General features: G+C 44.7%; 2 protein-coding genes across 4 annotated transcripts; both read right to left on the bottom strand.

The window, feature by feature from the left end:
* Positions 1-9,755: 9,755 nt before the first annotated feature.
* On the bottom strand, positions 9,756-21,220 carry otpa (orthopedia homeobox a). Of its 3 annotated transcripts, XM_072516011.1 has the most exons (4): positions 21,172-21,220; positions 19,817-20,170; positions 17,487-17,881; positions 9,756-12,192 (listed from the first exon to the last, which is right to left on the bottom strand). In XM_072516011.1, the coding sequence occupies exons 2-4, from the start codon at positions 19,821-19,823 to the stop codon at positions 11,689-11,691; spliced, it is 906 nt and encodes a 301-aa protein (XP_072372112.1). In that variant the 5' UTR covers positions 19,824-20,170; positions 21,172-21,220; the 3' UTR covers positions 9,756-11,688. The 3 variants fall into 3 exon arrangements, with proteins under 3 accessions (XP_072372112.1, XP_072372113.1, XP_072372111.1); XM_072516012.1 differs by lacking the exon at positions 21,172-21,220 and having other exon boundaries at positions 19,817-20,233; XM_072516010.1 differs by lacking the exons at positions 19,817-20,170; positions 21,172-21,220 and adding an exon at positions 18,249-18,412.
* Positions 21,221-29,763: 8,543 nt separating this feature from the next.
* LOC140429248 (tubulin-specific chaperone A-like) lies at positions 29,764-140,251 on the bottom strand. The gene is made up of 4 exons (XM_072516009.1): positions 140,076-140,251; positions 88,732-88,837; positions 38,800-38,886; positions 29,764-30,099 (listed from the first exon to the last, which is right to left on the bottom strand). The coding sequence occupies exons 1-4, from the start codon at positions 140,126-140,128 to the stop codon at positions 30,019-30,021; spliced, it is 327 nt and encodes a 108-aa protein (XP_072372110.1). The 5' UTR covers positions 140,129-140,251; the 3' UTR covers positions 29,764-30,018.
* Positions 140,252-144,179: the final 3,928 nt, after the last annotated feature.

Here is a 144,179-nt window from a genome sequence, read left to right as displayed (position 1 = left end):
AACAATGGATTGACTTTGTATGGTACCTGTTAATTGTAGTGAAATACCTCATGGCCCTGAAAATATGAGCAAAAGGAAACTGATGCACAGTCAGGAAGAGGGAGATCAGAAGGAATTTCTGAAAACTTGGTTGAATATATAAGGTTTGAAAAAGAGATTGGGAAGTGGAAAGAATTTAAGGAGAGATCCAGAAATTAGGATAACATGGCTGAAGGCTCTTGTGAGGAATAACAGTGAAGCGGCTGAACTGAAGTCCAATCTTGGATGAACATCAAATTCAAGGAAGCTGAAGAAAGAAAATGGTGCATTTTGATGGTTCCTTTCATGTCTTCAGGATATTCTGAATAGCTTCATTGTCAATGAGCTACTCTGAAATCATATAGAAATTCCAACATGAGAACAGATCTAGCCAATTCCTGTGAATTCAGTGCTCCATATATGCAGTAGTTCTAGTCCCATGCGGAGAGTCCCTATTTATTTCCACCTTTCTTTCAGCCTCCTACCTTACCTATTCTTATATGTTTTTTTTTTTTTTTTATAAATGTTTTATTGAAAATTTTTTCCCAAACAACAATTTTTCCCCTCTTACAAAGCAAACGCAACAATAACAATACAGAAATTTTAAACAATACACAAGTAACAAAACCCCTTTATCTTTGACCTAAACTTAAACTAAACCCCCCCTCCCCCCCCCCCCCCCTCCCCCTGGGTTGCTGCTGCTGGTCATCTGTCTTCCCTCTAACGTTCCCCTAGGTAGTCGAGAAATGGCTGCCACTGCCTGGTGAACCCTTGAGCCGATCCTCTCAGGGCAAACTTTATCTGCTCCAGTTTAATGAACCCCGCCATATCATTTACCCAGGCCTCCAGTCCGGGGGGTTTCGCCTCCTTCCACATGAGTAGGATCCTGCGCCGGGCTACTAGGGACGCAAAGGCCACAACGTCGGCCTCTTTCGCCTCCTGCACTCCCGGCTCTTCCGCAACTCCAAATAGAGCTAACCCCCAGCCTGGTTTGACCCGGGCCTTCACCACCCGCGAAATCACTCCCGTCACTCCCTTCCAATACCCTTCCAGTGCCGGGCATGCCCAAAACATATGTGCGTGGTTTGCCGGGCTCCCGCCACACCTCCCACATTTGTCCTCCACTCCAAAGAACCTGCTCAATCTTGCTCCCGTTATGTGTGCTCTATGTAGCACCTTAAATTGAATCAGGCTAAGCCTGGCGCATGAGGAAGAGGAATTTACCCTGCTTAGGGCATCAGCCCACATACCCTCCTCTATCTCCTCCCCTAGTTCTTCTTCCCACTTTCCTTTTAGTTCGCCCACCGACTCCTCCCCCTCTTCCCTCATCTCTCGGTAAATCTCTGACACCTTGCCCTCTCCGACCCACACCCCTGAAAGCACCCTGTCCTGTATCCCCTGTGTCGGGAGCAATGGAAATTCCCTCACCTGTTGTCTAGTAAATGCCCTCACCTGCATATATCTCAAGAAATTTCCCCACCTATTCTTATATGTTGACATGACCTCTGCGTCGGTCAATCTGGCAATGTACTGCAGACCCTCCTCAAATGGGAGTTCTCCTTTGGCCCTACAACCTTCAATTATGGAATCTTGAGCATTGCTAATATTGATCACTCCACCATTGCCAGTTGTACCTGAACTCTAATCTTTGAAATTCACTCCCTAAACCTCTCCACCTCTCACATTGATGACCAAACCGTTGGTCATTTTCAATAGTATCTCCCTTTTGGCTCTGTGTCAGAGGTTGTTTGATAATACATCTGGGAAGTGCCTGAGGGCATTTTACTATGTTACAGGTGTGTAGGAATGCATAGGCTATATGGTAGAGAAACACAACATTTGGCCCAACAGATCCATGCAAGTGTTTATGCTTCAATCAAGTCTCCTCCTAGCTTTTCTCATCTAAATCTACCATTGCTGCTACCTTGTGCTAAGTCTCTTATATTTAGTTTAATGGCTGTGGTTCCTTATTCTACACTCCTCGACCACTGGATGCAGTCTGAAGGGAATATTTAAATTCATTGGGAGGATGGAGGGTTAAGATGGGTGACATAGAATCAGCTGCCGATTATACAGGACAAAGAGGCAGGAATGTCTTCTTCGGTAATCACGCGCTAACAAGTATGATTGCTCACTTAAGAAATACTGTGTGTGGTTTCCTCTAGGTAGACGCCTGTTGCGGGATATCATTTCTCGTGGGTATATCATTGCACAGCAACAGACATACAATCCTTGACAGAGGGTAGGTCCAGTTCCAGTTGCAAGGGAACCTCGACAATTAGGGATCTCCCTACTGCTGCACCTTCATCCATGATCTCTGCCGTTGATACCATACGAGTATCATCTGCCGTTGCGCCATTGAGGACTTGTTTTAATTGCACTTTGTTTGGTTCCTCCCCTCCGACCTTACCATCATGGGTGATCCTGCCAGGAACTTCAGACTCCCGATGGTATTGGTCTTAGGATCAACAGAATGTTCAAGTCTCTCCACCACCAATCCAAGGTGGCAATCCAAGGAAAGGGGCAGGAATATAATAAGCAGCCAGTCCAACATCTGTTTTATAATCCACTGAAATTGAAAGTTCTGGGTGTGTTTCTACTTTGTCCCTTTTTTTAACATTTTAAATAACTTCTAATCTACTCTATTCCAACAGTAGCCACTTCATTTTTAAAGTCATTCTTCATTTTTGTATTCACTCATCCTAGTGATTTGTTCTTTATCAGCAAACACATTTTTAAAATCTTTATTAGTGTCACAAGTAGGCTGACATTAACACTGCAATGGAGTTACTGTGAAAATCCCCTAGTCACCACACTACAGCGCCTGTTTGGGTACATTGAGGGAGAATTCAAAATGTCCAATTCACCTAACAGCATGCCTTTCGGGACTTGTGGGAGGAAACCAGAGCTCCCGGAGGAAATGCATACAGACATGTGGAGAACGTTATCACTTAGTGTTATCACTAAGGGGGTAGTGATGGGCACGCTAATGGGGCTAAAGGTAGACAAGTCTCCTGGCCCTGATGGAATGCATCCCAGAGTGCTAAAAGCGATGGCGAGGGAAATTGCAAATGCACTAGTGATAATTTACCACAATTCACTAGACTCTGGGTTGGTCCCGGTGGATTGGAAATTAGCAAACGTGACACCACTATTTAAAAAAAGAGGTAGGCAGAAAGCGGGTAATTATAGGCCAGTGAACTTAACTTCGGTAGTAGGGAAGATGCCGGAATCTATCATCAAGGAAGAAATAGCGAGGCATCTGGATGGAAATTGTCCCTTGGGCAGACGCAGCATGGGTTCATAAAGGGCAGGTCGTGCCTAACTAATTTAGTGGAATTTTTTGAGGACATTACCAGTGTGGTAGATAATGGGGAGCCAATGGATGTGGTATATCTGGCTTTCCAGAAAGCCTTTGACAAGATGCCACACAAAAGGTTGCTGCATAAGATCAAGATGCATGGCATTAAGGAGAAAGTAGTAGCATGGATAGAGGATTGGTTAATTAATAAAAGCAAAGAGTGGGGATAAATGGGTGTTTCTCTTGTTGGCAATCAGTAGCTAGTGGTATCCCTCAGGGATCAGTGTTGGGCCCACAATTGTTCACAATTTACGTAGATGATTTGGAGTTGGGGACCAAGGGCAATGTGTCCAAGTTTGCAGATGACACTAAGATGAGTTGTAAAGCAAAAAGTGCAGAGGATACCGGAAGTCTGCAGAGGGATTTGGATAGGTTAATTGAATGGGCTAGGGTCTGGAAGATGGAATACAATGTTGACAAATGTGAGGTTATCCATTTTGGTAGGAATAACAGCAAAAGGGATTATTATTTAAATGATAAAATATTAAAACATGCTGCTGTGCAGAGAGACTGGGTATGCTAGTACATGAGTCGCAAAATGTTGGTTTACAGATGCAGCAGGTGATTAAGAAGGCAAATGGGATTTTGTCCTTCATTGCTAGAGGGATGGAGTTTAAGACTAGGGAGGTTATGCAGCAATTGTATAAGGTGTTAGTGAGGCCATACCTGGAGTATTGTGTTCAGTTTTGGTCTCCTTACGTGAGAAAGGATGTACTGGCACTGGAGGGTGTGCAGAAGAGATTCACTAGGTTAATCCCAGAGCTGAAGGGGTTGGATTACGAGGAGAGGTTGAGTAGACTGGGACTGTACTTGTTGGAATTTAGAAGGATGAGGGGGGATCTTATAGAAACATATAAAATTATGAAGGGAATAGATAGGATAGATGCGGGCAAGTTGTTTCCACTGGTGGGTGAAAGCAGAACTAGGGGGCATAGCCTCAAAATAAGGGGAAGTAGATTTAGGACTAAGTTTAGGAGGAACTTCTTCACCCAAAGGGTTGTGAATCTATGGAATTCCTTGCCCAGTGAAGCAGTAGAGGCTCCTTCATTAAATGTTTTTAGATAAAGATAGATAGTTTTTTGAAGAATAAAGGGATTAAGGGTTATGGTGTACGGGCCGGAGAGTGGAGCTCAGTACACAAAAGATCAACCATGATCTCATTGAATGGCGGAGCAAGCTCAAGGGGCCAGATGGCCTACTCCTGCTCTTAGCTCTTAGTTCTTATGTTCTTATAACGTGCAGACTCCACACAGACAGTGACCCAAGCAGGTATCGAACCTGTGTCCCTAGCGCTGTGAAGCGACAGTGCTAAGCACTGTGCTACCATGCCGCCCCGATTTATCAGCAAACATAATTTGTCTACTTGAGGTTCCACAAATAGCAATGAGGTAAAGCACAATTAGATTGTGATGCCGTGCTTTGAGGTTTGTGTGGCACTACACTGCGTTCATCATGCTACATATTCAGTCACATTGCGTTTATTTTTCTTAAAAAATAAGACATTCTACAAGAGGTGATTTGAGAAGTGGACTGGTTTCAATGCATATGTGACAAAGTAAACTTTAATCACCCTGGTACAAAATATACAAATACTTAGAATGTGCAATAAATCAAAGTCATTGGTTTCTGCACATGCACAGACCAGTGCGCATGTGCAGACAGGTACCAGTAGCCATCTTGCATGGCCATGTTGCATTGGCAGGAGACTCAGTGTGAGGTAAATGACAAGTTAAACTATTTTAGTAGCGCTAATTGGGGGATAAATGTTGAGCAGGACATTAGGAAAACTTTCCTACTAATTTCCTAATTAAAATAGTGCCATAAGAAGCTTTACAGCCACTCAAACAGACACGCAAAGCCTTGATTTAGCACTTCATTGGAAAGATGAAACCTCCAATAAGGCAGCACTCCCTCAATGCTGCACCAAAGTTTTGTCTTGATTATTTGCTCAAATCTCTCAAATGAGGTTAGAACCAACAGCAATCTAGCGTCGAGGCCAGAGGGCGACCACTCAAGCAAAACTACTAAATAGAGCTCTAGTCTGCAGAGGTGGAGGAGAAATGTCCGTGGTTGTGAAGGAGGAGGATGTTTTTCACATACCTTATTCTTCGGTCTCCTATCTTATCCATGTTCTGCTTCCTCTTTCTCATTCTTTATTTCTGTTTCTTCACTTTGTAACTTATGTCCAACATTATGATCACCTTTATATTCTTTAAAGTCAGGTCATTTTGTAATCTTGTCATTCTATGGCTGCCATTAGCACTTTCTGTTATTATAACTCATAATATTTTATCAGTTAGACCCATGATTGAGCTGTTACTTCTTAAATTGTCTTTCAATGCAACCAATGTCAATAGACATTTTTATATGTTTATCAAGAGTTTGCCGACTTATATAAGGACTTGGCACTACACAGGGTGATACCCTCTCCTGTCTGCATCATGTGCCCTATTAAATGTGATCCTGACATTGGTTTATGACCATCAATAGTTCATTACTGAAAGTCATTCAGCCTCGCACATCAGTGGCAGATAACAAGTTGGGATCCGCCTAGGCAGAACGTGTTAATAGTTGATCCTTTATGTCTAGCAAATGAATGACATTTTTTGTGGTTTCATCTGCCCTATTTGATCAATTTTACTGACTGAGTTTAGCTCAGTCTGCTGAGCAACACTGTAGAAGTGCCTGTGATACCAAAACTCTGACTGGTTGCCTTCGAAGACAAGAATGCACCAGGGAAATGTGATTCTCCAGGCTGCTTCAACATTCTCCTGATTAAGCATTGAAGCAAGCCACAGATGACAACAAGCTTCACCTAAAATTGCAGACTGTCTAAGTATTGGATCTCCCTGTTAATTAATAATGCATATGTGCATATTCTATATTCTGGAACTGGGTATAATGTATCGGTGGGGGGGAAGAGGTAGGGAAATGAATTCAGAGTGGTCACTTTTAATGTAGCTTCCTTCTGTGCAGCATTTGTCCCCATTTTTATTCCCAGAATAGCCAGCGATCTCTGAAGGAAAATATCACAACAGTGTGGTCAGCACAGCTTTTATTTTCTCTATGACAAAGGACTTGACACTCATTCTATCCACAGCAAATAGAGCAGGTCACTAGAATTCCAACATTAGGTCAAACTGCTAACACTGATACCCACTGAAACTCAGCTAATGTAATAAGCCAAACAATAACAGGCCATCTTCAATTCATACTATAGTACTCATGTACTTATGCAACAAGTCTGGATTTGAGAGAAAAAATCACTGTCCACTTCTTAGTTTGAGCAGCAGATCCTTTTCTGTTGCACTGCTGGTCACTGGTGAGGAGGATTAACAAACCAGAGTCAGTAGAAACCACAGTAGCATTAGAGGCGACACACTCTGGCCAGACATACCAAACTTGTATCAAGATAAAGTTTGAAAAATATTAGGAACATTGACTCTGAAATATATCTTTATTAATCAGACTTGAAGAAAAACAATGGATTAATCATTGAAATAGTGAATCATATGGAATTTTCAATGGGATCAAATCTTGCAATTTATTTTAAAATGTTGGCTATTGGTGTGTCCATTAAAATAAAGTGCTGGATGTTTCTAATGAATTATGAGAAATGTACAATTGTGCAATATAGTTTATTCTTGGAATTAATGTGTTTCCTATTGTTGTTATCCTCAAGTGTTACTATACTGTGTAGTTCAAGTCATCACAAACTATATATTAACATTTTGTAATTAAATATAAGAAATACTATTCCCTGGCTTGGTAAATATTCCTATCTATATTTTAAATGTTGTTTAAAGTTGATCCCATTGCATCAGGGTTAAATGTCCCATTACACAGTACTCATCTAATGAGTAATCTTTAGTTCCAGTCCCCTCCTGTCATTCGTGGTTTCTTGAATATACAACTGCCAAAACCACTGTACCTGCCATTCTAAGAGATTCCAGAAGGTATTCCAAAAAGCAAAACATTGTATTATAACTACTTAACAGGGGACAAGTGTATTTCTCTACCTCCGACAATTGGTCAGCAGCTTCACATGCACTGTCCCACTGGTCATTCACTCTGCTACCTGGGCCTACTCTCCAGGAGACATCCATCGTGGGTGATAAAGAGGCCCATAGACCCAGAGAGCGGGCCCACGCGGTTCGAGCACTGACTCCACGGTGCAAGGAGGCAGGAAGGCTGCAAACTATCTGCATGTAATTCCCAGCTCCAGCCTCGTCTCTCTAGGCCCGAAATAAACAGTAACTGACCATGGCACGTGACACTTTTACCGTCCATAATTGTCATTAGGATTCTGATGTCCCTTGCCGTGCTCGTGTTTGGCAAATGGTTGTCCTTTTTTAAAATCATTGTCCCCAGATGTAGTTTTCTGGGTGGGAGGGGGGGAGACCCCTCGGACTCACTGCTCATAGGCTGCGTGGAATCAACTTTTCGGTGCGGACCGCACACATATTGATATTAAACTGAATTTCAGCAAGATCTTCTGGTGCTAATTTGCAGTTTCCTCTATAGACTCGATCCAATTATCCCCCCCCCTGTATTTTGCATTCCAAAAACCTGCATTTAATCCCTTGATTTAATTTGCCCTGATTTAATGGTCTGCTATTAAATTCCAATTCATTCTAAAATAAAATAACCTTTGGCTGCGAGTCACAGGGCGTGGAAGATTCTTTGGCAAATAGGTGAGCCGAAAGGTGATGTCTGCACTCGTTACATAACATCTGGTTCACTTTGAATGGAGGGCGCACTAACACAAAACGTCACGTTGCTGTGTGCGTTTTGATTTTAAATGCTTTGTTCGACCCCGTCTTATCACGTGACGTTTTGAAGGCAGCCCAAGTTTAAATTTCGCAAAGTTTACTTCAGAAATCTGTGTATTTTCATTTGTACGTTGTCGCCCCATCAGCAGCATGGTCCACTATTGTAGGTTATTCATGAACCCGCCTTCTGAACTCTGCCTCTCGCCTGAGGTGTGGTGACTGACCCTCAGGTTAAATCACCACCAGTCACCACCTCTCTCCCCCTCAAAGGGGAAAGCAGCCTGTGGCCATCTGAGACTATGGACGTTACTTACTTTACACTGTGATAAAACTGCTGAAAGCATGTCTGATGTTTCAATTCCCTGATTATTGGATAACAATTATAAGTTTGTTCTGCTGAAGTGTCCAACCAGTTTCCTGCGCTGTTCATTCATAGTGACCTCTCACTGATGCAGAGTGCCGGGTGGAAATAGAACAGGGCTGACCAGATATGGGGGGGGGGGAGTTTCCCACTGTGGGGCGGGCAGTTACCTTGAACGCCTGTGAACATTTAAGTACTGTAAAACTGTTCAAATCTAGCACTCTCCGGTTCTGATGGAAGGACGCCTTCGGCCTGATACTTTTATTTCTGATTCCTAGGATCCGCGGCATTTTGCTTTTGTTTCCCTGTGTGATGCTGAGATTTTTTTTCCTACTACTGATGCGTCAATTCTTATTTTGACTCTATCAATAAGCAAAAAATTACACCGAGAAAAATAACCCGTAGATGCTCTTCAATTTGATGGTGCCGCGTGCACTGGGGCAGGGCTGTGCAACGTTGGGCGCACATCATCTACGGATTTTAAACCCATTTAGCCATCGATCAAAACATCCACCTGTGCTGCACGTTAAAATGTCCCTCGGTGTTGGCGTGTAGGTAACGAGAGAAATCAAATGAGGGGTACTGCAACGGCCATTTTTATTAATGGGCACATAAAATTGGACACCAGCTTTCAGAATTTATTTGGTGAAGACAATCCGTGCAAAATCTTCAGAAGGCTGCAGATAGACAAGATTGGGACGGAAAGTAAAGGTGTAAAGAAAGTGATCGTTGAGGCCAAAACGTTGTGTGCTTTCAAGCAGGAATTAGATATTGCTCTTGGGGCTAAAGGGATCAAGGGATATGGGGGAAAGGTGGGATCATGGTATTGAACTTGATGATCAGCCATGATAATAATGAATGGCGGAGCAGGCTCGAAAGGCCGAATGGCCTCCTTCTGCTTCTATTTTCTATGTTTCTATCTAATGTTCGATGCGTTTGAAAGCAGCCAATGAAAAAACACTCCCAGTTCCTAAATACCACTCTACCCTCACTCACTAGTGATTTTATGTTAATGGAGTATGTTGGCTATTTATTCTTTGGAGAAACTAATTTCACACGCTTTCCATCATTTGAACCATGACCGAATTTCCCCCGTTATAGAAGACTCAGGAACAAGAATTTATCTCCTTCCATGATGTGGCGAGGTTTAAAAAAAACGTCTCCTTCTCTGATTTGCTCTCTCACTTATTGGCGAGTCAAACGTGAAACGTTTTTTTGTGTGCAAAAACTGTAAAGGCGAAACTTTGGGGTTTTTTCCTGCAATGCATTGCATTTGTTTTTATTCAATTCATTTATTGAATTTCCACAGATCGAGTTGCACTTTTTCTTAACGCGTCTGACATCTCTAAATACAAATAACTGTACATGAAATTATAGAGCTTTTCTTATAAATTTCGTTACAGGTTTAATACACATTGTGTATTAAAAACATCTGAAAATAATAACCATCACTTAGTTGCTAAATTAGGCAGTGATGAACAGAAAAATAAAATACATTCCTACACCTCTGTGCTGTTTTAACTGGATTATTCTCCATTGGACACTGAGTGCGTTGCAAGCCTAGACCACGAATAACCAGCACGTTGACTTTTTTTTTTAACAGTTATGATTTGCCATGTATCAATTTGTTGTGGTTTGATAATAAACATAACTCTGCGATAGCTTTGCTAGTTCTAACACGTTAAACATTTCCAGTGCCTGTTCAGACTGCAGGTGACTGCTAAGAAGGCACAGAGCATACCGGCGTGCTCTCCGAAAGGGAATGTTAAGCCAAGATCACACACTCCGAAAATGTGAAGAGGATATCGTATATTACATATTCAAAAGGCGGGTTTTTTTTAATAATGAATTTTTTTTTTACCCAGCGCGAAATAAAAATCGATAACAGATCAAACATTTATTAGGAAATCTATGTTCAATAATTAAGCACAGACAGTAAGTTAAAACATATCACAAATTGACCAATGTATAACCGGTATGGTTATTCTACACAAAAAACATCCTATATCACAGCTTTGATCATTTTGTTCACATGAAACTTCCGCCCAATAGTTAATTCTGACCAGTTCATGCAGATGAAGGTTGTGGATTTTGGAGTTTGTGTTTCCAGGGTTCGAAATACTCACGTTCACATCGCATGCTGGTGACTTTTCCCCCTCTGCATGCTGTGCAAGTGGCATTTTTGACTGAAGAATTTTTTTATACAGCGTTTTTTTAAAAAGAAAATCACCCAAATCATGAGCTACGACCAAGGAGAAAGAAGCCTTCCAAAGGCTTGAACATAGTGCATTGAGAAAATATTAGGAGTCAACAGGCGTTCTTGCATTCCCCACTCCATGTTGCCGGGGTCACTGAGGTGCAAGATGAGAGGAGGTTTCAGTCTCTACGTTGCAAACCATTTTGTCCAGCCAATTGTTAACGGTACAGTGGAAACATCGTAAGGGCCGATATCCCAGTTCTTTTCGACATTGACTGCCCAGCCTCCTTAGAGATGCAACCGAGGGCCTTGAGCCTAAGTCAATTAAAATGGTCAGAAAATAAGATGGGTTTTATTGTGTCGAGTGAGGGTGTTCAGGGATATGGAGCAAAAGCGGGCGAATGAAGTTGAGACACCAACCAGCCAGGATCGAATTGAGTGGCGGAACAGGCTAGAGGGGCTGAACGGTCCACTCCTGTTCCCTATGGCTTTAGGTAACCGCGAGGGAAATGGTTAAAAGCGGGTTATCGGCACCGGCAAACTGCACGGAAATGTAAGAGGGTGGGTTTGGGAAGTCTATCTATCCGGGTCATTACATAAGAATTATGTATATTAAGGATACAAATGTGCAGAAATCCAAAGCAAATCAAAAGAAAAAGTTGGTCAGAGCTCTTTCTTTGTGTGATTTCACGTGTTATTGCAACAGGTCAAGTCCAGTGATTGGACATGTGATTGAGAGAGGAGCAGCTCAGAGTTCCACACCACAGCCACTGATAGGAGTTCCTGGAGTTGAGTCCATGTTGGTGTTCGCTTTGTCCCTGGTGTCTCTAGTGTGTTCTTTACATATTAATGTTTTAAAGAGTTTGACCAACCGCCCTCCCTCTCTCTCCCACCTCCTACTTGCGTGTGGATACTGAAGGATGCATTTCAAACCCTGAGTCGGCTCCTTGGCTGCTGGAGAGAAGGGGGGAGGGGTGCATTAAGTGAAGCTCATAGAGACTGTGTGCTCGAGTGCTTTGCGGCGCAATGAGGCGATGCTGGTCCCCCGCCACACGTCGCTGTCCGGGGAGCTACAGAGCTGCGGGGAGCCGCCGGTCACGTTGCCAGGGCCGGCCAGAGAGGCGGGCACCATGCCAGGGAAAGTGGGCTGGTAGAGGTGGGACTGCAGGCCCCCGCCGTTGGCGCCGGTGAGGCTGTTGGGGAGTCCCATGGAGTTGGGCGGCCCCCCGAGGCTGCACTGGGACAGGGACTGGGCCATGGCCTGTTGCCTGCCCAGGACCGGGGGCAGCTGCAGCTGCGAGACCCCCACGCCCGCCGTGGCCCAGCGGGTGTCGTTGGCGTGGAAAGAGCACAGGCCGTCGCCCATGCCAGCGCCTGGGAACTGGGGCAGACCGGGAGTGGGCAACAGGGTACCGGGAGCACGGAACACATTGGTGGTCTTCTTCCGCTTCTTCCACTTGGCGCGTCTGTTCTGAAACCAGACCTGAAAAGGAAAGAGGAGGGGGGATTGCGATCAGACAGAATCGAAACAGAGACACACAACGTGCGTGAGAGACATTCCCGCCCTGAAGACAATACCTACAGAGGGAGTGCCCGAGGGAAACCAAACTGGAATGGATCCACTTTACAGATTAGGGAATATTCACATAATCCAGCCAGGAACTGTGAGCTTCCAGAAAGTCCTCATGAGGGAGGTAGAATTGTCCATTCAGCACAATCCAGGCTGGGGTTTGTTGGAATGGGGAGGGAATAACGGGGCTGAGTGACCCCAACCCTTCACTTTCCTCTACGCACAGGGGCACCGATGAAGCCAAATTATCAAATGACATAAGAGCTGTCTCCAGCGGAAAAGTGAAGCTTCAAATCTTATTAACTGGGCACGGGGTGGGCGGGGGGGAGGTTACCTGCCGCCAAAACAATTCAGCTGGTCTGGTGAGAAAGAGGTTATCGGAAGCACTGGATCTAGTACGGCTGGGGTAATAAGAATTGTGCTTAAAATAAATGTTTTAAAGACACAATTAGGTAGTCAGACACATGGAGTAGGGCAAATTAATTCCATCTCGTTTAAAAAAGCGTTTTTCTGGAGCCGGGGAAGTAAATCACATCCGCTTATCTTGGAAGGGTTGAGGAGTTTATTGAAGAACAAGAGTCCTTCATTATCTATTATGAGCACTTTTAGAACTTTCGCCAAGTTGCCTTGTAATTAATTGATATTCCGTTAGTGAATATAGTGCTCCACTTCAGCACAAGTAGATATACAATTAACACAGCATGAAATAAATGAATATTTTTTAAAAAAACATTTCGCAATGGAACGCTGAAATTATGTCTTGCGATTCCTATCGGAAAAGAGACACGAGACAGGAGAGTTTAACCGCTGCAATGATTCGACTGTGTGGGAAGGGTCTGGAGTATAAAATGTCTTTAAGAAAGGCTCAAGTTAACTTTCCAACATGAAGGGCGATATTCAACTCCGAGAAATGCACTCAACATTGAAAATTATTGCAACGAATGTAAGAAATTGAAGTGGAGCAAACGGCGTGGAGCAAACAACAGATTTTTTTTGAAAGAGAAAAGGGGTATCTTAAATCATCGCGTTTATACCGTTAGAAAATCCTGCGCATTCAATGAGGCGAGACACAGCTTCAGCGATTGAAATACGATCGAGCTATATCTTGATTTAGAAAAGAGGAATTATTTCATTTAATAAGGAATGCAAGATGGGCAAGAAAATGAACCGTACAAATGATGCAAGATTAATTCATGCTAATTTTGCAGTAGCTACGAAATAATTTAGCACCAAGAATCCAATCGACAGTGCGGTTATTTATCACAAAACGCAAATAGTATCGAGAGAAGGGTCGACATGGTTTAGTCAATGCCAAGTCTTACAGAGGGCGAAAATAACAGTGGAATCGTGGATAAATCAAATCATATTAAAGTCTGAGAAATAGATAGGTATTTATACCATAATAAAATCGTTATCGGTAAGAAGGATAGTTTGTGCAAAGAATTGATCGACACCGACCACAATACAGACATTCTAGCCGCCAATACTACAATCTGTCTAGTCTTTCATTTTTTTAAAGTAAAAGTTCCACATCTTTTCTTGTATTTTAACCCACAAGTGTAAAAGCCAATAAATGACACACTGTTTTAACAGATGTGGAGCGGCTTTCTTTCTTTTTTTAAAATACTGTGTCTCGAATGTTAAATTTTCCAGGAAACTGTTGGGTTTATGAAGATTTCATTGTAATATTTGCGATGATTAATGCGGAGGTTTTGTGTGAAATCTAAAGCTCTCATCTGCTCAGAGCACAGATTCATTCTGGCCAGCCAGCCGTGAAATCCCAGCGAAATTCATTACACTTTAATAGTGTTAGAGAAAATGCAATTTCTCATTCCATTAGAAAACTAGAAAATACTTTCAACTTGTCGCCTATTAAGACGTGGCAGGTGACGGGGCATTGCATTTCTACAATACCGAAAGGCAGGTTATAGTGAGAACAAAAACACATAATTAGGGCGAAAAGATGGGATATCAAGGATCACTGTGCAGCGGTTATTTCACTGATATGGGTTTTATGTAAATAAAGTATTGGAAGCTAATTAATACATGCTGGAGACTAATGATTATGCTGATTATATTGCATAATTTGCATTATTTTCGCATTGCCATTTCAGACGACAGATGATTCAGAAAGGGGCTGCCAATAGTTGTTCCTGTGAAATATTTTAAATAAATAAATGTTGGTGTTCGTGAGGCAGGAGTGTAACCTTATGGATAAACAGCCTTTTCCTTTCTCGTGATTTAGAAACAGTGCCTTTCTCGTGATTTAGAAACAAGCACAATGTACGTGTGTGTGTGTGTGGGGGGGGGGGGGGGGGTTGGCATCGCGCTATTGTTCAGCGATTAATGTGTTGTCTGTGGAAATTGAATAAACTTTAGATAATGTCTCCTTGTGGGAAATGACAGGAACGCACTTCATGACAAACGTTAAGGAAAAAAACAACACGTTAAACTAAACCAAGGGAGGTGACAGTTTAAAGACGGGTTTAGCTGGCTCACCGTATGCAGGACCGCCGCTTAATATTCACACCCACCCACACAAATACAGAACTGTCTCGCGTTAGGGAAAATTGGACCTGGCGCTAAGTTACAATGGAAATATGTTTACATAGTTTTCAACATAAATTTAACATTGACGACGTGTCCAGGCTTTCTGTAAAAAAAATCGGTCTAAATATGAAAGCGCGTGTTTTCGTCTACAAATGAATGCACATGATCACAATCGATGCAAAAGCCTGCCTAAACTCGGGAATTATGTGATAATCTCGCTGTACATAGTTGTCTAAACATATTGTGATCATTCACTGGTGTCCGTCCACTTGCTGTTTAAACTTCAGTCTGAGTCCACGGCTAATATTCTAATTTGACATCCCATGCACAAGCTATTGGGAATGAATTTCAAGCTGAATATTGAAGGGTAACATGAGCAACTCTTCGTCATCCTGACTTTATTTGCGACGTGTGGGGGGTTGACCAAATTGTACTCTATTTATTATGTCCAGGGCCCCCATAATTTGTTACTGGGAACTTTTCGCTTTGGAGGGTTGAGCCGCTTTATTAGAAAGCTTGTATTAGAAAGGCTGCAATTTTTTTTTACACCGATTTAGACGTACATTCTAAGCACCAAATATTGAAGACCCAATGCCGAAAATGGCCCATGGAATGCACAGAGCCAGTACATTCGCACAGTTTATATTTAAGTTAAATTTATATCAAATTTGCATATTCATGTTTAATTTTATTTTATTATATTTAACTTTATTAAAATCCTACATTTTGGAATTGGGTTGAAACAAGATCCTGAGATGATCCATCTAAATGCGGACCAAAGTGTTTGCACTTGAATTCGTTCCCTTTCTTTTATTCGAAATATTGATCATTTTTAACGATTTCTGACTGTTGTTTAGATTGTGGTCCTTCACTCCGGGCTTGTAAAGATTGGGGATTAAAAGGTGGGGATTCTGCTAGGATTTTGCAAGCAGTCTTCTCGTTGAAAGGGAGGCTCCATAACTTTCAAGACACATTTATTTCCCAGTGTATTTATGGTGCACCCGTGCTTTTTTTAAGCAGCCTTCTCGGGGCAAGCACGCAAAATGTAACTCTTTACGCTTTCCATTATCTGCTTTATCATCAGGTTATAATTACTATCGTATTGAATCATTGACCAGCAGTTGTGATGGCCAATGTCAGCAGTAATTACACATAGTCGCTCCGGGTGATTTACTGACCAAACCTTTCAGCAAAACCCGGACATCTCAGACCGGTTTTAAAACCACACAGGTTGCTCCTGCAATCACCGTTCACAGGGGTCGGTACGGGAGATTAGCCTCATTGGTTTCCGTTAGCTAAGAAAGCGCAGGATACCTGTGGACATTGGTAATTCTTAACAACACACCCATAGGTCGGAATGCATGTTGAGGAGCTCCTTTAACTTATGAAAATGCTGAATTCTGATCTGGAACCTCGTGCTTTATGTAGTGAAGCTACCTGCCTACGGTTTAATCAGAAATTTCTATTAGCTACATAATTAGCGTTCATCCTCATTCTAAAATGTCTCTTCACAAGTGTTACGTTTTGTGACCTCGGATTTCAACTTTGTGCGATGTGTCACTTTGGTTTCAATTAGATTTCCACATTGACATCAATCTTTACCTCCCAACTTTTAACATTTCGTGTCATTTGCGATTGGTCATCGAAGACTGAATATTTAAATTCCTCCCCTGACAATGCTTCTGCAAAGGAAATGTATCATGACCGCTACAAAAAGGCGAGAAACTGCAGGATGAAGTTTAGAAAAGTGCGTTCCAATTGTTAATCCATTCATTCAAGGTTTATCATGGTCGAAAAAGAGTTTTCTCTTTTTTTAATGTATATTTTTGTTGTAGTAACAATCACATACTGATTTGACACCACAACATGTACATATACACTGGAGTATATTAAACCAATTCTTTCTATTTCAGGTTTAAAAGGACATCGTCTCCAGTTAGAATATGTGGAAACTGACTAAAACATTGGCTCAGATCTGTTGCTGTGTTTGTTTGTTCAGCAACTGGGTACCTTCCAACTTCTATTTATTTTCTGGAGCCAATCTTCATACTGCCTTGATGACGGGTTGTTAATTAGCCGAAACCTTGTCAAATTCTGCTGTCATTTCTTCTGTCCTATGTTCTCGAAATTGCACGAAAACTTGTCATTTCACCCGTGTTATCGAAACGCTTTACATTTCAGCAGTCGCTGCCTTTATGTCTCTTCACCTTTTCGACTTTTAATCTCTAACAGAAAGTCTGCAAGATCCTGGCCCCGAAGCAAAATTAAGGAAAATGTGACAAACGAGGAGATTAATTTGTTCGCGCGCGCGATGGCAATCACGGAATAAAAGTTACAAACGGTACATTTACGCAAGAGAAAATAAAACCCGAATGAGGTTAAACAGTGGAGTTTAAAAGATTCCTTTATTCCCCGACTGCTTACAGGATGTGTTGCCCTCAAACGCACAGGGTCAATAGTTTCCAAGTGGGTGAAGATTGCCTCCACCTATTCAACCTCGTTAAAGAAAACCTGGAGGGTTTGCAAACTTCCTACATAATTTTCGTTCACCTTTTGGAAATGGGGTTGTACCCCCACCCCTCCCACACCCCTGTGCCTGCCCCCCGCCTCCACCCCACCAGGATTGCTGGAGGGAGACGTGGTTGGCATTTCCATACCTGTACTCTGGACTCGGTGAGGCCGATGCGAAGAGCCAGTTCCTCTCTCATGAAGATGTCTGGATAGTGGGTCTTGGCGAAGCTCCTTTCCAGTTCGTTGAGCTGAGCCGGGGTAAATCGGGTCCGGTGCCTCTTCTGTTTTTGCTGCTGCTGCTGCTGTTGCTGTTGCTGCTTGTCCGAGTCTTTTCCGCTGCCCGAGCCTCCTCCTCCTCCTCCTCCTCCCGGGTTCGATCCGGCCGAGGTGATGCTGTCCCCCGGAAGGAGGGTCGCACCTTCCACCGTGTCTGAGCCCGGAGGGCAATCGCCTGGGTGACCCGAATCGGAGCCCCCGGGCCCCATCCGGCACTTCACCGCCTCCCGGTGCCCCAGCAATTCAGCCGCCGCATCTTTCATTCCTGGGTAAAAGAGAGAGAAAAAAACCACAAAATAAATACAAACAAGTTCCTAATGCCCCAGAAGAAGAAAAAAACGAGGGAGAAAGAAACAGGAAAAAAACTTTCCACCAGTTGTTAATATCAGTGATAGATTTTCCTAACTCAAATAACAAGCACAATTCCATTAGATTGATTCTAAATCAAATTATTGCAGTAATTTGAAACTAAAATAATTACTTTTAGATAGAATTAACTAATTTTGCTGCATTATAGCTGAGCGACGAGCAGCCTGGAAAGTGGGACTGCCATCCAGCAGCCCCCGGTGATTCGTTCCCAGGCACAGGGATATATTTGGGGGTTTGGAGCGGTGTTTTGCGCAAACACTCACCCAGGCGAGCGTCCAGGAGGTCGGCGTGAGAGAGCATGGCGCAGCGCTCCAGGGTGAAATCGCCCCGAAAAACCGGAGAGGTTTTTTAAAAAATACAAAAAAAAAACTACAAATGTCTGTTTGTTGTAAAAGGGAGTCTCTTGCATTATAATCTCCTTTAGAGGGACGGGGTGGTGCTTAACACTTGAATGAGCCCATGAGCAACTCCAAATCAGGGCCAATCAAAACTCGCCGCTGTAAATGTCAACGCAAAGTGAGACTCCATTACGCATGCCTCAAGGCAGCTCTCCCCAACCACTCACAAGCCACTCAGAACATTTACAATTCTATTTCTGCTTTCCAAATCTGATTTATTAGCTTTCAACGTCAAATATTATGCCTTTAAATGACCTGTTCTAATTTGGATAATAGATACAAACCAAACATAATAAAGCCAATATTACAGGAATTATATTTATCTGACTATACCTTATCTGCTCACTTCCCTTTCCAATGCCTTAATGTGATCTATTATGATTCTGAGTTTAAATATTGATGTTACCGCAATTTTCTAACAGATCAGACCTCTACACTTATTGAATGGCTGGAATACTCTCTCCCACCCCACCAATCCACCCCCTCGCCCCACTGTTGAAACTTATAAAATTTTTAATCACAAAACTCCGGGTGGAGGAATTCAACTCTTTCTCAAAGTCGATTCGCAACCAAAAATAAGGTTTTTTTGTTTTAATTGTTTCCGTTTTGTAGCATGTTATCCTCTTTCTGGGCGCACTAACGCAATTATTTCCCACCGTGGAAAGGTTTGGGGTCGTCGCAGTCATGTTTGCAATCCAACACTACTTCACCAATGTTGCACCCGAGGAATATCTCTGAAAAGTTATGCACGGGGAACAGAATCGAGCCCCCGTGTGTTTGGGGAGGGGGCGGTGGGCAGGGGAATTATCAATGATATGGATTTTAACAACTTTGTCACTGCTTGAACAGTTTCCAGAACTGTAAAAACACGTGAAGCCATCCGTCTCTAATCTTGTGATTTCCAAAATCAATCAACAACAAAGTTTCTGTTAGTAATATATTTCAAACCAGACTAATTTTCAAGATCATTAGGCATTTATCTAATTAGTGCCAAATCTATAAGCTTTTATTACGATTATTAAAATAAAATCAGTATAAATGTGTACTAATTTGCCACTGGTTTAGACTTGGCTGTCAATTGAAAGACTGTTGTTGTGAATGATATCAGTGGAAATCGAGAGCAGATTACAATGCGGATGTAATGGGTGTAGGAACCAGTCCATTCAAATAACGTTTGTACTGGAGAGCTTGTATCTCCTAAAACATTTAGCTTAACACAAGAAAACAATGCTTAAGAAGGGTAATAAGGTAGAATTGAGACTGATGTACTTCATTGATACAATTCATCTCGATTGTGATTGATTTTTTAAAACAAAATTGATGCAATTAAGAGAATTTATTAAGTGGTAATAAAAGTACAAAACTGGTGTTATATAAAGTCTGTTAAAATCAGGTACAATAGGCTAATTGTGCAGCAATTTAATGGCTCTCACCAAACATTAGGACAGCCTAAAAGCAGATGCAAGAGTGAGCTTTTAAAACGCTCTGTATAGTGAGGAGCAGACAAAGGAGGCGGCGAGGCGGCGATTGTGCATTTTTGTTCTTTTCTTCTGGAACTTGGCTAGATTTATTCAATTCTGCTTTTAGACACGTCAGCCCTCAGAATGAATGTGAGTGTCGATCGCATCCACTGCGGAGCGTTTGCATCCTGATCTCGGCCAGGCATCCCCCAGGCTCCAGCCTCCAGCTTGCTACCTGCTCCTTTCAGCCCATTTGGGGTGGACTCTGAACTCTTCGTGTGCATGTATGTACGTCAATAACATTAGAAAACCAAGGTGAACTGGGACCTGGGAAAAGAAGAGCAATCTACTGTTAGAGAGACACAGAGAGAGAGAGAGAAATAACAGCAGCTTCACCAGAAGCCCCAAATACAAAAAAGAAAGCATGGAGTCAGTTCTGCAAACGGCTGCTGTATCCTCATTGAAGAGAAGGACTCGGGTGTTGAGCAGATCCTGGTTAAAAGTATTCTTATCGTTGCATTGTTTAAAAAAACGTTCATGATGGGCTAGAATGTTAGAAATGTGGGTTTTGCTTTAATTCTGTAATAGCGTCTTGACGATTACCTGTGTATTTACTTTCCTATCCGCCTTTCTGTTCAAATTGAGATGGTACATGGTTATTAAAATGTATCGACTTTGCGCTACAGTTAAGTATATTTTGTATTATAGAGAGATCATTGGTTTTATTATTCGCTGTTTACTGCCGACTGGTAATGGCAGCCGAGTGATTGATAGGTAAGCTGCTGCAGTTATGACTTCTTACAGTGCTGTGCTCTCTCATGTCGGCACACACAGAGGGATACTTGTGCAGGTTTGTACACTTCCGACCTGGTCCAAGGAGAAAGGGTTTGGGAAGCCGAGAGGGAGGGGGAAATGGAGGGAGGGGGGGGGGGGAGAACAACTGTTGGGAAACTTTGATCACGATGTGACGAATGGGGAGAGCATAGTGTAGGGATAAGAAAATAGCATAATTAACATTTGCTGGGAGATTAAGTTTAAATGAAGACAAACTATCCTTATTTTAAAATGCCTCCGGGTATAGAGGATGGATAAAAAGTCCCGACTAAAGAAATAATGGGGTTCTCTCTCACTCTCATTCCACTTTCTGCTGGATTTCTGTCTCAATCTGAGCCCACGGCAAAGTGAGCAGAAATCCATTTGCAAACTGTCACACCCACAGCCGCAGTCAAAATAAGCACAGGGGCTGCGGTTGTCTGCGAAAAATACACTCCAAAAGCAAATCATTTTGGGGCAGGTGTTGAGGCGGGGAGAAAGACAACCGAACTTACCGAGTGGGTGCACTGTAGCGGAGACCCGTCCACTGTAGAATTGACAACGTTCTGGGGGCCTGGAAGCTTTTCTGAAGCTACATTTTTACCCAGGCGCCGGAGCAAATTCAAAGTGTGTTTTTTTTTGTCTCGGAATCGAGTCCAGAAAAGAGCCGGATAAAACAGAGGGTTATTTATGGAAGCGATGGGTACCATTTTAAATAGCTTTCAGATTGTTGCTCACCCGAAGACAGCGGCGAAAGAGCTGCCTGGAAACATATTGGTTGCTCGTAATATGATTTATTTATTGAGTTTGTTTCTTGTGGAACGCAAAGATTCAATTGTATACAAACACAACACGGTTAGGAAGCAAACTGGAGATAGGAGGGTAGCGCAGAACACTATCTCTCGTAGCTGTTTTTAACGTTAAGGTGTAGAAATTGGGCGTTTGGGATTTTTATTTTTCTTATTTCTGTAATATCTCCATTTACTGGCGCCGCTATCGGATGAAGAGAAACTGGGTTTGTTTATTTTTATTTAAAAGAACAAATGCCGCTGCAACTGTTTTTTTTTAGCAACCACTCCTGAAATCTAAAAGTCTGAAAATTCCAATCAACTCAATTTGGAAAAGCGTAAAGTCTGCAGAGCGATACAATTAATTGTAAATATTATACCCTTCAGTAAAACATAAAGTAGGCAGCAAAACCCTCCAAATACTGGCCATGCACACTTTGGAATCAATTGATTTATATTAAATGTCATTGGCCAAATGAAATTGGAAGAAAAATAAAGTCTTGGGAATGAAAGGACTTGAGTCCAAATATGTTGACCATGGTGAAACCGTGTGGTGTGTATAATTCCTGAGTGAATGAACGTATTAGCTGTGTCTTCCTGATAAATGGTCCCGCAAATAATTCACACTAATAAACGGATTATAAACTGTTGTAAGAGTTCCAGAATTCGCCCATGCATTCAGTCAGATATTCAGCTATTTCTTCATCTGCTTTGCTATTCGCCTGGTTTGATCCCGTGTTTGTTGTTTTTTTAAAACAATGCTTATCCCGACCCCTGGCGTTTGTAATGAAGAGTCCACTACAATAATTAACGATCGCACATTTTCTTATTTTCTTGCCTGATGAGAAGAATCAATTTTAATTCGTCGGCAAATTAGAGCAATGCTTTTCTGTGTCATTCAGTTACATAAAACAAGCCAGTGATTGGGGGCTTTTATTTATTTTATGCAAAAAAAAACATGAGAGTGAACACCCACCCAGAAATCCATTAGGATTTTAAAAAAATCCTTTTTCAAATAATATATATATATATTTTTTAAACTTTAATTAGGCAAAACCTCAAGGAAGCGCCGACAGCGCCCTTTCTCCCTCCATTTGGGTTTTAACAAGATACCGATAATAAGAACACATCAATCTTTTCCCCCAAATAAATAAAAATAGACAAACAAACAAATTCGCCTCGAACAAGTTAATGCGGTGTATCTGAGTGGAAAGTAGATATTTTCACGCACTCTGGAGATGAGGAGAGACTTTTAATAAATATCACAAGAAAACAAATGTAATTCCAGCAATTCTCAGCTCGGTTAGTTAGTATTCTAACACCGTGCCCAGCACTGCTTTTTAAAACCCAGTTAGTTCCAGAATATGACTGTCATTCAATCAGGGACCTTTCGATCCGCGTTCGTTTATTATTTGGCTATTCCAGAGGTAATATGGCTTATTTTACAAGGATGATTTTTGTTGACTTTTTTTCCAACCGAGCTAATTCGGGCGTCTATATTCACTCAATTAGAGAATTCTGAAGAGAAAATCGATCTTCCATCTACAGAAATGCCAGGTTAACAAATTAGATTCTTGTTTCGTGCAGGTGATTTTGTGAGAGCGCAGACAGTTCATGAATTAGAAGTAATAAGTTGTTTGTGTGGATGTTTCTCTCTCTCTCTCTCTCTCTGTGTCAAGGCCAGGAGAATGGGGCTGGAAGGCAGGTTGCTTTGCTAGATCAGACACTCGCAAACCTCCGCCTCGCCCCGCATGCAGCCATCGCTAAGTCTTCGCAGCAGCCTTCAATTAAGGGGCGCTCTGCCCCTGAACGTGTGCTCTATTAAATCGTGATTCAGCCAAAAGAAATATAATTATGGCTCCAAATAAAATAATCAGCATTGAAGAGCGATTTCGTTAATGAGATGGAGCGGCTGCATGTCACGGAGTACGGGGGTCTCATTAAACGCTGGTAATGAGGCTGGGTCTGTGAATGAGGCAGAACAGGGGGAGGATGGGCGGGGGGGGGGGGGGTCTGTTTTGTTTTGTAAAAAGAAAATCCAACGTTTTAGTGAGGGAGTCGGGCAAAGAAGAAACAAAATTCAGAAACGTTGGCACTCGATGTGATGTGACAGGCTTTATACTGAAGGAGTTTCAAGCTCAAATTTCTCAAGCCCGGAAATTCAACATCTGGAGCCTCTGGCTTGAACTTGGTTTCAGTGCCAGGCTGTGTGCATACGGGGTCTTGGGTGAAACTCTTGCTACATCCAACCTGTACAATCTCTGGCACTCCTTAAATTTAATCTTGCTGCTCTGAACATTTTGCCTTTAGGGTTTGCTCCGGTATTGATTTGCAGGAGCGGAGTTAATTTGCTTGCTTTTGTCCAAACCGACCCTACCGTCTCCTGGCTCTGGCCCAAGAATTTGGTTTGGTTCTATGTGTGTCCGCGTTTTGGCCGCATGTTGATTTTGCAGGGCATTTGTACAATGTCTCATTGGTCAGAATTCTCAGGTCACCCAAGGCAGGTGCCAAAGTCTGTTTCCAAGCCTCCAATAGCTGTGCACGCCATTGAGAAACACCAAGTACTGCCTACCTCAACAACTTGCACCGATACAGCAGATTTAACACAGGAAAATACCCCAAGGTCCTTCGCCGGTGCATTATCAAACTCAACCGGACACATAGATTAGGACAAGGGGGATTAGGACAGATCAAAAAGCTAGCTCAAAGAGTAGATTTTAAGAGCAAGTGGACAGATTTAAAGGAGAGAGAGAAATGGAGGGGATTAAAAATAGATAGAGGGGTGGAGGTATTGAATGGACAGATAGAGACGTGGAGAAGGTTAAAGGACAAATAGAGGTGGAGGGGTAGAACGGATAGAGAAGTGGAGTAGTTTATAGGATAGATAGAGGTGAAGAGATTTAAAGGATAGAGAGGTGGAGAGGTTTAAAGGGATAGAGAGAAATGGAGGGGTTGTATGGACAGATAAAGGTGGCGTGGTTTAAAGGATTGTGAGAGAGGTGGAGGGGTTTAATAGATAGAGATGTGGAAATATTAAAAGGGCAGATAGAGAAGTGGAGTCATTTAAAGGACATATAGAGAGACGAAGAGTGTTAAAGGGTATGTAGGCAGGTGAAGAATTTTGAAGGATCGGGCAGTGGAGAGGTTTAATTGATAGAGGGATGAAGAAGTTTGAAGGATGGAGAGGTGGAGAGGTTTAAAGGACAGATAGAGAGGTGGAGTGGATTAAAGGATAGATGAGGAGTTTGAAGGATCAATATAGAGATGGAAAGATTAAAGGATAGAAAGCGAGGTGAAGAGGTTTAAAAGATAGAGTGGTGGAGAGGTTTACAGGATAGAGAGGTTCAAAGAATAGATAGAGAGGTGGAGAGGTTTGAAGGATAGCGAAGAGGAGAAATTTAAATGATAGATGGAGGTGGAAGGGGTTTAAAGGATAGAAAGTGAGGTGAGGAGGTATAAAGGGTGGAGAGATTTAAATAATATAAAAAGTAATGAGGTTGAAATAATAGATAGAGAGGTGGAAGGTTTAAAGGATAGACAAATAAGTGAAGAGGTTTAAAGGATAGATAGAGAGGTGGAGAGATTTAGATAATAGAAAAAGTAGAGGTTGAAAGAATAAATAGAGAGGTGGAAGATTTAAAGGATAGATTGAGAGGCGGAGAGTTTTAAAGGGTAGACAGCGAGACGGAGAGATTTAAAGGATAGATTGAGAGGCGGAGAGTTTTAAAGGGTAGACAGCGAGACGGAGAGATTTAAAGGGTAGATAGAGATGCAGAGAGATTTAAAGGGTAGATCGAGAGGCAGAGAGATTTAAAGGGTAGATAGAGAGGCAGAGAGATTTAAAGGGTAGATCGAGAGGCAGAGAGATTTAAAGGGTAGATAGAGAGGCAGAGAGATTTAAAGGGTAGAGAGGCAGAGAGATTTAAAGGGTAGATAGAGAGGCAGAGAGATTTAAAGGGTAGAGAGGCAGAGAGATTTAAAGGGTAGATAGAGAGGCGGAGAGATTTAAAGGGTAGAGAGGCGAAGAGGTTTACAGGGTAGATAGAGGCGGAGAGATTTAAAGGGTAGATAGCGAGGCGGAGAGGTTTAAAGGGTAGATAGAGAGTTGAAGAGGTTCAAAGGGTATATAAAGAGCTGAAAGGTTCAAATGGTAGAAAAAGTGAAGAGATTTAAAGGATAGAGGTAGAAGCAGTATAAAGGATGGATAAGAGAGTTGAAGAGGTTTAAAGGATAAATAGAGATTGAAGAGGTTTAAAGGATAGACAGTTGAAGAGGTTTTTAAAAAATAATAATAATCTTTAGTGTCACAAGTAGGCTTACACTGCAATGAAGTAAATGTGAAAAGCCCCTAGTAGCCACATTCTGGCGCCTGTTCGCGTACACAGAGGAAGAATTCAGAATGTCCAAATTACCCAACAAGCACGTCTTTCAGGACTTGTGGGAGGAAATCGGAGCACCCGGAGGAAACCCACACAGACACGGGAAAACGTGCAGACTCCGCACAGACAGTGACCCAAGCCGGGAATCGAACCTGGGACTCTGGTGCTGTGAAGCCATAGTGCCCACACGGTAGCAGAGTGGCATAAAGGATCTAGAGAGGTGGAAGGGGTATAAAGGATAGTTGAAGAGGTTTAAAGGATAGAGAGAGAGTTGAAGAGGTTTAAAGGATAGAGACGGAGAGGTTTAAAGGATAGAGGGATGGAGAGGTTTAGGGAACCCAGCAATGACAGGGTGATAAGGCTATATGAGGAGATTTGAGTAGAAGTAAGGAAACTTTAAAATCCAGGGTTTTGCAGGACTCGAAGCCAATATAGCTAAGGAATGACACCAGACTGCTAACTGTTGGGTCATTGTTTCCATCGGTTACTTAACTTGTTTTACTAGAATTGTTCCTTGAATGTATTTTGAGTCATTTTCATCAACGTCACCGTGAATTACACAGTCACCGTGTATTACAGTAGCTCAAACAGTTTGCCCTTGCAAAATATACCTGCCTTGAAATGTTTCAAACCAAGTATTGCAAATAGCCGTCCAATCTCACAGCACCTTGCATTGTGATTAAGAAGAATGTGGAAATAAGGATAAACTACGTCTTAATAGGCCAGGTTTGGTTAATGATTTTAAATAGATTATTTCACATGCTAGTATGAAGAAAGAACAGCGTATTTTATTAAAGGAAAGCTCGAACGTGTGGACAGTTTTATACCTATCCCTGCAAAGATTGCCACACATACACAACTCTCTTGTGAAAAACATCAGGTTCAGCGGTCCGTATCATTATTAGTTTGAAAAAAAGTTTTTAAATTTCAATGACATGAGGATGTTAGTCGATACAATCTAAAAATAAGGGCAGACATGAACAAGGTCAAATATGGCACTAAGGAAGGAGTTATACTGCATTGTATGGAACTGTGCCAGAGTTATCATACCTGCCTGTTTCCGTGTCAACCAGCCAGGAAACATACCTGGCTGGAATTTTATCCCATTTCTGTCCAAATACATCTATTCCCTTCCAGCAATTATAAGCATATATTTGCAAATGTTTGATGCATTTAAACATTTAAAGTCAGACTGAGCGCTTTGCCAACCAGAGATCACACTGCATTCGGTGCTTTAGGGTCAGTATGAAGCTGAAATCACTCCGTGCAGCCATAGGACTTGCGGTGTAAATCCAGCATCTTGCTGCCATTCCTGGGGTGTTTTTAATATCATTATTAATATTCCACATGCTATTCACGTGAAAGTAACTCTTGGATATAACAAACCGTCAGGGAAATAAATACAGGTGCAGAAAAACACAACTTTCAAGAGGAATTAAAGTAAATTGGTAACTTATGTAATTGCTAAAGATTTTTAATGATCAGAGCTCTATAACTTTGTAATTATTTGGAGTTTTAACACTTGAAACATCGCTTCCCTTCACTGTTCCGATCGTTGTCACTACCCCATCACGATTTTGAACAAAGTGAGGACGTTCACTTGCACCAGTTAAAAAAAAGTTACGAAGAAACTTCGGAGTGCAATGAAGGATAACCTTTCCAACACTGCTAACAAAAACAGGCTTTATTAAAAACACCGTGTTACAGGAGATATCGATGACTTGCTTCAGAATATAATGACCATCTTTCAATTCTCAATGTTAAATTAGCAGGGTCCCAATACTTTCAGTGAGTCAAGAAACTCGCACAAGATTGTCAAATGAGCAATGGTCTTGCTGTTTTAACTGTCAATCAGGCACAAACTCCTTTGAAAATAACTTGAACACAACATTTTCGCAGCCAGAAGACGAAGAAACAGAAACTAGCTGATCTTTCCATCATGCAGATAAATTTCATGTCACATGGAGTGTTATAGGCCTGTTAAATATAGAACGGTTATTGTGTAATTTCTAGAGGATCTGCTATGCTGTGAAATAGGATTATTTCCGAGTGAGTGGTGTTGATGCTATTTGAACATATGGAGGTTTGTTTAAATTGTCCCCGAATTCTACCTACAACACTTGCTTAGTATAAATTAAAATATATATTTTTAAACATGACAGGAACTCTAATGCTTCAATAGGTTGTGTGGCCTACCTCCTTCCTAATGTGGCCATTCAGTATTTAGAAAATTCATTTGAGATAATTATAATCATGACGAACATAACCTTGAATATCGCATGTGTACCTGTGAATCATACAGTCTGGAGTCTTCCAAAATAATTGTAGATCAAAAAAAGCTCAAAATTTTGTTAACACAATTCAGACTGTATTGCTACAGGGGATGGTCGCTATATTACAAAAATAATGTATACTACAGCAGAAACCCAACAGACCTAAAGTACAGTACCAGTGGCCCTTGCAACAGGTTACAGTCTCAGTGAAAAGGGGACAGTGCATTGCCTGCTTGGCTAAATGTGCAATACAATTAAAAGGCTATTTAAAATTTAAAAAAATTAAGAGTACCCAATTCTTTTTTCCCCAATTAAGGGGCAATTTAGTGTGGCCAATTCACCTACCCTGCACATCTTTTTGGGTTGTGGGGGTGAGACCCACACAGACACGAGAAGAATGTGTGAACTCCATGCAGACAGTAACTCGGGGCCGGACAAAGACTATTTTTAATCTTGCGAGAAGGCAGAGAACAGGTCACTGGAACTCTGGGTGTTTTGAGAATGGGGGCTTTGTGTCAGCCTAGGGTAATGCTACAACTGGTAGTACACAGCTCAAGGTGGCTACTTAACACACCTTGGCTGCAGTCAGACTGTGGCCGGACTTTAATTTGGAGTATTGCAAGCAGTTTTGGGTCCCGTATCTAAGGAAGGATGTGCTGGCCTTGTAAAGGGTCCGGAGCAGGTTCACAAGAATGATCCCTGCAATGAAGAGCTTGTCGTATGAGAAACGGTTGAGGACTCTGGGTCTGTACTCAATGGCGTTTAGAAGGATGAGGGGAGGATCTTATTGAAACTTGCAGGATACTGTGAGGCAAGGGCAGCACGGTGGCGGTGGTAGCATTGCAGTCTCACAGCACCGAGGTCCCAGGTTCGATCCCGCCTCTGGGTCACTGTCCGTGTGGAGTTTGCACGTTCTCCCAGTGTTTGTATGGGTTTCACCCCCACAACCCAAAGATTTGCAAGGTAGGTGGATTGGCCACGCTAAATTGCCCCTTAATTGGAAAAAATTAATTGGGTACTCTAAATTTAAAAGGAAAAAAAAGGATACTGTGAGGCCTGGATAGAGTGGACGTGGAGAGGATGCTTCCACTTGTAAGAAAAACTAGAACCAGAGGACACAATCTCAGACTAAAGGGATGATCCTTTAAAACAGAGACGAGGAGAAATTTCTTCAGCCTGAGGTTGGTGAATTTATGGAACTCTTTGCTGCAGAAAGCTGTGGAGGCCAAATCACTGAGTGTCTTTTAGACAGAGATAGATAGGCTCTTGATTAATAAGGGAATCAGGGGTTATGGGGAGAAGGCAGGAGAATGGGGATGAGAAAAATATCAGCCAGGATTGAATGGCGGAGCAGACTCGATGGGCAGAGTGGTCTAATTCTGTTCCTGTGTCTTATGGTCTTAATGTTGAATAAGTGGTTACAGTAGTACGAATCAAATTGCCTGGAAGCTGACAACAAAGCAGTTGCGGGCTGCCTCAGTCCATGGATAAGTTGTTTTCTCAAGAAATATTGCCAGCATACTTGGCCAATGGTGCAGCAGCTGCTGAAATACAATTATCAGTTGCTAGACCACAAAATACACACTCACTTTATCCATGAAGTTCAAATGGAACAGATCTCTTAGCAATAGACATTTTCAGACGGACAGCCAAAATAAGACAATTCGTTGTCAGCAGGTACATTTATTAAATGTTTCATTATTTCACCATGATGTGGCACAAAGTTAATTTGGGTACAGAGTCTGTTGTGCAACTCAGATTACACAGGGTTCATACATAGATCCCGAGAATAATAATAGCAGGGTCATAATACCCAAAACTGAAATGGGGGGCGGGGGGGGGGGGGGGGGGGCGGGGGGGAAGGAATGGAATGGATACAGTGCAAATATTTATAACAAAACATCATAATTAAGAAATAGGTTCTAAGCTTCTAGTTTGATTGATCCTATTGTGGCCTGGGCTTCCTTGTATTCCTCAGTGTCTTCCAATTCTTTCTCACTTTCCTAGAGCAGGAAGAATACAAAATATTGTTTTCATTTTTGCATATATATTAGCTTTATTTGCTAATCCTTAACTAAGTACTCCAGCTACTGAGATTAATGTAAATACTATAAAACATTTACACTTACAATATATTATACAATCATGTGAAATACCAACTCCTTTAGCAACTCATGCTTAAATCCAACTTGGTACTTGGAGCTGGAGGGGTTTGGGGTTCCACATTATTTAAAAAAACGATTAATTTAGTAACCTTTGATGAGCAATCAGTACTTGAATGAAGTTGAAAGATAGACTATAGCTAAAGTGGCTTTCACCAAGTATAAAAATGGTCGATATTTATTTGATGTAATTAGAATAATAATTAGAGCAGAGAAGTTTGCAATGTTGATCATCATACAGGTTCTGCAAGAGTTTTGAATGATTGATGTCTATTTGGATGGAAGCCACTGCGACTGTGGCCACTGACAAGATTTACTTGTGATGCCTGAAATTTCAACAAAAATTGAAATGGACATCACATCGTGTTCATCACCTTCATCTGGCTGCAACACAGACATGTGGAACTACCATTCCGCCATCTCTACATGTCAAGCTTTAGGGTCCATGTCCTGAAATGTACCTGGTGACCTTGTAGGCTGAGAAAATCAGCAGAGTAAAATATTTATACAGTGAGAAAAAAATAAAAGACTTAGAAATGAAGTAAAAATGGTTTTAATAAAGATAGCCGAACAAGTCGACCTAGCCTGCAACTGGTCCAATTAAGGCCACAAAACCATGGACTGTTCTCAAGGCTGTGATGAGCTAGCTAATTTCAGTGAAGATTGCATCAACTGGCCATGGCCCACCAATTAACCAAGGCTCTATTATGGATTGTTATCTAACAACAACTATAAACAAGGCTGAAACATGAAGAATTGTTTTTTCAGAAGAGCAGACGATAAGCTGGTAAGGACAAAAAGGTAGGGAAAGGGGGAGACAATCTTGGCAAAATTTAAAATATTCTATTTATATATCTCTGTTCTTAAGCAGCACTGGATTATTAATGATATAAAGCTTTCCTGCCAACAAGAATTTCTTTCAGCACCATACATTAGTCAAAGATTCACTACAAAATCTGACTAGGGGCTATGTTTTTAAATTCAACTTTATGATGAGAAAAGCAGAAAAGAAAAAAGTAAAAATATCAATTAAATATAGATACAACTTAATAGGCCAAAGTTTTTCTATCAAAATATTTGCATGGCTAATCATTATTTGTGCATAATCATCATTTGTGCGTAATGGCAAAGCAACTTTAGGCAAAGGCCAGATGCACGGTTATATGCCAATAGCCAAAGGTTGCTGTCCCGTCCAGCGACTAGTTTTTTTAAATAATTGCATTTACCGTCTGCCTCAATGGATTGAATGTCGGAAAGCTGCTGTACTTGCATAATGAAAACAAACTAAATCTACCTCATAGCACCAGGGTCCCAGGTTCAATTCCTGCTTTGCACGTTCTCCCTGTATCTGCATGGGTTTCCTCCAGGTGCTCCAGTTTCCTCCAAAGGTGTGCAGGTTAGGTGGGGTTACAGGGATAGGTAGGGTGCTCTTTCAGAGGGTTGGTGCAGACCCGATGGACCAAAATTCTGCACTGTTGGGATCCTATAGATTCTATGGAAATATTTTAATCTAGCAATTACAAGTCTAACTACCCTTTGTCAATAGGATAAGCGTTAATCACTTCCAACCATTAATTAAGGAAATACACTCTTGTTTGCCCTGTTCACTTGGGTCTTAGATGCCCTGTTTCCCTCACTACAGCATTATCAGCTTGCACTGTCAGCAGCTTGAGTTTGAGTATACAAAGGCAAGTCTAATTAATGGCAGACACTGTTACCATACCTCGCTATGGCAAAATCTGGCCCTATTTATTTCAAAAGCTGACTTTCACCAAGAAAACTAATATCTATTTCCAGCACTCACAGTCCACAAATCTTTCAAAAAAATTTGAATTACGTCTGGATAATTCAACAAAACCTCCTACATTTACATAGACTACAGTTTTGTTGAATAGGAATGGGGTAAAAAAAAGTCATATTGGTTCTGAACAGAATTTTTGCATTAATATTGGGAGGCTGTTGAAAGTGACTTTTAGTTAGCTACCCTCTTCAATGAAAACATATTCTGCAACTATACTGTCTGCTAACAGCACTAATTAAACAAAGATAGCAGACTTAAATATTGAAAATATAAATGACTCACATAATAATCTTTATTATTGTCACAAGTTGGCTTACATTAACACTGCAATGAAGTTACGGTGAAAATCCCCTAGTCACCACACTCCGGCGCCTGTTCGGGTACACAGAGGGAGAATTCAGAATGTCCAAATCATCAAACCAGCACGTCTTTCGGGATTTGTGGGAGGAAACCGGCACACCCGGAGGAAACCCACACAAGACACTGGAGAATGTGCAGACTCCGCACAGACAGTGACCCAAGCGGGAATTAAACCTGGGGCCCTGGCGCTGTGAAGCAACAGTGCTAACCATTGTGCTACCGTGCCTCATCAGGGGTATTTAAGATTTGGTTGGCTTCCGGTGACAGGGATGTGCTGAGAAGTCGCACATCAGGTGGCTCTCCTCTCACGAACCTGAAAACTAGGCTCTTTTTGCCCGATAAATACCCGCTAACACCACAAAACATCCCCACACCACTACCAAAACACAGAAGGAGGAAAAGATGCCAAACAGCAGCCAATTCTAAGGACGAGTGGAGACCAGGAGTGGAAAAAGCCTGAACAAGCAGCAAACGACTGAAGCAGCACGATGCGGCAGAATTCGGTCTTCGCCAGAGCAGAGGGACTGGCCCGCTGTACGGGAAGTCCCCCTGCACCAGGGGATGGGTGAAGGATGTTTCTCTCAAGAGAATTGAGAGCGCATCGAGAGGTAATGAAATCGGACATCCAGGCTGTGATGAAGGGTGCGATTGCCGAAGCTATGGCGACCATGCAGGTGGCCCTGGACAAGGCGGAAAGGCGACTGGAAGCCCAGGAAGAAACAATCAAGGAGCTGGAAAGGGCTGCAAACCGGATCATTGCCCTGGAAAAGGAGGTGGTAAGGCTGGTCGCGACCCAAGGGAACCTGAAAGGGAAACGGCGAGGACCAGGAGAACCGGTCGAGGCGGCACAACTTACGAATCGTGGGCTTACTGGAGAGGATTGAAGGTAGGAACCCCACAGACTATGTGGCCCAAATGCTGGGTAACCTGGTGGGAAGTGACAGCTTACCCAGCCCACCAGAAATCGACAAGAGCGCACAGGTCACTTTGACTAAAGCCCAAAACCGGGGAACAGCAGAGGACGATAATTGCTAAGATGCACCGATATCAGGACCGGAAAAGAATCCTGCGCTGGGCCAGGCAATCCAAAAACTGTAACTGGGAAGGCCCTTGGATACGGATTTATCAGGACATTGGGGGTGACCTGGCCAAGCGCCGGGCCGAATTTAACAAGACAAAGGCTGCGTTGTACAGAAACGGCATACGGTTTGGAATGCTGTACCTAACTAAGTTCTGGGTCAGGTACCGAGGCAGGGTGCACCTTTTCATGGTCCTTGCGGGCACAGACAAGTTTGTCGCGGACAACGGACTGGAAAAGCGCAGCAGGGGCTGCAGTGAAGAGCCCACAGAAAGAGGCTCTTAATGTTTAGTGTTTTCTTTTCACATTCTGGACAGCCAACTGTAAACCACCACCACAGTGACCACTTTAAGCGGGAGATTACTGCCTCGTTCTGGGGACAGGAGTGGTAAGAGAGGGAGGTATGAACGAGCACAGCAAGCGCAGGAGAAGGTGAGGGGAATGGCAGACAGGGAGCCCAGAGATCAGGCGACGGGAGGATGTAAACTAGCTCCGGGAGGGTGGCCACCACACTACCGTGGTAGCTAGCACAGGGAATCATGCAGGAGAGAGGCGCCACGGCGCGTCCCCCGTAAGGGGGAAAAGTGCCTGGCCCCGGGGGGGGGGGAGGAGACAGACATCAGGTACAGGAGGACAACTAGGGGAAGAAAAAGGGGGAGGGGAGTAGCTACAGGGTAGTGGGAGAAAGAAGACGGGGGCTGGGGGGGAGAAACCACAAGGGAGAGATAGGTAAAGAAAGATGGAGGGCATTAGGCTGGCTACAACAGGCCACATGTGGCACCTTGGACCTATCGGAATTTCTCCAAATAGAGAAAATTAAATTCGCCACCCGAGGGTCGGAAGAAGACTTCTACAAAAATGGGAGCCATTCACTCAGTTCTGTTTGTAGCCAACAACTAAGAAGCCAAAGAACAGGAGGGAGTAGCCATGACACAACAAGGAAGGGGGCTGGGGACGGAGGCAGGGAAACATGGAACCCAACCATGCCCAACAAAAGAAGCATGAGAAATAATGGGGAATCAAAAGAGAAAACTGGTGGGGAACGAAACACAGGAAACCACAACCACCACTGTAACTAATGTAAGGGGTAAAAACTACGGTGTTTGAATGTAAATAGTTTAAACCGACCGATGTGTAAATAATTTTAGTTTTACTTTTTATTTTCTCTTTTTGTCTCCTACCGAATATTGTCCATATTTATAAATGTTTTGTATACCAAAAACGCAATAAAAACATATATTTTTAAAATTGAGATTTTGTTACAATTATCAACTCGAATGTTAAGCATAGTTCGGAACCTCAAGCTTAAAATTTACGCTTTGCACCAATCCCAATCGTACTGTAATTGGTGAAAAGCTGAAGCTGTACAAGCTTTCACATCCTAGATAACAAAATCCAAATGACTTCAGTGTAATCATGATGTTCACCTTGCATCAGTACCATATCAAAATTGCTTCACACCAATGTAACATGGTGACATAGCTGCCCTATATAGTCTTGACCATTGCCAAGGTAGCCAGTGTCAACTAGAGTGGCAGTAAACTATTATAGTTAGTCTCAATATCTTTAGTGAGGCAGAGCAAAGTCATTTAGGTTTTCATTAAACACATGAATATTAAATGAGGATGTCGTTTGTACTTCTTGTAGACAATCTGCTAATATAAAGACAAATAAAAATGCCAATTTCGATTTTTAGCAAAAGAGATTGAAGTCATAATATGTCATTAATTTGATTTGCCCATTTTCAGGATTTGATTTATCAAATTTATATTATTATGTCTGAACTGGAGGTGTTAACATGGCCTTTCCTTCCTTATCACCCAAAAGTGTATTGTGAACATTTACAGATCAATAATTAACATCTAATTTCAAAAATGTTAATTTTATTATGCACAAGATACTTTCAAGACTTGTCAATAGGGTTAAAAGATACACTGCAACTAATTGTATATACAAATAGCAATGAGTAGATACACCACAATAGCTTTAGTCTAATTTTTCTTAAATATATGTTTGTGGTAAACAAATTATGCTTGGGAACTGGGATACTTAGAAACAGCTGGTATCATCTATTTTTCCCTAATCTTGTATTTATTATAGATTCGGAGACCTTATCCAAGCAAGCATGCTTTAATAGACTAAACTCCCATACCATTTACACTTCCATTAAAATTATACTTCACAAAATATCTGATTTTGTACTTATTTTAGAAAGTACTTTAAGTGCAATTTTCCAAAATGAATATAAATTGCAATGACTCATGCCTGCCATGGAAAAATCTACTGGTTAATTTTTGTTCCCTAAACAATTTGAATAATAAAATGCACCTTATTGTAACTTTATTCTGGAACGTGTGGTAAATTCATTAAATGTAAAAGATAATTAGATAATTAAAATGAAGCCCCACAGCCACAAATTAAGTCACATTTGAATGTTGTGCATTTCCTATTTAGTCAGGTGAACCAAAGATTCTCATTTATTGGTTTTAAAATTATTTTCTGATATTAGTCGTTACTCTGTATGCACACAGAAAATATACATTAAGTTCATTTAGAAAAATAATCACATACAATAACCTCTTCTCATAGATGTATGTATCCATGACAGTATTGGTAGGAGCACCACTGCCTAATCGTTATGCAGAAAAAGTTCTGTCTTTACATTGACTACACCATGTTGCCTGTAACTATGCTAAATGCAATAGATTCAGAACGGATCTAACAGCTCAAAACCTAGCATCCATGAGGCACTGTGGGCCAAATGCAGCAGCAGAACTATATTCAACTACAATCCGCGACCTCATAGCCCAGCATATCCCTTAAACGATCATTACCATCATGCCAGGGGATCGACCCTGGTGCAGTGAGGAGCGCAGAAGAGCATGCCAAAAGCAGCATCAGGCGCTAACTAATGAAGCTACAATATAGGAGTATACACATGCAGAAATAACTTGCTATAGACAGAGCTAACCAACAGATCACAATAAAGCTCTGCAGTCCTGCCACAAATATCAGTGAATGGTGATGGGCAACTAACAGAAGTGGTATTTGGAGCATCCCACCGTCCAATGCTGAGTGGATTATTCACCCCAACCTCCTCCCGAACCCCACCATCACAGCAGCCATCTTCAGCTAATTTGATTCACTCATGTGATAACGGCCCTTAACCAAACCGTTTCAATACACTGGTATCCAATAAATTGAACAATTGCTGAGATATAGCCCGTCTACAAAAGGCAGGTCAAATCCAATCTCGTCAACTACTGCCCTATCAGTCTACTCTCAATCATTAGCAAAGTGATGGCAGGTGTCACTGATTGTGCTCACCAATGCTTAGTATAGGCTCCACAAGGACCACTTGGATCAAGACCTCATTACAACACTGGTACAAACACGAACGAAAGAGCACAATTGCAGAGTTGCGATGAGTATTTAAAATACATTATTTTATTTGTTACCTATCCTTAATTGCCATTGAACTGTGTAGCTTGCTAGGCCATTTCAGAGGGCAGTTAAGAGTCAAGCACATTGCTGTGGGTCTGGAGTCACATGTAGGCCAGGCCAGCTAAAGATGGCAGATTTCCTTCACTGAAGGACATTAGTGAATCAAATGGGCTTTTACAACAGTTGATGACAGTTTCATGGTCACCATTACCAAAGAGTAGCTTTCAAATTTATTGAATTGAAATTCCACTGGCGGTCGTGATTTGAACACATGTCTGCATAGGATTAGCCTGGGCCTCTGAATTACTAATCCAGTGACATTACCACTATGTCACTATCTCCCCTCAGTAATTGACATCAAGGCAGCAAGGAGTCTCTGTAAAATTGAAGTCAATGGGTATTTGGTTAAAACATTCCACCAGCTAGCGTCATATCTAGTGCAAAGAAAGATGGTGTGACTGTTGAAGACCAGGATTTAACCCCAGGATATTGCTGACCCTCCAAAATGTCATTAGCGGATATTCGCTGATGATTGCAGTGTTCAGCTCCGTTCACAACTCCCCAGTTAATGAAGCAGTCTGTGCCCAAATGCAGCAAGACCTGGACAACATTCAGGATTAGACTGCAAGTAGCTTTCATGCCATTTCAAACAAAAGTGAGTCTAATCACTTCCTCTTCACATTAAAAGCATTACTGTCACTGACGATCAACATCTTGGGTATTAAATTCCAGAAAGCTAGTTGGTGAAGGATGATATTGCAGTCAACCTTTACTCAGTCTTACATTTATTTACAGAGTAAAACAATGCTGCCATACACCTTTTAACACAGCCACACCATAATTTCAGTTAATATCTCTTTAGGTGCGTTCAAGTGAAACTCCAGTTAGTACCTTATCACCTGTATACTACAAGACACAAGTCAGGGGCATGATGGAATACTCTTCCCTTGGCTGTATGAGTGCACCTCTAACACTGAAGAAGCTCAACACCACCCAAGCAAAAAAGCCACTCACTTGATCATCACTCCATCCACCACCTTAGGCATCCACTCCCTCTATTACTGACACACAGTGTTTGCAGTATGTACCATTTACAAAGTGCAGTGCAGCAACTTGCTAAGGCTTCTAATAATAATAATAATTGCTTATTGTCACAAGTAGGCTTCAATGAAGTTACTGTGAAAAGCCCCTAGTGGCCACATTCCGGCACCTGTTCGGAGAGGCTGGAATGGGAATTGAACCCGCGCTGTTGGTCTTGTTCTGCATTACTAACCAGCTGTCTTAGCCCACTGTGCGAAACCAGCCCCTTCTTTGGCAGCATCTCCCAAACCCATCAAGGTTTTACCATCTAGGAGGACAAGGCATCAGATACAGGGAACACCTCCAGCTGAACAGTGCCCTTCAAGTCCCACATAATCATGACTTGGAAACAGATAGTCGCTTTCTCATTGTCAGTGGGTTAAAATCCTGGAACTCCCTAACTAATGGCACAATGGGAATGCCGACACCAAACGAACTGCAATATTTCAAGAATATTTCAAGAAGGTCTTTCACCGCCACTTTCGCAAGGGCAATTAGGGATGGACAATAAATGTTGGCCTTGCCAGCAATGCCCAAATTCCATGAACGAATAAAAAAAGTTGAATTTTGTAGAGAAAATATCAGTTTGTTCAAGAAACAAACTACATACTTGCTAAATATGATTTCAGATATCAAATGTTGATTGTATGAATTTAGAGTGATTACATTGATCAAAATTGAGGGTTTTAAAAAATCTATTCCTCAATCCAGTACATTTACTAGATATAGAAAGGCACCATGTACTCAGAACTTGCCAAACTGAAAAAAACAGACTTACCAATAGTTGCGCAAGGTCACTGTGGGCAGTTGCCAATCGACGCTGACAATCTGGAATCATCATCCGTGATTCTTGCAGAACCTCTATCTAAAAAGAAAAAAAAAAGACGGGGGAAAATGAGGCGGGAAACAACAAGAGGATCACGCTTTTAAAAACACCCTAAATAGAACCCTGTTCGTCTCCAGGTTTTGAACTGAATGGCGTGATATTGTACTCAAATGTTAAAATACTGACAATTTATTCAATCTTTTTTCAACACTTTTAGAATTGCCATCAATAATTTGTACCACCATAGAGTTTCCACTGTTTCGTCATACATAAAAACAAAATTAAAATGTGTAAACCAGCTCAATAAATATATTGTAATGAACTGAATACAGGATACATATTTTACTTGTTAAAAAAAAAACCAAAAGATCTGCAGTTGACATAAAAAGCTTTTATCTTTGGGGTAATAAAGAAATGCACTGTCCAAGTAATATCTCAGAGATAATTACTGCATGAAAAAAGTTATTGAGTTATTGATCAAACTGTGTGCTCACTGCAGGAGGTTCAGCCTGTGAAAGACAGAGGTCTTCAGGAGCTCAGAGACAAGACAGCGGAAACCAGCAGGTTCATCTTCCATGGTCCTTATCGTGCGTAAGAAAGTTATTTCAAAAACTGTGCTCATTAGTTTTGGCTAAGACAATATGATTCTGTTCCATTCAGGATAAATTGAAGTACAAAATACAGTCTAACTGTTAAAAAGAGTGCCCAATCAAACGGTGTTGCATTAGAACTGGAACAGTGGCTTTCGATCAGAGATTCAAAGCTTCAGGAAAATATAAAGGGTTAAATTATGTTGCCCTTTCTTTAATGCTTTAAATGCATTGCCTTGTAAAACAATGCTACTTGAGAGACTCATTGGCTGTTTTTTATTGTCTAAAACATATTTTTGTTAATCTCAGTAAAGCGGTATTAGTACATAGGAAGTAATGATATTAATGGCATTGCTGAACCAGTTCACTATGCCAGTGTACTTGAATTAACAGTAGCTAAAGCCTCAAGTCAGAAGAAATGGTTCCAATCTATATGTACCATAAAATCGCTGTCATAATGCATACATCTTTGTATGTTGAATTATCACTGGCAAAATAGAATAGTAAATGTGTACACAAAATAGGTGATATGTGGAGCACAGAAGCTCATGGCATCAGTAGAAATGGCTAATACTTTGTGGTTGGGAGACTAAAATGTACTGCAAATGAAAATGAAATGAAAATGAAAATCACTTATTGTCACAAGTAGGCTTCAAATGAAGTTACTGTGAAAAGCCCCTAGTCGCCACATTCCGGCACCTGTTCGGGGAGGCCGGTAGGGGAATTGAACCGTGCTGCTGGCCTGCCTTGGTCTGCTTTCAAAGCCAATGATTTAGCTCTGTGCTAAACCAAATGTAGCATATACTTCAGGTAAAGAGCCAGTAAATAATAAATGTGGTTAACTACGAATGAATACAGTTAAGGTTTTGTTGTTGTTCAAGAATGACTTGCATTTATAGAGTGCCTTTCGCGAGCACTGGATATCACAAAGCGCTTTACAGCCAATTAAGTCCTTTGGAGGTGTAGTCGCTGCTTCAATGCAGGAAACACAGCAGCCAAGTTGCACAAAAAGCTCCCAAAAAATGCAATGTGATAATGACCAAAGAATTTGTGAAGTTGATTGAGGGATGAATATTGACCAGGACATCATGGATAACTTCCCTGCTTTTCTTCAAAATAACATCGGATCTTATACATCTACCCAAGAAAGCAGATGGGGCCTCGGTTTAACATCTTGTCCGAAAGTCAGAACCTCTGGCAGTGCAGTGGTAATGCACTGGAGTGTCAGATTTTATTCCTTTATGCTCAATTTCTGGAGCGAGACTGGAATCCGAACCTTGTAACTCTGAGAAAGGGATGCTACAGCTGATATGCAAATATATTCCAATTCCAATAAGCCAAATAGGGATGCATCCAGTGGACTCCTTGGATAAATCATATAATGATACCCAACCTTAAAAGGAACAAATACAGGGCGGCACGGTGGCGCAGTGGTTAGCACTGCTGCCTCATGGCGCCGAGGACTCAGGTTCGATCCCGGCCCGGGGTCACTGTGTGGAGTTTGCACATTCTCCCTGTGTCTGCGTGGGTCTCTCCCCCACAACCCAAAGTTGTGCAGGGTAGGTGGATTGGCCATGCTAAATTGCCCTTTAATTGGAATAATTAGAAACAAAAAGGAACAAATATGATAAAAGCGAGGACTACTAATATTGAAGATAATCATACACAATATAGAAAGTGTTCGAAGTTTAAAAAAGATTAGAAGGGCTAAAGTCATGGTTCAATGGCTCTCCTCTCTTCACTCAGATGGTTGTGGGGTCCATTCCAGGACTTATCATGCAATCCTTTCTGACACTTCAATGCAAACTGAAAGAGTGCTGCACTGTTGGCAGTACCATCTTTCAGATGAGAAGCTGAACCCAAGACCCATCTGACCTCTCAGGTGATCCTTCGGAACAATGTTAAAATAAGTATGGGACTTCTCAAGGCGTGCTCACCAACATTTATCCCTCAAGCAACACTATTAAAATAAACAGCTTAATTGGTCATTTATGTCATTGCTATATACAAATTTGCCAAAATGCCTCCCTGCACTTCAGAAATAATTAATTTACTGCCAAGTGCTTTGGGATGTCCTGAGGTTGTCACTTCATAAGTAAGGGTGGCATAATGGTTAGCACTGCTGCCTCACAACTCCAGGGACCAGGTTCGATTCCAGCTTTGGGTGACTGTGTGGAGCTAGTACGTTATCTCCATGTCTGCTTGGGTTTCCTCCGGGTGCTCCGGTTTCCTCCCACAGTCCAAAGATGTGCAGGTTAGGTGGATTAGCCATGATCAATGCACGGGGTTACAGGGTTAGTTTGCCTAGGTAGAGTGCTCTTTTGGAGGGTTGGTTCAGACTCGATTGGCCGAAAGGTCTCCTTCTGCACTGTAGGGATTCTATATTCAGAATTGGGCTTTCTAGTTTCCCTATTGAAACTGAACCTCACCCAACTTCATCCCAACTTGCCTAAATAAAACCCCTCCAGTTTTTTGTCTGCTGCTCTTCACAACCGTCCACAGAACCCATCTATCCAGTGTGCCTGTAGTCACCTTCTAAAGCTGAATCAAGCTATAAAAATGTGGAGCTTTGCAGACTATTTGTAGCAATGGCAGGATGTGAATCATAAAAAAAGGTCCATTACAGATTTGACTGTAAATCGAGGACACTTTTGTAGCAATATTGCTCACAAGAACACAAGTGATAGGAGCTGCAGTAGACCATATGGCCCATTGAGCCTGCTCTGCCATTCAATGTGATTATGGCTGATCTTGGGCTTAAACTCCACTCACGCCCACTTTCCATGTTCCTAATTCCCTGAGAGATCAAAAATCGGCCTATCCCAGCCTTAAATATAGTCAAACATGAGCATCCACAATTGTTTGGGGTAGAGAATTGCAAAGATTTTCAACAAAGATTCTCATCTCTCAGTCCTAAATGATCGATCCCTTATCTTGAGATGTTGCCATGTTCTCGATTCACCAGCTAGGGAAAACAACCTCTCAGTATCTACCCTGTCAAGCCCCTTCAGCATCTTGTATGTTTCAATGACATGATCTCTCATTCTTCCAAACTTCTGAGAAGAAAGGTCCAATTTACTCAGTTTCTTACCATGGGACAATTCTCTCACCCCAAGGACCAATTCAGTGAACCTACACTGTATTGCCTCCAATGCAAGTACGGTGTATCCTTCCTGAAATATAGATACCAAAACTCTACAGTACTCCAGGTGTGGTCTCACTAAAGCCCTGCACCAGTTTGGCAAGGCTTCTTTATTATTGCACTCCAATCCCCTTGCAATAATGGCCAACATGTAAAGTGCCTTCTTGATTGCTTGCTAATTTTGAGTTCTTTATACAAAGACTATCTGAACATTAACAATTAAAAATGTTCTTAAATTCTGCTTTTCGATTCTTACAACCATAGTGAATAACCTCAACACTTCCAACATCATACTCTATCTGTCATCTTGTTGCCCACGCACTTAACCTGTCAATACTCCTATATCATCCTCACAATTTTCCACCTCGCTTTATACTGTCATCAAACCTAAACACATTATTCTGCCTTAATGTACCACAGATTTTAAATCGATGATGCTCCAGAACTGATCCTTGCAGTATTCCACCAGTCACAGCCTGCTAACCTGAGAATGCCCTATTATCCTTGCTTCCTGTCCGGTGGCACGTGGTTAGCACTGCTGCCTCACAACACCAGGGACCAGGGTTCAATTCCAGCCTTGGGTGACTGTCTGTGTGAAGTTTGTATGTTATCCCAATGTCGCCGTGGATTTCCTCTGGGTGCTCCGGTTTCCTCCCACAGTCCAAAGATGTGCAGCTTAGGTGGATTGGCCATGCTAAATTTCCCCTTAGTGTTCAAAGATGTGCAGATTAGGTGGGGTTATGGGGTTACAAGAACAGGGAGGGGGAATTGGCCTAGGCAGGATGCTCTTTCTGAGGGTCAGTGCAGACTAGGTTAGGTGGAATGGCCATGATAAATTGCCCCTTAGTGTCCACAGATGGTTAGTTTACGGGGACAGGGCGGGGTGGAAGGGGTAGTGGACACGAGTACAGTGCTGATTGAAAGGTCGATGGAGACTCGATGGGCTGAATAACCATCTTCTGCATTGTAGGAATTCTATGATTCTATGTCCAACTGTTCCCACCAAAAGACAATAAACTACTCTATTTAATTAAGAAGGATTAATAAATTTTCTGTGTTGCAGTACCGCATTGTATTCTTCAGGGCCAGAGAAAATAAAAGGCTCAATAACCTTTCTTAAGTATAGAATAACTTTCCAACCTCAATGACAGTTTTAAAAAGCCTACATTATCAGTATGTAAATTAAGCAAACAATGTTAGAAGTAATAGAGCCAAACTATCTAAACAAAATTAAAATTCTTGTCCAACAAAATATTCTAAAAGAAAATAGTAAACATTTCATAGAATCATAGAATTTACAGTGCAGAAGAAGGCCATTTGGCCCATCGAGTCTGCACCGGCTCTTGGAAAGAGCACCCTATCCAATGTCAACACCTCCACCCTATCCCCATAACCCAGTAACCCCACCCAACACTAAGGGCAATTTTGGACACTAAGGGCAATTTATCATGGCCAATCCACCTAACCTGCACATCTTTGGACTGTGGGAGGAAACCGGAGCACCCGGAGGAAACCCACGCAGACACGGGGAGGATGTGCAGACTCCGCACAGACAGTGACCCAAGCCGGAATCGAACCTGGGACCCTGGAGCTGTGAAGCAATTATGCTAACCACCATGCTACCGTGCTGCATACAATTTCATTTGTATTTCCTTATCCATTTTAGACAGAATAAAATCAAAAAGTTTGACAATCATTAATAGCAAAGACAGAACTGTAGATTAAGTTTTATTCTAAAATCACAAAAAGATGAAGGAGCTGGAATTTGTAAAACCAATGGCTAAGTTGAATATAATTTAAGTATCTTCTTCGCCAAATAATTAAGGAGGCTGTTTGTATTGGGTCCAAGGCACAATGATTTCTTTTAACAAAAAAACTCAATGACTTCCAAAGCAAAGATTGTTTTTGTTAAGCAAAGTTGGATTTAAATTTGACTCAAATTTTGGAGTCTCAGGAGAGCCTCCTATGGGTGAGACTTTTAAAGTACTTTAAAACATGAGCCAGAAGCCCAGTAAGTGCTAGCTGTATGCCTGCTGCTGCAAAGAAAGCAAGTAAAGCCATCAGCTGAACTGTAATCTTGAATGTTTTAAAACGTCTCAAGGCTGGTGAGTGTTATCTAATTTGAATCTGTACAGGATGTATTTTATATTTAGCGATTTACTTATTTTGGAAGTTATTCCAGCCAGAAATGCACAGTACTACACACATATGGTACAGTATTTCAACTTGTACCCCCCCCCAGGTGAGAAATACCCGACAGTACCTTTGGGAGCTCATGATTCACAAAGTTGTTTCATTTAAAGTTACAATTTCCAAAAATGCAATCACACCTCAAAACAAGGACGATCTGATAGCCATTACAGAGACATGAATGCAAGAGGACAACAGGGGAGACCTGAATATTGAAGAGTACATGACAGTTCAGAAGGACAGGAAGCAAGGAAAGTGTGGAGGGGTAGCCCTGTTAATTAAGGATGACATTAGTACAATAGAGAGAGAGGTAGAGATGACCTTAGTTCTAAAGGTCAAGATGCAGAATCAATTTAGGTAGAGATAAGAAATAGTAAAGATGTGAATAGTTTATAGGCTCCCTAATAGCAACCATACAGCAGGATAGGCCAGAGTATTCAGGAATAAATAAGGGAGACTTGTGAGAAAGGTATGATGATAATCATGGGGGATTTTAATCTACATACAGATTTGTTGAATCAGATTGACAAAGGTAGCCTAGTAGTTGAATTCATAGTGTTTTGGAGGCAATTTTGTAGAGCAGCACAGGTTAGAGCCAACCAAAGAGGAGAGTATTCTAGATCTGGTAATGTACAACAAGACAGGATTAATTAATGACCTCATAGAAAAAACACCCTCAGTTTGCAGTGATCATAGAACATAGAACGATACAGCGCAGTACAGGCCTTTCGGCCCACGATGTTGCACCGACATGGGAAGTCAAAAAACAAAAGCCATCTAACCTACACTATGCCATTATCATCCATATGCTTATCCAATAAACTTTTAAATGCCCTCAATGTTGGCGAGTTCACTACTGTTGCAGGTAGGGCATTCCACAGCCTCACCACTCTTTGCGTAAAGAACCTACATCTGACCTCTGTCCTATATCTATTACCCCTCAGTTTAAGGCTATGTCCCCTCGTGCTAGCCATTTCCATCCGCAGGAGAAGGCTCTCACTGTCCACCCAATCTAACCCCCTGATCATTTTGTATGCCTCTATTAAGTCTCCTCTTAACCTTGTTCTCTCTAACGAAAACAATCTCAAGTCCATCAGCCTTTCCTCATAGGATTTTCCCTCCATACCAGGCAACATCCTGGTAAATCTCCTCTGCACCCGCTCCAAAGCTTCCACATCCTTCCTATAATGCGGTGACCAGAACTGTACGCAATACTCCAAATGCGGCCATACCAGAGTTTTGTACAGCTGCAACATGACCTCATGACTCCGGAACTCAATCCCTCTACCAATAAAGGCCAACACTCCATAGGCCTTCTTCACAACCCTATCAACCTGGGTGGCAACTTTCAGGGATCTATGTACATGGACACCTAGATCCCTCTGCTCATCCACACTTCCAAGAACTTTACCATTAGCCAAATATTCCGCAATCCTGTTATTCCTTCCAAAGTGAATCACCTCACACTTCTCTACATTAAACTCCATTTGCCACCTCTCAGCCCAGCTCTGCAGCTTATCTATGTCCCTCTGTAACCTGCTACATCCTTCCGCACTGTCGACAACACCACCGACTTTAGTGTTGTCTGCAAATTTACTCACCCACCCTTCTGCGCCCTCCTCTAGGTCATTGATAAAAATGACAAACAGCAACGGCCCCAGAACAGATCCTTGTGGTACGCCACTTGTAACTGAACTCCATTCTGAACATTTCCCATCAACCACCACCCTCTGTCTTCTTTCAGCTAGCCAATTTCTGATCCACATCTCTAAATCACCCTCAATCCCCAGCCTCCGTACTTTCTGCAATAGCCTACCGTGGGGAACCTTATCAAACGCTTTACTGAAATCCATATACACCACATCAACTGCTCTACCCTCGTCTACCTGTTCAGTCACCTTCTCAAAGAACTCGATAAGGTTTGTGAGGCATGACCTACCCTTCACAAAGCCATGCTGACTATCCCTAATCATATTATTCCTATCTAGATGATTATGAATCTTGTCTCTTATAAGAACATAAGAACTAGGAGCAGGAGTAGGCCATCTGGCCCCTCGAGCCTGCTCCACCATTCAATGAGATCATGGCTGATCTTTTGTGGACTCAGCTCCACTTTCCAGCCCGAACACCATAACCCTTAATCCCTTTATTCTTCAAAAAACTATCTAGCTTTACCTTAAAAACATTTAATGAAGGAGCCTCTACTGCTTCACTGGGCAAGGAATTCCATAGATTCACAACCCTTTGGGTGAAGAAGTTCCTCCTAAACTCAGTCCTAAATCTACTTCCCCTTATTTTGAGGCTATGCCCCCTAGTTCTGCTTTCACCCGCCAGTGGAAACAACCTGCCCGCATCTATCCTATCTATTCCCTTCATAATCTTATATGTTTCTATAAGATCCCCCCTCATCCTTCTAAATTCCAACGAGTACAGTCCCAGTCTACTCAACCTCTCCTCGTAATCAAACCCCTTCAGCTCTGGGATTAACCTAGTGAATCTCCTCTGCACACCCTCCAGTGCCAGTACGTCCTTTCTCAAGTAAGGAGACCAAAACTGAACACAATACTCCAGGTGTGGCCTCACTAACACCTTATACAATTGCAGCATAACCTCCCTAGTCTTAAACTCCATCCCTCTAGCAATGAAGGACAAAATTCCATTTGCCTTCTTAATCACCTGTTGCACCTGAAAACCAACTTTCTGCGACTCATGCACTAGCACACCCAGGTCTCTCTGCACAGCAGCATGTTTTAATATTTTATCATTTAAATAATAATCCCTTTTGCTGTTATTCCTACCAAAATGGATAACCTCACATTTGTCAACATTGTATTCCATCTGCCAGACCCTAGCCCATTCACTTAGCCTATCCAAATCCCTCTGCAGACTTCCAGTATCCTCTGCACTTTTTGCTTTACCACTTATCTTAGTGTCGTCTGCAAACTTGGACACATTGCCCTTGGTCCCCAACTCCAAATCATCTATGTAAATTGTGAACAGTTGTGGGCCCAACACTGATCCCTGAGGGACACCACTAGCTACTGATTGCCAACCAGAGAAACACCCATTAATTCCCACTCTTTGCTTTCTATTAATTAACCAATCCTCTATCCATGCTACTACTTTACCCTTAATGCCATGCATCTTTATCTTATGCAACAACCTTTTGTGTGGCACCTTGTCAAAGGTTTTCTGGAAATCCAGATATACCACATCCATTGGCTCCCCGTTCTCTACCACACTGTTAATGTTCTCAAAAAATTCCACTAAATTAGTTAGGCACGACCTGCCCTTTATGAACCCATGCTGCGTCTGTCCAATGGGACAATTTCCATCCAGATGCCTCGCTATTTCTTCCTTGATGATAGATTCCAGCATCTTCCCTACTACCGAAGTTAAGCTCACTGGCCTATAATTACCCACTTTCTGCCTACCTCCTTTTTTAAACAGTGGTGTCACGTTTGCTAATTTCCAATCCACCGGGACCACCCCAGAGTCTAGTGAATTTTGGTAAATTATCACTAGTGCATTTGCAATTTCCCTAGCCATCTCTTTTAGCACTCTGGGATGCATTCCATCAGGGCCAGGAGACTTGTCTACCTTTAGCCCCATTAGCTTGCCCATCACTACCTCCTTGGTAATATCAATCCTCTCAAGGTCCTCACCTGTCATAGCCTCATTTCCATCAGTCACTGGCATGTTATTTGTGTCTTCCACTGTGAAGACCGACCCAAAAAACCTGTTCAGTTCCTCAGCCATTTCCTCATCTCCCATTATTAAATCTCCCTTCTCATCCTCTAAAGGACCAATATTTACCTTAGCCACTCTTTTTTGTTTTATTTATTTGTAGAAACTTTTACTATCTGTTTTTATATTCTGAGCAAGTTTACTCTCATAATCTACCTTACTCTTCTTTATAGCTTTTTTAGTAGCTTTCTGTTGCCCCCTAACGATTTCCCAGTCCTCTAGTCTCCCACTGATCTTTGCTACTTTGTATGTTTTTTCCTTCAATTTGATACTCTCCCTTATTTCCTTAGATATCCACGGTCGATTTTCCCTCTTTTTACCGTCCTTCCTTTTTGTTGGTATAAACCTTTGCTGGGCACTGTGAAAAATCACTTGGAAGGTTCTCCACTGTTCCTCAACTGTTTCACCATAAAGTCTTTGCTCCCAGTCTACCTTAGCTAGTTCTTCTCTCATCCCATTGTAATCTCCTTTGTTTAAGCAAAAAACACTCGTGCTTAATTTTACCTTCTCACCCTCCATCTGTATTTTAAATTCCACCATATTGTGATCGCTCCTTCCGAGAGGATCCCGAACTATGAGATCCTGAATCAATCCTGTCTCATTACACAGGACCAGATCTAGGACCGCTTGTTCCCTCGTAGGTTCCATTACATACTGTTCGAGGAAACTATCGCGGATACATTCTATAAACTCCTCTTCAAGGCTGCCTTGACCGACCTGGTTAAACCAATCAACATGTAGATTAAAATCCCCCATGATAACTGCTGTACCATTTCTACATGCATCTGTTATTTCTTTGTTTATTGCCTGCCCCACCATAATGTTACTATTTGGTGGCCTATAGATTACTCCTATCAGTGACTTTTTCGCCTTACTATTCCTGATTTCCACCCAAATGGATTCAACCTTATCCTCCATAGCACCGATGTCATCCCTTACTGTTGCCCGGATGTCATCCTTAAATAACAGAGCTACACCACCTCCCTTACCATCCACTCTGTCCTTCCGAAAAGTTTGATACCCTCGGATATTTAACTCCCAGTCGTGACCATCCTTTAACCATGTTTCAGTAATGGCCACTAAATCATAGTCATTCACGATGATTTGCGCCATCAACTCATTTACCTTATTCCGAATACTACGAGCATTCAGGTAAAGTACACTTATGTTGGCTTTTTTACCTCTGTTCTTAATCTTAACACCTCGATCAGTAACCTCTCTTAAGTTATATTTCCTCCTAACCTTTCTCCTAATTTTCCTTGTCGTCGAACCCATATCTTCCTGTAACAACCTGCCGCGTCGCTTACCATTAATGTTTTCACTTCCCGTTTTATTTCTTTTAGTATTCCTGGTCCTATTCACTGAGCTCCCCTCAGTCACTGTACCTTGTACTGTCGCCCTTTTTGATTTTTGACTATGGCTTCTCTGCCTTACACTTTCCCCCTTACTGCCTTTTATTTCTGTCCCTGTTTTACTACCTTCCAACTTCCTGCATTGGTTCCCACCCCCCTGCCACATTAGTTTAAACTCTCCCCAACAGCTCTAGCAAACACCCCCCCTAGGACACCGGTTCCAGTCCTGCCCAGGTGCAGACCGTCCGGTTTGTACTGGTCCCCTCCAAGACTTTACCTACAACAGACGTGAGGCTCACCGGTCTATAGTTGCCGGGGTTGTCTCTACTCCCCTTCTTGAACAAAGGGACCACATTTGCTATCCTCCAGTCCTCCGGCACTATTCCTGTAGCCAATGATGACATAAAAATCAAAGCCAAAGGCCCAGCAATCTCTTCCCTGGCTTCCCAGAGAATCCTGGGATAAATCCCATCAGGCCCCGGGGACATCTATTTTCAGCCGGTCCAGAATTGCTAACACCTCTTCCCTACGTACCTCAATGCCATCTATTCTAATAGCCTGGGTCTCAGCATTCTCCTCCACAACATACTCTTTTTCCTGAGTGAATACTGACGAAAAATATTAATTTAGTATCTCGCCAATCTCTTCAGACTCCACACACAACTTCCCATCCCTGTCCTTGACTGGCCCTACTCTTACCCTAGTCATTCTTTTATTCCTGACATACCTCTCGAAAGCTTTTGGGTTTTCCTTGATCCTACCTGCCAAATACTTCTCATGTCCCCTCATTGCTCGTCTTAGCTCTCTCTTTAGATCCTTCCTCGCTACCTTGTAACTATCAAGTGCCCCAACTGAAACTTCACTCCTCATCCTCACATAGGCCTCCTTCTTCCTCTTAACAAGAGATTCCACTTCTTTGGTAAACCACGGTTCCCTCGCTCAACGCCTTCCTCCCTGCCTGACCGGTACGTACTTATCAAGAACACGCAGTAGCTGCTCCTTAAACAAGCTCCACTTATCCAGTGTGCCCAACACTTGCAGCCTACTTCTCCAACCTATCCCCCCCAAGTCATGTCTAATGGCATCATAATTGCCCTTCCCCCAGCTATAACTCTTGCCCTGTGGGATATACTTAACCCTTTCCATCACTAACGTAAATGTCACCGAATTGTGGTCACTGTCCCCAAAGTGCTCACCTACCTCCAAATCTAACACCTGGCCTGGTTCATTACCCAAAACCAAATCCAATGTGGCCTCTCCTCTTGATGGACTGTCAACATATTGTGTCAGGAAACCCTCCTGCACACATTGTACAAAAAACGACCCATCTAATGTACTCGAACTATATCTTTTCCAGTCAATATTTGGAAAGTTAAAGTCTCCCATAATAACTACCCTGTTACTTTTGCTCTTATCCAGAATCATCTTCGCCATCCTTTCCTCTACATCCCTAGAACTATTTGGAGGCCTATAGAAAACTCCCAACAGGGTGACCTCTCCTTTCCTGTTTCTAACCTCAGCCCATACTACCTCGGAAGAGGAGTCCCCATCTAGCATCCTCTCCGCCACCGTAATACTGCTCTTGACTAGCAGCGCCACACCTCCCCCTCTTTTGCCTCCTTCTCTGAGCTTACTAAAACACCTAAACCCCGGAACCTGCAACAACCATTCCTGTCCCTGCTCTATCCATGTCTCCGAAATGGCCACAACATCGAAGTCCCAGTTCCCAACACATGCTGCCAGTTCCCCTACCTTATTTCGCAGACTCCTGGCATTGAAGTAGACACACGTCAAACCACCTACCTGAACCCTGGCCCCCTCCTGCGAAGTCAAATCTGTGCTCCTGACCTCTATACTCTCAATCTCTCGTACCCTAAAACTACAATCCAGGTCCCCATGCCCCTGCTGCATTAGTTTAAACCCCCCCAAAGAGCACTAGCAAATCTCCCCCCCAGGATATTTGTGCCCCTCTGGTTCAGATGTAGACCATCCTGTCTGTAGAGGTCCCACCTTCCCCAGAAAGAGCCCCAGTTATCCAGAAATCTGAATCCCTCCCGCCTGCACCACCCCTGTAGCCACGTGTTTAATTGCTCTCTCCCTATTCCTCATCTCATTATCACGTGGCACGGGCAACAACCCAGAGATAACAACTCTGTTTGTTCTCGTTCTGAGCTTCCATCCTAGCTCCCTGAAAGCCTGCCTGACATCCTTGTCCCCTTTCCTACCTATGTCGTTAGTGCCAATGTGGACCACGACTTGGGGCTGCTCCCCCTCCCCCTTAAGGACCCGGAAAACACGATCCGAGACATCACGTACCCTTGCACCTGGGAGGCAACATACCAAACGTGAGTCTCTCTCGCTCCCACAAAATCTCCTATCTGTGCCCCTGACTATCGAGTCCCCAATTACTAATGCTCTGCTCCTCTCCCCCCTTCCCTTCTGAGCAACAGGGACAGACTCCATGCCAGAGGCCCGTACCCCATGGCTAATCATAATCATAATATGATTACATTTTGCATTCAGTTCGAGAGAAAGAAAAGAGTGCATCTAAGACTAGTGTTTTAAACTTTAAAAAGGCCAATTATGAGGGTAAGGAGACAAAGCTGGTTAAAGTGAACTGGGAAATTAGGTTCAGGGATAAGACAACTCAGATGCAGTGGTAGACATTTAATATATTTCAGAACACGCAGAAAAGAGGAATTCCCGTGAGAAAGAAAGTCTCTAGGAGAAGGATATTAACTTAAAGTTAATATCAAATTGAAAGAAAAAGCATACAATGTCACGAAGATTAATGGCAGGTCAGAAGATTGGACAGAATACGAAAAACAGCAAAGAAAGATGAGGGAGAAATTACAATGCAAGAGAGAGCTTACTAAAATAGAAACATGTGGTCAGGTATTTACAAAAGGCTGAGAGTACATTGGTCTTCTACACTGTGTGACTGGGGAATTAATAATGGAAAATATGTGAATGGCAGATAAATTGAGCAGGTATTTTGCCTCAGTCTTCATTGTACAGGATACACACATCATAGAAATAAGTGCGAAAGGGAGGAAAGAATTTAAAATATTTACAATCACTAGGGAAAAATTGTAATGAGAAAATTATTGGAACTAAAAGCTGACAAGCCGAGGTACTGGTGGACTTCACCCTCGGGTTTTAAAATAAGTGGCTGTTGATGCATTGATTTTAAGTTTCCAAAATTTCCTATATTCTGGAAAGATCCCATCAGATTGGAAAGTATCAAATGTAACTTCTCTATTCAAAATAGGAGGGAAACAAAAAGCAGGAAACTACAGCTCAGCACTCTTGTCACAGGGAAAATACTGGAATCTATTGTTAAGGAGGTTAATGCGGGACACTTTAAACATCTCAATGCAATCAGGTAGAGTCAACATGGTTTTGTGAAAGGAAAATCACGCTTGACTAATTTATTAGAGTGGCAGGTCCGGGAGGCTTCCAGCGTCCCGGGTGGCTTCATCTGCAGAAAGTGCACCCAACTGGAGCTCCTCACAGACCGCATGGTTCGGTTGGAGCAGCAATTGGATGCACTTAGGAGCATGCAGGTGGCGGAAAGCGTCATAGATCGCAGTTATGTAAATGTGGTCACACCCAAGGTGCAGGCAGAGAAATGGGTGACCACCAGAAAGGGCAGGCAGTCAGTGCAGGAATCCCCTGTGGTTGTCCCCCTCTCGAACAGATATACCCCTTTGGATACTGTCGGGGGGGATAGCCTATCAGGGGAAAACAGCAGCAGCCAGAGCAGTGGCACCACGGCTGGCTCTGATGTTCAGAAGGGAGGGTCAAAGCGCAGAAGAGTAATAGTAATAGGGGACTCTATAGTCAGGGGCACAGATAGGCGCTTCTGTGGACGTGAAAGAGACTCCAGGATGGTATGTTGCCTCCCTGGTGCCAGGGTCCAGGATGTCTCCGAACGGGTAGAGGGAATTCTGAAGGGGGAGGGCAAACAGGCAGAGGTCGTTGTACATATTGGTACTAACGACATAGGCAGGAAGGGGCATGAGGTCCTGCAGCAGGAGTTCAGGGAGCTAGGCAGAAAGTTAAAGGACAGGACCTCGAGGGTTGTAATCTCGGGATTACTCCCTGTGCCACGTGCCAGTGAGGCTAGAAATAGGAAGATAGAGCAGACAAACACGTGGCTAAACAGCTGGTGTAGGAGGGAGGGTTTCCGTTTTCTGGACCACTGGGAGCTCTTCCGGGGCAGGTGTGACCTGTATAAGATGGACGGGTTGCATCTAAACCGGAGAGGCATAAATATCCTGGCCGCGAGGTTTGCTAGTGTCACACGGGAGGGTTTAAACTAGTATGGCAGGGGGGTGGGTACGGGAGCAATAGGTCAGAAGGTGAGAGCATTGAGGGAGAACTAGGGAATAGGGACAGTGTAGCTCTGAGGCAGAGCAGACGGGGAAAAGTTGCTGAACACAGCGGGTCTGGTGGCCTGAAGTGCATATGTTTTAATGCAAGGAGCATTACGGGTAAGGCAGATGAACTTAGAGCTTGGATTACTACTTGGAACTATGATGTTATTGCCATTACAGAGACCTGGTTGAGGGAAGGGCAGGATTGGCAGCTAAACGTTCCAGGATTTAGATGTTTCAGGCGGGATAGAGGGGGATGTAAAAGGGGAGGCGGAGTTGCGCTACTTGTTCGGGAGAATATCACAGCTATACTGCGAGAGGACACCTCAGAGGGCAGTGAGGCTATATGGGTAGAGATCAGGAATAAGAAGGGTGCAGTCACAATGTTGGGGGTATACTACAGGCCTCCCAACAGCCAGCGGGAGATAGAGGAGCAGATAGGTAGACAGATTTTGGAAAAGAGTAAAAACAACAGGGTTGTGGTGATGGGAGACTTCAACTTCCCCAATATTGACTGGGACTCACTTAGTGCCAGGGGCTTAGACGGGGCAGAGTTTGTAAGGAGCATCCAGGAGGGCTTCTTAAAACAATATGTAAACAGTCCAACTAGGGAAGGGGCGGTACTGGACCTGGTATTGGGGAATGAGCCCGGCCAGGTGGTAGATGTTTCAGTAGGGGAGCATTTCGGTAACAGTGACCACAATTCAGTAAGTTTTAAAGTACTGGTGGACAAGGATAAGAGTGGTCCGAGGATGAATGTGCTAAATTGGGGGAAGGCTAATTATGACAATATTAGGCGGGAACTGAAGAACATAGATTGGGGGCGGATGTTTGAGGGCAAATCAACATCTGACATGTGGGAGGCTTTCAAGTGTCAGTTGAAGGGAATACAGGACAGGCATGTTCCTGTGAGGAAGAAAGATAAATACGGCAATTTTCGGGAACCTTGGATGACGAGTGATATTGTAGGCCTCGTCAAAAAGAAAAAGGAGGCATTTGTCAGGGCTAAAAGGCTGGGAACAGACGAAGCCTGTGTGGCATATAAGGAAAGTAGGAAGGAACTTAAGCAAGGAGTCAGGAGGGCTAGAAGGGGTCATGAAAAGTCATTGGCAAATAGGGTTAAGGAAAATCCCAAGGCTTTTTACACTTACATAAAAAGCAAGAGGGTAGCCAGGGAAAGGGTTGGCCCACTGAAAGATAGGCAAGGGAATCTATGTGTGGAGCCAGAGGAAATGGGCGAGGTACTAAATGAATACTTTGCATCAGTATTCACCAAAGAGAAGGAATTGGTAGATGTTGAGTCTGGAGAAGGGGGTGTAGATAGCCTGGGTCACATTGTGATCCAAAAAGACGAGGTGTTGGGTGTCTTAAAAAATATTAAGGTAGATAAGTCCCCAGGGCCTGATGGGATCTACCCCAGAATACTGAAGGAGGCTGGAGAGGAAATTGCTGAGGCCTTGACAGAAATCTTTGGATCCTCGCTGTCTTCAGGGGATGTCCCGGAGGACTGGAGAATAGCCAATGTTGTTCCTCTGTTTAAGAAGGGTAGCAAGGATAATCCCGGGAACTACAGGCCGGTGAGCCTTACTTCAGTGGTAGGGAAATTACTGGAGAGAATTCTTCGAGACAGGATCTACTCCCATTTGGAAGCAAATGGACGTATTAGTGAGAGGCAGCACGGTTTTGTGAAGGGGAGGTCGTGTCTCACTAACTTGATAGAGTTTTTCGAGGAGGTCACTAAGATGATTGATGCAGGTAGGGCAGTGGATGTTGTCTACATGGACTTCAGTAAGGCCTTTGACAAGGTCCCTCATGGTAGACTAGTACAAAAGGTGAAGTCACACGGGATCAGGGGTGAGCTGGCAAGGTGGATTCAGAACTGGCTAGGCCATAGAAGGCAGAGGGTAGCAATGGAGGGATGCTTTTCTAATTGGAGGGCTGTGACCAGTGGTGTTCCACAGGGATCAGTGCTGGGACCTTTGCTGTTTGTAGTATATATAAATGATTTGGAGGAAAATGTAACTGGTCTGATTAGTAAGTTTGCAGACGACACAAAGGTTGGTGGAATTGCGGATAGCGATGAGGACTGTCTGAGGATACAGCAGGATTTAGACTGTCTGGAGACTTGGGCGGAGAGATGGCAGATGGAGTTTAATCCGGACAAATGTGAGGTAATGCATTTTGGAAGGGCTAATGCAGGTAGGGAATATACAGTGAATGGTAGAACCCTCAAGAGTATTGAAAGTCAAAGAGATCTAGGAGTACAGGTCCACAGGTCATTGAAAGGGGCAACACAGGTGGAGAAGGTAGTCAAGAAGGCATACGGCATGCTTGCCTTCATTGGACGGGGCATTGAGTATAAGAATTGGCAAGTCATGTTGCAGCTGTATAGAACCTTAGTTAGGCCACACTTGGAGTATAGTGTTCAATTCTGGTCGCCACACTACCAGAAGGATGTGGAGGCTTTAGAGAGGGTGCAGAAGAGATTTACCAGAATGTTGCCTGGTATGGAGGGCATAAGCTATGAGGAGCGATTGAATAAACTCGGTTTGTTCTCTCTGGAACGAAGGAGGTTGAGGGGCGACCTGATAGAGGTCTACAAAATTATGAGGGGCATAGACAGAGTGGATAGTCAGAGGCTTTTCCCCAGGGTAGAGGGGTCAATTACTAGGGGGCATAGGTTTAAGGTGAGAGGGGCAAGGTTTAGAGTAGATGTACGAGGCAAGTTTTTTTACGCAGAGGGTAGTGGGTGCCTGGAACTCGCTACCGGAGGAGGTAGTGGAAGCAGGGACGATAGGGACATTTAAGGGGCATCTTGACAAATATATGAATAGGATGGGAATAGAAGGATACGGACCCAGGAAGTGTAGAAGATTGTAGTTTAGTCGGGCAGTATGGTCGGCGCGGGCTTGGAGGGCCGAAGGGCCTGTTCCTGTGCTGTACATTTCTTTGTTCTTTGTTCTTTTGTTTGCTTTTGGGGAAGTAACAAACAACATGGCTAAAGGGGAACCTGTGGGTGTGGTGTACTTGGATTTCCAAAGAACATTTGACAAGGTGCCACATCAAAAGTTACTACACAAAATAAGAGCTAATGGTGTAGGGGGTAAGATATTACCATAGATAGAGGATTGGATAGCTAACAGGAAACAGAAAATAGGCATCAATGTGTCATATCTGGGTTGATAAAATGTAATGAGTGAAGTGCCTCAACTATTTACAATCTACATGAATGACTTTGATAAGAGGACTGAATGTATGGTTGCTAAATTTGCTGATGACACAAAGATAGGTAGGAAGTTATGAATAGGAAATAAGCGTGGGGGAGCGGGTCCGCTTCTATTTTTGAAGGGTGGGATTGTGAGGTCCAAAACACTAATTTTTTTTTTATAAATGTTTTTTTATTCTCCTTTTTCACACTTTCTCCCAAATTTACACCCAACAATAAACAATAATCAGTAATGAATGTAATGTCAATCCCTATATCAATAACAATGATTCCATCCTCCCACTAAATCCCAAACATTGGCCCGCATGTTAACATAAACAAATGACAAAAAGGAATCAGGAATCACCCATAATCACCATTAACACACAGTCCCCCTCCCCCCAACCATCCCAGCCCCCAACCCCCCTAATGTTCGATGTGATCCAATTCTCGAAAGTGGATAATGAATAACGCCCATGAATTGTAGAACCCCTCCATCCTTCCCCTCAGTTCAGATTTGACCTTTTCAAGCGTTAAGAATTCCAGCAGGTCCTCCCGCCACACCAGGGCACAGGGTACAGAGGTTGATCTCCACCCTAACAGGATCCACCTTTGGGCGATCAACGAGGCGAAGGCTACAACATGTCTCCACGCCCATTTCCAACCCCGGCTGGTCCGACACCCCGAATATTGCCTCCCGAGGGCCCGGGTCCAGTTTCACGTGCACTTTCGAGATGACCCTAAACACCTCCTTCCAGTAATCCTCCAGCTTTGGACAGGACCAAAACATACGAACATGATTCGCGGAGAGCCCCCCCCCGCGCAACGCTCACACACATCCTCTACCCCCTCAAAGAGCCGGCTCATTCTCGCCCTTGTAAGGTGCACTCTATACGCCACCTACAGCTGTATCTGCCCCAACCTCGCACACGAGGTGGAGGCGTTCACCCTCCGGAGCACCTCACACCAGAACCCCTCCTTCATATCCTTTCCCAATTCTTCCTCCCACTTTGCCTTGATCCCTTCTAGCAGCGACTTCTCCTCTTCCAAAATAGCCCCGTAAACCGCCGATACTACCCCCTTCTCTAGTCCCCCTGTCATCAGCACCTCCTCCAGCAATGTGGAAGCCAGCTCTACTGGGAAGCTCTGTATCTCCTCTCTGGCAAAGTCTCGAACCTGCATGTATCTAAATATTTCCCCCCCTGCCCAAAACACTATTTATACTGGCTGGATTATGTGTTGTGATATTCCCCCCCCCCCCCGACCTTCAATGACGTAATCCCTATTAAAATACATTTACATCTGATTATCACGCCTCAGCTTGTATGCTTGATAATCTGCTCCCCACCCTCTCCTATGGCATGTGTGATTGTGCATGTGTGTGGTGTGCATGAGGAGGGGTTGCGTGTGGTGGTATTGTATTTTTGTGTTTCGGGGCGCCGTTTAAAAATGGAACCGCAATCTTTTAAAACCCAACTTGCTGGCGGGGTGGGTTCAATCAGAGATCGCCTGCCAACGTTATGTCATGGGACCCACCCTGTAACTTTTTGGGGGCTGTGAGACAAATGGCATGGCAGAGAAAGCTGCCTTCAGGTCCACCGGATTCAATGCAGTTTTTCTCGCCTGCTGTCTCTCTCGGTCAAAAAGTGGGAAAATTCCACCTCAGCAATCTGTAAAGGGATATAGACAGGTTAAGTGAGTGGGCAAAATTTTGGCAGAGGATAATGTGGGAAAATGTCAATTTGTCCACTTTGACAGGATGAGTAAACAGCAGCGCAGCATTTTATTTAAGTGGGGAGAGATTGCTGAACGCTGAGCTAGAGGTGGATCTGGATGTCCTGGTATATGAATCACAAAAAGTTGGTCTGCAGGTGCAGCAAATGAAGTGGAACATTGTAATTTATTGCAAGGGTTATGGAATATAAAAGTAGGGATCTTTTGCTGTAGTTGTACATGATATTGGTGAGATCATACCTAGAGTACTGTGCACAGTTTTGGTCTCCTTACTTAAGAAAGGTTTTAACTTTGTTAGAAACAATTCAGAGGCGGTTCACTCGACTAATTCCTGGTACGAGGGAAGTTATCTTTTAAGGAAAGGTTGGGCCCGTATCGGGTTGGAGTTTAAAAGAATGAGAGGCGATCTTATTGAAACACAAGGTTCTGAGGGGGATCTGACAGGGTATTATGATCCTAGACTAGACCCCAACTGTGGCTAGGATATGCTGGGCCAAAACTTCAATATTTTAGTTCATTTTAAGACTGTGTGGAAAGAATGATTCTCTCCTGGAATGAATGCTTGAAAAAATAGGGCTTTGGTATTTCCAAAGCAAAATTTTATTACGAATACAATATTAAACTTTTAACTTCACACCCGAAAAGAACAGCTTACAATGGGCCCCTTAACACTACTATACAATTTCCCATTAAACACTATGCAATTTTCCATCAGACAACAAGAAAAGAAACATACAGCTCTCAATCTATCTTAAAATTAGCAGGGAATAGAGTAATACTTGCTTTGCAGGACAGATTTGGGCCCCGGTAAGAAACCTTGCAGAGTCTGGCTGAATGTCTTCACAAAGCTGGTTCGCCTGGGGTGTTTCAGCTTCTTCCTTGTCCCCAGACAATACTGTTCTGTTTTACAGATTATTACTCTTTTATGCCTATCCTGTGAGAGAACTGTGGACTCTGGGTCAGGCAGATCAGAATTCAGCTCTCCTCTCTCTCAAAGCTTCTCCAAAACTCAACTGCCTCTCTGCATTCCTGGGCTCCCCCCACAATGACCTAATCTCCCCAAGTTGAAAATCAAATTATCTCTGCAGGCTGCAAACGCATATTAACTCCCCAGGGACTCCCCCAGTCAAGCCACATTCCCTCTGGTCAATTTCACCTGCTGTTTCTCAGAAGCAAACCAAAATCTTTTTTAAAAACATGGCCACTGCAGTCAAACACTCTTGGCCCCCCAGGCTTTTAAACCTTATCGTGTCCCAATATTTAGAACCCAATATTCCTAAAATCTTATATTAGTCATACCTTCCCCCCCTTTAAAAAAAATGAACCAATGTAAACATATGGTTTAATTTTTGAAAACCCTTATAACTTTAAACATTCTTAAGATTACTTACAATTTATATTCTATAAGATATACCATTTAACATTTTTAAACAGGCAAACATCAACATGAATATAGTCCATTTTAGTCTTCTCACGTTATAGTCGTGATAAAGCATCAACCATCACATTTTCTCTTTCTGCCAGATGTAGAATTCGTAAATTAAATGCTTGTAATAATAAACTCCATCTGAATAGTCTTGCGTTTTGTGTTTAAAATTTGTCCAAGAATTTTAGTGGGTTATGGTCCATATATACAATTGTGTCAGATAAATTGTTACTAACATAAGTTTTCTAGAAAAATACCAGATTGGCTTATTGATTCCTTCGTCATCTTCCTGCAGCAGTGCAGCACCAACACCCACATCACTTGCATCAACTGCCACCTTAAATGGCGTGGCATAATTAGGTGTCAACAACACTGGTGCAGTGGTTAACACAGCCTTCAGTTTATCGAATGCCTCCTGATGTTCTACCGTCCACTGAAACTTCTTGTGCTTTTTTAAGTTCAGTCAGTGGAACAACCACACTGCTGAAATTTGGCACTCATGCCCAGAAATTCTCTCCTAGTCAATGGTACTGAAAATTCTTCAATAGCTTTCATTTTCACATTCCGTGAAACCATGTGACCATGTCCAATGATATGGCCTAAGAAGGTGACTTGAGCTTTTGCAAATTCACTCTTAGCCAAATTTACCACCAATCCAGCGTCCTTTAATCGATCGAATAATTTAAATTGTTCTAAATGCTCCTTCCATGAACACCACCAAATTGTCAATGTATACTGCACAATTGTTTTGACCAGAGATGACCTTGTTGATTAATCTTTTGAATGTTGCTGCCGCATTATTCATTGCAAATGGCATGACCTTAAACTGCTACAAACCATTTGGCATCATAAAAGCTAAAGCATCCTTCGCCCCAACTGATAAAGGTCTTTGCCAATATCCTTTAAGTCACGTTTGGTAATTGGACCTTTGTCCCATCTTTTCAACAGTCTTCCAATATGGGAATAGGGTATGAATTTGATTTCATAACTGCGTTGACTCTTCTATAGTCCACACATATTTGTTTTGTTCCATCCAGTTTTGGTACCATGGCATTCGGTGAGCTTCAATCACTGCAACTCACATCAATGATATCTTCCTTAAGTATGTTGCTAATCTCCTTTTGTACCTGTACTAACTTTAGTGGATTGAACTTGTATGGATATTGTTTAATGGGAATAGCCTTTTCTAGATCTACATCATTCATAATTACTTTCGTACTTCCCAATTTATTCCCACATACAGCTGTGACGGTAATAACTCTTTTAGGTCATTTTGATTTTCCTCCGGAAGAAAGCTCAATAATTCATCCCAATTTTTTAATACTTCCTCATTATTCAATTTAATTTGAGGATTGTCAAATTCAGAATCGTTTGGATTTATCTCTTCTCCCTGAGCTACAATGACCAATACTTCCTCCTTCTTTTCTTCTCTTATCAAAATATCTTTTGAGCATGTGAACATGACACACTGAGTTTTCCATGTGTCTGGCGTTCTTATCAAATAATTCACCTCACTCAATTCTTTCCCAAAATGATATGGTCCACTAAATCGTGCTTTTAATGGTTCATCTACCATTGATAATAGTACAAGTACTTTCCCCCCACTAACAAAACTACAAATTTTTGATTTCCTATCTTCTTCTATTTCATTACCTGTGACAATTTAAATGTTTCCTAGCCAATTCACCAGCTCTAGTTAACCTCTCCCTAAAGTTTAACACTTAGTCCAACAACATAGTCTCCGACCACTGACTCACCAACTTCTCTGATCAATTTAATTAGTCCTCTCACCTCATGATCAAATTCGAATAGACTGAATTTAGTTGATTCATTAGGTGCACCCCAAATTGCAAATAGTACAAATGGAATTCCTTTATTCCAATCCTCTGGATAATCTCGGCTATAGGCCCGCAACATGGTCTTTAGAGTTTGATGCCATCTTTCTAATGCCCCTTGTGATTCTGGATGATATGCCATTGAATTAAATTACTTTATTCTCAAGCTATCCATAACTTCCTTGAACAATTTTGACATAAAATTGGATCCTGATCTGATTGAATTTCTTTTGGTAGTCCATATCTAGTGAAAAGAATTTGGTTAATTCCTCTACAACTTTCTTAGATACAAGGTTTCTTAATGGAATTACCTCCGTAAATCTCGTAGACACATCCATTATGGTCAACAGGTACGGATTCCCAATTTTGGTTTTAGGCAGGAGTCCTACGCAATCAATTAGGACCCTAGCAAAAGGTTCTTCAAAAGCTGGAATGGGTATTTAAGGAGTTGGTTTGATTACCACCGGAGGTTTCCTTATTACCTGACATATGTAACATATATGGCAAATTTCAACTACATCCTTACACGTCCAGGCAGAGTTTTCCTTCCTCCCAAATTACCCTCTACAGGAACCTCATGCACTACCCTCAAAACTTTCTCTAGCCTACTGGTAATACCACTTAATGAACCTCTGCCCATTTCTTACCACTTCACTTTTCACCGGACTCTCAAACCTTACCTTGGCACACTACTGCTCCCACCACTAATTCCACCTTTACTGGCATCTCATTTCAAACTACACATCTCATCTCTCACCATTAAAGACCGACTTGTTTCTATATCCCTTAAGATCTTAATCTCCTTACCTACTCCACCTTGTACACATGAGTAAACCTTACCCTCACAGATAAAATCCTTAAAAAGGTCTGGTACCTGCTTATCCACCAACCTCTGTACAGGCTGTACACTCTGCTGCAGCTCTTACACAATGAATTTTTCTCCCACTTTAATAAACACCACTGGCTTAACCTGTTTTTCCGATTCTGCCTTTCCAGTACTTTTCTTAAGCCGTCAACACTGCGACTTCACATGTGCAACTTTATTACAATTAAAACACTAAAAAAAAATGTATCTCTGTATCATAGGCTTCCTTCTTACTCTGATGCACACAATCCTGATCACCACCTAAACCTCCTTTGCACTGACCACCTGTGAATTTTTTATTTCCCCAGTTTCTATTCTTCACAGATTAAAATTGATGTTGAAAACCAAACTTTGCTTTACGAACCAATTCAAAATCATCGGCCATTTCTGCAGCTTGCCTAGCAGTTTTAGCTCTTGCTCTTCCACATGAGTTTTCACTACTGTGGGAAGTGAATCATTAAATTCCTCCAAAATAATCACTTCTCCAAGAACGCCATATGTTTGGTCTATTTTTAATGCTCTTATCTACCTATCAAAATGATTTTGTTTAATTCATTCGAATTCTATATATTTCTGACCTGGTTCTTTCCTTAGATTTCTAAACTTTTGTCTGTAGGCTTCTGGCATTAGTTCATATGCATTTAATATGGTTTTCCTCACCTCATCATAATCCTTAAATATCTCCTCTGATAGTGATGCAAACACTTCACTAGATTTTTTTATTATTTAAAAGTCTGTCCCTCTACCATGTTCTCCAGTCTAAATTCTGTTCTTCGACAGAACATATTTTATTTTGCTTTATTTTTAAAATTTTCCAATTAAAGGGGCAAATTTCCTGTGGTCAATCCACCTACCCCAAATATTTTTATGTTGAGACCCATGTAGTCACAGGGAGAATGTGCAAACTCCACACGGACAGTGACCTTGTGTTGTGCGGGTGAGACCCGTGTAGACACAGGGAGAATGTGCAAACTCCACACAGACAGTGACCCGGGACCAGGATCAAACCCAAGTCCTCAGCGCCGTGATGCAGCAGTGCTAACCACTACGTCACCGTGCGCCCTGCTTCGCTAGGTCTACCTGCTAACTTTGTTTGAACCAACACCACCCACATGATCTTTGGCAAATTCTATGTTTGAGCCGCATTCTCAAATGAGATGAAAAAGATTTCCACATCGTTCTCATCAAATCTTGGCAATCCCCGAATATGTTTAAACATATCCCTACTAAGCTTTCGACTAGGAAGTGTTTCTTCTTCCTCTAGACCTTCCTTGCTTCTACCTTTAACTCCAGCTTTTTAAGTTGATGTTTTCCTTGCAGTGCCAGTATCCGAAGTTCAATTCTCTCTTATCCGTTTCTTCCTTTGCTAATTTTACTATTTCTACTTCAAGTTTCCTCCTTTCCAAATCCTTTTGAAAAGCTCCCTCTTCCTTTGCTTCTGCCATCGCCAATCTCCCCTCTTCCTTTTCTTCTGCCATTGCCAATTTCTTATTTTCCTTAATTTCCAATTTCTTTAGTTCCCATTCTTTCTGTTTACCTTTTTCCTGCATTTCCAATTGTTTCACTTGTCTTTGGATTCTAGCTAATTCTAATGATTCAGGCTATGTCGCTGGCAAATTTAAATATTGCGCTATGGCTCGTATTATCTCTAGCTTCCTCACCCCTTTGATTAGGTTAACTGCAGCTTCTCTGCCAAACCCAAAGGTTTTGCTTTAGTCTCCCTTTGTAAACCATCCCGGGTAATCGCTTCCATATCCAGGAAACTTTTTGCAACTTAAAAGAGTCATCTCCTGTCCCTCTCTATTACTTAAGACATCCCATCCTGGATGAGCTCCCAATTTTATTACTATCACAGACCAGATGCCGACAGTGGCTGGGATACTGGACTGAAACTCCAACATTTTAGTTTATTTTAAGACCCTGTAGAAAGAATGATTCCCTCCAGGAGTGATTGCATGAAAAATAAGGCTTTGGTATTTCTAAAACAAAATTTTATTATGAGTACAATATTAAGTTTTATAACTTCATACTGGAAAATAACAGCATACAATTACCCCTTAACACTAGAATACAATTTCATTAAACAACAAGAAAAGAAACATACAGCTCTCAATCTATCTTAAAATTTGCAGGGCACAGAGTAATACTTGCTTTGCAGAACAGATCTGGCCCTTGGTTAGAACCCCTACAGATACTGGTTGAATATCTTCAAAAAGCTGGAGCTGGATTCTCCATTTTTGGGACTATGTCCCCATGCCGTCGTGAAAACGGTGGTCTTTTACGCCGGGAAAACTGGCGTCAAAAGGCCACAGATTCACCGTCTTGCAGGGGGCTAGCAGGCAGCTGTTGTGGAGCTCGCAGCTCCAGATACAGCCCCCGCACTTCCGGGTCAGAGGCCGCTCCGTGCTCCATGGCGGACTCAGCCTGCGGACCTGGACCATCGAAATAGTGCCCCGCATTGGCCGCTCGCCCAACCCAGACCACCCTCACACATAGCCCCCAGCCCCGAATGAAGCTCCCCCTGCCCTCCGATTGGCCCTTCCCCGGCTGTAGCGGCCCCGGACCGAGTCCGCAGTCTCCACATGAGGTTCCCGAACGGCAGGACCAGATTAGAACCATGCCATCGAGAATTTGGCCAGTCGGGGACGGAGAATAGCGGGGCGGGCCTCAGGCAATGGCCTGAGGCGATGGATGCTCAGCGCGGTGTACTCTTTTCGGGGGGGGGGGGGGGGGGGGAAGAGAGAATAGCGGAACCAGCGCCAGCCCCGATTTTGTGCGGGAAAACGGATTCTTCGCCCCGTTGCCGAATGCGATTTTGGCGTTGGGGTGCGGAGAATCCAGCCCCCTATGTTTCAACTTCTTCCTTGGCCCAGACAAGACCATTCTGCTTTACAGATTATTACTCCTTTATCCCTATACTACTGTGAGAGAATTGTGGACTCCGGGTCAGGCAGATCAGAATTCAGCTCCTGTTTCTCTCGAAGCTTCTCCAAAACTCAACTGCCTCTCTGCTCTCCTGGGCTCCACCCCACAAAGACCTCATCTCCCCAAGCTGAAAAACAAATGATCTCTGCAGGCTGAAAAAGCACATTAATTACCCAGGGGCTTCCCCAGTCAAGCCATATTTCCTCTGGTCAATTTCATCTGCTGTTTCCTCGAGTTAGATAGAAGGCTGAGTCAGATAGATTCTTGACTATCAAGGGAGTCTAAGCTTAATGGGGTTAGAAAAGAAAGTGGAGTTGAGACCATAATCAGATCATCCATGATCTTATGAATAGTGGAGTAGGCTAGAGGGCCTGAATGGCCTACTCCTGCTCCAAATTAGTTTGTTCAACATTATCTCCTTGCTCTAGTATTCTATGCCTCAATTACTAAAGCCCAGGATGCTGTACGATTTATTAACCATGTTCTTAACCTGCTCCACCACCTTCAATGACTTATGCACATCAAGGCCCTATGCTCCAGGACCATCTTTTCATAGGATCATAGAATTTACAGTGCAGAAGGAGGTCATCTGACCCATCGAGTCTGAACTGGCCCTTGGAAAGAGCACTCCACCCTATCCCCGTAACCTCACCTAACCTTTTCTTGGACACCAAGGACAATCTAGCATGGCCAATCCACCTAACCTACACAACTTTGGACTGTGGGAGGAAACCGGAGCACCCGGAGGAAACCCACGTAGACACGGGGAGAACGTGCATACTCCGCACAGACAGTGACCCAAGCCGGGAATTGAACCCAGGTCCCTGGCGTTGTGAAGCAACAATGCTAACCACTGTACTGCCATGCTGAAATGAATCATTTCACATTTCTCCACATGCGAACTTCATATGCCACCTATCTGCCCATTCCACCAAATTGTCTATGTCCTTTCTGATGTTCTATACCATCTTCCTCACCGCTCATAATGCTTCCACATTTCTTACCATTTGCAAACTTTGAAATTGTACCCTTTATACCAAGGTCTAGGTCATCAATATATATCAGTAAAAGCATGGGTCCCAACACTGACCGCTGCTCCAGCCCAAAAGACATCCATTAACCACAACCCAGTTTCCGGTGACTCCACCAATTTTGTATCCGTGTTGCCATTTGTATTCCATGAGCTATAACTTTGCTCATAAGTTCTGTTGTGCAGCGATGTATCAAATGCCTTTTGGGAGTCCATGTAACACCACGCCAATGGCATTGCCCTCATAAACCTTCTCTATTATCTCGTCAGAAAACCCCAGTAAATTAGCTAAACACAATTTTGCCGTAAGAAAGCCATGCAGGCTTTGCTTAATTTACCCGTATTTTTTCATGTGACTATTAATTTTGTCCCAAATTATTGTTTCTAGAAGACACATATTTCAAGTATATTCAATTTGAGTATATTCAAAATGGAGATCGATAGATTTTGAGATATTAGAGATATGGGGATATTGCAGAAAAATAGCATTGATGTAGATCATTAAATGGTGGGGCAGGTTCAAGGGGCCAAATAGCTTACTCCTAGTTCCCATGTTCTGTATCTTATTGTTTTGAGGATAAATTCAGTATCATTGCATTTGGGAATGCTACTAATCTCCTTTCACCCATCGAGTCTAGCTAACCGTTTAGGAAGGCATGGGCACTCTGATCCAGTTATTCTTTAACCGTCCACATATTATGATACTGCTAGATTTTTTTTGTTTCAAGAAATACAAGTAAATACAATTTCCACAGAAATTAAAAATGCATATTGAATTTTAATTAATCACAAAGATTTTCATCCTTTTAGGGTCTCTAAATGCTCTATTAACTTTGAATTCTTCTAGGTGATTTGGCACTTTGTTTACCGTTTCTCTATAATTACATTTCAAACTATATTTTAGATCAGGTTTCTTATCTTCTGTGGCCTAATCATTAGAGCTCTAGACATGCAAATGGCTCCCAAATTAAATGATTACTATATCAACCTCCTTTGAAAAGCAACTGGGTGAATAATGGTTAGGTATAGAATCCCTACAGTGAAGGAGGCGGCCATTCAGCCCATTGAGTCAGCACCGCCCCTTCGAAAGATCACACTGCCTAGGCCCAATCCCTCACCCTATTCCTGCAACCCCACCCTAAGAGGCAATTTATCATGGCCAATCCACCTAACCAGCACATCTTTGGACTGTGGGAGGAAACCGGAGCACCCGGAGGAAACCCATGCAGACACTGGGAGAATGTACAAACTCCACACAGACACCAAAGGTCGGAATCGAACCTGGGTGCCTGCTGCTGTGAGGCAGCAATGCTAACCACTGTGCTACCGTGCCGTCCCATGGTTAGGGGCGCTGCTCTCCTTTTGATTCAACTGGCATCCATCTAGAGCTAAAAAATCTCTTGTGTTAGTCACCAGTCCACCCCAAGTTAGATCACCTGGACCAAGATTGTGGGTTAAGGGTTAGGGAGAGAAAAGAACAGATAATATGATAATATAAACAGATAATAGCATGCAATGACTATATAAGTGATGCTTAAAAAGTGTATGTATGTGAAGATTGGGCGAGAACAGCTCAGCTGTTGTATTCCATATTTTAATAACCTACCAACGCTTCCCAGCTAGGCTCAAATGCTGAATTAGGAGTTGGACAAACTTGTAAACAGAGTATTATTATTTGAAGAATTTGAATTGGGGATTGATAAGCAATGTTCCCCAAGGATTGGTGCTGGTTCATTTACTATTCATTATTTTAACAATGATCTTGAAGCTATATGAAAAATGATAAGTAACATAATAGAAAAAATAGCGTAACAATGCAGAAGTCGGTATTAATATATTTTTATTATAGGAACATATTCTGTGTTTTTGAGGCTAACACGTGGTTTAGATTAGGTGGTTAGGATACCACACACCAAGGCAAAGAACGAGGAGGTATCTGTTTAAAGTAAATTAGGAAACATCTAAAGGTTGTGCATTGAATTATATCTAGTTTGGAAACAAAACATCTTAGTTTCAATTATTTCCCAGGCAAGAAATGATATTTAACCAATAAGAAATTAACCCCGAGCCACATTTCAATGAGAATTCAGTGTTTTATCTGTAGTAGCACACAATAAAGGATAAATGACAATCTCAAAATTGATGGGTTCAAATTTTAACAAAATTCATTTATGGGATGTGGATGTCGCTGGTTAGGCCAGCATTTATTGCCCATCCCTAGATGCACTTCAGAAGTTGTGGTGAGTTACCTTCTTGAACAGCTGCAGTCCTGGAGGTGTAGGTACACCCACTGTGCTGTTAGGGAAGGAGTTCCTGGATTTTACCCCAGCGACAGTGAAGAAACGGTGATATATTTCCAAGTCAGGGTGGGGAATGACTTGGAGATCCTCCAGGTGGTGGAGTTCCCAGATATCTGCTGCTCTTGTCCTAGATAGTAGGAGTAGTTGTTTGGAAGGTGCTGTCCTAGGAACCTTGGTGAGATCCTGCAGTGCATCTTGTAGATGGCACACACGGCTGCCACTGTTCATCGGTGGTGGAGGTTTGAATGTTTGTGGAAAGGGGAGCAATGTCAAGCTTCTGGAGTGCTGCTGGAGCTGTACTCATCCAGGCACGTGGAGGGTATTCCATTACACTTCTGACTTGTGCCTAGTAGATGGTGGACAGGCTTCGGAGGGTCAGGAGGTGAGTTACTCGCCGTAGGATCCCCAGCCGTTGAGCTGCCCTGGTAGCCACAATATTAATATGGCTAGTCCAGTTCAGTTTCTGATCAATGGTAACCCCCCCAGGATGTTGATTGTGGAGGAATTCAGCGATAGTAATGCCACTGAATGTTGAGGGGCGATGGTTAGATCCTTTCTTGTAGGAGATGATCATTGCCTGGCACTTGTGTGGCACGAATGTAACTTGCCACTTGTCAGCCCAAGCCTGGCTTGCTGCATTTGGACATGGACTGCTTTATTATCACGAATGGTGAACATTATGCAGTCATCCGCAAACATCCACATTTCTGACCTTGGTCTTATGATGGAAGAGAGGCCATTGATGGAAGCAGCTGAAGGTGGTTGGGCCAAGGACACTACCCCGAGGAGCTCCGGCAGTGATGTCCTGGAGCTGAGAAGATTGACCTCCAACCACCACAATCATCTTCCATTGTGTCAGGTATGACTCCTGTCATGAGAATATCGTTTAAGAAATGGTTAGCTGCTCATGTTACTGCAGTGATGACAGAGTGTGGGTGGAGCTGAGCTCTGGTTCTGCTTTTTTTATTTTAAGAACAAAGAAAGGTACAGCACAGGAACAGGCCCTTCGGCCCGCCAAGCCTGCGCCGACCATGTGTCCCTCATAATTTTGTAGTCGTTTCATTTTGAGAAAAGTCTTTTTGGTTTGGTTTTGTATGGGTTGCAGCTGAAGTCAGAAAAGGCAGCTGTACTGCTGAGCTTTCTGCCATGAAGGACTATTTCTTAATCATTTGGTGAATTCAGAATGATAAATGTTTTCAGTATTGAATGTAAACCCTGATGTGCTTCTGTTTAGAGGTTTAAGTCAAGTCTTCTGGGTGTTAAAAGGACAGCATACAGATTACTTAGTGTTGTATTCTTTGGGGGGTGTATTTGAATTAATGGTTGCTAAGATATTCACTGTTTGTTTTAAAAAGGTTAACGTGAGTTCATAGAATAAACATTGTTTTGTTTTTAAAAAATATTGGTCCATTTCTGTTGTACCATACCTGTAGAGAGAGCAGTGTGCTCCCCATACCACAATCTATCAAAAGTTGTGGGTCAGGTGAACTCCATGATACACTTTGGGATTCTCTAAACCCTGACCCATAACAATCTCCAACCAGCAGGGTTTTCCCCCCGATTCCCATTCAGTTTTGCTCGGGTTCCTTGATGCCATACTCGGGTCAAATGCTGCCTTGATGTCAAGGGCAGTCACCTGATCTCTGGCATTCAGCTCTTTTGCCCATGTTTGAGCTAAGGATGGAATGAGGTCAGGAGCCGAGCGACCCTGGCAGAACCCAAATTGAGCATCCGTGAGCAGGTTATTGCTGAGTAAGTGCCACTTGATAGCACTGCTGATGACTCCTTCCATCACTTTGCTGATGATGGAGAGTAGACGGATAGGGCAGTAATTGGCTGGGTTGGATTTGTCCTGTTTCTTGTGTACAGGACACACCTGTGCAATTTCCCACATTGCCGGGTAGATGCCAGTGTTCTGGAACAGCTTGACGAGGGGTGCGGCAACCTCTGGATCACAAGCCTTCAACATTATTGCTGGAATATTGTCAGGGCCCATAGCCTTTGCAATATCCAGTGCCTTCAGTTGTTTCTTGATATCACGTAGGGTGAATCGTATTGGCTGAAGATTGTCATCTGTGATGCTGGGGACCTCTGGAGGAGACCGAGCTAGATCACCCACTTGGCACTTCTGGCTGATGATTGGTGCGAATGCCTCAGCCTTGTCTTTGCACATATAATCTGGGCTCCTCCATCTTTGAGGATGAGGATATTTGTGGAGTCTCCTCCTCCATTAATTGCCCACCACCATTCACAACTGGATGTGGCAGGACTGCAGAGTTTAGATCTGATGAGTTCATTGTGCAATCGCTTAGTTCCGTCTATTACTTGCTGCTTATGCGGTTTGGCACACAAGTAGTCCTGTGTTGTAGCTTCAGCAGGTTGACACCTCATTTTTCAGTTTGTCTGATGTTGTTCCTGGCATGCTCTCCTGCACTATTCACAGAACCAGCGTTGATCCCCTGGCTTGGTGGTAATGGCTGAATGCGGGTATGCCGGGCCATGAGGTTGCAGATTGTGGTTGAATACAATTCTGTTGCTGCTGATGGCACACAGCACATCATAGATCCCCACTCTTGAGTTGCTAGATCTGTTCGCAGTCTGTCCCATTTAGCATGGTGGTAGTGCCATACAACATGATGGAGGGTATCCTCAATGTGAAGACGGTACTTTGTCTCCACAAGGACTGTGCGGTGGTCACTTCTACCAATACTGTCATGGACAGGTGCATCTTCAGCAGACAGATTGGTGAAGATGAGGTCAAGTATGTTTTTTCCTCGTTGGTTTCCTCACCACCTGCTACAGGCCCAGACTAGCAGCTACGTCCATAAGACATAGGAGCAGAATTAGCCCACTCGGCCCATCGTGTCTGCTCCGCCATTCAATCATGGCTGGTATTTTTCTCATCCCCATTCTCCTGATTCTCCCCATAACCCCTGATCCCCTTATTGATCAAAAACCTATCTATCTCTGTCTTAAAGACACTCAGTGATTTGGCCTCCACAGCCTTCTGCGGCAAAGTTTCACTGATTCACCACCCTCTGGCTGAAGAAATTCCTTCTCATCTCTGTTTTAAAGGATCGTCCCTTTAGTATGAGATTGTGTCTTCTGCTTCCAGTTTTTCCTACAAAAACATCCTCTCCACGTCCGCTCTATCCAGGCCTCGCAGTATCCTGTAAGTTTCAATATGATCCCCCCTCCCCATCCTTCTAAACTCCAACGAGTACAGACCCAGAGTCCTCAACCGTTCCTCATACGACAAGCTCTTCATTCCAAGGATTATTCTTGTGAACCTCCTCTGGACCCTTTCCAAGGCCAGCACATCCTTCCTTAGAAACGGGGCCCAAAGCTGCTCACAATACTCCAAATGGGGTCTGACCAGATCCTTATATAGTCTCAGAAGTACATCCCTGGTCTTGTATTCTAGCCCTCTCGACATGAATGCTAACACTGCATTTGCCTTCCTAACTGCCGACTGAGCCTGCATGTTAGCATTAAGAGAATCGTGAACAAGGACTCCCAAGTCAATTGTGCTTCTGATTTTCTAAGCACTCCCCATTTAGAAAATAGTCTATGCCTCCATTTCTCCTTCCAAAGTGAATAACCTCACACTTTTCCACATTGGATTCCATCTGCCACTTCTTTGCCCACTCTCCGACCCTGTCCAAGTCCTTCTGCAGCCCACCTGCTTCCTCAATACTGCCTGCCCCTCTACAGATCTTTGTATCATCTGCAAACTTAGCAACAGTGCCTTCAGTTCCTTCTTCCAGATCATTAATGTATATTGTGAAAAGTTGTGGTCCCAGCACCGACCACTGAGGCACACCACTAGTCACCGGCTGCCATCCTGAAAAAACTTCTGCCAGTCAGCCAATCCTCTATCCATGCCAAGATCTTACCCTTAACACCATGGGCTCTTAACTTATTTAAAAGTCTCCTATGCGGCACCTTGTCAGAGGCCTTCTGGAAATCTAAATAAATCATGTCCACTGGTTCTCCTTTGCTAACTTCCTTGTTACTTCCTCAAAGAACTCTAACAGATTTGCCAGACATGACCTCCCTTTGACGAAGCCGTGCTGACTCAGTCCTATTTTATCATGCACTTCCAAGTACCCCGTGATCTCATCTTTAATAATGGATTCTAAAATCTTACCAATGACCGAAGTCAGGCTAACCGGCCTATAATTTCCCGTCTTCTGCCTTCCTAGCTTCTTAAAACAGGGGTGTCACATTAGCCACTTTCCAGTCCTCTGGACACTTCCTGACTCCAGCAATTCCTGAAAAATCACCACCAATGCCTCCACAATCTCCTCAGCTATCTCTTTTAGAACTCTAGGGTGTAGTCCATCCGGTCCAGGTGATTTATCCACCTTCAGACCTTTCAGTTTCCCTGGAACCTTCTCCTTAGTAATGGTCACTGCACTCACCTCTGCCCCCTGGTTCTCCTGGAGCTCTGGCATCCCACTGGTGTCTTCCACCTTGAAGACTGATGCAAAGTAACTATTCAGATCATCTGCCATTTCTTTGTTTCCCATTATTACTTCTCCAGCCACATTTTCAAGTGGTCCAATGTCTATTTTTGTCTCTCTCTTACCTTTTCGATATTAAAAAATAACTCTTCCCATCTTCCTTTATATTACCAGCTAGCTTGTACTCATACTTCATCTTCTCCTCCCTTATTGCTTTTTTAGTTGTCCTCTGCTCACTTTTAAAGGCTTCCCAATCCTCTGGCTTCCCACTAATCCTCGCCACTTTGTATGCTTTATCTTTAGCTTTTATGCTGTCCAGGACTTCCCTCGCCAGCCATGGATGCCTTGTCCTCCCCTTAGCATGTTTCCTCCTCCTCGGGATGAATTTCTGTTGTGCCTCCCGAATAACCCCAAAAAACTCCTGCCATTGATGTTCCACTGTCTTTGTAGTTACCCTTATTTAATTGTAATACCGTTACATTTGATTGCAGCTTCTCAAACTGCGGGGTAAATTCTATCATATTGTGGTTACTGCTCCCTAAGGGTTCCTTCACCTTAAGTTCCCTAATCAAGTCTGCCTCATTGCATATCACCAAATCCAGAATTGAGTGTTCCCTAGTAGGCTGTCACAAGCTACTCCAAAAAAACATCTTTTAGACATTCCACAAATTCCTTTGGGATCCACTACCAGCCTGATTTTCCCAGTCCATCTGCATATTGAAACCCCACATGATTATTGTAGTACATGCCTTTTCTGTCTCCTGATTTATTTTCTGCCCCACATCCTGACTACTGCTAGGGGGCCTGTACATAACTCCCATCAAGGTCTTTTTACCTTTGCGATTCCTCAACTCTATGCCTTCTGATCCTGTATCGCTCCTTGCTATCGATTTAACTTCATTCCCTACTGACAATGCAACCCCACCCCATTTGCCCATCTGCCTGTCCTTTCGACAGGACACATATCCTTGGATATTTAGATCCCAGCCCTAATCCCCTTGCAGCCACGTCTCTGTGATGCCCACAACATTGTACTGGCCAATTTCAATATGCGCAACAAGCTCATTTACCTTGTTCTGTATACTGCGCACATTTAGGTACAACACCCTCAATCCTGCATTGACCACCTCCCTTTTCAGACTTGTCACCTTTTTTGCTCTGCCTGAGGGTGATGTTGTTCTTTTATTTTGGTTCTCTATTTCCCCTTCAGTTATTACATCTTCTAAGCTCACATTCTGGTTCCCATCCCCCTGCCATACTTGTTTAAATCCTCCCTTTAGGACCTGGCCACCTCAGTCTGTTGTCGCACTACCAAGCCACTCTTGGTGATGTACATTGAAGTTCCCCATCCAGAGCATATTCTGCACCCTTGCCAACCTCAGTTCTTCCTCCAAGTGGTGTTCAACATGGAGAAGTACTGATTCATCAGCCGATGGTGACCGGTACGTGTTAATCAGCAGAAGGGTTTACTTGCCCATGTTTAACCAGAAGCCATAAGACTTCATGGGCTCCACGGTAGATATTGAGGACTCCCAGAGCAACTCCCTCCCAACTATATACTACTGTGCCGCCACCTCTGGTGGGTCTGTCTTGCCGGTGAGACAGGACACACCCAGGAGTGGTAATAGTGGTGTCTGTAAGGTATGATTCTGTGAGTGTGACTATGTCAGGATGTTGCTTAGCTAGTCTGAGACAGCTCTTCTAACTTTGGCACAAGCCCCCAGATGTCAGCATGAAGGATCTTGCAGGGTCGACAGGGTTATGTTTGCCATTGTCGTTTCCAGTGCCTGGTTCGATACTGGGTGATCCGTCCAGTTTTATTCCTTTTTTGTGTTTTTGTAGCAGCTGAATACAACTGGCTTGCTGGGCCATTTCAGAGGGCATTTAAGAGTCAACCACTTTACTATGGGTCTGGAGTCACATGTAGGCCAGACCAGGTAAGGATGTCAGATTTCCTTCCCTAAAGGACAGGAGTGAACCAGATGTTTTTTTACGACAATTGACAATGGTTTCTGGTTTCATGGTCATCATTAGGTTTTAATTCCAGATATTGTATTGAGTTTAAATTCCACCACCTGCCATTATCCTGGGTCTCTGGATTATTAGTTGAGCGACAATGCCACTCCGCCACTTCATCCCCCTAAGTTTTATGGCACTGCCCATTTGTGTGTATAAATAAGCTCACTGTCAATCATCATCTTTGGTATTTTGTGCTGAGAATTAGCCTGGATTGGTTTGTAGTCTGAAGATTCAAATTGATGTCTTATGTGTAAGCATATAGATGTATAAACCTGCTTACACTTTATTAATAAACCCAAGTTTATTTATTTCTGGCATTCAAACCTCTAACTTGGAAGACTCTGTTCAACTGATTTAATACTACAGATAGTACCTTAATTACATTTGCAGATGAAATGCTAACAGGCACATGGGTTGACAAAAAGGAGGTTGCAAGATGATTTAGATAAGTGAATGAATTAATCAATAACTGATATAATTTATTGTAAAGAATAGCTGTGCTATTGATTCAAGATCAGGCAACTCAAAGCATGTTGGCCATTAAAAGTAGGGGCAGAAATAGTTTTCCGAGCTGTAAAATCAGTCACCAAACCTTCACAAGAGATGTGCTGGAGCTAATAAAATGAAATGGGTTCTTAGAAGAGTTAAGTCAATAAATCTCAGAACATTATACATTAGTTACACAAGATTTTGATACTTCTTTCTGCATGTGTCAAGAAATCAAAACTCTATAATTGATAGTGTTAATTGTTAAAGGAAAATCAATGCAAAAAAATTAAATGGCACAACATGGACTCAGAATATTACTTTGTCAGTCAGCCAGTGGAACAAGAGGATAAAAAATTGGTGAAAAATAAATTTAAAACATAGAAAAATGTCACTCAAGTTTAATCCCATGAATTAGCAAACCTCAACCAGGACAGGGTGGCACGGTAGCACAGTGGGTAGCACTGTTGCTTCATAGCACCAGGTCTCAGGTTCGATTCCTGGCTTGGGTCATTGTCTGTGCAGAGTCTGCACGTTCTCCCTATGTCTGTGGGTTTCCTCCGGGTGCTCCGGTTTACTCCCACAAGTCCCAAAAGACATGCTAGCTAGGTACTTTGGACATTCTTAATTTTCCCTCGGTGTACCCGAACAGGCGCCGAAATGTGGCGACTAGGGGTGTTTCACAGTAACTACATTGCAGTGTTCATGTAAGCCTGCTTGTGACAATAAAGATTATTATAATTATTATTACAAGCGTTAGAATTGGTCTTGTGGTTCTGGATTAGGAAAGAGGCAAGGAAAAAGATGATCATGGTTCTCTCTCTCGCCCTTCAATTTGAAAATGGATGAAGACTAGGTTAGAGTCAGCTGCAATGCCTCTAGATACATGAGCACATCAAAATTTACAAATGGCTACTTGGTTTTATTAGGAGGAGGTAATTGACATCCGTGGAATTATACCCCAACAAGAGAACAATTTCTTAGGACATGTCTCTTCATTCTTTCATGAGATGTGGGCGTCGCAGGCAAGGCCAGTATTTGTTGCCCATCCCTAATTACCCTTGAACTGAGTGTCATTTTAAAGAGTCAACCACATTGCTGTGGACCTGGAGTCACATGTGTGCCAGACCAGGTAAGGCCAGAGGATTTCCTTCCCTAAAAGGCATCAGCAAACCAGGTGGGTTTTTACGACAATCGACAATGCTCATCATTGTATTTGTATCCCCATATGGATTCAAACCAGGGTCCCTAGAGCATTACCCTGGGTTCTGGATTACTAGCCCAGCAACAATACCACTACGCCACTGCCTCCCCACATAGCAGTTAATAAAGCAGAAAATTAACAAGAGATGCATAACAGTCACCAATGGCAGCAGATATAACTATCTCCATATCGTCAACAAGATCTTGCAGCAGTCGAGCAATTCCTCAGGCAGTGATCAGGTGTACTGAAACTAGGTTGGAAAAACAATGATATTTAAAATACTTATAATTTCTTTCAGTCAACAGTTTTTAAACCCAGTTTGTGATTATTTCAGCCAAAACCCAGTTTGTGATTAACGGTAACATTTGCTTATAGAACATAGACCATTGCAGCGCAGTACAGACCCTTCGGCCCTCGATGTTGCGTCGACCTGTGAAACCACTCTAAAGCCCATCTACACTATTCCCTTATTGGCCATAATAGAACATAGAACATTATGCGGTGTGGATGGCTAGAAAAGGAGAATCATCAGTTGTGTGGGATCATTGGTCCGAGTTATTCATCGGCCCGATTTACTCATATGAACCAGTGAATCAAAACAATAAGTTTTTTTTACATAAATTTAGAGTACCCAATTATTATTTTTTCCAATTCAGGGGCAATTTAGTGTGGCCAATCCACCTAACCTGCACATCTTTGGTTGTGGGGGTGAAACCCACACAGACACGGGGAGAAGTACAAACTCCACACAGACAGTAGGCCGGGGACCAGAATCGAACCCGGGTCCTCAACGCCATTGGCAGCAGTGCTAACCGCTGTGCCCTAACACAAAAAGTTAATTACTGACGTCATGAAGGGTTCGGGTTATAGCGAGCAAAATGTCTGGTTCTCTCCCCATCTTAAGCACTGCTAAATTACTTGTCAAAATCTGATATACTTATACTTTCAACCATTCAAGCAATATAGCGATCCATTAAAAACTATAGTTAAAATTATGTACAGTAAAGCTCTAATTCTTACAAGGAGAATGAATATTTCTTGGGGTTTAAACTTTATATTTAATACAAATTGAAAAAACTTGTACTCAACATTATCTGTACCTTATTTAATATGAGAACAATGGGACACATGGTTGAAGATTAAATGCACTCTTATCTATGTGCTGCAGGAGGCATTGGACAGCAGCGGGGAATTCGCCACTGACCAAATAATGTTTTTGGCAGGGAAGCCAAAAGCTATATTGCTAGCTCCATGTCACTTTAAGCACGTGAGTTACACATTGCTTTATGTGTCTGAGACTGGGATCTTAAAAATGCACCCAAGTGGTTGCATCTCTGGCAGCAGCGCACCCCTCCCCGATGAACTCAATGCATTCTATGCCCGGTTCGAGCAGGTAACCAACAATCCGCTGGCGAATGCCCCAGCAGCCCATAATTCACCCATACCCACCATCACAGCTTCCGAAGTCAGATTGGCCTTCCTGAAAGTGAACCCTCAGAAGGCGACGTGCCCAGACGGGATCCCTGGTCGTGCACTCAGAGCCTGCGTGGACCAGCTGGCAGAGGTATTCACGGACATCTTTAACCTGTCCCTACTCCACTCCGAGGTCCCACCTGCTTCAAGAAGACCACCATTATACCGGTACCAAAGAAGAACCAGGCAACGTGCCTCAATGACTACCGACCAGTGGCCCTGACTTCAGTCATGATGAAGTGCTTCGAGAGGTTGATCATGAAGCGCATCACCTCCATACTCCCAGAACGCCTTGATCCACTGCAATTTGCATACCGCTGCAACCGGTCCACATCAGACACCATTTCCCTGGCCCTACACTCATCCCTAGAGCATCTCAAAAACAAGGACTCCTACATTAGACTCCTATTTATTGACTACAGCTCCGCCTTCAACACCATAATCCCAGCCAAGCTCATATCAAAGCTCCAAAACCTAGGACTTGGCTCCCCACTCTGCAACTGGATCCTCGATTTTCTGACAAACAGACCACAATCAGTAAGAATGAACAACACCTCCTCCACAATAGTCCTCAACACCGGCGCCCCGCAAGTCTGCATACTTAGCCCCTACTCTACTCCCTGTACACACACAACTGCATGGCAAAACTTGGTTCCAACTCCATCTACAAGTTTGCTGACGATACGACCATAGTGGGCCGGATCTCGAATAACGATGAGTCCGAATACAGGAGGGAGATAGAGAACCTAGTGGAGTGGTGTAGCGACAACAATCTTTCCCTCAATGCCAGCAAAACTAAAGAGCTGGTAATTGATTTCAGGAAGCAAAGTACTGTACACACCCCTGTCAGCATCAACGGGGACGAGGTGGAGATGGTTAGCAGTTTCAAATTCCTAGGGGTGCACATCTCCAAAAATCTGTCCTGGTCCACCCACGTCGACGCTACCACCAAGAAAGCACAACAGCGCCTATACTTCCTCAGGAAACTAAGGAAATTTGGCATGTCCACATTGACTCTTACCAACTTTTACAGATGCACCATAGAAAGCATCCTATCAGGCTGCATCACATCAGGCTGCATCACAGCCTGGTATGGCAACTGCTCGGCCCAGGACCGCAAGAAACTTCAGAGAGTCGTGAACACGGCCCAGTCCATCACTCCCATCCATTGACTCCATCTACACCTCCCGCTGCCTGGGGAAAGCAGGCAGTATAATCAAAGATCCCTCCCACCTGGCTTACTCACTCTTCCAACTTCTTCCATCGGGAAGGAGATACAGAAGTCTGAAAACATGCACGAACAGACTCAAAAACAGCTTCTTCCCCACTGTCACCAGACTCCTAAATGACCCTCTTATGGACTGATTTCATTAACACTACACCCTGTATGCTTCATCCGATGCCAGTGCTTATGTAGTTACATTGTATATGTTGTGTTGCCCTATTATGTATTTTCTTTTATTCCCTTTTCTTCTCATGTACTTAATGATCTGTTGAGCTGCTCGCAGAAAAATACTTTTCACTGTACCTCGGTACACGTGACAATAAACAAATCCCATCCAATCCAATCCAATCCATTCACTGAAATCTCAATATCTGATCAACCTAAAATGTTAACTGTTTCTAACTTTACAGATACTGCAAGACCTGCTGAATATTTTGAGCATTTTGTTTTTATTTCAACTTTCTAGCAGCTGCAGTATTTTGCTTCCGTGTTTTATAAAGTTAATGTTGGCCCTTAATGGTAGGGGAGAGAAGGGAGTAAGAAAAGGAAGAGGAGACACACAAATACTGCCACATTAACAGAAAAAAGGATTCATGACTATGTTTTAAAACACAATTTTAATTACTTTTGACATTGTACCTTCACCATCAGCCCCACTTCATTTTTTAAATCACCACAACATTGCAACCCTTGCCAATCCTATACCCCTCTTTCAAGCTGATTGGTGAGGCTGACTATGAAACAGGTTGGTGCTGCTTTCCAGCAAGGCAAAAAGCACATGGCTCAGTAACTGAAGAGATGGGAAATAAACAAAATAAATGCAAAGGAGGCAAGTAATAGAAAACAAAGTGATTTCTGTTATATTTATGAACACCATACTGCCAAATATAATTTGGATATTTTACTAAGACAGTAATTTGTACAAACCTTATTCAACTGAGTAATGGACCAGCCCAGCTCCAGTTTTTAAACCTATAAATTATATTATATCACACATTAAACCAAATCAATCTCTTTTCAGAAGTGCTACACTGGGTTTCAATTGTATTTTATAAAATGAAGAGTATAGAGCGAGTACTTCCACAACCCAACTAGAAATTTTCTAAGAATCCAATGACACTATGCAAACAGTGGTAATGAAGACAGATTACAGACATTTAGCTGCCAAGGTCAATAACTGAAGTCTATCTTCACTACTAATCTAGCTCAAACTCATTTGGTAAAAGCAATTTTTCATCGATTTCAAAGGATTTTGTTATTTGCTTCTATGCATTTGTAACAAAATTCCTCAAAATGGTCAAAAACATTATAATTAGATAGAGAAGCACAAATTGCATAATACTGTGCCTGTATAAATATAGAACTGTGGTTATGTACTGGATTAAGGGATAAAGTGTAAATTGAAGCCACAGCAAGAACTCCACCCAATGATTAACAAAGTGATGTTTCTTCTCTTAATTAAAATCATATCATTCCAATATATTAATATTCGTACAAAAACACCAAATAAAACAATTTCTGATTAATATTCTTTAATATCAAGGTGAACCACCTCTAAGACACGAGCAAAATTTTAAACAAGGCAAAGATGTAGTGATAAGGTAATATTTAACTTGGAAATTAAAAGCTTAGTTTACAGTGGGGAGATAAGGGGCGCGATTCTCCGTTCCCGCGCCGGTTGGGAGAATCGCCTGGCGCGCCATTTTTCCCCGCGACGCCGGTCCAACGCCCTCCCCGCGATTCACCCAAGCGGCGACAACGGCCCCGTCAAGTTCTGCAAAAATGGCGATTCTCCGCTACACCCGCTATTCTCCTGCCCAAAACGACGGCTTCCCGCCGGCACCATCCACACCTGGTCGCTGCCGGCGGGAACAGTGCGGGAACGCTGGGGGGTTCTTTCACCGGGGTAGGACTCAAAAGGGGTCTGGCCCGCGATCGGTGCCCACCGATCGGCGGCCCGGCTTCTCTGGAGGACCTCCTTTCCTCCGCGCCCCGCAAGATCCATCCGACATCTTCTTGCGGGGCGGCCTCGGGGAGGACGGCAACCACGCATGCGCGGGTGATGCCAATGCCCGGCGCGCGCTGACGACGCTGCTTTCGCGACACGCCCCCCAAGTTTCTCGCGGCCCCGATCCTAGCCCATTTTCGGGCCTTGAATCGGTCGAGATCGGGGCCGTTTCGCGCCGTTGTGAACCTCAACGGCATTCACGAGGGCGTGGGCACTTAGTAGCGGGAGCGGAGAATCGCGCCCAAGCAAGTTCACAATGTTGAGATCAAGAAGAAGGGGATGTCTGCCAGAAAGCCCAATTTCAATATCGTGGAGATATAGAGAGGGATGAAAGCATTTAGCAAAGCATATTTAAGCTTTCAAAGGAAGTTCAGAAGGCTACTTGCCCCAGTACGTGTTAAATTAAAGAAAATACAATTGTAACTGAGCCATACACATACAGACCAGAATACAGTGGAGTGGGGGACCACCAAGCAGACAGGAGGGCTAAGACAGGAATGCCAAAGAAGTGCTCACAAAACCCCTAACCATTCCTTGAACAACTGATGTCTGGCACATCACAGTGTTTAGGAGTCTGCAGATCAAGCTACTGAGAAATTTCTGGTTGCTAGATATAGGGTGGCAATTCACTCCTAGTTGATGAAAAGTTAAAAGGATTAAAGTGCCCTTTGCCCATCTCCGATCAATCTCCAAATAAGTAAACTTAGTGCCTTGCCCAAACCCACACACCCACCTGCATAGGCACCACTAGAAACAACGAAAAACTACTTATACCTTCTAATTAGTAAGTTTGAGCTCCAACAACCGTGATATCGCATTTGATATCACCATCTCCCATTGCTAGGCCCACCAGATCAGCTGATATTTGAACAATACTGAACTAATGGCTTCAAATTCATTATTTTAAGCTGGTGACTATAGCCAACTGCCATCCGGACATTACTACCATTTTTCTCGCCACTAAACCAAATACCCCCTTGTCAGCTTCTACCTTCCACAAAATCTAGCTTGTCCAAAATGTTTTTTTTTTTTTTTTAATTTAGTGTACCCAATTCATTTTTTCCAATTAAGGGGCAATTTAGCGTGTTCAACCCACCTACTTTGCACATCTTTGGGTTGTGGGGGCGAAACCCATGTAAACACGGGGAGAATATGCAAACTCCACACGGACAGTGACCCACAGCCGGGATCGAACCTGGGACCTCGGCAACGTGAGACTGCAGTGCTACTACTGCGCCACCGTGCTGCCCCAGCTTGTCCAAAACTTACTGCACACTTTTACATTAACAACACTTGCTCATCATCCCTATCTTCACTGATCTGCACTTGTTCCTCAGTGAATTTAAAATTTCCGGATGTTCACAAATTCCTCCATGGACTCACCCCATTCTATCTCAACCATCCTAACCTCTCTTCCAATATCCCATCTCATGCCTCCTGTAAATCCCATACCCTCTGCCTCTTGGTGATGCCATCGGATTTTCTGAAAACCTTCCCCCTGCTTTGCCACCACTCCTTTCTTACTCTGTCGGACATCTGTCGACATTTAAAGCCTATATAAATGAAAATTCTTGTTGATAGATTGAAGAATAAAGCAGTGTGAAGAATCAAATATTTTGAGGTAGTTTTAGCAAGAAAGGTCTGAGAGTTCCACTTGAGACCAGATCCTGATGCAGATAATGTTACCAGATGAAAGAGTAAAGATTCGCTTATAGGATATAGTGATAGCTGCTCACTGAGAATTTGAAGAGAATGCAGAGTTACGGCAATGGTTTTCATTGTTTCCGTTGATGCGAATGAAGGAAATTTAGAATAAGGAAATTAATTATTGCAGAATGGAATTATCAACAAATGGTGGGGATTAGATAAAATCAATACAAAAGAGGAATAGAACGTTGAGAGAAGTCTAGAATTTTTGGGAGGAAATTCCAGAGTTCACTTCTGGGCAGCTAAAGGGGTGCAAGAGACACCAGGAGACCAACCCTGGTTCAGTGAGAAGTATAAGAGAGCATGCCAGGTGCAGCATCAGACACCTAAAAATGAAGTGCAAACTGGTAAAGCTACAACACCGTAGAGGTTGACAGATCCTTAAAAGTGGCAGCACAGGTGGAAATGGTGGTAAAGAAAGCATATGGCATGCTTGCCTTCATAGGACGGGGTATCGAGTATAAAAGCTCGCGAATTATGTTCGTTATATAGAACGTTAGTTCGGCCACATTTGGAATACTGTGTCCAATTCTGGTCACCACACTACCAGAAGGACGTGGAGGCTTTGGAGAGAGTACAGCAAAAGTTTACCAGGATGTTGCCTGGTATGGAGGGTATTAGCTAGGAGGAGAGATTGAACAAACTGGGATTGTTCTCCCTAGAGAGACAGAGGATGAAGGGCGACCTAATAGAAGTTTATAAAATTATTAGGGGCATAGATAGGGTGAACAGTTGGAGGCTTTTTCCCAGGACGGAATTGAAAATTTCAAGGGGGCATAAGTTCGAGGTGAGGGTGGATAGGTTCAGTGGAAATGCACGGGGAGAAGTTTTTCTACGCAGAGGGTGGTGGTGGCCTGGAATGCACTGCCAAGTGAGGTGGTTGAGGCAGATACGTTAGTGAACTTTAAGACGTATTTGGATAAGCACATGAACAGACGAGGGACAGAAGGATACAGGCGGTTGGTCTAGATAGGACACGTGATCGATGCAGGCTTGGAGGGCCGAAGGGCCTGTTCCTGTGCTGTATTGTTCTTTGCAACACAAGACTATATGCATGCTAAAAAGCAAAATCGACATGTTAGAGATAGAGCTAGGTGCTCCCACAGCCAATGGATCAGATCAAAATTCCGCTGTCAAAGAACAAAGAACAAAGAAATGTACAGCACAGGAACAGGCCCTTCGGCCCTCCAAGCACGTGCCGACCATGCTGCCCGACTAAACTACAATCTTCTACACTTCCTGGGTCTGTATCCCTCTATTCCCATCCTATTCATGTATTTGTCAAGATGCCCCTTAAATGTCACTATCGTCCCTGCTTCCACCGCCTCCTCCGGTAGCGAGTTCCAGGCACCCACTACCCTCTGTGTAAAAAACTTGCCTCGTACATCTACTCTAAACCTTGCCACTCTCACCTTAAACCTATGCCCCCTAGTAATTGACCCCTCTACCCTGGGGAAAAGCCTCTGACTGTCCACTCTGTCTATGCCCCTCATGATTTTGTAGACCTCTATCAGGTCGCCCCTCAACCTCCGTCGTTCCAATGAGAACAAACAGAGTTTATTCAACCGCTCCTCATAGCTAATGCCCTCCATACCAGGCAACATTCTGGTAAATCTCTTCTGCACCCTCTCTAAAGCCTCCACATCCTTCTGGTAGTGTGCCGACCAGAATTGAACACTATACTCCCAAGTGTGGCCTAACTAAGGTTCTATACAGCTGCAACATGACTTGCCAATTATTATACTCAATGCCCCGGCCAATGAAGGCAAGCATGCCGTATGCCTTCTTGACTACCTTCTCCACCTGTGTTGCCCCTTTCAGTGACCTGTGGACCTGTACTCCTAGATCTCTCTGACTTTCAGTACTCTTGAACGTTCTACCATTCACTGTATATTCCCTACCTGCAATAGACCTTCCAAAATGCATTACCTCACATTTGTCCGGATTAAACTCCATCTGCCATCTCTCCGCCCAAGTCTCCAAACAATCTAAATCCTGCTGTATCCTCTGACAGTCCTCATCGCTATCTGCAATTCCACTAACCTTTGTGTCGTCTGCAAACTTACTAATCAGACTAGTTACATTTTCCTCCAAATCATTTATATATACTACAAACAGCAAAGGTCCCAGCACTGATCCCTGCGGAACACCACTGGTCACAGCCCTCCAATTAGAAAAGCATCCTTCCATTGCTACTCTCTGCCTTCTATGACCTAGCCAGTTCTGTATCCACCTTGCCAGCTCACCCCTGATCCAGTGTGACTTCACCTTCTGTACTAGTCTACCATGAGGGAACTTGTCAAAGGCCTTACTGAAGTCCATATAGACAACATCCACTGCCCTACCTGCATCAATCATCTTGGTGACCTCCTCGAAAAACTGTATCAAGTTAGTGAGACACGACCTCCCCTTCACAAAACCATGCTGCCTCTCACTAATACGTCCATTTGCTTCCAAATAGGAGTAGATCCTGTCTCGAAGAATTCTCTCCAGTAATTTCCCTACCACTGAAGTAAGGCTCACTGGCCTGTAGTTTCCTGGATTATTCTTGCTACCCTTCTTAAACAGAGGAACAACATTGGCTATTCTCCAGTCCTCCGGGACATCACCTGAAGACAGTGAGGAGCCAAAGATTTCTGTCAAGGCCTCAGCAATTTCCGATCATGTTCAGTGAAAGGTGCTGGGTCTAATTCAAATTACCCTGGAAAGGCAAAGTAGCTCAAAAATCTTAACAGGTTAAGCAAGAAATTTCAGCACTGCTAAATGCAGTGACTACGCAAGTGGTATTTTCCACTAATAGGACCATTGGTCCAAAATGATGTTCTGTCTACTACACAAATAAGCAATGTCGTGTATGAATTTCAGTGTCAAGACACTCTTGGTGATGGACAATGAAATCATAAACATTCTGTGCCCTTGCCACCATCAGTACTTCTTCCAATTTAGGCTTAGGCAGCACCTTCCAAACCCACGGCCACTACCATCTAGAAGGACAAGGGCAGCAGATACATGGGAACACCACCACCTGGAAGTTCACCTCCAAGTCACTCATCATCCTGACTTAGGAATATATTGCCATTCCTTCACAGCTTTTAGATCAAAATCCTTCAACTCCCTCCCTAATATCACAGTGGGTATACTTACACCACATGGACTGAAGCGATTCATGAATGCAGTTCACCACCACCTACTCAAGGGAAGTTAGAATCATAGAATTTACAGTGCAGAGGGAGGCCATTCAGCCCATCGAGTCTGCACCGGCTCTTTGAAAGAGCACCCTACCCAAGCCCACACCTCCACCCTATCCCCATAACCCAGTAACCCGACCCAACACGAAGGGCAATTTTGGACACTAAGGGCAATTTAGCATGACCAATCCACCTAACCTGCACATCTTTGGACTGTGGGAGGAAACCGGAGCACCCGGAGGAAACCCACGCACACACGGGGAGAACGTGCAGACTCCGCACAGACAGTGACCCAAGCCGGGAATCGAACCTGGGACCCTGTAGCTGTGAAGCAATTGTGCTAACCACCACGCTACCGTGCTGCCCTTAAGGGATGGGCAACAAATGCTGGCCTAGCCAACGAAGTCCACATCCCGTAAAAATGGATTAAAAAGAAAACTGGTGTTCAGCATGGAGGAGTACTGATTCATCAGTTGAGGGAGGGCAGTAGGTGGCAATGAGGTTTCCTTATCTATATTTGACCGGATGCCATGAGACTTCATGGGCTCCAGAAAGGTTGTTGAACTCCCTCCCACCCCAACTGCATACCAGTGTGCCACCAACCTAGAGTGGATCTGCCCTGCCGGTGGGCCAGGACAAACCCAGGGACAGTGATGGTGGTGTCTGGCACATGGTCTGTCAGACATGATTTGACAAATATGACTATGTCAGGTGGTTGCTTGATTAGTCCATGGTAAAACTCTCCCAATTTTGGCGCAAGCCTCCAGAAGTTAGTAAGGAGAACTTTACAGGGTCTAAAGGGCTGTGTGTGCAGTTCTCATTTCCGAGCCTAGGCCAATGCTAGGTGATCCGCCCAATTTAATTACTTTTAGACTTTCTAGCAGTTTTTGTTTTTTTAAAAAGAGCACATTGCTGTGGATCTGGAGTCACATCTAGGGTTAAACCGGATAGGAGTGGCTGATTTCCATCCCTGAAGGACATTAATAGGCCAGATTTATTAATTCATTGAATTAAAATTTCACCAGCTGCCTTGGTAGTATTTAAACCCACTCGCTTGGGCCTTACTACCCTGCCATCACCTCCCAAACATGGTTGACACAAAAAATGCAGTAACTATGAAGGAATTTGCTTACTTTGACAAAGAAATATGGGTTCCACCAAGCTTACTGAATTTTTATAATAATTCTGAAATTATTTCTTTACAAACTTTAAATGTTGGACATTGATCATTAATTGACAATATAAGGTTAGAGTTTATATTTCAATTTTAATCTGTTTAAATTTTTTTCATAGGGTACAAAACACTAGCATTAGCATTTAACCACTTTTGACATTGATGTTCATTAAGTCATTTCCAAATACATCTTAAAGCGGAGAAGCAACTTCACCTGCTTTTTAACCACATATTGATCATTTCCATCAACTTTCATTTTCTCAACTTTTTCTTCTTGTTGTTTAGCCTCTTTTTCATACATGAGCTTTTCCTTTGCCAGCCTGCGGAAAACAATTACAACAACAGTCAAATCAGATTTACAAAATTAAAAACTTTTCATTCCCAAGTACATATGAAAAATTCAGAGCATTTGTGATACTCCAAGTACATCAACAGTATTAGAAAAAAAAGCCAAACTATCAATTTATTACTCAGGTCATGATTTCTCCCCGACATCTCACAACAAAGTTTTTATTTCGGGAAAAAAATTCTATAGCATTTAAGTATTTACATATTCAAATGGACAAACCTTCGAATTATTGGTGCTAACAGCACTATTACTCAATACATTTAAATTTGTTTACTTTATGATTAACGTGGATAAAAAACTAGTCCATCTTTTCCTCAGATTGTCGTTTTTATACAGGCGCCATAAATCCAACCATTTGTAATCCAGCTGCACGCTCATTAGCTGCGATCCGTGGCGCGTTCAGCTCCTTTCTGCTCATTCCACTAATCTCCTGTCTTTACTCCATTTATTTGCCACTTTTGCTGCTGCTCCTCTACAAAATACAACGCTGCCCCTTCTAAGATTAATTGATCATCAATTTAGTCCTAATTTGGATCAAGTCAGGTGGTAAATGGACCACTTTTGCTTGATTGTTAGTGAAATGTGTGCAAGTACATTGATAAATTTTGATTATTTGTCAATTACCACCAAATGAACTAAATCTATTGAATAAATTCCTGCCTGATTGCCATAATAGAGTTTGAAAATATTGCTATTGATAATGATTCCCATTAATAGTTTCTTCCGACTGCTTTGCCTGGTTGTCGGCAAGACAACAAAGAATTCATTTTTCATAACATCAGCTGCATGTGCCTGAGCAATCCTTCATTAATCAGCTACATTATGGGGCCGCTCCTCTGTAATGTGTGTTGCTTTGCTCAGAAAGCTTAAAACACTTTGTCATATTTTATGTCAATTACCAGTAATTTTAATATCCTTCCATCAAAGCATCTTGTAATAGTTAGCATATGCTATAGCAAGAATTTTAAGCTTCTTTGAGATCACTTGTCTTACAGTTATGCTTGTGTTTAGTCATGCTGTCTTAGGAGTGCAAAAAAATAAATAAGTGACAAGCTAATGAAAAGCAATTCCATAGTCTTAATTTGTATTTTGTATGCTAAGTCACTTATACGAAGGGTGGAGCTGGGCTTATTTTAAATGAATCTGCCAGTGCGTTTTCCCAAAGTTAATGGAAACGCAGCTCCCTGGAAAATGGAAAAAGGAATTAGACTCGACACACACTCAACTGCTTTAATACTGTATTTTTGAGCCATGTAGCTAGTGCCAGTTCAAATGACAAAACTAAATTACTGTTGTCATTTTATTAAGAGCATCCGCTGCATCTGGCACTAACTCAAATGTGCAAAATTGCAGGAAAACCATGCACAGTTCTTTCAATGACCAAATAGCGGAAGGAAGATGAAGCAGTGCTTAATTTTACTTTGCACTATGACTGCAGATCGTGCACAAGGTCACACACATATTGGTAGATCTGCACCTAGTATTGTTCCTGAATTATAGATGATTTAGAAAGTGAACTGTCGCTCAATAAATTCAATTTTAGTATCAATAGAATAGTTTACCATGGATGAAACTGTTCTTTATAAAGGATAGAAATCGCAAATAACCTAGAATGAAATGGGATAGAACTCACATAATACATAACTTGCATTTATGTATACCTTTAATGTAGAAACACAAGTTGGTGCACGGAAGCACAAGTGAAAAAGTGATTGGTCACAGCACCAAAGGCAGGGCTAGGGGAGTGGCCAACATCTTTTTCCAAAGAGGTGGGTCGTAAAGGAAAAGGAAGGCTAATAATTCCAACACATAAGCTTGTGTTTGGCAGACTACAGGTGGTTATAGAAATTGAAAAGCCTAAAGAATTCGAGGGATTTAAGGGAGAGAATGTTAAATTAAGGGACAGATGCCAATGCAGGTCAACAACAATGGGATGATGAGTGCAGTAGTACAGGATAGAATACAGTTGAAACTTAGATGGGAAAGGATAGGAAACCAGCAAGGCGAGCCCTGGAATAATCATGCCTGGAGGTGTCAACGGTACAAGTGAGTTTCAGCAGCAGATAGCCTGAAGTAGCAACAATTGTGGATAAAGGTAAAAAAGTGCAAATTTGTAGTCTTAATGATGGAGCAGATATAGAGTTAAAAGCTCAGTTCAGAGTTGAGTAAGTAACAGCAGTTGTGAACAGTCCGTTGAGACTGAAATAGTGGTGGAGTGAGAGTTACTTTGGGGTGGTGAGGGCACAGAATCTGTGACAAGGGCCAAAGAAAATTACATCAGTTATCTCCATGTTGAGCTGGAGGAAACAGTGACTCAGCCAAGTCTGGATGTCAGATAAGCAGTCAAGAGAGGGAGTGGAGAAGTGAAGCTGGATGGTATTGGCAAACATGTGGGAAAAGAGGGGTGCAGGGATGGATCCTTGTGGAACCCCAGAGCTGGTAATGTGGGAATGGAGAGAGAGAGAAGCTACTGTGAAAAATACTCTAGCCATGACTGAGTGGGTAAGAGTGGAACAAAGTGATGGCAAACCACATTGAGCTGGACACCGGTGTGTTCGAGGAGGATATGGCTGACTTGTGCTGAAGGCGACAGGGAGGTTGAGTTATGACAGAATGCATCATAGTCATGGTCACTGAAGATAATGTTTATGAATTGGTTAGGGCTGTTTCATTTCTGTCAGTTGAAGAAACCAGATTAGAGAGATTCAAGGAGCTTGCTGTGGGAGGTGGGCATGAATCAGAGAGGTGGCATCACATTCAAAAATTTGGAGAAGAAAGGGAGATTGGTGTTTACAAGGACAATGGGATGGACATTGTTTTTTTCCAGGCGTCAGCTTTGCAAAGGAGGGGGATCAGTAACTGAGAAAGAACCATTTACTATGTTTTTTAATTCTTTCACAGCACATGTGTTGATGGCATTTGTTGCATATGCCTAATTGCCTTTGAAAAAGCAATGGTGAACCAATTTCTTGAAATGCTGCAGTCCATCTAGTGTAGGTACACCCAAAATTCTGGCAAGGGAGGGAGTTTCAGGCTTTCAGCTCAGAGACAGTGGAGGAATAGTGATATAGTTCCAAGTCAGGATGGTGTGTGGTTTGGACGGTAACGTGTACCCACTCATCTGCTTCCCTAGTCCTTCCAAGACGTAGAGGATGTAGGTTTGGGAGATGCTATCAAAGGAGGCTTGGCAAGTGACTACAGTGTACCTTGTAGAGGGTACATAGCGCTGCTACTGCACACCAGTGGTGGAGAGTGACTGAATGATTGATTAAGGTGGTGGACGGGGTGCCAATCAAGCAGGCTGTTTTGTCCTTGATGGTGTCAAGCTTCTCGAGTGATATTGGAGCAGCGCTCATCCAGGCAAATGGACAGTATTTCATCACACTCCTAACTTCTGCCTTAAAGATGGTAGACAGACTTTTGGAGTCAGGAAGTGAGTTACTGGCCACAGGATTCCTAGCCTCTGACTTGGTCTTATAGCCACATTACTTATGCAAGTTTATGTTCAATAGTAACTTTTAATTTATTGGTAATAGAGGATTCAGCTACGGTAATGCCAATGTCAAAGGGCAGTGGTTAGATTTTCCTCTTGTGGGAGATGGCCATTGTCTGGCATTTCTATGGTGCAAATATAATTCGGCCCAAGCCTCAATGTTGTCTAGGTCTTGCTGCATATGGTTACAGACTGCTTCAGTTACCTGAGGAATCGCAAAATGGTATGGAAAAATGTTTAATCATTAGCGCACATCACCATTTCTGATCTTATGCTGGAAGGAAGGTCTTTGACAGAGCAGCTGAAAATGGCTGGGTCTAGGACACTACCTTGAGGAACTCCTGCAAAAATATCCTGGGCTGAAATAATTGACCTCTAACAACCACAACCATCTTCCTCTGTGTGAGGCATGTCTCCAACCAGGGTAGGGTTCCATCCCAAAGAGAAAATGCTGGAAAATCTCAGCAGCCCCATACCCCTTCTCCCAATTCCCATTGACATTTTGCTCAGGCTCCTCGATGCCATACTTGGCCATCTTTTGCCTTGATGTCAAGGTCATCTCGTTAATTCAGTTATTTTGTCCATGTTTAGACCAAGGTAGCAATGAGGTCAGGAGCTGTGTGATCCTGGCAGAATGTGTGCTATCATTGGATCAGGAAGAAACTTTGTGAGGTGAGTAATATACTGAGAAGGAGTACGACGCAAATATCACCAAGAAGAGCTCTGAAACATAATGTTGCTAGAGAAACTGAAGATCGGGTTTAGGACTTGGGCACATCACCATTTGTTTTCCAACACGTTTCTTTGACTAACGTTCACCTTATTCAACATACTGATGAAGTTGCACAAAACAGACATAAATCACAAGAACCACCATTGGCACCTTGTACTGCCCACCCTTCTCTTCCATCCCATCTCTTCCATCCCATCTCTCCTCACCTTTTCTTCCTGGTTCTCATCTTCCCCATTACATTCCTGCTCACACCCCTCTATCCTCTGAAAGCCTGACTCAGTCATGAAAATGGGTTCATAACCCATTCCAGAAACTTGAACACAATCTAAGCTAATGCTTAGGTACAGCATTATTAGATGAAATTTTAAATCAAAGTTCAATTTGCCCTCTAATATAGGTTCACAAGATCCTGTGGCAATATCTGAAGAGCAGAGCAGGGCAGTTTTCCCAATGGTCTGGATTTTTGGAGTCATGGAGACTCCACAGTGTATCCAAAATGATGGATGGACCTGGGATCTGAAGATCTTCCGCCATATCCTGAAGTGGGAGAATCCGTCAAAGAAAGTTGTGCAATGTTGGTCTGAGGAATCGGATGATCTCCTACGGGACTGCTTAGAGTTAGTGGACTGGCCAGTAATTAAAAACTCTGTGACCAGCCTAAACGAGTACGCCACTACAGTAACTGACTTCATTAGTAAGTGTGTGGAAGATCGTGCCGAAGAAGCAAATCCACGTGTTTCCTAACCGGAAACTCTGGATGAACAGGGATATCCACTACTTGCTGAAGTCTAGGTCTGAGGCATTCAGGTCAGGCGACCCCGACCTATACAAGAAAGCCAGATATGATCTAAGGAGATCCATCAAATATGCCAAAAGACAGTACCGGACCAAGCTAGAGTCCCAGGCTAGCCACATGGACCCCTGCCGACTATGGCAAAGTCTGCAAGACATAACGGGCTACAAGATGAAGGCATGTAAAATCGTCGGCTCCAATGCACGCCTCCCTGATGAGCTCAACGCATTCTATGCACACTTTGAGCAAGAGGTCAGCAAGAGCACGCCCTCCACCCAAGAAGCCTCGGATGAACTTGAATCTAAGGTCACCATTGCAGATGTCGGAGCAGCCTTCTCAAAGGTCAACCCACGGAAAGCAACTGGTCTGGATGGGGTACCCGGACGAGCACACAGATCTTGCGCAGATCAGCTGGCAGGGGTTTTCCCAGATATCTTCAACCTCTCTTTACAACAATCTGAGGTCCCTATCTGCTTCAAGAAGATGACCATCATCCCTGTACTAAAGAAAAGCCAAGCAGCATGCCTTAATGACTAACGTCTAGTGGCTCTCGCATCCATCATTATGAAGTGCTTCGAAAGGTTAGTCATGGCACGAATCAACTCCAGCCACCCGGATTGCCTTGATCCACTACAGTTCACCTACCGCTGCAACAGGTCCACAGCAGACACCATCTCCCTGGCCCTGCACTCAACCCTGGAACACCTAGATAACAAAGACACCTATATCAGACTCCGATTTATTGACTACAGCTCAACCTTCAACACCATTATTCCTCCGCAACTCATCTCCAAACTCCGTGGCCTGGGCCTCGGCTCAGCCCTCTGTGACTGGATCCTGAACTTCCTAACCCACAGGCCACAATCAGTAAGGATAGGCAACAACATCTCCTCCACGATCATCCTCAACACCAGTGCCCCACAACGCTGTGTCCTCAGCCCGCAATTATACTCCTTGTACATCTAGGACTGTGTGGCCAAATTCCCCTCCAACTCGATTTTCACATTTGCTGATGACACCACCACAGTGGGTCGGATCTCAAACAACGAGGAGACAGAGTACAGGAGTGAGATAAAGAATCTGGTGAACTGGTGCGACAACAATAATTTCTCCCTCAATATCAACAAAACGAAGGAGATTGCCATCGACTTCAGGAAGCGTAGTGGAGAACATGCCCCTGACTACATCAATGGGAATGAAGTAGAAAGGGTCGAGAGCTTCAAGTTTTTAGGTGGCCAGATCACCAACAACCTGTGCTGGTCTCCCCATGCCGACACTATAGTTAAGATAGCCCACCAAAGACTCTACTTTCTCAGAAGACTAAGGAAATTTGGCATGTCAGCTACGACTCTCACCAACTTTTACAGATGCACCATAGAAAGCATTCTTTCTGGTTGTATCTGGTTGGTATGGATCCTTCTGCGTCGGAAAGGCAGCCAGCATAATTAAGGACCCACGCACCCCGGAAGTACTCTCTTCCACCTTCTTCCGTCAGGAAAAAGATACAAAAGTTTGAGGTCACGTACCAACCGACTCAAGAACAGCTTCTTCGCTGCTACCATCAGACTTCTGAATGGATCTACCTCATATTAAGATGATCTTTTCTCTACACCCTAGCTATGAACTGTAACATTACATTCTGCAGTCTTTCCTTCCCTATGTACGGTATGTGTTGTCTGTATAGCATGCAAGAAGCAATACTTTTCACTGTATACTAATAGATGTGACAATAATAAATCAAATCAAATATCCGGCAGAACAATTTTTATCAGGGGAGGAGATGGGATGGGACTCCCTGTTGTGAGAAACCCAAACTCACAGGGCCATTTCAACACAGCGCTGTGTTCAAATTGACACATTTGCGTTGGAACAGGGTGTATCCCGCCTTGTAGGGTTACAACCCTTTAGAGATGCCATTAATGCAAGTGAAGGGCGGATGAGGTATGTAGAAATGCCAAGTTATTTGAAAGAAAAACTCTGCCCGTATCATGGAGTTGAAAAAAATCTGTCCTAGCAGTTTCAATAACTATTTGTTGATCTAACCTGCAGGGCTATGATTAATTTTTACTGCTTTTCACTGCCTAGAATTATCATCCAGAGGGGGTGGGGGGGGGGGGTATTCTGTTCCACCAGCAGGGCAGACCCATCAGGGGTGGTGGCACAGTGGTATACAATAAGGAGGCAGCTGCCGTGGAAGTCCTCAACTGGACCTTATGAAGTGTCATGATACCAGGTCAAACTTTGGAAAGGAAACCTCCTGCTGATGACCACTGCCGTCTCTTTTCACCCCTCCCCCCCCCACACCCCCACCCAAACAAAGCTACTGAATCAGTACTCCTCCATGTTGAACACCACTTGGAAGAAGGAAGAAACATTAAGGGTGGGAAGGATGCAGAATCCATTCTGGTGGTGGACTTCAATTGCCATCACCAGGTGTAGCTCAGCAGCACCACAACAGACCGAACCCTAAAAGGTATTGTTGTTGGACTGGGTCTGTGGCAGATGGTGAGAGAACAATGAGAGGGAAAGACATACTTGAACTCATCCTCACCGACCTGCCCACCGCAGATACATCTGTCCATAACAGTATCGATAGGGGGGACTTCCTGTGGTGGCCATGGAGTGAGCGGTCGCATATTCGGTAGCTCCTGCTCAAGGTGGAATTTTCAGTTCTTTTCCTCATCTGAGGGGTGAACCTTTGGATGGAAAGAGGTGTAGGAGTGTCAGGAGAAGAAGGTGTGACTCCTCTGGTATGTTTGCTGCATGGATCGCCGAACTAGGAGTGGGTCGGGAAGAAGGGAGCTGGTGGAGCAGAAATCTTCGCGATTTTGCCACAGATTAAGATGGCGGAGGGCAAAGAGCCTGTTCTGCCAATCCAGTGGTCAACGGAACAGCTGGTGGACTTCATAAATGAGGAGTTCATCCAGCCCAGAGGCTGGAGTCCCAGGGCCAGGCGATCAAGAAAGTGGAGGAGGCGGTGGGGGAGCATGAGGAATGGCTCGCCTCATTGGTGGCCGAGGTGGGGTGATGCGGGAGACCCAAAAGAGGCTGAAGGAGAAGATGGAGGATCTGGAGAACCGCTCCAGAAGGCTAAACATGCAGATTGTGGAGATGCCTGAAGGCATCGAAGAAGCGGAGGCCAGCACATATGTGGCCAAAATGCTGGAAAAGCTGATGGAGGAGGGGGCCTTTGATCAGCCTCTGGAGGTCAACCGAGGGCGATGGTGATGTGGTTGCACCGCTTCTTGGACAAAGAGGTTTCTTCAGTGGGAGAGGCAGACGAGTGCACCTGGGAGGCGAACAAGCTGTGGGTGTACCAAGGCCTGGACGCAGAACTAGCGAAGAGGAGGGCCGGGTTTAACCGGGTCAAGACTGCCCTCTTCAAGAAGGGGGTGAAGTTTGGAGTGCTGTACCTGGCCTGCCTCTGGGTGACTTTCCAGAATTGAAAATAATATTTTGGTGTGCCAGAGGAGGAGATGGAGTTTTTGAGAGACAATGGACTGGCAGGGGACGGAGGACATTGAACTCTTGAGGTTGTGTGAGGAGGTGTTTTCTTTTGGTGGTTTTTGGAAAACTCTTTCTCCTTTGAAATATTTTATTGGGTTTGGTGGTGGATGGGGTGCTTGGGGAGCATCAAGGGTGAGTGCACCCTTATCTGTTTCTTTATTTCTTGAGGGAGTGCGGATGGGGGAGGGGGGCATTAGGGTGGGGTAGGAGATTTGGAGGCCTTGAGCGGGGGCTGCCATGCTAGCTGGATGGACTAGTTAATGGGAGGACAGTGGGGGTGGTCAGGTGGCTGGTGCAAGGGAGGGGGATGTGGCTGTTGTTTTGTTCAGGGGAGGGGGGTGTTGACAAGGTGGCTGGTGTGGCACTGCTGGAAAGGGAGTGATGATGGTAGACATCTGAGGGTGGGCCGGGAGGGTCGCGTGACACAGATCGGGGGCTGGCCCAAAAAGGGATATGGCAGATCGGCTGGGGAGGGAGGTGGGGATCCCCCGGCCAGGCTGGTCACGTGGAACGTTAGGGAGCTGAATGGGTCGATCAAACGGTTATATGTGCGTTTGCGCACCGGCGGAGTCTGAAGACGGATGTGGCTTTTCTACAAGAGGCACATTAAAATATAGTGGATCAGACAAGGCTGAGGAAAGGATGGGTAGGGCAGGTGTTCCTGCTAGACATGAAGACGGAAGGGGGCGGTGGCGGTTTTGGTGGTGGGGATCAGGGGTTATGGGGAGAAGGCAAGAGAATGGGGATGAGAAAATATCAGCCATGATTGAATGGCGGAGCAGACTCGATGAGCCGATTGGCCTAATTCTGATCCTATGTCTTATGGTCTAATAAGCTGGTAGCGTTCGAGGTGGGGGACATTGTGGCAGATTGGGGTGGGGGGGTTGAGGATCGTGACGGTTAGTGGTAAGCTGGAGGGGATGCCGATGGTCCTGGTAAATGTTTATGCCCCAAAGTGGCATGACGTGGAGTTTATGAGATGGGAGCTGGGGAAGATTTCTGACCTGGACTAGCACCAGCTAATCATTGAGGGAGGGGGGGGATTTTTAACACGGCCATTGAATCAAGTTTGGACCGGTCGAGCCCGAGGTCGGGAAGGTGGCGGGGTGCAAAGGAACTGAAAGTGTAAGGAATTCTCGTATTTTCACATGTGCTCAGGGTGTACCCCTGGATTGACATTTTTGTTGTGGACAAGGCGCTGTTGGTGGGGGTGGTCGACTCGGAGTATTCGGCGATTGTGTTCTCAGACCACGTGCCGCACTGGATGGATTGGAGAGTGGACCGGGAGGCTTAGCGCCCGCAGTGGAGATTGGATGTGTGGAGGTTGGCAGATGAGAAAGTGTGCAAGCAGGTGAGGGGTACGTGGATTTGAACAACACGGGGGAGGTCAGGGCCACCACGCTCTGGGAGGCACTCAAGGCAGTGGTTCAGGGGGAGTTTATTTCGATTCGGGCACATAGGGAGAAGGTAGAACGTGCAGAGATGGCAACGGTGGTGGAAGACATTTTGAGGGTGGACAGGAGGTACTCGGAGACAGGGCTGTTGAGGGAGAGGCAGAGGCTCCAGATGGAGTTTGGATTGGTGTCCATGGGGAAGGCGGTCGGGCAGTTACGGAGGGCCAGTATACGAGAATGAGGAGAAGGTGAGTAGGCTGCTGGCTCACCAGCTTAGGAGACAGGAGGCGGTGAGCGAGATTGGTAGAGTAAAGGACGGGCCAGGAAGGATGGTGTTGGACCGGAGGCGGGGGTTCCTCCCCTGCATTGGAGGCGGTTTACAGCGCAATCCATTGGCCACATTGCACTCTCGTTTGAGCGCGGTGCGCACCGGTGAATGACGGGAGGGCCCTCTCGCATGCTTCCCGGAAGGTTTCACGCCTCGTGGGATTCACCCAAGTCCCGCCAGATGTCAGAATCAGGATGCCACCCACAAGGGACGGGACCAAACAGCGCCAGCATCACGGGATCCACTGGCATCCCAACTTCAGCACTGGTCAATACAAACATGGACCAGGCAGTACGATACCAGGGGCGTCTCGCGGGACATCGTAGATGGCTGGGTGGTCAAGATCAGTGCAGGGTGGCTCCCTGGCCCTCTCCTGGAATGCGGGCACCTTGGCACTGGCCAGCTGGCACTGCCACCCTGGCACTCCCAAGCTGCCCGAATGGCACTGCCAAGCTGCCCGAATGGCACTGCCAAGCTGCCCGAATGGCACTGCCAAGCTGGTAGGAGCACTGCCTGGGTGCAAGGGTGGTACTGCCAAGGATCAGAGGCCAAGGGGAACCATGCTCATGAAGTGAGGGTGGAGGGGGGGGGGGGGGTTTCAAGGGTGGGGGTACCCTATCCGTGCACCAAGTTTAGTTGAAATCTGTCAATTAGTTGAGATATATGGTTTACAGACATACAGACTAATAAACAAGGACAAAAACATTATTACCTCTGTCCGTGAAAAGGAGAGGAGCTGGGTAAGGGTGGGGGGGGGGGGGGGGGGGGAATCCCAGTGAGTTAGAATGGAGGAAAGTCTGTGCAGGTGGTCGGGGCTGAGGGCATTGGCAACAGCACTGCTCCTGATGGCCCGGATAAATATTCAGGGAGTCCGGTGGTGGTGGCAACGTTGACGATCTGGAAGCAGTTGCGGCAGCACTTTAAGTTGTGGACGGGGTCAAGGGAGATGCCGATTAAGGGAGCCATAGGTTTGAGCCAGGGAGGTGGGATGGGAGTTTTCGGAGATGGGGGGAGAGGGGAGTTAGGATATTAAAGGATTTGTTTCTGGGGGGCCATAAGACCGGAGCAGAATTAGGCCACTCGGCACATCGATCTGCTCCGCCATTCAATCAAGGCTGATATTTTTCCCATCCCCATTCTCCTGCCTTCTCCCCATAACCTCTGATCCCCGTATTAATCAAGAACCTATCTATATCTGTCTTAAAGAGTCAGTGATTTAGCCTCCACAGCCTTCTGCGGCAAAGAGTTCCACAGATTCACCACCCTCTGGCTGAAGAAATTCCTCCTCATCTCGGTTTTAAAGGATCGTCCCTTTAGTCTGAGATTGTGCCTGCGAGGTTGGAGGAGTTGGGGAGAAATGCGGGCTGGGGCAGGGGGGAGATGTTTAGATATCTGCAGGTCCGAGATTTCACCAGGTAGGAGGTGCAGAGTTTCCCCGATAGCGCTGTCCTCCACATTGCTGGAGAAGGTATCTACCACAGGGGAGTGGAGGGGGGGGGGGGGGGTCGCCGATTTATGGGGTGATTCTGGGGGAGGACAAGATATCATTGGAGGGGATTAAATCGAAGTGAGGGGAAAAATTGGGGGAGGGCATGGAGGACAGGCTGTGGTATGAGGTGCTATGGAGGGTAAATGCCTCAACCTCGTGCGCGAGGTTGAAGCTGATACAGTTGAAGGTGGTGTATAGGGCGCACCTCACAAGGATAAGGATGAGCTGACTCTTTGAGGAGGTGGAGTATGTGTGAGCGCTGTGGGGGGAGCCCCGCTAACCACGTACACAAGTTTGGTCCTGTCCGAAACTGGAGAGGTATTGGAGAGAGGTCTTCAAGGTTATCTCGGGGGTGGTGCATGTGAGGTTCGAACCAGGGCCCATTGAAGCCATATTCGGGGTGTCGGACCAGCCAGTGCTGGAGGCGGGTGCGGATGTCTTAGCCTGCGCCTCGTTGATTGCCCAAAGGCAGGTCCTGTTGGAATGAGAGGCTTGGCGGGGACCTGCTGAAATTTTTAACGCTCGAGAAGGTGAAGTTTGAGTTGAGGGGAAGGATGGAAGGGTTCCACAATTCATGGGAATTGGTTATCATGCACTTTCTAGAATTGGATACTATCGAACATTAGGGAGAGGGTTGAGTGTATCGTTTATTGGTGATTATGTATGGGATGACTGTGGATTCTCTTTTTCTTTCTTGTTTTATATTTGGGATGTAGGGGAGGTTTGGGGTTGTTGGTCAGGAGATTGCTATTGTATTTGTTATTGTTGGTTATCTGTTGTTGCGTGTACATTTGATGAAAATTTGGAAAATGAGAATAAAATTTGTTTTAAACCATTACCTCTGCCCAAACTGGCTATAACCAGCTTTTCCCTTCATTCCTAATTGTAGTCATACCTTCCTATCTGCTCAACAAATATTGAGAACCCATTTGTATTACTTTGTTCAAACTTTTTTTAGGAGGAGGTTATTAAACAAGTGCATACTTAATGGAACTCTCACCCTGAAAATGTAGCAGGAGTTCAGTCGGTGAGCCCCTTGAATTGCTGCAGTCCTTGTAGGTAGGTAACCCACTGTACTATTAGAGAGGGAGCTCCAGGAATTTGGTCCAGTGACAGCGAAGCAACAGCAATACATTTCCAGGTCAGATTGGTGTTGAGTTGGAGAGAAATTTGCAAGTGGTGGCATTCCCATGTGTCAGCTGCCCTGTTTTCCCAGGTGTGGTGGTCATGACTCTGGAAGGTGCTGCTGAAGCAGTCTTGGTGAATTGTTGCAATGCACCTTGTATATGGTACACACTGCGTCAGTAGCGGAGGGAGTGAATGCTTAAGGTCGTGGATGGGGTGCCAATTAAGCAAGTTTCTTTATCCTGGATGGTGTCGAGCTTCAAGAGTGTTGTTCAAACTGCACTCGTCCAGGTAAGTGTAGATTATTCCATCACACTCCTGACTTATGCTTTGTAAATGATGGACGAGTGTTGGAAAGTCAGAAGGCGAGTTGCTCAACACGGAATTGTTACAGCAACAGTATTTAGCTGGTCCAGTTAAGTTTCTGGTCAATGGTAATCCCCAAGATGTTAATGACGGGAGATGGTCAAGGGCAGAAAGTTAGATTCTCTTTCATTGGAGATCCTTACCTGACACTTGTGGCTCATGCTGGAAATGGTTCATGCCACTATTCAGTCCAAGTCAAAATGTTGTCCAGCTCTTGTTGCATATGGACATGGACTGCTTCAATTTCTGAGGAGTTATGAATGGGACTGGGCAGTGCTCAACAGCAGTGAACATCACATCTCCTGACCTAATGATGGAGGGATCGTAGTTGAGAAGCAGCTGAATATGGTTACGCTGAGGACACTGCCCTGAGGGACTCCTGCAGGGATGTCTTGGGGCTGAGACGATTGGCCCCCAACAACCAAAACCATCTCCCTTTACACTAGTTGGAGAGGCTCCAACCAGTGGAGTTTTCCTCGAATCCAATTGACTTCAATTTTACTCGGGCTCCTTGATGCTACAGTTGGTCAATTGCTGCCATGAAGTCAAGGGCAGTCATTTTTACCACAACTCTGGAATTTAGCTATTTTGTCCATATTTGGGATTGTTTATTGACAGGAGTGTAGTGCTACTAGAGTGCACTGAAGCACCGCTCCGGCACCTCCTGAGCACCGCTGGATGGAGCTCAAGATTCCTGAGATCTAAACCAGCATCCATGCTGAGTTTGTCGACTACACACTAATTCCCGGCTGTGATGGCTTGAGGATGCAAAACATGGTATATTGTTTCATTTTACTTGCTGGCAGCTTTTATGGAATTCACAACCCAGAAAGAAGTCATTTGGCCCAACTATGTTGGGTTTATGTTCCACACAAGCCTCATCCCACCCTTCTTGATCACACGATCAGGGTAACCTTCAGCTTCTTTCTTTCTTCATGTGGTTATCAAGTTGCTTGAACATATCTAGAATCATTGAATGGTTACAGCACAGGAGGTCATCCAGCACATTGTGTCAATTCTTTGCAACAGCAACTTGACCAGTCCCACTCCTCAACATTTCCCCAATAACCCTCCAAAATATTTTCTCCTCAGATTATTATCCAGTTCCCTTTTGAAAACAACTGAATCGGTCTCCACCACACACTCAGGCAGATCCAAGCCACTTGCATAGAAACATACATAGGTCATTCTGTCCTTCAAACCTGTTCCGCCAGACCTCCGGTTGGGACTATGCAGAGCTAAGTCACACGTTCGGCAGCTCCTGCTTGGAACGGACTTTTGGGCTCTTTTCAGGGCCCCCAACGGCATTTGTTCGACATTTCCCGGTGTGGGAAGAAGATTGCAACATTCCCCCAACAGTGTATGGTTTGGACCAGGAGCGGGGCTACTAAAAAAGTGGTGGTGAAGCCAAAGAAAGTGCGAGGGAAGAGGAGCAAGATGGCGGCAGGCGGGAACCAGGCAGCGTGGATGCAGTGGGCACAGGAGCAGCAGGAGGTTATCCAGCACTGCTTCAGGGAGCTCAAAGCGGACCTGCTGGAGCTGATGAAGGCTTCTATTGATAAGCTGATGGAGACCCAGACGGCCCAGGGGGTGGCGATCCGCGAGGTCCGACAAAAGATCTCAGAAACAGAGGACGAGATCTTGGGCCTAGTGGTAAAGGTGGAGGCGCACGAGGCGCTCCACGAGAAATGGCAGGAACGGTTCAAGGAGATGGAGAAGCAGTCGAGGCGGAAGAAACTGCGGATCCTGGGCCTCCCGGAGGGGCTGGAGGGGTCGGATGTGGGGGCCTATGTGGTCACCATGTTAAACTCGCTGATGGGAACAGGGTCCTTCCAGGGATCCTGGAGCTGGAAGGGGCCCATAGAGTGCTAGTGAGGAGGCCCAAGGCTAACGAGCCGCCGCGGGCGGTGCTGGTGCGGTTTCATCGGTGCGCTGATCGGGAGTGCGTGCTCAGGTGGGCCAAGAAAGAAGAGCAGCAGGTGGGAGAACGCGGAGGTTCGGGTATATCAGGACTGGAGCGCGGAGGTGGCGAAGAGGAGGGCCGGGTACAATCGGGCGAAGGCGGTGCTGCACAGGAACGGGGTGAAGTTTGGCATGTTGCAGCCGGCGCGTCTGTGGGTCACCTACAAGGACCGGCACCATTATTTTGAGTCCCCGGAGGAGGCGTGGGCCTTTGTTCAGGCCGAGAAGCTGGACACAAACTGAGGGTCGGGGTTGGGAGGGGGGGGGGGGGGGGGGGGTCGGGCGTGGGGATGGTCGTTGTGTTACATTTTAAGGGGTTGTTCTTTGTTCTTGTTTCTTTTTGGTTCGGTGTGGATGGTTAGGGTGAGTTGGGCACTGTTTTCATTGGGTCTGTCGGGTGGGCTCTTGGTGAGGGTTAAGTAAACGGAGTAGGGGGTGGATGGCCGGTAGGGGGGGATGGGGCCCCACGGGGGAGGGGGAGGCCCGAGTCGGGGGTGAGGGGACTGGGCCTGTAAAAGGAGCTGCGCCAGAGGAGGCGGGGCGGGGCAGGTGGAAAGCACGGGCTTTTTCCCGTGTTGAAGGCTGGAGAGGGTGGGCCGGGGCGGGGAAGCGCAGGTTTTGTCCCGTGCTTGGGATAGAAGGGGGAGGCGGAGAGCCTGCTGGTGGATAATGGAGGGGGAGGGGAAGTCCCACAATGGGAGGAGTCGAAGGAGTGGCGGAGTGGCCGGGGTCAGCAGGAGTCAGCTGACTTGCGGGAGTGCAATGGGGGTAGCAATGCAGCTATGAGGGGTCCTAGCTTTGGGGGGGGGCGGGGGGGGTTTGCTGCTGGTATGGTCAAGGGGGAGCTGGAGCGAGTAGAGGGGGTTGGGACGGGGGTCTGACGCCGTGGCGAATGGGCCGGGCGTGGGCGCGTGGCTGGCCGAGGAGGGGTTATGGCTAGTCAGCGGAGGGGAGCGGGTAGCCCCCTGATCAGTCTGATAACCTGGAACGTAAGGGGACTGAACGGGCCGTTTAAGCGGGCCCGGGTGTTCGCGCACCTGAAGGGGCTGAAGGCGGATGTGGTCATGCTCCAGGAGACACACCTGAAGGTGGCAGACCAGGAAAGATTGAGGAAAGGGTGGGTAGGTCAGGTGTTTCATTCGGGGCTGGCTGCCAAAAATCGGGGGGTGGCGATCTTGGTGGGAAAGAGGGTGTCGTTCGAGGCGTCGAGCATTGTGACAGACAATGGCGGCAGGTACGTAATGGTAAGTGGTACGTGTACGCCCCGAACTGGGACAATGCAGGTTTTATGCGGCGCATGTTGGGTCGGATCCCGGACTTGGAAGTGGGGGGCCTGATAATGGGGGGGGAGCTTTAACGCGGTGTTGGATCCGGCGCTGGATCGCACCAGGTCAAGGACGGGTAGGAGGCCGGCGGCGGCTAAAGTGCTGTGGGTGTTTATGGACCAGATGGGAGAGGTGGGCCCTTGGAGATTTGCATGGCCAGGGGCTAGGGAATTTTCATTCTTCTCGCATGTTCATAAGGCCTATTCCCGGATCGACTTTTTTGTTATGAGCAGGGCGCCGATTGCGAGAGTAGAGGATACAGAGTACTCGGTGATAGCCATTTCGGATCACGCCCCGCACTGGGTAGACCTAGAGCTGGGGGAGGAGAGGGACCAGCGCCCATTGTGGCGCTTGGAGGTGGGGCTGTTGGCGGACGAGGAGGTGAGCGAGCGGATCCGAGGAAGCATAGAGAGATACTGGGAGGACAACGATAACGGGGAGGTCCGAGTGGGGATGGTCTGGGAGGCGCTGAAGGCGGTGGTTAGGGGAGAGCTGATCTCCATTAGGGACCACAAGGAGAGGAGAGAGCAGAGAGAGAGGGAGAGGCTGGTGGGGGAGATGGTGACGGTAGACAGGAGGTATGCGGAGGTGCCGGAGGAGGGACTGTTGAGGGAGAGGCGTAGCCTCCAGGCCGAATTCGACCTGTTGACCACCAGGAAGGCGGAGGCGCAGTGGAGGAAGGTCCAGGAGGCGATTTATGAATATGGGGATAAGGCAAGTCGGATGCATCAGCTTCGGAAGCGGGACGCAGCTAGGGAGATCGGAGGAGTTAAGGATAGGGGAGGGAGTGTGGTGCGGAGTGGGGTTGGCATCAATGGGGTCTTCAGGGACTTTTATGAGGAACTGTATCAGTCCAAGCCCCCACTGGAGGAGGGAGGGATGGGCCGCTTTCTGGACCAACTGAGGTTCCCGAAGGTGGAGGAGGGACTGGTGGCGGGATTAGGGTCCCGATTGGGCTGGAGGAGCTGGCCAAAGGGATAGGGAGCATGCAGGCGGGGAAGGCACCGGGGCCGGACGGTTTCCTGGTCGAAGTTTACAAAACATATGTGGACCTGTTGGGCCTGTTGCTGGTTAGGACCTTCAATGAGGCAAGGGAGGGGGGGATTTTGCCACCGACTATGTCCCGGGCACTGATCTCCTTGATCCTGAAGCGGGACAAAGATCCCCTGCAGTGTGGGTCTTACAGGCCGATTTCATTGTTAAATGTAGATGGCAAGGTCTTAGCCACGAGAATTGAGGATTGGGTGCCGCAGGTCATCCATGAAGACCAGACGTGGTTCGTGAAGGAGAGGCAGTTGAACGCAAATGTGCGGAGGCTCCTGAACGTTGTGATGCCGGCGAGGGAGGGGGAGGCGGCGATAGTGGTGGCGATGGATGCTGAGAAGGCCTTCGCTAGGGTAGAGTGGGGGTACTTGTGGGAGGTGCTAGAGAGGTTCGGGTGTGGGGAGGGGTTCGTCAGGTGGGTTAGGCTGCTGCACGAGGTCCCGATGGAGAGTGTGGCCACGAACAAGAGGAGGTCTGAGTACTTTTGGTTGCATCGAGGACGTGGCAGGGGTGTCCCCTGTCCCCCCTGCTCTTCGCACTGGCGATTGAACCCCTGGCTATGGCACTGAGAGAGTAGAGGAACTGGAGGGGGCTGGTGCGGGGTGGGGAGGAGCATAGGGTGTCACTCTATGCGGACGACTTGCTGCTATATGTGGCGGACCCGGTGGGGGGGAATGCCGGAGGTAATGAGGATCCTCAGGGAGTTTGGGGATTTCTCAGGGTACAAGCTCAACATGGGGAAGAGCGAGTTGTTCGTGGTTCGCCCAGGGGACCAGGAGAGGGGGATTGGTGAGCGCCCACTAAAAAGGGCGGAGAGGAGCTTCAGGTATTTGGGGGTCCAGGTGGCCAGGAGCTGGGGGGCCCTGCATAGACTTAATTTCACGAGGCTGGTGGAGTAAATGGAGGAGGAGTTTAAGAGGTGGGACGCGTTGCCGCTGTCCCTGGCGGGTAGGGTGCAGTCAGTCAAGATGACGGTGCTCCCAAGGTTTTTGTTCCTGTTCCAGTGCCTCCCCATTCTTATCCTGAAGGCCTTCTTTAGGCGGGTCAACAGGAGCATAACGGGGTTTGTGTGGGCGCGAAGGACTCCGAGGGTGAGAAGGGTGTTCCTGGAGCAGAGTAGGGATGGGGGGGCTGGCGCTGCCCAACCTCTGCAGGTACTACTGGGCCGCCAATGCGGCGATGGTGCTCAAGTGGGTAATGGAGGGGGAGAGGGCGGCATGGAAGAGGCTGGAGACGGCGTCTTGTGAGGGTACGAGTCTGGAGGCGCTGACAACGGCGCCTCTGCCGCTCCCTCCAATGAGGTATACCACGAGCCCGGTGGTGGCGGCTACCCTCAAACTTTGGGGGCAATGGAGGCGGCACAGGGGGGAAGTGGGGGCCTCGGTTGGACCTCGATACGGGGGAACCACCGGTTTGTCCCAGGGAGAATAGATGGAGGGTTTTCGCGGTGGCACAGGGCAGGGATAAGAAAGTTGGGGGACCTGTTTGCGGATGGGTAGCTCGCGAGCCTGGGTGAGCTGGAGGAAAAGTACGGGCTCCCCCGGGAAACACCTTTAGGTATCTACAGGTCAGGGCGTTTGCCAGGCAGCAAGTGGTGGAACTCCCGCTGCTGCCGCCACGCACGGTACAGGACAGGGTGCTCTCGGGGGTATAGGTTGGAGAGGGGGAGATCTCGGCAACATACCAGGTGATGCAGGAGGAGGAGGAGGCCTCGGTGGAGGAGCTGAAAGGTAAGTGGGAGGAAGAGGGAGGGAGGTGAGGAGAAATCTTTTTCTTCAGAGAGTGGTGAATCTGTGGAATTCACTATCACAGAAAATAGTTGAGGCCAAAATGTTGTGTGATTTCGAAAGGAATTAGATATAGCTCATGGGATTAAAGGGATCAAGGGTTATGGAAGGAAGGCGGGATCAGGGTATTGAGGGAGGAGATCGAGGAGGGGACGTGGGCAAATGCCCTTGGGAGGGTGAACTCTTCCTCTTCGTGCATGAGGCTCAGCCTCATACAGTTTAAGGTGATGCATAGGGCACACATGACCGGGACAAGGATGAGCCGGTTTTTTGGGGGTGAGGACAGGTGTGTTAGGTACTCAAGGAGCCCAGCAAACCACACCCATATGTTCTGGGCATGCCCAGCGCTGGAGGAATTTTGGAAGGGCGTAGCGAGGACGGTGTTGAGGGTGGTAGGATCCAGGGTCAAACTGGGCTGGGGGCTCGCAATATTTGGGGCTGCAGGGGAGCCGGGAGTGCAGGAGGCGAAAGAGGCCGGTATTCTGGCCTTTGCGTCCCTGGTAGACCGGCGAAGGATTCTTCTTCAGTGGAAGGATGCGAGGCCCCCAAGCTTGGAATCCTGGATCAACGAAATGGCGGGATTTATTAAATTGGAGAGGGTGAAATTTGCCTTAAGGGGATCGGTGCAAGGGTTTTTCAGGCGGTGGCAACCGTTTTGAGACTTGCTGGCAGAACGGTAGACAATGGTCAGCAGCAGCAACCCCGGGGTGGGGGGGTTCTATTTTATTTTTGCTCGTCTATACTGGGGGATCTGAGGGGGTGTATATATTTGCTATGTGTTTCAGCAGGTGTTAATTTATTATTTATGCATAGGGGGGGAAAGGGGGACATGGGGTTGTTTTGTTTAGTATTTAATTCTATTGGGTTCCTTTTACATTTTGTTGTTGATATTTTGTGAAAACTTTAATAAAACCTGCTCCGCCATTCATTATGACCATGGCTGATCATAAGAGTTCAATACCCTGATCCCGCCTTCCTTCCATAACCCTTGATCCCTTTAATCCCATGAGCTATATCTAATTCCTTTCGAAATCACACATTTTGGCCTCAACTATTTTCTGTGATAGTGAATTCCACAGATTCACCACTCTCTGAAGAAAAAGATTTCTCCTCACCTCAGTCCTAAAAGGTTTACTCCTTATTCTCAAACTATGAGCCCTAGTTCTGGATTCTCCCAGCATGAGGAACATACTTTCTGAACCTACCCAGTCTAATCCTGTTAAGAGTTTTATAAGTTCTATAAGATCCTCTCTCACAGTGCTAAACTCCAATGAAAATATATGTGGGCGGCACGGTAGCACAGTGATCAGCACTGTTGCTTCACAGCGCCCGGGACCCAGGTTCAATTCCTAGCTTGGGTCACTGTCTGTGCGGAGTCTGCACGTTCTCCCCATGTCTGCGTGGGTTTCCTCCGGGTGCTCCTGTTTCTTCCCACAAGTCCCGAAGACGTGCTGTTAGGTTAATTGCATATTCTGAATTCTCCCTCTGTGTACCCGAACAGGTGCCGGAGTGCGGCGACTAGGGAATTTTCACAGTAACTTCATTGCAGTGTTAATGTAAGCCTGCTTACGACACTAATAAAGAGGGTTATAATCCTAATCGATTTAGACTCTCGTGTGACAGTCCCACCATCCCAGGAACCAGCCTGGTATACTTTTGCTGCACTCATTCCATAGCAAGAACATCCTTCCTCAGATAAGGACACCAAAACTGCACACAGTGCTCCAGGTGTGGCCTCACCAACGCCTTATACAACTGCAGTAAACATCCCTGTTCCTACACTCAAATCCTCTCACTATGAAGGGTTACATACCTTTCGCCTTCTTTACTGCCTGCTGTACCTGCGCACTTATTTTCAGAGACTGATGCACAAGGGCATCAAGGGCTCGCTGAGTATCCACCTCACTCAATTTACACCCATTCAAATAATAATCGACCTTCCTATTTTTGCTACTGAAGTGGATAACCCCACATTTATCCACATTATGTTGCATCTGCCACACATGCCAATTACTCAGCCAGTTCAAATCACGCTGAGGCATCTCTGCATCCTTCTCGCAGCTCTCCCTCCCACCCAACTTTGTATCATCTGCAAATGTGGAGATAATACATTTAATGTTCCCTCGTCCAAATCATTAATATATAATGTGAACAGTTGCGGTACCCCACTAGTCACTGCCTGCCAATGGGAAAAAGACCCATTTATTCCAACTCTGTCCTTCCTGTCTGCTAACCAGCTTTCTATCCATGTCAAGACACTACCCACAATCCCATGCACTTTAACTTTACACAGTAAGCTGCTCGGTGTGAGACTTTGGAGAAAGCATTCCGAAAGTCTAAATAAACCACATTCACTGGTTCGCCCTGGTCAATGCTTACGACATAGAGGTTTCTATTCAAGTCATCTCTGGTTCTTTTGTTAGTTACTCGAGGGTTCTTGAACTTTTGCCAATGGGAACAGTTTCTCCCCATTTATGCCATCCAGACTCCTCATGATTATGAGCATGTCTGACAAATCTCCTCCCAATCTTCTCTTCTCTAAGGAGCACAGCTCCAGCTTCATCAATCTATCCACATAAGCCAAGTCTCTCTACCTTGGAACCATTCTCTTAAATATTTTCTGCACCCTTTCTAAAACCTTTGTATCCTTCCTGTTGAGGCTGAACCAAAGTTTTATGAAGGTTCATAACTTACTTGCTGTTGTACTCTGTGTCCCTATTTATAAAATCCAAGATTCAGTATAATGTATGAACTGCTTGCTCATCCTGCCCTGCCATCTTCAATAATTTATGCACATATATACTTAGGTCACTCAAAGAACAAAGAACAATACATCACAGGAACAGGCCCTTCGGCCCTCCAAGCCCGTGCCGACCATGCTGCCTGACTAAACTGCAATCTTCTACACTTCCTGGGTCTGTATCCCTCTATTCCCATCCTATTCATGTATTTGTCAAGATGCCCCGTAAATGTCACTATCGTCTCTGCCTTCTTCACCTCCTCCGGTAGCGAGTTCCAGGCACCCACTACCCTCTGTGTAAAAAAACTTGCCTCGTACATCTACTCTAAACCTTGCCCCTCGCACCTTAAACCTATGCCCCCTAGTAATTGACCCCTCGACCCTGGGGAAAAGCCTCTGTCTATCCACTCTGTCTATGCCCCTCATAGTTTTGTAGACCTCTATCAGGTCGCCCCTCAACCTCCGTCGTTCCAATGAGAACAGAGTTTATTCAACCGCTCCTCATAGCTAATGCCCTCCATACCAGGCAACATTCTGGTAAATCTCTTCTGCACCCTCTCTAAAGCCTCGACGTCCTTCTGGTAGTGTGGCGACCAGAATTGAACACTATACTCCAAGTGTGGCCTAACTAAGGTTCTATACAGCTGCAACATGACTTGCCAATTCTTATACTCAATGCCCCGGCCAATGAAGGCAAGCATGCCGTATGCCTTCTTGACTACCTTCTCCACCTGTGTTGCCCCTTTCAGTGACCTGTGGACCTGTACACCTAGATCGCTCTGACTTTCAATACTCGAGGGTTCTACCATTCACTGTATATTCCCTACGCATTGGACATTCCAAAATGCATTACCTCACATTTGTCTGGATTAAACTCCATCTGCCATCTCTCCGCCCAAGTCTCCAAACAATCTAAATCCTGCTGTATCCTCTGACAGTCCTCATCGCTATCCGCAATTCCACTAACCTTTGTGTCGTCTGCAAACTTACTAATCAGACCAGTTACATTTTCTTCCAAATCATTTATATATACTACAAACAGCAACGGTTCCAGCACTGATCCCTGCGGAACACCACTAGTCACAGCCCTCCAATTAGAAAAGCATCCTTCCATTGCTACTCTCTGCCTTCTATGACCTAGCCAGTTCAGTATCCACCTTGCCAGCTCACCCTGATTGCGTGTGACTTCACCTTTTGTACTAGTCTACCATGAGGGATCTTGTCAAAGTCCTTACTGAAGTCCATGTAGACAACATCCACTGCCCTACCTGCATCAATCATCTTTGTGACCTCCTCGAAAAACTCGTATCAAGTTAGTGAGACACGACCGCCCCTTGACAAAACCATGCTGCCTCTCACTAATACTTCCATTTGCTTCCAAATGGGAGTAGATCCTTTCTCGAAGAATTCTCTCCAGTAATTTCCCTACCACTGACGTAAGGCTCACCGGCCTGTAGTTCCCTGGATTATCCTTGCTACCCTTCTTAAACAGAGGAACAACATTGGCTATTCTCCAGTCCTCCGAGACATTACCTGAAGACAGTGAGGATCCAAAGATTTCTGTCAAGACCTCAGCAATTTCCTCTCTAGCCTCCTTCAGTATTCTGGGGTAGATCTCATCAGGCCCTGGGGACTTATCTACCTTAATATTTTTCAAGACGCCCAACACCTCATCTTTTTGGATCTCAATGTGACCCAGGCTTTCTACACACCCTTCTCCAGACTCAACATCTACAAATTCCTTCTCTTTGGTGAATACTGATGCAAAGTATTCATTTAGTACCTTGCCCATTTCCTCTGGCTCCACACATAGATTCCCTTGCCTATCCTTCAGTGGGCCAACCCTTTCCCTGGCTACCCTCTTGCTTTTTATGTACGTGTAAAAAGCCTTGGGATTTTCCTTAACCCTATTTGCCAATGACTTTTCGTGACCCCTTCTAGCCCTCCTGACTCCTTGCTTAAATTCCTTCCTACTTTCCTTATATTCCACACAGGCTTTGTCTGTTCCCAGCCTTCTATCCCTGACAAATGCCTCCTTTTTCTTTTTGACGAGGCCTACAATATCTCTCGTTATCCAAGGTTCCCTAAAATTGCCGTATTTATCCTTCTTCCTCACAGGAACATGCCGGTCCTGAATTCCTTTCGACTGACACTTGAAAACCTCCCACATGTCAGATGTTGATTTACCCTCAAACATTCGCCCCCAATCTAGGTTCTTCAGTTCCCGCCTAATATGGTTATATTTAGCCTTCCCCCAATTTAGCACATTCACCCTAGGACCACTCTTATCCTTGTCCACCAGCACTTTAAAACTTACTGAATTGTGGTCACTGTTCCCGAAATGCTCCCCTACTGAAACTTCTACCACCTGGCCGGGCTCATTCCCCGATACCAGGAGTACAGCCCCTTCCCTAGTTGGACTGTCTACATATTGTTTTAAGAAGCCCTATGGATGCTCCTTACAAACTCTGCCCCGTCTAAGCCCCTGGCACTAAGTAAGTCCCAGTCAATATTGGGGAAGTTGAAGTCTCCAATCACCACAACCATGTTGTTTTTACTCTTTTCCAAAATCTGTCTACCTATCTGCTCCTCTATCTCCCGCTGGCTGTTGGGAGGCCTGTAGTAAACCCCCAACATTGTGACTGCACCCTTCTTATTCCTGATCTCCACCCATATAACCTCACTGCCCTCGGAGGTGTCCTCCCGTAGTACAGCTGTGATATCCTCCCTAACCAGTAGCGCAACTCCGCCACCCCTTTTACATCCCCCTCTATCCCGCCTGAAACATCTAAATCCTGGAACGTTTAGCTGCCAATCCTGCCCTTCCCTCAACCAGGTCTCTGTAATGGCAACAACATCATAGTTCCAAGTACTAATCCAAGCTCCAAGTTCATCTGCCTTACCCGTAATACTTCTTGCATTAAAACATATGCACTTCACCCTTCTGCTCTGCCTCAGAACCATACTGGCCCTATTCCCTAGTTCTCCCTCAATGCTCTCACCATCTGACCTATTGCACCCGTGCCCACCCCCCTGCCATACTAGTTTAAACCCTCCCGTGTGACACTAGCAAACCTCGCGGCCAGGATATTTATGCCTCTCCAGTTTAGATGCAACGCGTCCTTCTTATATAGGTCACACCTGCCCCGGAAGAGCTCCCAGTGGTCCAGATAACGGAAACCCTCCCTCCTACACCAGCTGTTTAGCCACGTGTTTAGCTGCTCTATCTTCCTATTTCTAGCCTCACTGGCACGTGGCACAGGGAGTAATCCCGAGATTACAACCCTAGAGGTCCTGTCTTTTAACTTTCTGCCTAGCTCCCTGAACTCCTGCTGCAGGACCTCATGCCCCTTCCTGCCTATGTCGTTAGTACCAATATGTACAACGCCCTCTGCCTGTTTGCCCTCCCCCTTCAGGACACCCTCTACCCGTTTGGAGACATCCTGGACCCTGGCACCAGGGAGGCAACATACCATCCTGGAGTCTCTTTCACGTCCACAGAAGCGCCTATCTGTGCCCCTGACTATAGAGTCCCCTATTACTATTGCTCTTCTGCGCTTTGACCCTCCCTTCGGAACATCAGAGCCAGCTGTGGTGCCACTGCTCTGGCTGCTGCTGTTTTCCCCTGATAGGCTATCCCCCCCGACAGTATCCAAAGGGGTATACCTGTTCGAGAGGGGGCAACCACAGGGGATTCCTGCACTGACTGCCTGCCCTTTCTGGTGGTCACCCATTTCTCTGCCTGCAGGTATTTTGAATCATTAATCTTCAGCGTAGCTGCTATCTACGACGCTTTCTGCCACCTGCATGCGCCCAAGTGCATCCAGCTGCTGCTCCAACCGAACCATGCAGTCTGTGAGGAGCTCCAGTTGGGTGCACTTTCTGCAGATGAAGCCATCCGGGACGCTGGAAGCCTCCCGGACCTGCCACATCTCGCAGTCAGAGCACTGCACCCCTCGAACTGACATTGCGTCAATTAATTAGCAAATTAAAGTTTTTTTTAAAAAAAATTAAGTTACTGTTAACTATCTGTTTCCTAGCACTAGATTTCTACTATGAATGTGAAAGCTAAATACAGTACTCTCCGATCTCTGGCTTAGATACCCCTCTAAATTATAATTAAGTAATTATGTTTAATTAGTTTACCAATGATCAATTTTTTAATTTAGTGTCGATTCCCAACCAGCCAATCAGGTCACAGCTTTTCTGTGATGTCACGTCAGTCCCCCCACACACACAATTTGAAACGGTAATAAAAGTATTTCATTTAGAATTATACCCCTTTACCCCGTGCCTGTGTGGGTCTCTGCCCCACAACCCAAAGGTGTGCAGGGTAGGGGGATTGGCCACGCTAAATTGTCCCTTAATTGGAAAAAATAATTGGGTACTCTAAATTTTTTTAAATTTTTTTTAAAAATAATTATATCCTTTAGTTTAGGTTACCTCTCCCTTTTCTTCTGACCAAAATGGATCACTTCTCTACATTAAATATCAAATATCATCTACAACATGTCTGTCTATTCCACCAGCCTGTCCACATCCTCTTGAAGTCTATCACTATCCACACAGTTCACAATGTTTCCACATGTTACATCATCTGCAAATTTTGAAATTGCGCTCTGTACACTGGGGTTTAGGTTAGAAATATAAATCAAGAAAAACAGTGTCCCCCTCTATATACCATTCCCCAGTCAGAAGGAAGTAAAGTTTTCTGTCATTCATGTTTTTTAAATAGGCTTGAATTAAATAATTAAACTGCAGCATAATAAAATTTTAGCTACGCTAAAGATTAATGATTCAAAATACCACATGCTTTGAAATAAAACACCTACTGGCACTTTCCACTTAATACCTTTCACTAAAAAGCATCGTTTTACTCTCATTTGGGGACTCTGACGTTTAATACAAAGAAAAACAACGTACAAAGAACAAAGAAAAGTACAGTACGAAGACTTACAACACCAGGTTAAAGTCCAACAGGTTTGTTTCGATGTCACTAGCTTTAGAAAAGTACAGTACGAAGTCTCACAACACCAGGTTAAAGTCCAACAGGTTTACAAACCTGTTGGACTTTAACCTGGTGTTGTAAGACTTCGTACTGTGCTCACCCCAGTCCAACGCCAGCATCTCCACATCAAAGAAAAGTACAGCACAGGAACAGGCCCTTCGGCCCTCCAAGCCTGTGCCGATCAGGATGCCCTAACTAAAAAGAACCTTCTGCCTTTACTCAGTCTGGCATATAGATTGCTGCACTGGCACCTTGGAGTAAAACTGAGCCCAGTTAGCACTTACGATTTTTTAAAATCCAGAAACCCATGTATTTACGAAAAGAATGAAGCGACACGATTCAACATGTAAAGCAAAAGTATTTTACTACACAGAAATCAAAGAACATGAACACTATTGACTACACTATTTTAAATAGTCAATTACATCAAAAATATTAAAAGTACAATTAACAGTTACTTTTTCTCTAAACCAAGCTTCTTAACTCAATTTCCTTCTACATCCATTTGACTTACAACCCCAATAAATCATCTTTCAGAGAAAGCAAGTTCTCAGAGGGACCACCAACCCAACATAAAATTTAGGTTTTCCTCAAAAACACAAGGCCCCTCTCAAAAAAGAAAAGCCAAACTTGAGTCAGGATTTTTTCACAGCGTTTTAAAATATTACACATTTTAACATTATAAACACATTAGTAACAATCTTATTATATATGCACACAGCAATTTCCTCCCCACAGTTCAATTAAAATTCAAATGTCCAATATTTTTGCGATTCCTGTGTCCTTGATCAAAAGATGAAACTATTGAAACGTATGGAGTGCCCTGTAACATCTCCAGAGTGACAATCAGTCAGATTGTCACTCTGCTCCTACTGATCTGTAAATGAAGCCGCGCGTTTCTCGCCCGACCTTCTGACTCAGGGCATGAATAAATGGTGCCATGTAACACTTTCCTGAGGCCTTGGGTGCGATCTAATGGCCGTCTCATGCCAGGCACGAATAAGAGCGAGGAGAGTCCAAAATCAAAAACCACACCAGGCGGCAATCGGTTTCCAATTTAACTGGCCCACTCCTGTTGGCGAGATTTGGATCCAGATGCGACGTGGCGAGAAATCACCAAATGGTAGATTTAGAAATTATATGGCCAACACATTTTCTTAGACCTTCAGCACCTCAAAATTTGGCACTACACCCCTTTTGATTGGGATTATTTGCAGTTGTGTTACTATATTCCTACATTATATTATTTTATTTTTAATTTTTCAAATTAAGGGACAATTTAGCATGGTCTTTTCTGTGGCTCTGTTCCAATTAGAGCAATCAGTGAATTTGCCTTTCTTTCTATGCTATCTATGTCCGAATGCTTAATCGCCAGGTATTGAATGATACCACCACAAGTTTCGACCGGCTATCGATCAAAGAGCCAAACACCAGTTAGTTAGTTCAAGGTCAAGGGTACTTTATTTACACACAATTAGTCATGCAACATAAACACTACTAGTTAACTACACCTATCAACTAAGACAACCTGTACTTAACTTTGGGCACCCGGCTTAGGTCAGAAAACAGTGGCCGCTGTTCAATTCTGGATCTCTTGGGTTCGAAGGAGCAACTGCTGCTCAGCTGGGCTCATCCGTCTGGTAGCGGGCGTTGAACTTGGACTCGCTTCTGGTGTTGCTACGACTGGCGATGACCATGACCGGGGTACCAAGGCCAAAAGAGAGCGAACATATGGCGAACTCTTCTTCTTATACTCAGGGGTTTTTCGCGCTCTTTTGGGCGGTCCTTCGATTTGGGCCTTACTAATTGGGTGATTCCTGATCACTCCGTTCGATTCCTTAACCAATAGGTGGGCGGAGATCTGGATGGCTGGATGTGTCCCAAGCGATTACTGACCTTGAACAGGGAGTGGCGCCGAAATGTCTGGGACTGTCCCGGTTGCTTGAGTACCAGTCCTTTGTTTTGGGGAAGATGGGCCATCAAATGCTAATCGGCCTGATTAACATACTAATAGGACGGAGTTTCGATACCATCTGGACTTTTGCTAACAAATATGCATTTCAGGCTCTGAGCCTGCCTGATTCTTGGCTTGTCCATTTTACCCGCCAGTCTTTGCGAGTTCCTCTGCACCTAGTTGGAAGTGGCTATCCCAGATGGCTACAATCACCAATCCACCTACTATGCACATCTTTGGGTTGTGGGGGTGAGACCCACGGAGACATGAGGAGAATGCAAACGCAGCAAGGACAGTGATCCGGGGCCGGGATCGAGCCCGGGTCCTTGGCGCTGCGACGCAGCAGTGTTAACCACTACGCCACTGTGCCGCCCCTACATTATATTATTGATGCAAAGCAGTTTCAAAGCTCTGCTCACTAGGGGGAGATGTCTCAAAAAGGTGCTGTCAACAGTATGATCCAGGTCTATTAGCTATGCATTGTGCTCTTATGGATTCTTTTTATAACCTGTCAATCAGAATTAGTTTCAATTCAAACTGAAATTTTCCAAAGCTCCGATCATGAGACTAGTAACCTGGAGGCCCAGGTTAATGCCCTGGGGGCATGGGTTCAAATCTCATCAGACGACTGGTAGAATTTCAAATAAATCCGGAACATAAAGCCAGCTTCAGTAATGGTAACAATGAAACTATCACAGATTGTTGCAAAAACCCATTGGTTCATTAATGTTCTTTAGGTAAGGAAATCTGCCATCCTTACCTGGTGTGGCCTGCATGTGGTTATTAACAACCCTCTGTATTGGCATAGGGCAATTAGGGGTGGGTAACAAATGTTGGCCTTGCTAGCAACGCCCACGTCCCAGGAAAGAATACTGGAAACAAAACTTGCATTTGCTTGGATGGATGCGACACCCAAGTAGCTTTACTCCACCCAGAACAGAACAGTTCATATGATCAGTATCAATCACTGGCTGAAATATCTGAGTAACTATTTTGAAAATCCATGCACAATGTGCCAATCTTGGATTCCCAATCTCATTTACCGGAGGAAAAAATCCATAAAATATACCTCAGACAATTAACTCCACAGTATCTTCCTATTCAAACCAGGTCAGTTGTTTTCTCCTTACAGCATTTCCAGGTCCCAGCAATAAAAGAACCACTGCATGTTTAATTAACCTCCACAAACTTCAATTCTGTTTTAAACCAGATTTATTTTCTTTTTAATCCACTCAGGCATTTCTGGGTAAAGATCGTAAAAAACACTTCAGTTTCAACCATTCACCATATTTATTATGAACTTTGATGATAGGGCAGAAAGCCACATATCTAAACCAAAGGACTCCCCAAGGCTCGGTACTGGTTCCAACTCTGTTCAATTTGTACACAAATTATCTCCCAAAATCTACCTCCCGAAAATTCATATCTGCCAATGACATCTGCCTTGCAACTTGGACTGGACCCCAAACGTAGACCTGTTAAAATTTGAACAACACTGCAACACATGGCGACTCAAGCCAAGCCCTGCAACAATGGCACCCGGCACACACACAGACAAAATAAGGTTGATCTGGAAAAACCCTCCCACACAGGACTTCAATGCAAATTCTACCTCGACAAATGAATGGGAATCATTGGACATGACAAACAAGTACCTGGTCTCAAAGCCAACACAACAGCTGTCTGGCTTCAAGTGGTCTACTCTCAAGTTGAGGACCGGCCACTGACCCTGCTTGGCAAACCTCCACAGATGGGACATTAGTGCAAGCCCCTATGTGCCTGAGTAAGAGAGTAACTGCACCACATCATAGAAGAATGTCCAATTCACAGACTCAGCAGAGGCTTATCCGCACTCAACACAGCAGAACAAGAAACTGCTCTTGGCTTAGGGACTTTGCATTTGCTAAATTAAATAAATAAATCAAAATTTGCCGATGGCACATAGATATTGCAATCTATGGAGATGAAATTACAAAAAGATTTTGATAGATTAAGTAAATGGGCAAAACTGGCAAATGGATTTCTATGTAGGCCAACATGAGTTAATCTGAAAAAGGACAAAATAGGATACTTTCCAAATGGGAAAAAGCTAGAAACTGTAGAGGTCCAGGTACATGGATCATGAAAATGTCATGAGCAGACACAGAAAATAATCAAAAAGGTCAAGGGAGTGCTGGCCTTTACATCTAGAGGTCTAGAATAAAAGGAGGTAGAAGTCATGCTTCGAAGATGCAAAGTCTTAGTTAGACCGCACCTGGAGTAACGTCATTCTGCGCATCCCACTTTAGGAAGGATATAGTGATCTTGGAAAGGGTGCAGTGCAAGTATGCCAGCATGACACCTAGACTTCCACGGGTTAAATTATCAGGAGAGATGACACAAACTGGTATATTCCTTCAAATTTAGATAGTTGGGGGTGATTCGATCATCGGTTTCAAGATGCTAAGGAGATGCCACAAATCTATTCCTGCTGGTAGGGGAGTCTGGGACCAGGGGCACAATCTAAAAATTAAAGCCAGACTTCTCAAGAGTGAAATTAGGAAATACCTCTACACACAAAAGAAGGTAAAGGTTTGATTTCCCTTCCATAAACAGCAATTGATGCTACACCAATTGTTCATTTTAAATTGGAGTTTGATAGATTTTTGTGTCCCAAAAATGTTAACGGATATGGGGCAAAACCAAGTTAGGTCACAGATCAGACAGGATCTGACAAGAGAACAGGCTCGAGCGGCTAAATTGCCTACTCCTGGTCCTTTGTTCCCATCAGCCACTCACATAAACATCTCCATCTTTATTAAGGATGAGGGTATTCACGAGTCTGATATCGAGATTGCAGATTGAAGGGGTATATGGTTCTGCACATCACCTCATGGGTGTCTAGTTTTGAGTTGCTAGATCTATTCCTAATCTATCCTCTGAGCACATTGTAGTGCTACACAATGCATTAGAGAATATCCTCAGTGTGAAGACAGAATATAGTTTCCACAGGGACTGGAGAAAAAAATAAATCTTATTTCTTCTTGTAACACTAGAAATGGCAATGGGTTCTTTATTATTAATCAATACCTTCTCCCCATTGGTATATAATGAAAGGTCCTTTCATAGTCAAGGCTCAGATGTGTAATTATGGTATGCCAACAACATTTAAATATGAGTGTTAAAAGAATGTTACAGATAAACTAAAAGGATTGCACTGTGAATTGTTTTAGGCTTATTCTAATCTACTGATGTCAGTTTAGTTTAATCAACACTAAACTATCAGCCTAAATTAGCACCACGCTGACAGTTGTTTTTAGCCTTGTGTGTACGCTATAGATTCTAAAATCTACACAGATCACTTAGAACTGGTCCCAACCATACCCAATCAAGACATAACTAATGTTGCTTTAATCAATTTTAAAAATTAATTTATAGACAGCTCATGATTGATGAGATTTAACATTTTGTTTTCAATTCCTTTAATTCATTTGGCCAATTGTGCATTTTGACTTGTCAATTTCACACATTTTCCAAGAAGTCACACAATAAAGCAGCAGTTATGTCTGCACAGATGTGAAATATGAACATAAATTTAGCCCCCCTTGTTACTAATACAGTCAAGTGGAATTGCAATCCACAATCAAATACTTTTGCCATATATAAAGCACATTGCTCGAGCTGGGTGACCTACCATAAGATTTACCAAATGGCAGAACATGACAATTTGCTTCATCTGCATAATATTCATCTATTTGGTGAATGCTACCATTTTAAAAAAATTATTTATACATTTACCAGTATGACTTAATGCAAATTAGTGATAGAGTTATTTATGACACACATTCGGCCTATCAAGTCAATGCCGGAGTTGCTCAAGGACAAAAGGAATGGGACTATCTTTCTATTAACTATCCAAATTTCTCCTACTTGAATTGATTTTGTCTGTCTTATTTCTCTTTCTCATTTCTCTTTCTCAGGTCTCCTATAGACTTTTCTTTTAAGTGTCTGGCTTTCTCCTGTACATTTAACTAATTTTTCTCTTTCATCTACCATCTAAGGCCTGGAAGCAGTAGAGGTTCAGACCCATTAAAAGTAGCAATGGTTCCACAATTTTCTGGGTACAAAACCACAATTTTCCTCCTTGATATTAATAATAACTATTAGAAGACTTTCTCCATCAGAAATATTTCAGTCTAAGTAGAGGCTAGACAGTCTAATCGCTATCAACATTACCAATTTTTCCTGAAACAGCAATTTTCTGGCTTAGTACGAGACAATGAAGGATAGTTGGTGTTTATTTCAACCCTGGTTTTGATCCTAACATGTCCTTTACTGAACCACTGAAAGGAAACTTTTCTAAGTTTGAAAGAGGGTGATAAAAGTCAGGGAAACAGGGTGTAGGAATATAGTTGTTAAAATAAGTCGTTATATTTCAAAGACATTTAAATCTCTTCTCTGCTGAGAGTTCTTACAATTTCACAAATATCTTTTTATTAAAGCTGAAAATTTGAAAACTATGTAAAAAGAAAATTGCAGCAAATGCATACATACAACTACGTTAATGATTTTTAAAATAGTGTTAGCTGTATTCAATATCTTAAACAAATTCTCATAGTATGGTGATCAATGAGTTGACTAGAACTGCCAGTTTTACTGCCACAATGAGTTACCTTCAACTACTAATCTGGGTGTTAATATGCAGGTGCTTCCACAGAGATGTTCATGGAAATCAAATTTACATGCAGATAGTTATAGACAGCAAATGTTCTAGATCAGGGGCTTCCAACCTTTTTGCGTGAGGGGCCACATGAGTAAATTTTCGAAAGATAAGTCAGATTTTTTCTCTTTATTAGCTTACTTTCTCATCACAATATTGACTACTGATTTAGTGAGCTATCTGGCATTACACCAAGGTGGTAGGTGATCCCTAAATGACCCAAGACTGCTAAACCAATTGCCCAATACGGACGTGAACCACCTCTCATTTACCTATGTATGCATAACCCAGTATGATGGCTTTCTGAGACAGATTAGATCAGATCAATTAAGCCCCAAAGCACATACTGAGACTCTGGAATTCCCTTCTTCTTACCTCTCTGCCTCTTTTAAGAATGCATATCTTGGTGCTAAGCAGAAAATATACAAATACATTTTCACAGAAACCCAAATGGTGATGAATGTCATAGTATAAATGTGATGAAACATTTCCTTGTTAATACCAGTGACCTCTCTATCCTTCCCACAGCATCAGTCACCAGCTTTGCACCATATACTCAGGTTGTCAAAGATGCGCAATAACTACATTATTCTGTTACGTTGAAATCAGTCAAAGGAAATTTAGACACTGAGTGCAACAAAAAGGACAAGCATCGAGATATCACCCGTGTTTTTTTCTCAAACCAACATCAGTAAATTTTTACCAAAACTTTTATGCTGTAATTTTGCGTGCAATAGAGCACTCAGTCATTTTATGAAAATAATCTCTAACCACATTGCCATGCATATATTTCCATAAAATTCCCATGAAGGCTCAAAGCTTAAGGCACAGCAACATATGGACCCAACCCACATGGACCAGGAAAGTTTTACACTCAAATGCTGACTAGCTAACTTTAGCTCGGCTGGTAGCAAATGCGCTTCTTGGCTGCTTGCTCCTGACGTGAGGGAAAAAAAAGGGTCATTCTGCACTTGACCACTGTTCAGTGAGCTTAATTGGAAATTGCACCACAGAAGATAGGATTGGACTTGGCTGTAAGATTCTCGATGGCTGAATATTATGCCACCATTCACGATCCATACAGAAAACCTTAGAGAACACGGTCAACTTCTTGACATCCCCCCCTCCCCCTCCCCACAACCCCCAGAAGACAGCCTTTCCCACGCAGCCTTTTCCCAAACACCAACCAGCATAGTGCCTCTCCCATGCAAGCTTTTCCCCACTCCCCAGCAGGCAGCCTCCTCCCCACCCTCCCTTTACCCCCACACAGGCAACCTCTCCTTTGCAGCCTCTTCAAACCCCTCCCCCAGCCCCCAATAGGTGCTCTCCCTCACAGCTTCTTTCCACACTCCCAGCATGCAGCCTCTACCTAGCAGCCTCTTCCCCACCAATCTCAATAGGCAGCTTCTCTCTCTCTCCGCCCCCTCCCCCAACACAACCCCACAAGCCGCCGAAAAGCAGTTTCTCCGCTAATCCAGGAGGCAGATTGTCACTTTGCAGCCTCTTGTCGTACCACTGCCATTTACCTTCCCAGTACTTGCTACTCCTCCAATCACAGACTGTTTCACTCCCACATGCTCACCAGTGCCAAATGAGGGAGCAGTTCTTTGCAGAATCTATATCACTTCCATTTACCTGGATTTGGAACGCTGGTCTGTCGGCCAGATAGAACCCTTGGCAGACTAGACTCTAGCCCAGGGGTCATATGTTGAATAACCCTGTGTTACACAATTCAAATGTCATAAACTGTCACTTCTCCTTCCAGGTACTGCCTAAACTGCTGTGATGAAAGATGGATCTAGAAGAGTTGTAAATGGCAACAGCAGAACCACTACCAGTTCCCCAAGAAAATGAGAACAGTGGTTATGATCTGAAGTTACTGAGTTCTGTATTGAAGCTAGAAGGGTGTAAATTACAAAATTTAAGATTTTTGGTATTGGGTGAGGGGACCAGGAGAGCTCATCTGGTTTTTCAGAATAGTGGCATAGGGCCTTTTACAATTATCAATGGCATAGTTCAGGTTTTCGATCTCATCCAAAAGTTTGGCACCTCCAACCGTAGCATTCCCTCAGTGCTACAGTGTCAGCCTAGATTTTGTGGTCAATCCTAAGATCAGCTCACATTTCCAAGATTTTCCTGGAAAAGAGTATACCAACTCCATCCCTCTCTTCAGTTACTGCCCGAGGCTAAACCAGACCAGCACATTCTTGACTTCCTATCTGGCCTTAAATAAACTTCCAATCACATATAAAATCCATCACTAAGGCTACCTAATTCCACCTCCAAAACATCACACATCTTCAACTCTGCCTCAGCTGAACTCCAAGGAAATTTGGATGGTTGCCAGAGGACTGGAGTATTGTAAATATTAGACCGTTCTTCTAAAAATGGGAGTGGGATAAACCTGACAACTAAAACTCGATGTCTAATGTTGGTGATGGGGAAACTAAGCAACAATAAACCATATCAAAATTAATCAGTGTTTGAAAAAGAATAGAATAATAAATGAAACACACATCTTTGTTGAAGGCAAATTTGATTTGAGTTCTTTGAGAAGTAATAGAGATGGTTGATGATGGTACTGAGGTTAATGTTGCATATGCGTCAAACACCTTTTAAAAGCCCAAAGTACCATTCAATAAACTTGATAGCAAAATTAAACTCCATGGAATTAAAAGGGGCAATGACAGCATGAATACAAAATTGGCTATGGTCAAAGTTTCCTTTAAGATGAGCACATGCACAAATGCACAACCACCTGTAAAGTATTGTAGAGACCACTCACGTTGTGTTGTCCCATTTAAGATCAATACATTGAAACAAACAGGTCACGCTAGGGAACAGAAAGTAAATAGTAGTGTTGAATGGTTGTTTTTCAGACTGGAGGAGGGAAGTACACAGTGGTGTTCCCCATCAGTCAGTATTTTAGGACCAGTGCTTTTTTGATCAACATTAAGCACGGTAGCATTGTGGATAGCACAATTGCTTCACAGCTCCAGGGTCCCAGGTTCGATTCCGGCTTGGGTCACTGTCTGTGCGGAGTCTGCACATCCTCCCCGTGTGTGCGTGGGTTTCCTCCGGGTGCTCCGGTTTCCTCCCACAGTCCAAAGATGTGCAGGTTAGGTGGATTGGCCATGATAAATTGCCCTTAGTGTCCAAAATTGCACTTAGTGTTGGATGGGGTTACTGGGTTATGGGGATAGGGGGGAGGTGTTGCCCTTGGGTAGGGTGCTCTTTCCAAGAGCCGGTGCAGACTCGATGGGCCGAATGGCCTCCTTCTGCACCGTAAATTCTATGATGATTAATGATCTGAAGATGGGTATAGAGGACATCATTTTCTATGTTTCCAGGTGACGCCAAATTCAGAAATGTAATAATGACAGGATAGCAACACCCAGGAGGACATAGGTAAAGTGGCAAAAAGGACACACACGGCAGGTTAAATGTAATGTACAGAAGTGAAGGGATCCATTTTAGTAAGGGGGAGGAGTGGCAATATGAACCAAATGGTGCAATTTGTAAAAAGGGGATGCAGGTACAGGGAAACCTGGGCTGATAAACATTTGTGCCAGAAAATCTAATCATCGCCCATTTACGTTTAGTGGCATTACCATCGCTAAACCCCCCAGCAGTAACATTCTGAAGTTACCATTGACCAGAACCCTAACTAGTCCAACCATTGAAGCAGAAGAACAAGTCAGAGGCTGGGAATACTACAGCAAGTAACTCGCCACCGAACTGCCAAAAGCCAGTCCACCATCTGCATGGCATACTTGCGTGCATGGGTGCAGCTCAAACAACACTCAAGCAGCTTGATATCAACCAGGACAAAGCAGCCCACTTGATTTGTACCTTATCCACCACCTTAAATATTCACTTCCTCTACCACCAGCACACAATGGCAGCAATATGAACTATTTCCAGGATGTACTGCAGCAATTCGCCAATATTTATGCATGTCATTTGTTACCTCTAGTGTTGACTCTCCTGGCTGGCCTCCCATCTTCCACTGAACTGAACTTATGCAAAACTCTGCTGCAAGTTTCCAAGTCGCACCAAGTCCTATTCATCCATGACATCTGTGCTCACTGAATGACACGGGTAACACCTCAATTTTAAAATTCTCATTTTTGTTTGTCAGATCCCTCCCTATTTCTGTAACCTCCTACAGCCCTACAAATGCTGAAATCTCCTGTTCTTCCAAGTCTGGCATCTTGCACAGTGGCATCCCTTCCCACTGGCATCCATTCTTTCAGCTGTCTCGTCCATTTTTCTGGAATTCCTTCGCCAAATCTTTCCCCACCTTTGTACTCCTTTTAAGGGGAAGGCAACCACTTTGACCGAGCTTATGAATACCTGTCCTGATATCCAATGTGCCTTTGTATCAAATTTTGTTGGATAACACTCCTCTGTGAAGAGCTTTGGGACATTTGGCTGCTTTAAAAGAACTTTATATAAATGCAAGTTGTTGTTGTTGCTTTTTATGGATGACTTTCTATCGCTTTGCAACACTCTAGAGTTAATGTACTAAGTTGGGCTCACTAGCCTGGTTAAAGATGGAGATGTCCATGGCCCTATGACTTCAGCATGATTACTACCCTTCACTGGTTAGCTTTTCTTCTAGAATGGTGCCAAGAAACTGCAACTGCTACATTACCAACAAATCAATACTTAACATTGCAATACATAAATTCATCACTTTCTTACCCATTCAAACTTAACTTTCTAGTCACACTGCAGCAATCAAAGTATTATGAATGTGGGTACAACTACTCTCCAAAAACAGGTCATCTTGCTCCAACCAGTATCACTTAATCCTGTGAGCTATATAATCTCAGTGATCAGGAAAAGATACTATATCATATTTCTTTTTTTTTTTAAATTTAGAGTACCAAATTCTTTTTTCCAATTAAGGGGCAATTTAGCGTGGCTAATCTACCTATCCTGCACATCTTTAGGTTGTGGGGGTGAGACCCACGCAGACACTATATCATATTCCAAACTCATTATCACATAAAAAAGACTTGCATTCATATAGCACCTTTCACAACCTCAAGTCCCAAAGCATTCAATGAATTACTTTCGCCAGTATAGGCCAGTGGTTCTCAACCTTTTCAGTAACTTGGCACACTTCAATGAAATAAACAATTTCAGGGCACACACTTTTTCAGCTGAATAAACCGCTCGGGCTTTTCACAGTAACTTCATTGAAGCCTACTTGTGACAATAAGCGATTATTATTATTATTATTATTATTATTATTAACGTTACATTTACTATGGTTACCGCCTTACAAGGGAGGTTTGCAGCAAAACGTAAAGTTGAGTAAATAGCGGGGAACCTGGGACTGGCGGTGCGCACAGAGTCTTTTGGTCAGGGAAGGAATTGATGAGAGGCCTTCATCTGATACCCGAGGCAACAGTCTGAATATTAACAGGTGCTGGTTGTGTCGGTCTGCAGGAACCAGAGATTTGAACAGAAAATCTGGAAGTTTGGCTTTCCCTGTATGCTATGGAGTTTTATATCCAATTTTTTGTAGATCCAAATTGCAATAGTGGGTGGGGGATTCAATCCCAGGAAAGAAGAGGGCAGATCCATGACCCTGTCAGCCATTACATATATTCGGTCTGCAAGAGGGAACCACTGGCTGGCAAGCCAGTGTTGAGAGGGGAGGGCAGAAACAGTCAGCACAAATGATCTTTGAAACAACTTCACAATGTATAAGTGGCCTGGGTTACATAACCAGCAGAAAGAAAATGCCAATGAATTGACAACATCAATGGGACATCACATTGTAAGGTTGGACTGAATGCTCGGAGGAAAGGAAAGAGGGAGGCAAGGGGGTTGGTTGAGGTGGGAAATAGTTAGTAGGAAAGGGGGATTGGGCAATTGTGTATGTAAGCCATGTTGGCTGGGTTTGGTGGCGGGTTGGGTGGGTGTTATTTACTTTGTTGTTTTTCCTCTTGAAAATTGTTAAAATTATATATGCCTTAATTGAAAAAAATGTGTTTTAAAAATTGCCCAAGGCCCCTGGAAGGTGTGCTCAGGCTTCAGCAAGTGGTAAAAGAATTTATTTAACTGTCTTTAGTGCAATCATCCATCAATGTATTCTTTTGTATATCAAGATACCTATTGACTGTAAAGCAGACAAAGGCTTTGCCACTATTCTGTAAATCTGTGTGATTATTAGTGTCAATGAGTTCTCATCGTGTTGGCGCCAGGGGTGAGAAAATTTGTGAAAAGCTAGTCAATACTGGGCAAGTAGGAACTCATCTGAACCCCCACCTCCCCAACCAATCAAATGGACTTTAAACAGAGAAAATCAATGATTCTAAAATGAAAAGGATATCCCTCATTCCACGCAGAACTGGAGCTTCCCTGAGAGGTGTGAAACAGCTGTAACAGGTTTAAAAGGCAATGATCTAGGGAGAAAGTTCTGGAAGACCTGGTCTCCTGTTTCAACTTTGTTTTTTAAAACTACTCGGAATAAGTCTGTTACCAGAATATGATAATCCCTTCTCAGTATGCCTGGTGCTGCTCCTGGCATGCCCTCCTGCACTCTTCATTGAACAAGGGTTGATCCCCTGGATTGGTGGTAATGGTAGAGTGAAAGATATCCCACGCCACGAGGTTACAGATTGTGGCTGAGTACAATTATGTGACTGCTGATGGCCCTCAGTGCCTCATGGATGCCCGTCTTGACTTGCCAGATCTGTTCTGAATCTATTCCATTTAGCACAATGGTAATGCCACAGAGCACGATGGACAATATCCTCAATGTGAAGACAGGACTTTGTCTCCACAAGGACTATGCAGTGTTCAATCCTTTTTTCCAATTTTACACATTTTACAAAAAAACCACACCCAACATATCAACCCCCCACCCAATAAAAGCCCATCTCTTCCCCCCCCCCCCCAAACAATCGACAGTACCCAACTCTCCAAAATGCAGAATGAACAAACCCCAACTCTTGTGGAACCCATCACTCGCACTTCCCCCCCCCCCCCCCCTCCCAGCCTCGCATGAGGTCAAAGCATTCACGCTCTGCAGCACCTCGCACCTCAATTCCTCCTCCAATGCCGCCCCCAACTCCTCCTCCCACTTTGCCTTAATCCTCTTCATGGACACCTTTTCCTCCTCCAAAATCGTCCCATAAAACAGCGAGACGACACCCCCTCTCCAACCCCTCCGCTGACAGCATCTCCTCCAACAACGAAGAGGCAGGCATTTTCGGGATGATCAGAAAGACCTTCCTTGCAAAGTTCCGCACCTGCATGTCTCCTCCTGCGCACGCCCAAACGAAGCAAAGGCAAAAACATCTGCCGCCGCTTGCAACTCCTCCAAATTCGCAAACCGCCCTCCCAGAAACAGATCCTTAATCTCCCTAATTCCCCCTCTCCTCTTATCCCCAGAATCTTGAATCCATCCTCCCTGATCGGCATCACCCTCGACCCTGCTCCCAACCTAAAGCACAGCCGGAACGGCCTCCTAATCTTTAGCGTGGACACCACCACCGAACTGCCCGAATACTTCCCTGGAGCCAACAGAGCCGCGCCATTGCCCTGTCTCCCTACATGAACCCGTCTTCATCTTTACCAACAAAGCCTCCGCCTCCCTATTCCAACCCCGTACCTTCTCTGCATTTACCACCCAGTAATAATACATCAAATTTGGGAGGCCTAATGCCCCCCCCCTCTTCACTAGTCCCTTCAACAACTCCTGAGCTCCTCAGTGCAATGGCCAAGGGCTCTATCGCTAACGCAAACTGAAGGGGGATGTGGGGCATCCCAGTCTCATTCACTGGTGCAACGAAAAATACCCTGAATTCATAAAACTCGTACACACGCTTGCCATCGGCTCCTTATACAGTAACTTTCCCCATGCCACAAACCTAAGCCCAATCCCAAACTTCTCCAACACCGCAATCAGATAATTCCACTCCGCCCGATCAAAAACACCAGATTCAGCAGCCACCGTACAATCGACGACAACTGTCTGCCCTTAATGAACTCTGACTGATCCTCCCCAATCAGCCTCGGAAGGCACACCACCGACGTTAACGCCAGCACCGTTGCCAATATCTTGGCATTTACATTCAGCAGAGATATGGATCTTTACGACCCACACTCCAACGTGTCCTTATCTTTCTTTGGCAATAACGAGATGGAGGCCTGGCCCATCGATTTCGGAAAACTCCCCTGACCCATTGCATCTTCAAATATTTCCACCAGCAACAGCACCAGCTTATCCTTTTTTTAAATAAATTTTGAGTACCCAATTCTTTTTGTCCAATTAAGGGGCAATTTAGCATGGCCAATCCACCTGTCCTGCACATCTTTTTGGGTTGTGGGGGTGAGGCTCACGCAGACACGGGGAACAAACTCCACACGGACAGTGGCCAAGGGCCGGGGTCGAACCCGGGTCCTCAGTGCCGTGAGGCAGCCGTGCTTACCACTGCATGACCGTGCCACCCTTGGCGTCAGCTTATCCTTAAATGTCTTGTAAAATTCCATCATCTTGCCCCGCGGCCTTCCCCAATTGCCTCCTCTACCCCTACCGATTCTTCCAGCCCCGCCTTCTCCAGTTCTCCCAGCTTCGGGCAGTCTAACCTCCCCAAAAATCCCCTCATTTCCCACTCATCCTCTGGTGGTTCCGACTTATACAAATCCCTATAAAACTCCTCAAACACCTTAATAATCCGCCACGGGGCCACCACCTTATCTCGAACCATCGCCCTTGCTGCAGCCTGCCTGCGGAGCTGCCCTGGTAGCATACAACCCGCCTTCTACCCAGACTCATAAACAACCTCCTTCGTCCTCCTTAATGGATGGACAGCTTTCCCATGGACAGATCAAACCTCACCTGCAACTCCTTCTACTTCACCAGTAGTCCTGGGTCGGGGTCCCCGCGTACCTACCATCCACTTCCAAAATTTCTATCAATTGTTGGCGTGCCTCCCTCGCCTCCTTATCCACCTTGGCCTTTAATCGAAATCACCTCCTCCCTCACCACTACCTTCAGAGCCTCCCAAACCACCGACAGCAAGACCTTTCCAGTACAGTTAAACACCACATAATCCTGAATCACCTTCCCCATCCTATCACAGAAACTCTGACCTGCCAAAAGCTCCATATCCAGTCACCACCCAGATCCCTGAAAGATCCCTTCTCCAGGACCATGTTCATCCAATGTGGAACGAGATCCGAAATCACAATTGCCGAATACTCTGCCCTCTTAACTCCAGCTAACAGCGCCTTCCCCACATCAAACCCCGAATGAAACATCTGGCTCAACCAGCTATCCTAAACCTCATCTGGTCCTTTATCTCAGATGGGTCTCTTGCAGCATCATCACATCAGCTTTCAAACTCTTCACCCCAACCCTGTTCCACGTCATCATTCTGACCGAGGGGGCCTCTTCCCTCTTCGTCACCCGCCGCCCCGTCTATCTGCCATCGCTACACCAGGCCCCACCCACCTGGCGGGACCAACCCCATCCTTCAGTCACCGTCAACCCCCACCCACCTTCCCAGAATCCCCCAACCACTTCCTCTTGCAAACACCTCACCCAGTATCGATCCCCTCCCCCCACCATTCATACCTCCCAGGTCCTTCAAAACCTGCCCAACCAGGCTCCAATGACCATTGCACCCCCCCATCACACTCCCGTTCACTAGCCAACCTTCGTTAGCTAGCACGGAAACCCCTGCCAAAGCCCCCTCCTCGTCCCAAACCCCCCCACCCCCCCGGCACCCCATGCCCTGGGCCCTCCAACCCCTCCCCCACTCCACCTCCCACCAAAAGCAAACTTCAACCCCCCCGCCCCCCCCCCATACAGTCAAGAGTGGGGAGACTACATCCACAGAACAAAAGAAAACACACCAAAAAAGAAAAAACACATAAAAAACCCCTGTAGAAAAAAATCAAAGAAGAAAGATCCCAGTTCACACCTTCCAAGTTCAAATTCCAAAACCTCATTTTAGTTCCAATCTTCGGCCTTCACGAATGCCTCTACCTCCTCTGCCGTCTCAAAATGGAAGTCCTTTGAATTGTGAGTCACTCTCAGCTTCGCCGGGTAGACCACTCCAAACTTCACACCGCTGCTGTACAGTGCAGCCTTCACCCGACCAAAGGCCACCCGCCTTCTCTGCCAAAAGATCTTGGTATACCCGTATGCCAATACCTTCCCACTTCACCTCTTGCTTCTGCTTCGCCCAACTCAAAACCTTATGGTAACTGTGGAAGCAGACTATGACTGTCCTTGGTGGCTCATTCGGTTTCGGCTTTGGCCGCAGCGACCAATTGGACTTGTCCAACTCATAGAGGAAGAGCTTTTGGAACTTGCTGCTTGAAAGGGTGGTGGAGGCAGAGACGCTCATAACATTTAAGAAGTATTTAGATGTGCACTACATACAAGGCTATGGGCCAAGTGCTGGGAAATGAGATTAGAATAGGTAGGTGATGATTTGTGACCGGCACAAACCCAATGGGCCGAAATACCTTTTCTGTGCTGTAGGTTAATGAACATGTGATTAGGGGTAATTTATTAGCTTGGATAGAAGACAGAAGGCAAAGTGTCATGCTAAATGTGCCTTTTTCTGGTTCGCAAGATACAACCGGCAGGGTGCCACAGGGTTCGGTCCTCGGGGCCCAACTATTTACAATATATATTAATCCTGTCCAAAACTGGAGGATTACTGGAAGGTGTTCAGGGTAATCTCTAAAGTGGTGCACGAGAATCTGGGCCCGGGCTCTCGGGAGGCCATATTCGGGGTGTCGGATCAGCCAGGGTTGGAAACGGGCACAGAGGCAGATGTTACAGCCTTCGCCTCGTTGATCACCCGAAGGCGGATCCTGTTAGGGTGGAGATCAACCTCTCCACCCTGTGCCCTGGCGTGGGGACCTGCTGGAATTCTTGACGCTTGAAAAGGTCAAATTTGAACTGAGGTAAAGGATGGAGGGATTCTACAATTCATGGGCGTTATTCATAATGCACTTTCGAGAATTGGAGCACATCGAATATTAGGGGGGGTGGGGGAGCTGGGAGGGTTGGGGAGAGGGACTGTATGTGTTAATGGTGACTATGGGTGATTCCCGATTCCTTTTTGTCATTTGTTTATGTTAACATGCGGGCTATTGTCTGGGGTTTGGTGGGAGGATGGGATCGTTGTTATTGATATGGGGATTGACATTACATTCATTACTGATTGTTGGGAATAAATTTGGGAGAAAATGTGAAAAAGGAGAATAAAAAATATTTTTTTAAATATATATTAATGACTTGGATACAAGGATAAACACAGTATTATAGCCAAATTTGCAACTGACACTAAAATAGACGGGATAATAAGTTGCAATGAGGAAATAAGAAATTTACAAATACATATAGTTGGGTCGGTGAGGGGGCCAAAATTTGGCAGATAGAGTTTAACGTGGATAAGTGAGCGGTTATCCATTTTGGTTGGAAAATGAAAAGGCAACTAATTATCTTAAATGAAGAGAAATTTTAGAGTCCTCGTGCATGAATCGCCGAAAACTAGCTTCCAGGTCCAGCAGGTAATAAGGAAGGCAAATGGAATTTTGACCTTTATAGCTAAAGGAATAGAGTATAAAAATAGGGAAGTGTTGTTGCAACTGTACAAGGCATTGGTGAGACGGCACCTGGAGTACTGTCTACAGTTTTGGTCCCCTTATTTGAGGGGTGATGTAGTTGCAATAGAGGCAGTTCAGAGGAAGTTGGGCAGCAGGTTACGCAGTGGTTCGCCTGCTGCCTCACGGCGCCGAGGTCCCAGGTTCGATCCCGGCTCTGGGTCACTTGTCCATGTGGAGTTTGCACATTCTCCCCCATGTTTGCGTGAGTTTCGCCCCCACAACCCAAAAATGTGCAGAGTAAAAAATGCGCAGGGTAGTAGGACTGGCCATGCTAAATTGCCCCTGAATTGGAAAAAAAATGAATTGGGCACTCTAAATTTATTTTTTTAAAGTTCAGAGAAAGTTCACTAGATTGATTCCAGAGATTAGGGGTTTGTCCTATTGAGCAGTTTAGGCCTATGCTCTCTCGAGTTTAGAAGAATGAGAGGAAATCATAGAATTTACAGTGCAGAAGGAGGCCATTCGGCCCATCGAGTCTGCACCGGCTCTTGGAAAGAGCACCCTACCCAAGGTCAACACCTCCACCCTATCCCCACAACCCAGTAACCCCACCCAACACTAAGGGAAATTTTTGGACACTAAGGGCAATTTATCATGGCCAATCCACCTAACCTGCACATCTTTGGACTGTGGGAGGAAACTGGAGCACCCGGAGGAAACCCACGCACACACGGGGAGGATGTGCAGACTCCGCACAGACAGTGACCCAAACCGGAATCGAACCCGGGACCCTGGAGCTGTGAAGCAATTGTGCTATCCACAATTGAAAAGATGGCGCAGAACTCTTTACAGATGCTGCCAGACCTGCTGAATTTGTTCAGTATTTTCTGTTTTTATTTCATATTTCTAGCTTCTGCAGTATTTTGCATTTATTATTGTGTTTCAGTAGCTTGATTTGCATTTTTGTGAGGTAACTGAATGGATTGATGAGGGTAATGTGGTTGATGTGTTGTGCGTGGATATATAAAATGTGTTCTATAAAATGTTGAAGCCAATGGAATAAAAGGAGCAGTGATAGCATGCAGACAAAGTTGGCTGAGTGACAGGAAGCAGTAGAAGTGAATGGTTGTTTTTTAAACTGAAGGAATATTGTGGGGTTCCCAGGGGTCTCTATGAGGACCACAGCTTTTCTTTGATGTATATTAATGACCTAGCTTGGGTGTACATGGCATGTTAACTTTAAGGAGGATAGCGATAAGACTTAAGGCGAACAAAGACATGCTTGTGGGATGGGCAGACACATGGCAGATGACATTCAATAAAGAGAAGTGTGGGAGGAAGAACAAAGAGAGGTAATATAAATAAAGGGTGCGATTCTAAACAGGTGCATGAAGGGAGACCATGGGTATATGTGTACAAGTTACTGAAGGTGACATGGCAGGTTGAAAATGTGATTAGAAAGGCAAATGAGGGACTGGAACTTGGTGCAGGAGCCAAGGTTGGACAGATAATGGCCGCGCTCGCTGGTCTCATCAGGGGGGGGTGAAGGCGCTGGCTGGGCTAATGGTGGAAATGGGAGGGGTGGACCCTTGGAGGTTCCTGCACCCAAGGGAACGGGAGTACTCGTTTTTCTCAGCGGTCCATAAGGTATACTCACAAATCAACTTTTTTGTGGTGGGGAAGGCTTTGCTGGCTGGAGTCAAGGGGTCGGAATACTCTGCAATTGCAATGTCAGATCACGCTCCACATTGGGTGGATATGGTGCTGGAGAAGGGGGTAGTGCATAGACCGACCGGGGTGGAAACTGGATGTGGGGCTTTTGGGGAACCAAGTGTTCTGTGAGAAAATTGAAAAGGTAATTAAGGAATATGTAGGTTTCAATTGTACGGGTGAAGTGTCGAAGGCAGTCGTCTGGGAGGCTCTAAAGGCGGTGGTGAGGGGTGAGGAAATTTTGTTTAAGGCAAGGGTGGACAAAGAGGAGAGGTTGGAGCGGCAGAGGGTAATAGATGAGATGCTGGAGGTAGACAGGAGGTATGCAGAGGATGGGGACTCGGCGAAGCTGGAAAAGAGGAAGGAACTACAGGCGAGCTTCAACCGACTGTCCACCAGGTAGGCGGTGCGCCAACTGAGACGAGCAAGGGGTGCAGTTTATGAACATGGAGATAAGGTATGTTAGCAGGTCAGCTCCGGAGAGAGGCAGCGGCAATGGAAGTTCTTCAGGTGAGGGATAGGGCAGGGAAGTTGGTGGTGGCTCCAGTGCTGATTAACAAGGTTTTGAGGAGTTTTATGAGAGGTTGTACAAGTCAGAGCCACCCGTGGGGGACCGTGAGATGCAGGAATTTCTAGATGGGTTGGAGTACATGAGGCTAGGGGAGGGGAACAGGGCTACATTAGAAGGAGCAATAGTGGAGCAGGAGATAAAGGATGCGATTGGGAGGATGCAGTCGGGGAAGGTGGCAGGGCCAGACGGGTTTCCGGTGGAATATTATAAAAAATTCAAGGACAGGTTGGCACCCCTGATGGTGGGGATGTTTGAGGAGGCGATAGGGAAGGGGGTGTTGCCGCAAACCTTGGGGCAGGCATCGATTTCACTGTTGCTAAAAAAAAGATAAGGATCCGACGGAGCGTGGGTCGTATCGGCTCATAACACTTCTGAATGTGGACGCAAAAGTGTTGGCTAAGGTACTGGCGGGTAGGCTGGAGGAGTGCCTCCCGAAGGTGATAGGGGAGGATCAGACGGGGTTCGTGAAAGGGAGGCAGCTGTTTTCGAACATTAGGAGGGTTTTGAACGTCGTTATGGCACCGGCGGAAGAGAAGGAAACAGAGGTAGTTGGGGCATTGGACGCCGAGAAGGCTTTTGATCGGGTAGAATGGGGGTACCTGATGTCAGTGCTGGAGCGGTTTGGGATTGGACCAAGGTTTGTGAACTGGGTAAAGCTATTATATAAGGAGCCGAAGGCGAGTGTCCGCACAAACAATATCAGTTCGAGATACTTTTCTCTCCACCGTGGGACGAGACAGGGATGTCCTATGTCCCCTCTGCTGTTTGCACTTGCGATTGAGCCGTTGGCCATCGCATTGAGAAGTTTGGGCGCATGGAAAGGAATAGTGCGGGGGGGGCGGTTAGAGAATAGGGTGTCCTTATATGCCCACGACTTGCTGCTGTGTGTGTCGGAACCGAGTGCGTCGATAGGAGGAATATTGGAGCTACTGCAGGTATTTGGGTCTTTCTCGGGGTACAAGCTGAACCTGGACAAGAGTGAGTATTTTGTGGTGTCTTGGCCAGGGGTGGGGGCAGGGGTGGGAGGGCTGCCATTCCGTGGGGCAGGGACTCATTTTAGGTATCTGGGGGTGCAGGTTGCCCGGGAGTGGGGGAGGCTTCGCAGGTACAACATCACTAGTTTGGTGGGGAGAGTGAAAGCCGATCTGGCAAGGTGGGATGGCCTTCCTCTGTCACTGGCGGGTCGGGTACAGGCGGTTAAAATGAATGTGTTGCCGCGATTCCGGTTTATTTTTCAATGCCTAGGAGATGTAATTGAGGTATACAAGATGATAAAAGGTAGTGACAAAGTAGACATAGAGCAGATGCTTCTTCTTGTGGGGCAATCTAGAACGAGAGGTCATTGTTTTAAATCTGCTATCCCTTATCGTAAAACTGAGGAGAAATTACTTCTCTCAAAAGAACATAAGAACTAGAAGCAGTAGGCAATTCAGCCCCTCAAACCAACTCGGCCATTCAATATGATCATAGCTGATCTAATCTCAGTCTCAACTCCACTTTCCTGCCCATTCTCATAACCCTTCAACCCATTACTAATTAAAAAGAAACGGGTCACAAATCGGTGGAATTCACAACCCCAGAGTGCAGTGGATGCCGGGACATTTGAGTAAGATTAAGGAGATAATTAGTAATGGGTTGAAGGGTTATGGTGAATGGGTAAAGAAAGTGGAGTTGATGCCGAGACGAGATCAGCCATGATCGTACTGAATGGCAGAGCAGGTTCGAAGGACTGAATTGTCCCGTCCTGCTCCTGGTTCTTCTGTTCTTAAAAGAAAATACTCATCTCTTATTTTTAAAAGAATAAAATAAGAGGGAATAAGAACAAAATAATCCTGAGCACTATTTCAAGATATATCACAAAGACAGGGGGTTATGGTTACAACTAAAAGACTATTGATGCAAGGAAGAATTTCTATGAACAAAGCAAATACATCTGGACAAGTAAAGTCACCATAGTCCTAGATGACCTTAGGCTTTGAGGGGGAGAGCTGACTGGTTGTGATTTAATCTGAGGATCGCCACACCTCAGGCAAGGGGCAAGGTTGAGAAGGTTAGGGCAGCACGGTAGCATTGTGGATAGCACAATTGCTTCACAGCTCCAGGGTCCCAGGTTCGATTCCGGCTTGGATCACTGTCTGTGCGGAGTCTGCACATCCCCCCAGTGTGTGCGTGGGTTTCCTCCGGGTGCTCCGGTTTCCTCCCACAGTCCAAAGATGTTCAGGTTAGGTGGATTGGCCATGATAAATTGCCCTTAGTGTCCAAAATTGCCCTTAGTGTTGGGTGCGGTTACTGGGTTATGGGGATAGGGTGGAGGTGTTGACTTTGGGTAGGGTGCTCTTTCCAAGAGCCAGTGCAGACTCGATGGGCCGAATGGCCTCCTTCTGCACTGTAAATTCTGTGATAAGGCCTTCATGAATAACCTCAGCTGGTAGGGGGATTGAATCTACACTACCAGAAGGATGTGGAGGTTTTAGAGAGGGTGCAGAAGAGATTTACCAGAATGTTGCCTGGTATGGAGGGCATTAGCTATGAGGAGCGATTGAATAAACTCGGTTTGTTCTCACTGGAACGAAGGAGGTTGAGGGGAGACCTGATAGAGGTATACAAAATTATGAGGGGCATAGACAGAGTGGATAGTCAGAGGCTTTTCCCCAGGGTAGAGGGGTCAATTACTAGGGGGCATAGGTTTAAGGTGAGAGGGGCAAGGTTTACAGTAGATGTACGAGGCAAGTTTTTTTACGCAGAGGGTAGTGGGTGCCTGGAACTCGCTACCGGAGGAGGTAGTGGAAGCAGGGACGATAGGGGCATTTAAGGGGCATCTTGACAAATATAGGAATAGGATGGGAATAGAAGGATACGGACCCAGGAAGTGTAGAAGATTGTAGTTTAGTCGGGCAGCATGGTCGGCACGGGCTTGGAGGGCCGAAGGGCCTGTTCCTGTGCTGTACATTTCTTTGTTCTTTATTGGCCTCAATCTGGGTCACGAACCAGCTGTCGAACCAACTAAGCACCCAGAAATGAGCACAGGAAATTATTTGTTATAGGGGGAAAAACTAGCTTTGCCCAACTGATTCCCACAGTAGTACCTATCTTGGTTTTTATTTTAGAACTGAGTTATGTTTCAGATGCCTGCCCAGAGTTCTCCTTTGTGACAGGGTTGTGCAGCTGAAATTGAAAGATGACAATGATGGAATGCTGCTGCCCACTGCCTTTGGTACGAGTACCATCAAAACCCAAACCAACTTGTTCGTGTAGCGTTTGCACCAAAACCGTGTCAGTGATATCTGCTCAATCCTTGGGTTTAATCTACCATTCAAAACCCCAACCGCCCCTTAAATGCCATCAAAACCCAAAGCACCGTCTCTCAATCACAAAAGCCCATTAACGAAATTTCGCCCCGAAACAAACAGCAGCCGGTATGAGTCAGCAACGTTTGAACCGGGTTGGGGAGGGGGGGACGAGGGAGACCTCCGTCCAGCCTGGGCCTCGACTAGAGCCAGCATCCTGGCCGCTCGGCGGGCCCTACAACCCCGTGCAGCTCAGCACACGGCCCGCCATCTCCTTCCCGCTGAGTTACATTTGCACTCACCGTTTCACCACGCCGGTTCTGATTTTTATCTGCCGAGTTCTGGGATCCGCCATGCTGGTGCGCCTGGAGGAAACGGGGCAAATTGCAGCCGGAAATCCCTCGCCTCACATTCAACTGTCGTCACCGGGAAAGCGCGGTGCGCATGCGCGCAGTGCCCTCGCCCACCTGGCTGCAGGTGCCGTCAGCATTCCGCGACGTTGTATTGATTCTGCACAATGCTCCTCAAGGTGCCCCTCTCAAATAGATCAGTAATCACGGAGGGGACAGAAACAAAAGCTACTAAGGAGAAAAGTGGAAAGCAGGGAAACAGATTGAATTGCTTAGTATGGCAGGGGGGAGGGGTGGGAACCAGAGCAGGAGGCCAGTGGAAGAAATAACTAAGGGAGGACTACAGACTACGGCCAATACGATTAAGAGGACGAGCAGGCAGGGAGTGGTTGGTCAACGCAGCGGGGCTGGTGGGCTGAAGTGCATTAGTTTCAATGCGAGGAGTATTTCAGGTAAAACAGATGAACATAGACAATACAGTGCAGAAGGAGGCCATTTGGCCCATCGAGTCTGCACCGACCCACTTAAGCCCTCACTTCCACCCTATCCCCCAAACCCCAATAACCCCTCCTAACATTTTGTGGACACTAAGGACAATTTTAGCATGACCAATCCACCTAACCTGCACATCTTTGGACTGTGGGAGGAAACCGGAGCACCCGGAGGAAACCCACGCAGACACGGTGAGAACGTGCAGACAGTGACCCAAGCCGGAATCGAACCTGGGACCCTGGAGCTGTGAAGCCACAGTGCTAACCACTGTGCTACCGTGCTGCCCCAAGTTAGAGCTTGGATTAGTACGTGGAATTATGATGTTGCTATATCAGAAACTTGGGTGAAAGAGGGACAGGATTGGCAACTAAACATTCCAGGATTTAGATGCTTCAGACAGGATAGACGGAGATGCAAAAGGGATGGGGGAGGTACATTATTGGTTAAGGAGAATATCACAGCTGTGCTGAGAGAGGGCACCTTGGAGGGTTCAGGCAGCGAGGCAATCTGGGTAGAGCTCAGGAATAGGAAGGGTGCTGTCACAATGTTGGGGGTTTACTACAGACCTACTAACAGCCACCAGGAGATAGAGGTGCAGAAATGCAGACAGATCTTGGAAAGATGCATAAACAATAGGGTTGTTGTGGTGGGTGATTTTAACTTTCCCTTTATTGACTGGGACACACTGCTAGAGGCATGGATGGAGCAGAATTTGTAAGGAGCATCCAGGAGGGTTTCTTGAAACAATGTGTAAATAGCCCAACTCAGGAAGGGGCCATATTAGACCTGATGTTGGGAAATGAGCCCGGCCAGGTGATCGAAGTTTCAGTAGGAGATCATTTCGGGAACAGTGATCATAATTCTGTAAGTTTTAAGCTGCTTATGGAAAAGGACAAGAGTGGTCCTAGGGTGAAGGTGTTAGACTGGGGGAAGGCCAATTACAACAGCATTAGGCAGGATCTGGAGTGTGTTAACTGAGCGAGGCTGATTGAGGGAAGATCGCCATCCGGCATGTGGGAGGCTTTCAAATGTCTGTTGATTAGAATTCAGGACCAGCATGTACCTGTGAGGACGAAAGATAAGGGTGGCAAGTATAGGGAACCCTGGATAACAAGGGATAGTATGAATCTTGTCAAAAAGGAAAAGGAAGCATTCGTAAGGTCTAAAAGGCTTAGGATAGATGAAGTTCTTGAAGAATATAAAGCAAATAGGAAGGAACTTAAGGTAGGAGTTAGGAAGGCTAAAAGGGGTCATGAAATGTAATTGGCAAACAGATTAAGGAAAATCCTCAGGTGTTTCATACATATGTAAAGAGCAAGAGGATAGCCAGAGAAAGGGTTGGTCCATTCAAGGATATTGGAGGGAATCTATGTATGGAACCAGAGGAAATGGGAGAGATACTAAATGAATACTTTGCCTCAGTATTCACCAAAGAGAATCATTGAATCATAGAATTTACAGTACAAAAGGAGGCCATTCGGCCATCGAGTCTGCACCGGTCTTTGGCAAGAGCACCCTACTTATGCCCAAACCTCCACCCTATCCCCGTAACCCAGTAAATCCACCAACCCCATCTAACCTTTTTAGACACTAAGGGCAATTTAGCATGGCCAATCCACCTAACCTGCACATCTTTGGACTGTGGAGGAAACCAGAGCACCCGGAGGAAACCCAAGCAGACACGAGGAAAACACGCAGACTCCGCACCGACAATGCCGGGGATCGAACCTGGGACCCTGGAGCTGTGAAGCAACTGTGCTAACCAATGTGCTCCGTGCTGCCATCTGCTACCCTCTAATCTTTCATGGTCATCATCAGACTTTTAATTCCAAATTTTTATTCAATTCAAATTCCTGGCATTATCCTGGGTCTCTGGATTACCAGTTCAGTGACAATGCCACTGTGCTACCGCCTCCCCCTTGGTGGGTGAGGACTATAAGGTTCAGTGTAGATATTCTGAGTCATGTTGATATTAATAAAGAGGAGGTATTGCCGAGATTTTTATTTGTGTTCCAATGCCTCACGATTTTCATTCCGCGGTCCTTTTTTAAGAGGATCAACAAAATTATTTTGGGCTTTGTTTGGGCAGGTAAGTCCCCACAGGTGAAAAAAGTGATGCTCGAGAGGAATCGGGGGGAGGGGCGGCTGGCCCTGCCAAATTTTAGTAATTATTACTGGGCGGCCAATATTGCGATGATAAGGAAGTGGGGACGGGGGCAGCTTGGGAGCGGATGGAGGCAGCCTCATGCAGGGGCACCAACTTGGCGCTGATAACTGCACCGTTGCCGTTCCCGCTGGTGAGATATTCTGCCAGTACCGTGGTGGTGGCGGCCTTGAGGATCTGGGGTCAATGGAGGAGGTACGTTGGTGCAGTGGGTGCATCGGTTTGGTCCCCAATATGTGACAACCATCGGTTCGCTCCTGGGAGCCTAGATGGGGGATTTCGGGTATGGCAAAGGGTGGGAATTGAGAAGATGGGGGACGTTTCTGGAAGGGAGTTTCCCCAGCTTGAGGGCGCTGGAGGAGAAGTTCGGGTTGGCAGCAGGGAATGATTTTAGATATCTTCAGGTGCGGGACTTGCTGAGCAGGCAGGTATCATCCTTCCCACTCCTGCCACTAAGAGGGATTCAAGGTAGGGTAGTGTCTAGGGGATGGGTGGGGGAGGGGAGCGTCTCGGATATCTACAAAGAATTAATGGGGACCGTTCCTAGGGGGGAATGAGAGATTGTTTGAGGGGTGGATGAGCAGGAGATAACATGGAGGGTGGGGGAAACTGGCACGTGCGGGCGAGAGCCAGTGTATAAAGCTATGTAAATATACCATTTTGCCATGTATATATCTTGCTCAGCGCAATTTTGTTACGGGGGGGGGGGGGGGGTTATTGTTTGTAAGGGGAAAAAATTGTATTGTTAAAAAACTTTAATAAATATATATCTTTTTTAAAAAGAATTAATGGGGGTGGAAGAGACGCATATAGAAGAGCTGAAGCGTAAGTGGGAGGAGGGACTGGGAGGTGAGATGGAGGACGGCCTATGGGCGGAGGCGCTGAGCAGGGTCAACGCGACCGCTATATGCGCAAGGCTCAGCTTGATCCAGTTTAAGGTGGTACACCAGGCGCACATGACAGCGACCCGGATGAGTAGATTTTTTGGGGTGGAAGACAGGTGTGCGACAGACCAGCGAACCATGTCCACATGTTCTGGGCATGCCCAAAAATTAGGGGATATTGGCAGGGGTTCGCGGATGTCATGTCCAGGGTATTGAAGACAAGTGTGGAAATGAGTCCACGGGTAGCGATCTTTGGGGTGTTGGAAGACCCGGGTGTTCAGGAGGAGAGAGAGGCAGATGTTCTGGCCTTTTCCTCCTTGGTAGCCCAGCGACGGATATTACTGGCTTGGAGGGAGTCTAGGCGGATAGTGAAGAGGATTGTCAGAGAATACAGCAGGATATAAACTGGTTGGAGTCTTGGGCGGAGAAATGGCAGATAGAGTTTAATCCGGACAAGTGTGAGGTAATGCACTTTGGAAGGTCCAATGCATGTAGGAATTGCACAATAAATGGTAG

This window comes from Scyliorhinus torazame, chromosome 9, assembly GCF_047496885.1.
Source record: "Scyliorhinus torazame isolate Kashiwa2021f chromosome 9, sScyTor2.1, whole genome shotgun sequence".
Classification (NCBI taxonomy): Eukaryota; Metazoa; Chordata; class Chondrichthyes; order Carcharhiniformes; family Scyliorhinidae; genus Scyliorhinus; species Scyliorhinus torazame.
This window is presented reverse-complemented; position numbering and strand designations above follow the sequence as displayed.

Bases quoted from the DNA above. Each gene is read 5' to 3' on its own strand.
- otpa (XM_072516010.1), bottom strand. From the start codon at position 18,285: ATGCTCTCTCACGCCGACCTCCTGGACGCTCGCCTGG. The intron at 17,882-18,248 runs GTGAGTGTTTGC...TCTTTTACCCAG, and splicing joins CCTCCTGGACGCTCGCCTGG to GAATGAAAGATGCGGCGGCT. The intron at 12,193-17,486 runs GTATGGAAATGC...TTTCCTTTTCAG, and splicing joins TCACCGAGTCCAGAGTACAG to GTCTGGTTTCAGAACAGACG.
- LOC140429248 (XM_072516009.1), bottom strand. From the start codon at position 140,128: ATGGCGGATCCCAGAACTCGGCAGATAAAAATCAGAACCGGCGTGGTG. The intron at 38,887-88,731 runs GTGAAGTTGCTT...TTTTCTTTTTAG, and splicing joins AATATGTGGTTAAAAAGCAG to ATAGAGGTTCTGCAAGAATC. The intron at 30,100-38,799 runs GTAAGTCTGTTT...TTCCTGCTCTAG, and splicing joins GTGACCTTGCGCAACTATTG to GAAAGTGAGAAAGAATTGGA.